Genomic DNA, 121,643 nt, shown 5'->3' with positions numbered 1-121,643 from the left:
ACTACAATAGTCAATTGCTAGGAGTCGCACCAATTCCGTAGTCAATAATTACATACTAAGTCTAATTACAAATAAAGTAATCTTATATTAAAACTCAAATAATATTACATGCTAAGACTGAAAGAGTCATGTATGCTAAGTGTAACTGTCGTATATGCTAAGTCTAATTAAGACTAAAATTGTCAATTGCTAGGAGTCGCACCAATTCTGTAGTCAATAATTATATAGTAAGTCTAATTACAAATAAAATAATTTTATATTAAAACTCAAATAATATTACATGCTAAGACTAAAATAGTCATGTATGCTAAGTGTTTCGTGCGTATATGCTAAGTCTAATTAAGACTACAATAGTCAATTGCTAGGAGTTGCACCAATTTCATAGTCAATAATTACATACTAAGTCTAATTTGCAATAAAATAATCTTATATTAAAACTCAAATAATATTAGAACACTACACAACCTTATATGCTAAGTCTAATTACAAGTCTAATATTCTTAATTGCATTACAAATATAACAATCATTTATATTATTACGTCACTTGCCTGCACGAATTCCTTCTAGGGCTAGCTCTTCCACTCCGGCTTGAGGGACGACTCCGACAACACGTCTTTTCTGCAAGATACAAAAAATATGTATTAGGATAAATGCGAAGTAACATATATATACTGCATTTCACGTTCACGTTCGTTCGCTCTTTCACGTTCCTTAGCTCGTTCACATTTGTTCGCTCGTTCTCATTCACGTTCGTTCTCGTTCACGTTCGTTGTCGTTCTCGTTCACGTTAATTCGTTCGATCGTTCTCGTTCTCGCTCTCGTTCGTTCGATCGTTGTCGTTCTTGTTCACGTTCTCGCGGCAACGTACGTTGACGTGTTCGTTCTCGCTCTTGTTCGTTCGATCGTTCTCGTTCACGTTCTCGCGGCAACGTACGTTGACGTGTTCGTTCTCGTTCACGTGTTCGTTAACGGCGGTGTGGCGGCATCGGGCCAGCGCTTGGCGCGGCGGTGTGGCGGCGGCGGCGTGGCGCGGCGGCGAAGGCGGCGGCGTGGCGTGGCGTAGGCGGCGTTGCGCGCGTGGCGGCGAAGGCGGCGGCGTGGCGCGGTGTCGGCGTGGCGCGGCGTCTCGTGGCGGGCGGCGCGACGGAGAGAGAGATCGAGATCAGAGATCGATGAAGGGAGAGGCGGCGGTGGCTCTCACCCCAGAGATGCGGCGGCGGAGGAGGAGGCGGAGGCGGCGGCGAGGACGACTGTCGAAACATGAATTCGGCAATAATAAAACGGGGTAGCGCACGAGACCTAAAAGTGGATGGATGTGGAGACAAAGGATTTAGACAGGTTCAGGCCCTCTCAATGAGAGGTAATACCCTACTCCTGTTTGGGGATTTGAATCCGCCGAGTATGTATTGATCTGACGATCAGGTTGTCTCATATATATGCCCCCTAGAGGGCCTCCTGCCCACCTTATATAGGATGGGGGGCAGGATTACAAGATAGAAACCTTAACCAATACGGTATCTGTTTCCTAAATCAGGACTTTAGGCCGTTCCGTAATATACAAGGAAACGTAACACCCAAGTCATGATCTGTTACATATTACATAGATATAAGTTATCCCCTATAACTAGTCGGATAACCATGCCGTGTGGGTATGGGGTACCCATAATCTCCACAGTAGCCCCTGAGACCTTCACAGTCGAAAAGATAATCTTCTCTCGAACTAGATTACTCCAAAGCTGAGTGCTTCAATCATCTTCGCCATGGTCTCCGAAGTACTTTTACCAAATATGAAGACTGTGGAGGGCTGAAAAATAAAGTCAGGTGCACCGGCTAGATGCACCTAATAGGTGTAGCCCCCGACAATGTGGTTAATTGAACAAACCAAGCATATAGTCAAGGAATAAATAATCCAACCAACCGAGTGGTTTTGATAATCGTAATCAACCAAGTGACTTGATATCAATATATAGCATATGCGGTGTGAATCCTCCAAATAACATGATCCGAGTGATATACCAACTGCTTTGTAAAATATGATGAGTGATATAGCAAAATAGTTATAAAGAAGCTTGTATATTGTGAATAAAGAAATTTCCAAAGTATTGGGCATACGCCATGCGCACACTGCTTTAACAAATGTGCTTAAGTCCCTAGAAGACACATGGTTTCACCACACCTGGAAATATATGGCATATGTGGTGTAAAATCCGAGTAAATAAACTCATAAATGATTTACCAACCGCCTAGAAAATGACCACAATATATAATCAGCCTAAGCCATAATATTGGTCAATAAAAATGCACACTTACGTGGCGAAAAGCAATAATATTGTATCCAATCAATTGCTTAAAAACCCAAACAGCACCTTGACTTATATATAAAAAAGTCAGCGGGACAGCTATATAAAGCTTTACTGTTTGACACCTTTTAAGATGCATTGTACCAACTCCTAAAAAGTTAAGTAACTGCGGTATAAAAGGATTTTAAGGTATTGGGCACTTGATCACGCGCACTTTGGCCTAAGCAAAAAGTGCCTAAGTCCCTAAAAGAACGTGACAGGCCACACCTGAAAATATGGGCTGCAGACATATTAGGCCTAGGCCAAAACATATGCCTTCGACACCCTTTAAAAGATGACGCATGTAACATGCTCCCGAGTAATAGATCTTCTGGGTGATATAGACCAAGTGTAGCTCATATGAATAGCTTCTGATCTCAGTGATTATCCCTTATGAGATACTCCAAAATAGATATAAAAATTAAATCCCGACTGGCGCAAGTATTCGGTTGATAACCCTTACGAGGAATAATAAATAGTCCAGTCTTTGAGCATAGAAAATAGACCCATGATCATGAATTCATGTTGCATGTATCCGGAACAAGTCCAAATTGAAGGTATGATACTTGTGTTTGAACTAGTAAGCCCCTGAGCATATAGCTTGTCCTTCTGTCGTAGTCACAATTGTCCATTGATAGTAGCTGACGCAGTTGGCATAGAGACAAGACGACCAATATAGAGATAATATTGCCCACTAGAGGTGACAAAAATATTAGTGGTAGTGAAGATAGTGATACTAATCAAAAGTGATGAAGTTGCACAGCCGTGGAGGCGATGAAACCAGTCGGCAGCAGTCAGGTCAGCCATCAATGAAAATGAAGGCCCCCAACAACAACGACAGAGCAGTCGGTGGTGACAAAAGCAAACCGATGATGAAGACGTAGACGCGCATCAACGGTGATGGCGAAATCCACCAATTATGAAGATGAAGAAAATAGTCGGCAATGGCAAACGCATCCGACGGTAATGATGATTAGCGGCAACAGAGATAGCCGGCTATGATGACGAAGTTGCCCATCAACGGCAGCAGAGTAGGCTATCGAAGCTTGAGAAGTTTCCTTGATGTGAGCGTGTGCATAAAGAAAACTGATGCAATGCTTCTTGATTTACGAAGATGACTGTAGAACTTAGTGTTACAGCTGTTGTAGATGCTTCACTTGGAGGAAAGTAGATGTTGTTGTCCAACTCGTCTAAACCGAGCTGATTGGTTGATAACTCCAAACTCCCGAACATGTAGATTAAATCTTGAACTTGATACTTGAGAATTTTGGAGTAGATTATGGCAGCGCTGAGAAGCCAAAATTGTCGGTGAAATAATTGAAGTTGCTGAAGTAGAACATCTGCTCCGAAGCAAAGATGAAGATAATGACTCCTGGAGTTGACTCATTGGCTGATTAATTGATTTTGAGCCTTATATTTGTGTAGCCCCCGACTCTTTGGTTAGTTGAGAAACAACTGAACATAGAGTCGAGAACTATAGCTTCTTGTCGTCGAGTAGTCATTGCTTGATTGAAGATATGTGTTGAAGGCGTCCAAGTAGAAATCCTGAATATTGGAGAATCACTTGTTGTAGTAAAATATCATGGCATTGCATGCCGAGATGTCGAGGTTCACAAAGACGTCGTGGTTGGTGAAGTAGTAAAACTTGCGAAGTAGCAGCAATAGAGTTTGCCGGTGCCGAAGATAATAAAGATGAAGTCGCTCCACCATGATGACAAAGTGGTATTGCCGTAATGAAGTGAACACAAGTCGGCGGCAACAGAAGCAAACCGGTAGTGAAGACGCGTAGTTGTGAAGATAAAAGCACCAATCGACGGCAGCATAATCAGTCGGCGACGGAAGATGATGCTGTCCATCAGTAGTGGTAGCTGTCTAAACCAGACGTAGAGGTGAGGGCACTAGTCAGCAGCAGACGAGACGACCGGCGATGAAGATGTAGATGCCCAACAACAGCGGCATAATAGGCCAATCAACACTGGCAGAATCATGCAGCCATGGAAGTGAAGAAACCAGTCGGCAGCCATGGCAAACGTAGGCAGCTTGTGTTGAAGATACTGATGCCTATTAGTAGTGACAGCGATGTAGCCAGCCGTGAAGAAGATAGCATCAGTTGGCGTTATAACAGGCCAGCCGTGCTAGCGGTGACATCAGTCAGTGGCGGATGCGGCGGCCGGCCGGTGAAGACGTAGACGCCCAACAACGGCAGCATAATAGGCCAGCCGTGCAGGCGGAAACACCAGTCGGCGGCGGTCGAGGTGGCCGGTCGGTGACGACGTAGACGCCCAACAACGGCGGCATAATAGGCCAGCCGTACAGGCGGAAGCACCAGTCGGCGGCGGACGAGGCGGCCGGTCGGTGACGACGTAGACGCCCAACAACGGCGGCATAATAGGCCAGCCGTGCAGGCGGAAGCACCAGTCGGCGGCGGACGAGGCGGCCGGTCGGTGAAGACGTAGACGCCCAACAACGGCGGCATAAAGGCCAGCCGTGCAGGCGGAAACACCAGTCGGCGGCGGCGAAGGCAAGCCGGTCGGTGAAGACGTAGACGCCCAACAACGGCGGCATAAAGGCCAGCCGTGCAGGCGGAAACACCAGTCGGCGGCGGCGAAGGCAAGCCGGTCGGTGAAGACATAGACGCCCAACAATGGCGGCATAAAGGCCAGCCGTGCAGGCGGAAACACCAGTCGGCAGCGGCGAAGGCAAGCCAGTCGGTGAAGACGTAGACGCCCAACAACGGCGGCATAAAGGCCAGCCGTGCAGGCGGAAACACCAGTCGGCGGCGGACGAGGCGGCCGGTCGGTGAAGACGTAGACGCCCAACAACGGCGGCATAATAGGCCAGCCGTGCAGGCGGAAGCACCAGTCGGCGGCGGCGAAGGCAAGCCGGTCGGTGAAGACGTAGACGCCCAACAACGGCGGCATAAAGGCCAGCCGTGCAGGCGGAAACACCAGTCGGCGGTGGCGAAGGCAAGCCGGTCGGTGAAGACGTAGACGCCCAACAACGGCGGCATAAAGGCCAGCCGTGTAGGCGGAAACACCAGTCGGCGGCGGTGAAGGCAAGCCGGTCGGTGAAGACGTAGACGCCCAACAACGGCGGCATAAAGGCCAGCCGTGCAGGCGAAAACACCAGTCGGCGGCGGACGAGGCGGCCGGTCGGTGAAGACGTAGACGCCCAACAACGGCGGCATAAAGGCCAGCCATGCAGGCGGAAACACCAGTCGGCAGCGGCGAAGGCAAGCCGGTCGGTGACGACGTAGACGCCCAACAACGGCGGCATAATAGGCCAGCCGTACAGGCGGAAGCACCAGTCGGCGGCGGACGAGGCGGCCGGTCGGTGACGACGTAGACGCCCAACAACGGCGGCATAATAGGCCAGCCGTGCAGGCGGAAGCACCAGTCGGCGGCGGACGAGGCGGCCGGTCGGTGAAGACGTAGACGCCCAACAACGGCGGCATAAAGGCCAGCCGTGCAGGCGAAAACACCAGTCGGCGGCGGACGAGGCGGCCGGTCGGTGAAGACGTAGACGCCCAACAACGGCGGCATAAAGGCCAGCCATGCAGGCGGAAACACCAGTCGGCAGCGGCGAAGGCAAGCCGGTCGGTGAAGACGTAGACGCCCAATGTCACGTCCTGATAAATTCATCCCGAAATAAAATTCATTTTCTAAAAGGAATAATAGAATTAATTAAAATTCGGAAAGAAATTGGCAAACACTAAAATACGTGCAAGAAAAATTCAAATGTGGCCCGGAGAATTTTTGTTAAATTCTCCTTGGTCTAAAAGGAGCCCTCAAATTTTACTTGAATTTTCAGAGCGCCGGAAATAATTATTAAACAACAACAACAATTAACAAAGTTTATTAAAAAGAAAAAAATCTAAAAAATGTCCTCTTCCTCCTTTGGGCCAAGTCTGGCCCAAAGTCCTCTCTCTCTCCCTCGGCCCGTGGCCGAAGTTCTTCCCTCCTCCCTCTCTTTTTCCTTCCCTCTCTTTCTCTTGGGCCCCTCTTCCCCTCCCGGCCCACTCCCTCCTCCTCCCTCTCTTCCCCAGGCCGCCTCCCCTCCTCTCCTCTTGGGCCGGCCAATCGGCCCAAGCCGCGCCAAGCCCGAGCCGCCTCCCTGCCGCGCATGTGCGCCGCGCGTGTGCTGGGCGCGCGCCTGGCCGCGCGGGGCCCACGCGTCAGGCCGCCGTCGCCTTCTTCCTCCTCCCAGCCGGCCTCCTCTCTCTCTCCCCGAAAACCTAGCTTCGTTCCTCCCTCAAATCCGCGCGAATCAAGCATGGGATTCCCAAATTAAATAGGGGAAATTAATCCCCATTGACTCCTCTTCATTTCCCCCTAATTTCCCCTTTGAATGCCGCCCCCAATCGCCGGGAACGGCCGCGCCAAGTCCGGCCGCCTTCCATTGCCGCCGGCCGGCTTTTCCGCCGCCGTTCCGACCTCTCCCGTGGCCGGCTCCCTCTTCTCTCATATAAAATAGAACCCCCTCTTTACGTTCTACCGTTTTAGCCTCTTCCCGAGCTCTCCCGTGGTCTCTAGCCACCTCCCCACCGTCGCCCTCTCTCTCCCACGTTGCCGGCCGGCCTCCAGCCGCCTCTCCCGCCTCGCCGGAGCGTCGTCCGGCCGCGCCGTCGCCTCCTCCAGCGTCGCCGCCACCTCCTCCACCCCGGCTTGCCCTCCGTTTCGCGAGGTGACCCCCGGAGCTGCCTTCCCGCCGTCGCCCTCCTCTTTTCTCCGAGCCGGCCACCTCCAGCCGCACCTCCCGCCTCACCCGTGCACCCTCCGGCTGCGCCGCCACCTCTCCCGGCGTCGCAGCTGCCCCCTCTCCCTCGGTCAGCCCTCCGTTTCGCGGGGAAAGCACCGGAGACGCGTCCTCGCCGGCGTCCAGTGGCGTCGCCACCACTTCTCCGCCTCCGGCCGCCTCTGCCACGTCCCCGGAGCGCCGGCCGACGCCGCCACCACCTTCCTCGGCTCCACGACGCCGCTCTCATCCCCGGCATCACCTCCTCCTCGCCCGAACTTCGCCGGAACACCGTCGCCCGCGCCGGCTTCTCCTTCCTCCTCGGCGGCATCTCCCCCGGCTGCCCTTTTCGCCATGCCCATGCGTCAGCCGGCGCTGCCATCTCTCCCTTGCGTGATGGCGTAGCCCTCCACCTCGTCCACTCCTCGGTTTCGCCGGAACGCCATCGCCGCGAACCTCTACATCCGCCTCGCCGGAGTTGTTCGGCCGCCCGTCCCTCCTCGCCCGTGCACCGGTCGGCCACACCTCCACCACCTCCGGCATCGCAGCGGCAAGGTCGTCCTCGGTATCATTTCCCCTCCATCCAAACCCCTCCGCGGTCCATCATCGTCGTCTCCGATCGTTCTCGTCGTCGACGTCCCGTCGGTCGCCCGGCTCGTCGTCTCGCGGCGCCGCCTCCGTCATCGTCATCGTAGCGGCGTGTTCCACGTCATCCTCGCCGCCGTGCAGCCGCTGCCGGCTGCCCTCGTAGCCTCCTCGCCGGCCCCGGTCGTCGTCGTCCTCGTCCTCTCGTCGTTCTCGGTCGTCGTGGCGTTCGTCCCTCCGTCAAGCCGTTCTCGTTCGTCGTCCTCGCTTCGTCAAGGTCGCTGCAGCCCCCGTCATCGTCTTCGTCCTCGCCTCCGCGTCGTCAAGCCTCGCGCCGGCCGCGTCTCGCCTTCGTCCAAGGATCGCCGCCGAAGCCGTCCCCTCGCCGTTCGTCTCCGTTGCGCCCGTCTGTCTCCGCCGCGCCCGTTCGTCGTTGTCGTTCCCACGCCTCGTCGCGTGGTGGTAAGGTTCCCTCTCCCTCGCTGCCCTGTCCTCGTCCTTTCGGTGTCGCCCGTGCCCGTTGTGCGGTTGTCGGCCCCGGTACCCGTGTATCGGCGTCGGCAGTCGTTCGCTTGTGCGCGTGGTGACCGTGTTAGTGTGTCCGCTCGGTAGCCGCGTGGTTTCCACGTGTGCAGTCCGTGTGGTGTCTAGTGGAGTCCGTTTGTCGGCCACTCGCCTCGGTTGACACACGGGATCCGCTTCCGTCGACCCGTGGACCGACTCTGTGTACTCGGTCTAACGCGGTCCTTTAGGTTGACATGTGGGGTCCGCATGTCAACGGCGCAGCCTTCCTGTCTTTTCCAGGCTAGCGCTTACACCTGTTTTATAGTTGCAAAACCTAATTATAATAATCCGCAAATCTCCATATAACAGCACTAAACTTCGGATGATCATATCTTGGTCATACGAACTCTGAATCGACCCGTTCAAGTCTCCTAATGTTTGCTATAACCTAAAGAACCCTGTGCTTTCTTTTTATGTATTGTTATTGCTTCTTTATAGGCTTGTAGCTTTGCTTGTGTGCTTCGCGTAGCTTTCGTCGTTCCGGAGGTTCCCGAAGCGTGGTTCGTGGTCGTCGCCGAAGGTTCGGAAGGCCGTTCTCTCTGAGCAAGGCAAGTCACATCATCCTTGAGCATATTGAATCCCAGTTTATAAAATTATTTTGATTTAAATTAATGCATTATCGCTTTATTTAAATTCCCGCGTTATCACTGTTTTATTTAGCCATGCCTATTTACCTTTGTTATGACCTTATTATTATTGTTATTGTTATTATTACTTTGTTCACCCTAGGTTAAACAAAACCCCAACTAGTGAGTACTCTATTTATGGTTCCACTAGTATGAACTTAGGTAGATGCTTCGCTGGTTAATTAGGCAACATTAGGTGGTTTTATAACTTTAGACTTTGGGAAGTCTCATATCATTTTGGACACTATGGAATTGTTGGATTATGGTGGAATTGGACATACTCCTCTCTTTCTCTTTCAAAACCCCTAAAACCTGTTTTCGGTGGGGTTTGGGTGCATGCCAGTTATGGGAAGTAGCACCCCGGCCACTATAAGGATTAAGCTCGGGCCTCTGTTGCAAAGCACTACCGTACTAACCACATGTCTAATGGGTAAGGCTTAACTCGGTGCTCAGTCTAGTCCTGAACAAAAGGACACGGATTGGAGATGGATGAAGTCGGGTGTCGATGGACATTCTCCAGGGCAAATGAAGGCTACACGAGCTGCGGCCCGGTAGTCGAGATGTCGTATGGCAGAGGGTTGGTGCCCTGCTGCTAGGGGCTCAGTTCTGCCTGCCTGTCCCGGGTATCCCGGCCGTAGGTGGGATTGGGTCGGTACTTTTGTTCACGGCTAGGATGGGTGAAGGGTTATGTCACATCTTTACGACGGGTTCCAAGGCCATGGAATGCGGAGTAAAGATGTGTCTTGTGGGTAAAGATGTACACCTCTGATCAGAGTAAATCTATTCGAATAGCCGAGCCCTCGGATATGGGCAAGCCTAGCAATGTACCCAAGTCAGTGTTTTAATTCTTAAAATTTGCTCAACAACTAAAATATGGAATGGTTGGCCTGGGTTGGCTTGGGACGAGCTGGGACCCAGGGTCGGGTTGCCAGTTCGGTCTGAATCATCGTAGGCCTTGGGTTAAGGCAGGTTCGTGAGGGTTCACGGCCTTGTTTAATAATACTGTGTAGCTCTAGGATCGTCTTTACAAAATGGCTTTGGGCAACTAAGTGACTTTTAAATGCTGTTTACTGCAAAACTTAATCCCTATATTATTATCCCCTTGTACTCCTTTGCATTAATTGTGCATCCCCGGTGTGGCTTGCTGAGTACTGTGGTTGTACTCATTCTTGCTCAATCTTTTCCCCCTTCAGTAAGAGAAGCTTTGGAGAAGAAGTCTTAGGTGGAGTCCTGGCTTATACCCCAGTTGAGCGCCTGTGAAGATGGAGCCGTAGGCCCGCTAGTCCGCTGCTGTTTATTTTTGTTTGTCAGGCCTTAAGTGCCTTTGTAATAATGTAAATATTATCGATATAATAAAGATGTGTCTTTTATATCATGTTTGTATGGTGTACCCCGGCTTTTCCTGGGACGGGGATTAATACACTAGCGTTCGGGAAAAGGCAATTTTCCCGGTCGCGACAAGCTGGTATCAGAGCCATCTCGACTGTAGGATAAGCCAAGTGGATAAAACCTAAGGACATATTTTATAAATAAAACTATTTGCGAAAGTTCCTTTTTCTCCTTCCCCTAATGCTATTTGCAAAAGGTTTACTCCCTTCTTCCTTCTTCGGATTTCAACTAGTACTAGATGGTCAGCTTTGCGAAGAAGAAGATGTCGTCAGTTGTTTGCCGAAGCTCCGGAAGACTGCAGGATCCGCTAGCAAAGTGTAGGAAGCAGTGAAGCCAGCCGTGAAGCTGAAGCTAAGATCTTGGAGAACCCGTCGCAGAACCTAAGCCACCCTCTAGTGTTTCGTTTGTAGTATGTTTCCTTGCTTGTGTGTGTAGCGCATGGTTTGCATCGGTGGGTGGTGATGTAGCCATGCTAGGTTGTTTGCTTAATCAACTTGCAGAATAAGTGAAACAAACAGCACATCAGCAAGAAGAATTAGTTCCTTTAAGGTCTTGTCCCTGGTTCTGGTCTATTCTTTCCTTGTATGCTTCCTCTCTCAACCCCTACCTTGTGACAGATGGATAACACTGGTAACAAAGGCTATGGGAATGATGGATCCGATGACTCAAAAACCCAAGCCAATGGGAATGAGAAAAGCATCAACGAAACCTCACCAGAGCTAATCCAAATTGTGGTTAACCAAACCAACATGTTGGCAACAGCCTTTCAACTATTACAGAATCGGAACAACCCAGCAGGGGCAACCAATGTTCAAGTACCTACAGTCCAGCAACAGTGCAAGTTATCAGAATTTCTCAAAACGGGGCCTCCAACCTTTGCCATGGCCGTCGATCCTATGGAAGCCAGTGATTGGTTGCGCACAGTCGAGAAGAAGCTAGGGTTGATTCAGTGCACCGACCAGGAGCGGGTTGGCTTCGCAACTCATCAGTTGGTTGGACCGGCTTCAGAGTGGTGGGATAGCTACGAAGCATCACGGCCAGAAGGACATACCATCACCTGGAACGAGTTTTCATCTGTATTCAAGAGATCACATGTTCCCGCAGGAATGATCACACTAAGAAAACGAGAGTTTCGCTACCTGAAGCAAGGAGATTTGACCGTCGCAGAGTACCTGCACGAGTTCTATCGTTTGGCTCACTATGCACCAGAAGATGTGGAAACGGACGAAGACAAACAAGAGAAGTTTCTCCAGGGGTTAAAAGATGAGCTCGCAGTGCAACTACTTCTAGAGGATTATGAAGACTTTGAGAAACTTGTGGACAAAGCCATGCAACTCGAAAGTGAGCATAATCGGATGACGAATTGCAAGAGAAGGATGGTTAACAACCCAGTATTTCCAGGTGGTAACCAAAGACAGCGCACTGAGCCACTTCAGATCACCGGATCTTCTGTTGTGTATCCAGAGTTCCTGCCTCAAGAAGATGGACGCAATGCAGACAACAACACTAGCAATACTAATAATGATGATACCACCAACAACCATGGTTCTTGCCCCATTAGTGACCACTCGAATAAAGCGTGCAATGTCGGTAGCATTCGCCAAGATGTCAACGATAGTATCAATGTTGGAACCCAGAATGACAACCTTAGCAATTTTGACACTGAGAAAGACTCCAATGGTGATAGCAACGATGGTACCGCTGATGCCAATGTTAGCAAGGGTTTCCAACCACCAATTCCAACTCCAAGTCACAATGATCATCCCCAGATGGACAGCTCAGCAAAGAAGACGTTGATTTGTTACAACTGCAAAGAACCAGGTCATTTCTCTAGAGATTGTCCACAGCCGAAGCGTAACCTGCGCCATCACTCCGGCCATTATGCAAGAAGAAGACAGGTCACTCGCCTTGTGGTCACTGGAGCAAACGCCGTACCTGTGAGGCCTCCTGTTAATTCTAACCCATAGAGGAAACAATGTACCGATGTTAAGCACATTCCCTTTTTGTTTAAGACAGTGCCTTGTATTCATGTAATCAGGGAGACATGTGTAATAAAAGCAAGTTCTAGGAGGGTCATTTTGGAAGATGCTGATATGGAATTATGTGTATAATTGTTTACTGTCAAAGGAGACCTAGGGTCTCATTTCCGAGGAATTATATTCTAACCTCGAGCTAATAACCAACCTGAGGATGGAAAAGAAGAAAATCAAGTGATTAACCAAAGAGACATTTGTTTGGACTAAGGGTTACAGATGAGTCCTTTTCGGATCAAAGGCAACGACAGTTAGTATAGCTTTTGGCAAAACACTTCAAGGTTTCACTGAAAGGCAGCAAGCCAAAGGACCTCATCGTCACCAGAAGCATCCACAACTCTCGGAGTGAAGAGTACTTGGTTGACAAAGTTTAAGAGGTGATTGATAGAAGATACCAGCAAAGGTGTTTATTATCGAACAAAGAAGTAGGTCGAAAGGTGATTGTTAAGAGAAATCTAAAAAGAATACGTCAGGGCTGAATGTGTAAAGGAATACTTTGAATGCTAAATGATGACAAGCATGGTATCTTAGTAATGACGAGCTGATCTCGACGCATGACATGAAGTGGGTAACTTGTATGAGGTTGACTCCAAAGATATGAACTATGCAAAGTTCTGGAACTGAAGCCCCATCTTCAAGTGCCGCAACCCAGTCGAAGTCAGCTAAAGGTTCAACCAGGGACAAGTCAGGTGAAGAGAAGATTCCATCTGCAACAGGAGATCGAGCCAAGCAGTCCAGAGTGAAGAAGTTTTGTTAGGCAAGTTTGTTATAGAAGACGGAGCGGAAGAAGTCAGACAAGAAGAGAAGACCGCCCAACCTATCTTCTTGCTAGCCTCCTCGAATCTCGGGGACGAGATTCTTGTAAGGGGGGTGGATTTGTCACGTCCTGATAAATTCATCCCGAAATAAAATTCATTTTCTAAAAGGAATAATAGAATTAATTAAAATTCGGAAAGAAATTGGCAAACACTAAAATACGTGCAAGAAAAATTCAAATGTGGCCCGGAGAATTTTTGTTAAATTCTCCTTGGTCTAAAAGGAGCCCTCAAATTTTACTTGAATTTTCAGAGCGCCGGAAATAATTATTAAACAACAACAACAATTAACAAAGTTTATTAAAAAGAAAAAAATCTAAAAAATGTCCTCTTCCTCCTTTGGGCCAAGTCTGGCCCAAAGTCCTCTCTCTCTCCCTCGGCCCGTGGCCGAAGTTCTTCCCTCCTCCCTCTCTTTTTCCTTCCCTCTCTTTCTCTTGGGCCCCTCTTCCCCTCCCGGCCCACTCCCTCCTCCTCCCTCTCTTCCCCAGGCCGCCTCCCCTCCTCTCCTCTTGGGCCGGCCAATCGGCCCAAGCCGCGCCAAGCCCGAGCCGCCTCCCTGCCGCGCATGTGCGCCGCGCGTGCGCTGGGCGCGCGCCTGGCCGCGCGGGGCCCACGCGTCAGGCCGCCGTCGCCTTCTTCCTCCTCCCAGCCGGCCTCCTCTCTCTCTCCCCGAAAACCTAGCTTCGTTCCTCCCTCAAATCCGCGCGAATCAAGCATGGGATTCCCAAATTAAATAGGGGAAATTAATCCCCATTGACTCCTCTTCATTTCCCCCTAATTTCCCCTTTGAATGCCGCCCCCAATCGCCGGGAACGGCCGCGCCAAGTCCGGCCGCCTTCCATTGCCGCCGGCCGGCTTTTCCGCCGCCGTTCCGACCTCTCCCGTGGCCGGCTCCCTCTTCTCTCATATAAAATAGAACCCCCTCTTTACGTTCTACCGTTTTAGCCTCTTCCCGAGCTCTCCCGTGGTCTCTAGCCACCTCCCCACCGTCGCCCTCTCTCTCCCACGTTGCCGGCCGGCCTCCAGCCGCCTCTCCCGCCTCGCCGGAGCGTCGTCCGGCCGCGCCGTCGCCTCCTCCAGCGTCGCCGCCACCTCCTCCACCCCGGCTTGCCCTCCGTTTCGCGAGGTGACCCCCGGAGCTGCCTTCCCGCCGTCGCCCTCCTCTTTTCTCCGAGCCGGCCACCTCCAGCCGCACCTCCCGCCTCACCTGTGCACCCTCCGGCTGCGCCGCCACCTCTCCCGGCGTCGCAGCTGCCCCCTCTCCCTCGGTCAGCCCTCCGTTTCGCGGGGAAAGCACCGGAGACGCGTCCTCGCCGGCGTCCAGTGGCGTCGCCACCACTTCTCCGCCTCCGGCCGCCTCTGCCACGTCCCCGGAGCGCCGGCCGACGCCGCCACCACCTTCCTCGGCTCCACGACGCCGCTCTCATCCCCGGCATCACCTCCTCCTCGCCCGAACTTCGCCGGAACACCGTCGCCCGCGCCGGCTTCTCCTTCCTCCTCGGCGGCATCTCCCCCGGCTGCCCTTTTCGCCATGCCCATGCGTCAGCCGGCGCTGCCATCTCTCCCTTGCGTGATGGCGTAGCCCTCCACCTCGTCCACTCCTCGGTTTCGCCGGAACGCCATCGCCGCGAACCTCTACATCCGCCTCGCCGGAGTTGTTCGGCCGCCCGTCCCTCCTCGCCCGTGCACCGGTCGGCCACACCTCCACCACCTCCGGCATCGCAGCGGCAAGGTCGTCCTCGGCATCATTTCCCCTCCATCCAAACCCCTCCGCGGTCCATCATCGTCGTCTCCGATCGTTCTCGTCGTCGACGTCCCGTCGGTCGCCCGGCTCGTCGTCTCGCGGCGCCGCCTCCGTCATCGTCATCGTAGCGGCGTGTTCCACGTCATCCTCGCCGCCGTGCAGCCGCTGCCGGCTGCCCTCGTAGCCTCCTCGCCGGCCCCGGTCGTCGTCGTCCTCGTCCTCTCGTCGTTCCCGGTCGTCGTGGCGTTCGTCCCTCCGTCAAGCCGTTCTCGTTCGTCGTCCTCGCTTCGTCAAGGTCGCTGCAGCCCCCGTCATCGTCTTCGTCCTCGCCTCCGCGTCGTCAAGCCTCGCGCCGGCCGCGTCTCGCCTTCGTCCAAGGATCGCCGCCGAAGCCGTCCCCTCGCCGTTCGTCTCCGTTGCGCCCGTCTGTCTCCGCCGCGCCCGTTCGTCGTTGTCGTTCCCACGCCTCGTCGCGTGGTGGTAAGGTTCCCTCTCCCTCGCTGCCCTGTCCTCGTCCTTTCGGTGTCGCCCGTGCCCGTTGTGCGGTTGTCGGCCCCGGTACCCGTGTATCGGCGTCGGCAGTCGTTCGCTTGTGCGCGTGGTGACCGTGTTAGTGTGTCCGCTCGGTAGCCGCGTGGTTTCCACGTGTGCAGTCCGTGTGGTGTCTAGTGGAGTCCGTTTGTCGGCCACTCGCCTCGGTTGACACACGGGATCCGCTTCCGTCGACCCGTGGACCGACTCTGTGTACTCGGTCTAACGCGGTCCTTTAGGTTGACATGTGGGGTCCGCATGTCAACGGCGCAGCCTTCCTGTCTTTTCCAGGCTAGCGCTTACACCTGTTTTATAGTTGCAAAACCTAATTATAATAATCCGCAAATCTCCATATAACAGCACTAAACTTCGGATGATCATATCTTGGTCATACGAACTCTGAATCGACCCGTTCAAGTCTCCTAATGTTTGCTATAACCTAAAGAACCCTGTGCTTTCTTTTTATGTATTGTTATTGCTTCTTTATAGGCTTGTAGCTTTGCTTGTGTGCTTCGCGTAGCTTTCGTCGTTCCGGAGGTTCCCGAAGCGTGGTACGTGGTCGTCGCCGAAGGTTCGGAAGGCCGTTCTCTCTGAGCAAGGCAAGTCACATCATCCTTGAGCATATTGAATCCCAGTTTATAAAATTATTTTGATTTAAATTAATGCATTATCGCTTTATTTAAATTCCCGCGTTATCACTGTTTTATTTAGCCATGCCTATTTACCTTTGTTATGACCTTATTATTATTGTTATTGTTATTATTACTTTGTTCACCCTAGGTTAAACAAAACCCCAACTAGTGAGTACTCTATTTATGGTTCCACTAGTATGAACTTAGGTAGATGCTTCGCTGGTTAATTAGGCAACATTAGGTGGTTTTATAACTTTAGACTTTGGGAAGTCTCATATCATTTTGGACACTATGGAATTGTTGGATTATGGTGGAATTGGACATACCCCTCTCTTTCTCTTTCAAAACCCCTAAAACCTGTTTTCGGTGGGGTTTGGGTGCATGCCAGTTATGGGAAGTAGCACCCCGGCCACTATAAGGATTAAGCTCGGGCCTCTGTTGCAAAGCACTACCGTACTAACCACATGTCTAATGGGTAAGGCATAACTCGGTGCTCAGTCTAGTCCTGAACAAAAGGACACGGATTGGAGATGGATGAAGTCGGGTGTCGATGGACATTCTCCAGGGCAAATGAAGGCTACACGAGCTGCGGCCCGGTAGTCGAGATGTCGTATGGCAGAGGGTTGGTGCCCTGCTGCTAGGGGCTCAGTTCTGCCTGCCTGTCCCGGGTATCCCGGCCGTAGGTGGGATTGGGTCGGTACTTTTGTTCACGGCTAGGATGGGTGAAGGGTTATGTCACATCTTTACGACGGGTTCCAAGGCCATGGAATGCGGAGTAAAGATGTGTCTTGTGGGTAAAGATGTACACCTCTGATCAGAGTAAATCTATTCGAATAGCCGAGCCCTCGGATATGGGCAAGCCTAGCAATGTACCCAAGTCAGTGTTTTAATTCTTAAAATTTGCTCAACAACTAAAATATGGAATGGTTGGCCTGGGTTGGCTTGGGACGAGCTGGGACCCAGGGTCGGGTTGCCAGTTCGGTCTGAATCATCGTAGGCCTTGGGTTAAGGCAGGTTCGTGAGGGTTCACGGCCTTGTTTAATAATACTGTGTAGCTCTAGGATCGTCTTTACAAAATGGCTTTGGGCAACTAAGTGACTTTTAAATGCTGTTTACTGCAAAACTTAATCCCTATATTATTATCCCCTTGTACTCCTTTGCATTAATTGTGCATCCCCGGTGTGGCTTGCTGAGTACTGTGGTTGTACTCATTCTTGCTCAATCTTTTCCCCCTTCAGTAAGAGAAGCTTTGGAGAAGAAGTCTTAGGTGGAGTCCTGGCTTATACCCCAGTTGAGCGCCTGTGAAGATGGAGCCGTAGGCCCGCTAGTCCGCTGCTGTTTATTTTTGTTTGTCAGGCCTTAAGTGCCTTTGTAATAATGTAAATATTATCGATATAATAAAGATGTGTCTTTTATATCATGTTTGTATGGTGTACCCCGGCTTTTCCTGGGACGGGGATTAATACACTAGCGTTCGGGAAAAGGCAATTTTCCCGGTCGCGACACCCAACAACGGCGGCATAAAGGCCAGCCGTGCAGGCGGAAACACCAGTCGGCGGCGGCGAAGGCAAGCCGGTCGGTGAAGACGTAGACGCCCAACAACGGCGGTATAAAGGCCAGCCGTGCAGGCGGAAACACCAGTCTCCGGCGGCAAAGGCAAGCCGATCGGTGAAGACGTAGACGCCCAACAACAGCGGCATAAAGGCCAGCCGTGCAGGCGAAAACACCAGTCGGCGGCGGACGAGGCGGCCGGTCGGTGACGACGTAGACGCCCAACAACGGCGGCATAATAGGCCAGCCGTGCAGGCGGAAGCACCAGTCGGCGGCGGACGAGGCGGCCGGTCGGTGAAGACGTAGACGCCCAACAACGGCGGCATAAAGGCCAGCCGTGCAGGCGGAAACACCAGTCGGCGGCGGCGAAGGCAAGCCGGTCGGTGAAGACGTAGACGCCCAACAACGGCGGCATAAAGGCCAGCCGTGCAGGCGGAAACACCAGTCGGCGGCGGCGAAGGCAAGCCGGTCGGTGAAGACGTAGACGCCCAACAACGGCGGCATAAAGGCCAGCCGTGCAGGCGGAAACACCAGTCGGCGGCGGCGAAGGCAAGCCGGTCGGTGAAGACGTAGACGCCCAACAACGGCGGCATAAAGGCCAGCCGTGCAGGCGAAAACACCAGTCGGCGGCGGACGAGGCGGCCGGTCGGTGAAGACGTAGACGCCCAACAACGGCGGCATAAAGGCCAGCCATGCAGGCGGAAACACCAGTCGGCAGCGGCGAAGGCAAGCCGGTCGGTGAAGACGTAGACGCCCAACAACGGCGGCATAAAGGCCAGCCGTGCAGGCGGAAACACCAGTCGGCGGCGGCGAAGGCAAGCCGGTCGGTGAAGACGTAGACGCCCAACAACGGCGGTATAAAGGCCAGCCGTGCAGGCGGAAACACCAGTCTCCGGCGGCGAAGGCAAGCCGATCGGTGAAGACGTAGACGCCCAACAACAGCGGCATAAAGGCCAGCCGTGCAGGCGAAAACACCAGTCGGCGGCGGACGAGGCGGCCGGTCGGTGAAGACGTAGACGCCCAACAACGGCGGCATAATAGGCCAGCCGTGCTGGCGGAAACACCAGTCGGCGGCGACGAAGGCAAGCCGGTCGGTGAAGACGTAGACGCCCAGCAACGGCGGCATAATAGGCCAACCGTGCAGGCGAAAACACCAGTCGGCGGCGGACGAGGCGGCCGGTGGTGATGTTCTGACTGATCCATTCCTAGAGCGTAAGAGATAAGCTTAAAGCCATGAATCCCTTTTATGCATATCTGGATCTGGATCCTGCAGAACAAACATATAGGATGAGTAGTATCTGATATAAATATAATACTCGAGAAAAAATCAAGTATTTTAAAATATTTATAAATATGTATTTCTCCTCTTGTCAATTTTGATTTCCCCGAGCAGATGACTCATTACGTTTAAACGCTCTGCCCAACTAGTCATAGCCACCAAGCACTGGGAGTCGGCCTAAGCACTTCCCAAACATGCATATGAGTGACATGAGTTCGTCATTAATGGAACAAAGTTTCACGGATCGGAGTTTACTACTCGGGTACTTTTGCAATTATTAAGAGCAGAAAATAAATTTATCTCATCTCTATGCTTTTGATTTATCCCGAATAATACTTAGCACCTTGCGTTACTCGGTCCATCCAACGAGCCCCCGGGTGCTAGGAATCGGCCCAAAGGCAACCATCCATTGGCAAACCAAACGGAAAGCATAGGAAGATAGAACTCCATAACTCGATAGGTACTTTTGTACTCAGATTATGTCGCAAGCAATCAAGATAAATATTATAAAAAATATGATATAACATCTGTAGCCCCCGACTCACTACTCAATGGAAGACCAATTGGTGTAGTGAGGCAGAGGAAAAGGAAAAATATCATATAAAGAATAAAATAAATGATGACTTAGCTTTGTAATATTCCCCTTGGTGATGGCAGAAGTGGCCAATGTGGGAACAAAGTCGTCCATCAATAACAATGAAGACACCAGTCGGCGGCGACGAAGGCGGTCGACGGTGAAAGCGAAGATGCCCACTAATGGCGGCATAATAGGTCAGCCGTGTAGGCGGAAACACCAGTCGACGGCAACGAAGGTGAGCCAATGGTGAGGATGTAGACATCCAACAACGGCGGCATAATAGGCCAGCCGTGTAGGCGGAGGCACAACTCGGCGGCGACGGAGGCAGGCCGGCGGTGAAGTCGTAGACGCCCAACAGCGGCGGCATAATAGGCCAGCCGTGTAGGCGGAGGCACCACTCGGCGGCGACGGAGGCAGGCCGGCGGTGAAGTCGTAGACGCCCAACAGCGGCGGCATAATAGGCCAGCCGTGTAGGCGGAGGCACCACTCGGCGGCGACGGAGGCAGGCCGGCGGTGAAGTCGTAGACGCCCAACAGCGGCGGCATAATAGGCCAGCCGTGTAGGCGGAGGATCCACTCGGCGGCGACGGAGGCAGGCCGGCGGTGAAGTCGTAGACGCCCAACAGCGGCGGCATAATAGGCCAGCCGTGTAGGCGGAGGATCCACTCGGCGGCGACGGAGGCAGGCCGGCGGTGAAGTCGTAGACGCCCAACAGCGGCGGCATAATAGGCCAGCCGTGTAGGCGGAGGCACCACTCGGCGGCGACGGAGGCAAGCCGGCGGTGAAGTCGTAGACGCCCAACAGCGGCGGCATAATAGGCCAGCCGTGTAGGCGGAGGCACCAGTCGGCGGCGACGGAGGCAGGCCGGCGGTGAAGTCGTAGATGCCCAACAGCGGCGGCATAATAGGCCAGCCGTGTAGGCGGAGGCACCACTCGGCGGCGACGGAGGCAAGCCGGCGGTGAAGTCGTAGACGCCCAACAGCGGCGGCATAATAGGCCAGCCGTGTAGGCGGAGGCACCAGTCGGCGGCGACGGAGGCAGGCCGGCGGTGAAGTCGTAGATGCCCAACAGCGGCGGCATAATAGGCCAGCCGTGTAGGCGGAGGCACCACTCGGCGGCGACGGAGGCAGGCCGGCGGTGAAGTCGTAGACGCCCAACAGCGGCGGCATAATAGGCCAGCCGTGTAGGCGGAGGCACCACTCGGCGGCGACGGAGGCAGGCCGGCGGTGAAGTCGTAGACGCCCAACAGCGGCGGCATAATAGGCCAGCCGTGTAGGCGGAGGCACCAGTCGGCGGCGACGGAGGCAGGCCGGCGGTGAAGTCGTTGTTGTTATCAGCAATGGCGGTGGCGAAGACAAGCCGGCAGAGTGGACTCGCGGCCGATCGACCGGAAAGCTGAGACGCCTCGAGTCCATGACCAGCGTCAATCGCCTCAATAGTGCCGCGTAATTATATGCGAACAACAACAAAAAATAGCAAGAGATTAATCTGAGATTAAAAATCAATATGATAAATAATGATAAAAATCAGATTGAGTTTCCCCCTGACTGATTTGGATCAAGTCAGAGAAGAGGAGCTTGAAGAAGTGGTCGACGGAAAGGAAGTGAAGACTCCCAAAGCGAAAACGAAGTCGGCGACTCATGAAATTGATTCCATCGCGCTCGTTGATAGGAAACTCGACGCAACCCCTACCTGGCGCGCCAACTGTCGAAACATGAATTCGGCAATAATAAAACGGGGTAGCGCACGAGACCTAAAAGTGGATGGATGTGGAGACAAAGGATTTAGACAGGTTCAGGCCCTCTCAATGAGAGGTAATACCCTACTCCTGTTTGGGGATTTGAATCCGCCGAGTATGTATTGATCTGACGATCAGGTTGTCTCATATATATGCCCCCTAGAGGGCCTCCTGCCCACCTTATATAGGATGGGGGGCAGGATTACAAGATAGAAACCTTAACCAATACGGTATCTGTTTCCTAAATCAGGACTTTAGGCCGTTCCGTAATATACAAGGAAACGTAACACCCAAGTCATGATCTGTTACATATTACATAGATATAAGTTATCCCCTATAACTAGTCGGATAACCATGCCGTGTGGGTATGGGGTACCCATAATCTCCACAACGACGAGCTCGAGACGACGGCAAGATACGGTGGCGTCGGCGCGGGGATTTGCCCTAGGTAGTGGCGGTGAAGGAGAGAGGCCGAGAGAGATCGATCGGCCGAAAACGTGAAGTGTTGGTGGAGAAGACGAGGGCGCACCGGAAAAATATATACCCCCGGATCTTTACTCCCGGTTGATGAGAACAACCGGGACTAAAGATATCTTTAGTCCAGGTTGTTAAGAACAACCGGGAGTAAAGAAAAGATCTTTACTCCCGGTAGTTCTCAACAACCGGGACCATAGATATCTTTAGTCCCGGTTGTTCTCATCAACCGGGAGTAAAGACCTTTTCCCGCTATTTCCAAATTCTTTTTAAACCCAGTTAGGGTTAAGAACCGGGACTAAAGATTATAGCACTGCATATTATTTTCGCTTACATATGTGTTTCTAAAATAGAAGTTAATGCATTAACATTATTTAAAGTACAAAGATTAATGAAAATTACTTTGAAAAATTATTTTTGTCTGTAATAAATTAAGTGGATAAATCATAATAAGCAAATATATGACTTAAAATTAATAAAAATTCCAATAATCATATATACTTAGCATATGAATGATATTATTAAATTGGTAAAAACTCTAATTAAGATATGTATGTACATACTGCATGATTTAGAATTAATAAAAATTGTAATCATCATATATACTTAGCGTAGGAATTATATTAAATTAAATGTTAAAAACTCTAATTAACATATGTAAATGCCACATGCATGATTTAAACCTTTTAAAAATTCAAATAGTCATATATAAGTAGCATATGAAAGATAGTAAATTAAATTGTGAAAAACTCTAATTAACATCTGTAAATGCCACATGAATGATTTAATACTTTTAAAAATTCTCTAGTCATTTATAATTAGCATATGAATGATAGTAAATTATGCCATACATCAATAGATTTATATGGATAATCAATACATCCAAAATAGTTTACATTGTGTACACAATAATTACGGCATTACATCGGCGGTGACGGTTGACCGCATGTACTTTCTCCTCACTATTGTTCCCTCCTTGTGATCGCTGCGTGAGTAAGGGGTGTCTTCATTTGATAGGAGGATGCTAGGGTCAATCGTCACCGTGAAAGGGGGTTGCCCATCCAACTGATCGTAATCCTCGTCAGTCTTGTCCTCAACTCCGACGATTTTTCTTTTGCCTGGGAGAACCACTTGACGCTTAGGCTCGTCAGGCCCTCTGCCCTTCTTTTCTTTGCTAGACATGTCCTTCACGAAAAAGACTTGCGTTACATCATTGGCAAGGACAAAAGGTTTGTCCGAGTATCCAACCTTGTTAAGGTCAACTGTTGTCATCCCACTGTCATCAATCGTTACGCCTCCACCAGTCAACCTAACCCATTGGTACCGGAACAGAGGGACCTTGAGAGGTCCATAGTCAAGTTCCCATATCTCCTCGATGGCACCGTAATATGTGCCAGTTGTACCATCGTGTTCCATGGCATCGATACGAACAGCACTGTTCTGGTTCGTGCTCTTCATGTCTTGGGCTCTTGTGTAGAATGTGTTCTGGTTCCCATATCCCTGGAATGTCACGATCGAGCCAAATGGACCCCTTGCCAGGAAGGCTAGTTGCTGGTTAATCGTCTCGTTACCCATGAGATGTTGTCGCAGCCATGCGGGGAAAGTAACAATGTGATGCCGTGTAATCCATGCATCGGACTTATCGATGTTTCTGGCGTGAACTAGAGCCAAGTGCTCCTCGATGTAAGGAGCCACCAATGAAGATTGTTGTAAAACCGTGAAATGGGATTTACGGAATAAATTGTTGTCTACCGTCATTATTGCTTTCCTTCCGAGAGTCCCCTTTCCCCGTAGTCTCCCTTCATGGCGTGATTCAGGTACCCCGATTGGGCGAAGGTCTTCAATAAATTCTACGCAGAATTCAATGACCTCCTATGTTCCATACCCCTTGGCGATGCTTGCCTCTGGACGAGTACGGTTACGAACATACTTCTTCAGAACGCCCATGTACCTCTCGAAAGGAAACATGTTGCGTAGGAACACAGGCCCGAGAATACCGATATCTTTCACTAGGTGACAAAGCAGATGCGTCATTATATTGAAAAATGAAGGTGGAAATATCAACTCAAAGCTGACAAGACATTGCACCACTTCATTCTGAAGGGCTTCTAATCTATCCGGATCGATGACCTTCTGCGAAATTGCGTTCATGAATGCACGTAGCTTTGTTATTGTTGCCCGGACATTGTCTGGAAGGATAGCCCTTATTACAACTGGTAGCAGTTGTGTCATCAACACGTGACAATCATGAGACTTTAGGTTTGTGAACTTCTTCTCCTTCGTGCTTATTATTCGCTTGATATTCGTGGAGTATCCAGACGGTACCTTTATGCTCTCCAAGCATTCAAACATACTTTCCTTCTCTGCCTTGCTAAGAGTGTAGCTTGCTGGACTCAAGTAATGGCTTCCTTTCTCCTTTGGTTCCGGGTGAAGGTCGCCGCGTTGTTCCATATGCTTCAGATCATTACGTGCTTCCAGTGTATCTTTCGACTTTCCGTATACACCTAGGAAGCCAAGAAGGTTTATGCAAAGGTTCTTAGTGAGGTGCATCACGTCGATTGCGTGGCGTACGTCCAAGAATTCCCAATATGGTAACTCCCAAAATATAGGGTTCTTTTTCCACATCGCCGCGTGACCATCTTCGCTCTCTATAGGCTGGCTTCCAGGCCCCTTTCTGAACACTACTTTAAGATCTTTAACCATAGTAAACACTGTTTTCTCGCTGCGATGTTTAGGCTTCGTACAGTGGTCGGCCTTATGTTCGAAGTGCTTGCCTTTCTTCCGTACGGGGTGGTTTGCTGCAAGGAATCGACGATGACCCATGTATACAACCTTCCTACAGTGCTTAAGATACGTACTTTCTGTTTCATCCATACAGTGAGTGCAAGCCTTGTACCCCTTGTTGGACTGTCCGGATAGGTTGCTAAGTGCAGGCCAATCGTTGATGGTTACGAACAGCAGCGCTCGTAGGTTAAACTCCTCCTGTTTGTCCTCGTCCCACACGGGGACACCTTCCTTCTTCCACAACTGTTTAAGATCTTCGACCAGTGGTCTTAGGTACACATCGATGTCGTTACCAGGTTGCTTGGGGCCTTGAATAATAATTGGCATCATTATGTACTTCCTCTTCATGCATAGCCAGGGGGGAGGTTGTAGATACACATCGTAACGGGCCAAGTGCTATGGCCGCTGCTCATCTCTCCAAAAGGATTCATGTCATCCGTACTCAAACCAAACCGTATGTTTCGTGCGTCCTTTCCAAATTCTTTAAATTTTCTGTCGATGTTTCGCCACTGCGAACCATCAGCAGGGTGTCTCAGCATCCCGTCCTGTTGACGCTCTTCAGCGTGCCATCGCAACATTCTAGCATTCCCCTTGTTCCTAAACAAACGCCTTAGCCGTGGTATTATAGGGAAATACCACATCACCTTAGCAGGAATTCTCTTCTTTGTTAGCTGCCCGTCAACTTCTCCTGGATCGTCTCGTCTAATCTTGTATCGTAGTGCTTTGCAAACAGGGCATGCTTCTAGGTTCTCATACTCCTCACCGCGATATAGGATACAATCGTTCGGACATGCGTGAATCTTATGAACTTCCAGTCCTAACGGGCAGACTATCTTCTTAGCCTCGTACGTTGTCTCGTGCAATTTTTTTCCCCCCGGAAGAATGTTCTTGACGAGTGTCAATAAATCGCCAAATGCCTTGTCACTAACCCCATTTTTTGCCTTCCATTGCAAGAACTCCAGAGTGGTATCCAACTTTTTGTACCCGTGCTCGCAACCTGGGTACAACGAAGTTCTGTGGTCCTCTAACATCTTGTCCAATTTATGGGCCTCCTTTTCACTTTCGCAGTCCTCCCTGGCGTCCTGCAACATCTGACCGAGATCATCCGCAACGACGTTACCATCAGCAGCTATTTCCTCCTCGCCCGTTTGATTTTCTTCAAATCCAACATACTGAGCAAAGTCCGGAATATATTCGTCTTCCACTTCATCTTCTTCCATTTCAACACCTTGCTCTCCGTGGGATGTCCAACAATTATAGCTTGGCATGAACCCCGACTCAAACAAGTGGAAATGAATAGTCCTGGATGCCGAATACTCCTTCTGATTCTTACAATTATTGCATGGACAACAAATAAAACCCCTTTGCCTGTTAGCTTCGGCCACTCTCAAAAAATAGTGCACGCCGTCAATAAACTCTTTGGACCGCCGGTCAGCGTACATCCATTGCCGATCCATCTACATGAGTCAAAAAAAACCGTACACAAATAATTATTCTTACAATAATGACAGTCATACAATAATTATAAGATATCTTTATTCATACAAAAATCATAAAATATTACACCAAATAATTCTTAAAAACTATTTGTAAAGTTTTAAACTAATTTTACTGTATTTTACTTCTTTTAATTTTCATTTTAGTTTGTTTTCTATTATTTAAGATTAACTTTCACTAGAGTTTTCCTTCTCAACTATTTTATAAAACCTTGTTTAGCAAATGAACTAAATTTCTATATATTTTTTCTTCCCCACACACATTTTCTCTCTGATCAACTTACAACTAAATTTTGGAGACAAAAAAAGTGTGCAAAACATAGGTGCAAATGTAGTATGACAAAAAAAAACATTGGAGGATGAAGTTGCAAACCCTTTAGGCACCTCCGATTTGTATGTAATCACCAAAATAAATTCAATAGAAATTTTGGCATGACCTCCCCTCTTTTTTGAAGAAATTTTGAAGCTTGCTCGGGCAGTTGGAGGAGGAAGAAGACATATATATAGGGGTGGGACTTTAGTCCCGGTTGGTAGCACCAACCGGGGCTAAAGATCACCAGGATCTTTAGCCCCAGTTGGTAATACCAACCGGGACTAAAGTTACGATCTTTAGTCCAGGTTGGGACGAAAAAATCCTAAAAATTTTGATAAAAAGGAAAAAAAATCCAACCATTCATATTCTTTTAAATAGGTCGACCCCACTAATTTTAACTGTTAGATATCTCAAAATAAATTCCAGTACACCCAACCCCACCATATGTGGGCACACACGTACTTACGTATCCCTCAACCCTCCAACTATCCTCGGGGATCCCACTCTCCTCTCCCATTTTCGAGCCAACTTTTCCTATTTTCGAGCTAACACATAATATATAAATAATAATAATAATAATAATAATAATCATAGAGTTAAATGACCATGACTCTCAAGTTACATGCACTTTTCTCAATTTATTTGCAAATTTTCATTTCCTGTGTTTTTCTGCACTACATTGAAACATCCGTTCTTTTCAATACTCATTTTACACATGTATTCCTATCATATTTGTACCTTTTCTATTCTTTTTTTTCAATCTTGTGTTACAAAGGAACTTTTATTATTATTAAATCATAATTCAAGATCCATATTACCTTTATTTACTATATAAAATTTAGATAATGTAGCCGTTCTGACTACAAATATTTAAGCAAAATTTGCACTGTGAAAGGATTAATGAATTCAAATGGGTGAGTATAAAGTCCATATTTAATCACCACCAAGGAGGCAAGGATCTTGGAACCATGATGCATACTCGGCCTAAACCCAACGGAGGCGGAGCTGCAAGATATTATTAGGTTGTGTTCATTAGATGGGTGTAGGATCTAATCTCCCACGCACGTAAAATGAAGCGACTCATTACATTAGAATTTTTTATAAAATGGATTAATATGCTGCTTTAAAGCAACTTTTAGAAAAAGCACCGTTTAGTAGTTTGGAAAGCATGCATTACATTAGAATATTAAGTATTAGTTATTTTTTTTATAAAATGGATTAATATGCTGCTTTAAAGCAACATTTAGAAAAAGCACCGTTTAGTAGTTTGGAAAGCATGCGCATAGAAAACTAAGGAGCTAAGTTAGGAAAGGAGGGGGAACAACACAACCTTAGCGAGGTGGACACTGATGGAAGCGCCAACATCGACTTTCCATGACTTCTAGAGCCTAATAGCACGTTAGGTAATGAGGTGAAGGACAAAGGACTGAGAGGAGGGGCAGAGGGAGACGTTCCGTGTCTTCAACAAGGACTAGAAAACAGCTTCATCTCTATCGCCGAGCCCTGCCATGTCACGTGCAATGCATCAGGAGAGGCCCACTAATGAGGAGGTCGATAAGATACTCCGCGAGGCCGATGGTGACATTCAGATCAATTATGAGGTATTCGTATCTAAATTCAGAAAAAAAATAAAACAAGCAATTTGATTAAAATACATATTCAAAAACAAAAAAAACTAAAACTATAAAAAATATATAAATAGATTCCATGTAGAATATAAAATATCAACTGTCCATATAAAAGTATAAGTTATAAATACCAGAAATTGGAATAATAAAATAAGTATTAAAAGATGAGTCCAAGTACAACACGATACGAGATCATGTACATTTTTAAATCCTTAAAAGGACAATTTAGAATAAAACAATAATTTGTTTTGAATACAAAATCGAAATTAGAATCACTCAATCACTAAATTCAAAATATAACAAATATTTTTTAAAGAACTTATGTTTATAGATACACAAGCATAACGAATTACATATATACGAATCAATTAAAAAGAGGGTTGACGGGGTGGTAAAAAAATTATTGCCAATAAAAGTTTATCGAGATTTATTGAAAAAAAGAGATACAATGAACACCCAATTAAAAATAGAAAACACCTTACTCTAATTTCAGTTTATTTTGTTAGAACTATTTTCAAAACAAACTAATACGCATGCCTGCGCGAATGAGCGGGCTATCCTCCTAGTTGTTAGAAAAAAAGATTGTACAGGTAATATCTATCGATCTATCTATCTATCTGTATTTATCTATCTATCTATCATACGGAAAGGCTAAGGGGCGATTGATCGCCCCTAGCGATCGCCCCAGCGCGGTCCCCCCTCTCTTCACATAGTTTCCTTTTTTGGCACCGCATTACTTTCCTATTTTAGTAAATTTATACATCTAAAGTTTATACACCTCAAGTTTACACATCTAAAGTTTAGAGACCCAAAGTTTATAAGTCAAAAGTTTATATATCCAATTCAAATTTAAATTTGAATTCAAATATTTTATATATATAGTATTTCTATACATCTAAAAATTATACACCTAAAGTTTATAGAGCCAAAGTTTATAAGTCATTGAATTATATCCGATTCAAATTTGAATTTGAATTATATCCGATTCAAATTTGAATTTGAATTTAAATATTTTTTATATATAGTATTTCTATGCATCTAAAGTTTATACACGTAAAGTTTATAGACCTAAAGTTTGTTAGTCAAAAGTTTACATACCCGATTCAAATTTGAATTTAAATTCAAATATTAGTTTATAGACCCAAAGTTTATAAGTCAAAAGTTTACATACAGTTTCAAATTTGAATTTGAATTCAAATATTTTTTATATATGGTATTTCTATACATAATTTTTTACAACTTTGTTTTTTTATTTTTTTAAAAATATATGATGTAGTAGGAAGAGAAGAGGGGAGGAGGAAGTGAGAGAGCACCTTATAGGGGATGGGGGGTGATCGCCTAGAGCGATCACCCGCCCATTAGCTGCCCCCTCTATCATATCGATGACAACTATTAGAAAAAAGATTGTATAGGTAATATCAATATATCTATCTATACCTATACTTGTGGAGATTATGGATATCCCATATCTACATGACAGTTATAGTTTAGTTGGATATATGGTACCAAATATAGATAGAATATCTTTATGAGGACTCGGGGTAGTTTTCTAACTTGTATGTCAAGGAAATACCCGAGTTCTTAGTTGGTTACGATTGTATTCTATCTGTAATCATATATTCCGTTAGGGATATGGACTGTATTTTGTAATACGGACCCCTTCCCCTATATAAGGAGGGGTCCGGGTTCCTTTCGGGACGATTTTTTTTTCCCAGATCATACAATCAATAATACACTCGGGGAATCATCCCTGGACAGGAGTAGGGTGTTACTTCTTGAATAAGAAGGCCTGAACCTGTATAAAATTCTTTGTCTCCAAACCCATCCACTTTCCTAGCTTGATAGCCATCCCCTTTTAGTATTGCCGAAATCTTGTTTCGACAGTTGGCGCGTCAGGTAGGGGGAGCATCAAGTTTTTGCCGACTAAGTGCGATGGGTTCTGTCTCCGGCATCGACGACTTCGCCTTCCCTCCCGGGCAGGCGTTCCGGTTTGGCAGCCTCAACTTCATCACCAACGACTTCGGTAAGATCTCTCTCCTTGACTCGGATTCGAACCAGTCGGGGAGAGACTAGGTCCCCGCGCCGTTCGGTATTCCGAACTCGGCCGAGGCCTACTCCAAGATCATCTCTCCCGAGTTGGTTTCAAACCACTCGGACGAGATCCGATCTACTCTTCAGCGACTAGATCAAGATGACGGGTCCTATCCCTCAATCCTGATGAGACTTCCTGATGATTTGGCCGCTGTCTTCACAGCCAAGGCATCTCCCACTCGAAGATCTAGACGAGCCCCGGCTTCGGCCCCGATCCAATCTAGATCCAGGGAGGTTGGCGTTATACTCCAACCTCTTGGGACATTCTCGACGGAAGAGTTGGACGGCTACCTCAGCTCCCCTGGCGTTAGTTCTCAACCAACCGAGGTCCTCGACTACGACGACTTCGGCTACTGCTACGAGTACCGTGACTTCGACAACTTCGACGACAGCTATGAGGATAATTACACGCCTCTCTTTTTCGGCGTATTCATGGCTGACAACGAAACGGAGGAACAATGCAGAGCCCGAGAAGCGGATGAAGAGCGTACACGACAAGAGACTGAACGTCGCCGACTGGAGGAAGAACGACAGCGACAAGAGCGAGAACGACTACAGCGTGAGCAACAAGATCGCGAGCGAGTTGCAAAGGAGGCTGAAGATCGACGGCAGCGCGCCTTGGAATCCGGGTGACGAGAGAGAGAACTCATCGGGCAACAAGACGTCGATGGAACAGCGGTTTTTCGCACCCTCCAGCAGAACGCAGTTGCAGCAATCACTCTCCTCGACACCCTCCTCAAGGAAGACGCACTCAATCAGGCTGATCATGTTGTCAACATCTTGAACCAGACGAAGACCATGATCGCTGCCTTGGTTCCAGCCAACTCCGCAAGCACCCGCACCCCGACCGGTAGCTGAGTCCCTCACCTTCGATCTCAGGACTATCACCAGCCAAGCCTCAGCATTGCCGGCGCCGGATCTAGTCGCAAGAGCAGGGGACATGATGAATGATCTGTTCTTTCGCCTCCCGAACGATATAGGGAGCATCGAGTTGAACGACCACACTCCCCACATCGAAGGCGCCCCGTCGATCTTCGTGACACCATCAACCAGCACCGCGTAGCAAGAGGCCATCATTCACCGGATCGCTATGACGACGATATGGACGGAGTTGCTGCCTTCACAAGCGACCTGCGTCGAGTTGATTGGCCAGCCGGCTTTAAGCCGACTGGAATCGAGAAATATGACGGCACCACCAACCCCGAGTTTTGGCTCACCGTCTATGGCCTCGCAATCCGCGCAGCAGGAGGAGACAGCAAAGCCATGGCGAATTATCTACCTGTGGCCCTAGCGGATTCTGTCCGGTTGTCACGACCGGAAATAACCCAACGGGCGTTCCTTACGTGCGTGCATTATTCCTTGTCCCAGGAGGCAAGGTACACCAAAAGTTGATACAATTCAGAGTTTAACAAGCGGAAGCGTAATTAATTAATTTATTACATGGGCGGCGAAGGCCCAGCACACACAAAGACAAACAGGAAACAGCGGAAGACTAGGGCGACGACCACAGGCGCTTGACGGCAGGCACGAGCTAGACACCAAAGCCTTCATCATCTAGGGGCTCCTCTTCTAGGTTTGGGAAAAATTGAACAAGACTGAGTACAACCACCGTACTCAACAAGACACACCCACGAGTGCAGAATAAATGCAAGGGAGTACAAGGGAGCCATATTATAGGGTGTTAGGGTTTGCAGTAAACAGCATTAAAAGACACTTAGTTGCTCAAAGCTATTTTGTAAATACGATCCTAGAGCTATGCAAGATTATTAATCAAGGCCGTGAACCCACACGAACCTGCCTTAACCCAAGGCCTACGATGATTCAGACCGAACTGGCAACCCGACCCTGGGTCCCAGCTCGTCCCAAGCCAACCCAGGCCAACCATTCCACATTTTAGTTGTTGAGCAAGTTTTAAGAATTAAAACACTAACTTGGGTACATTGCTCGGCTTGCCCATAACCGAGGGCGCGGCTATTCGAATAGATTATACTCTGATCAGAGGTGTACAACTTTACCCACAAGACACATCTTCCTCACGTGTAACCACATGCCACATACCACGGCGACGACGAAAAAAGCGGCCGGAGCGGAGGAAGGCAGCGGCGCGGCTCGGGTCGACGGGGTCGACGGCGTTCCAGCGGTCGGCGGACTCGGCGAGGGGGTGGACGGGGTCGCTGGCGGTGCGGCGAAGCTGGAGGAGGTGACGCTGGGGCGGGAGATGGTCCGGGGCGGCGACAGCGGCGGACCGAAGCTCGGCAGCGATGGCGGAGAGAGAGGGCGACGTCGCGAGCTCGAATCAGGCGAGGAGAAAGGGTGGCAAGAGGCGGAAACGGACGGAGGAGGCACGGGGAGGGTTTATATAGGGTTGGAAGGGGGAGAGGGCGGCCGGAGGGGAAGGAATAGGCGCGGGAGGTCCGGCCGCCATCAATGGCGCCGGTGAGATTTGCGGGGGCAAATCCGCCCGTTTGAATGCGAGAGAGAGAGGGAAAAATGGGGGGAAAGGGAGAGGGGATCACGGGCACGCGGGGACGACGGGAGGCGGCGGGATTCGCGGCGGCGGCAGCGCTAGGGCACGGGCGAGGCGGCGGGAGCAGCGGGAGGTCGGGGATGATGGGTGGGCCCCACCCGTTAGCGAGGGTGGCGGGCGGGCCCGCCCGTCAGCGGCGCGCGCGCGGGGAGGGAGGCCGAATGGGCCGCGGGGAGAGGAGAGAGAGGGGGAGGGAGATGGGCCGAATTCGGCCCATTAGAGAGAAGGAGGGATTTTAGGGTTTTTCTTTTTATAAAATCATTTTAACTTTGTTTATTTCTTCTTAATTATTATTTGTGCTCTGAAAATTTCACTAAAATTTATTTACACATTTTAGGCTTTTAGGAAATATACAAAAATCCTCCAAGCCTTATTTGACTTTTAACTTTGCACATTTTAATTTTTGGAAGCTTTCACACGGATTTTAATTATTCTAGGCATCATTTAGAGGATGTATTTTAGAGTCGTTTTGGGACGTGACACCGGTCATGGCTTCACGGGCTACCCCGCGGCACGATCGGATCATGGGCAGAGCTACGCGACCACTTCATCGTCAACTTCCAAGGCACTTTTGAACGGCCTGGTACACACTTCGATCTCTATAACATCATTCAGAAGTCTAGAGAATCCCTTCAAGATTACATTCGACACTTCTCTAAGCAACGCAACAAAATCTCCGACATCACCGACGACGTCATCATTGCCGCCTTTACTAAAGGCATTCGCGACGAGGACCTAGTCGGCAAGTTCGGACACAAACCTCCCAAGACGGTCAAGCAGATGTTTGAAAAAGCCAATGAGTATGCCAAAGCCGAAGATGCTATTACGGCGTCCAAGCAGTCGGGCACCACTTGGAAGCCAAAAAAGGATACGCGGACCGCAGGAGGGAGTGGAAGTAACAACCATAAGGATCGCAAGCGTAAGCCCGAAGAACTTGTGGCAACAACCTCTCCATCTTCCCGACAACGTTCCCGCATCAACACCTTCGACAAGATAATGAACTCCCAATGTCCGCATCATCCCAACTCCAACCACGCAGCCAAAGATTGCTTCGTCTACAAACAGTTTGCGGAGCAATACGTCAAGAACGCACGTAAGCCCTCAAACGGAGATCAAGGCACATCAAAGAAGAAAGATGATGAAGACGATGCCCCGACTGGTTTTCAAGATCATCGCAAAGAACTCAATCACATCTTCGGCGGACCCCTGGCTTATGAATCTAAGAGAAAGCAGAAGCTAACAGAACGAGAGATCAATGCGGTTCAGCCTAACACGCCCCAATACCTTCGGTGGTTAGAGATAGCAATTAAGTTCGACCGCTCGGATCATCCCGACCGAGTGGTCCACCCGGGGCGGTACCCCCTGGTACTAGACCCAGTGGTTCGCAATGTCAAGCTCCGAAGAACTCTCATCGATGGTGGCAGTGCACTCAACATCCTTTTCGCTAAGACCCTGGTCGATATGCAGATTCCTCGCACGGAATTAAAGCCGAGTAATTCACCCTTCCACGGTGTTATTCCAGGATTATCAGCTACACCACTCGGCCAGATCACTCTTCCGGTTACTTTCGGCACTCGGGAGAATTTTCGCACAGAAAACATTTGTTTCAAAGTTGCTGATTTCGAGACAGCGTACCATACTATACTCGGACGACCGGCTCTAGCCAAATTCATGGCCGTCCCACACTACACCTACATGATGATGAAGATGCCTGGTCCTCGAGGAGTCATATCACTACGGAGCGACATCAAGCAAGCCATCACATGTGACAAAGAAAGTTGCGAGATGGCCCAAACCCGCGAGATCACTCTCGCTCGCGAAGAGATCCGACTGGCTGCGACCACGGCAAGCGAAGGAGAAGTGCCTGTGACCAAGCTGTCAAAGACCAAAGAAGGCAACGACAAAACTAAGAAGATTCCATTAGATCCCTCCGATCCTACCAAAACTGCTGTAATAGGCGCTGAGTTAGATTGTAAATAGGAAAGCGCACTCATCACCTTTCTTCAGAATAATAAAGATATTTTTGCGTGGAAACCATCCGATATGCCTGGTATTCCCAGAGAGGTGATTGAGCACTCTTTACATGTCAAGGAAGATGCCAAACCCATCAAAGAACGACTCCGCCGTTTTGCACAAGATAGGAAGGATGCGATCAAAGAGGAATTAACAAAGCTGTTAGCAGCAGACTTCATCAAAGAAGTCCTCCATCCCGACTGGCTGGCTAACCCAGTCCTAGTTCGGAAGAAGACCGGGCAATGGCGCATGTGTGTCGATTACACCGACCTCAACAAGTCTTGCCCTAAAGATCCTTTCGGGTTACCTCGCATTGACCAGGTGGTTGACTCAACAGCCGGCTGCGAGCTACTCAGTTTCTTGGACTGCTATTCGGGATATCATTAGATCAGACTAAAAGAATCCGACTGCTTGAAGACCTCGTTTATTACGCCCTTTGGGGCCTACTGCTACATCACCATGCCCTTTGGATTGAAGAACGCAGGAGCAACCTATCAACGCATGATTCAAAGATGTTTTTCGACTCAGATCGGCCGCAATGTTGAAGCTTATGTTGATGATGTAGTCGTCAAGACCAAGCAGAAGGATGACCTGATTGCGGATTTAGAAGAAACTTTTGCAAGCATTCGTGCTTTCAGGATGAAGCTAAACCCTGAAAAGTGCATCTTCGGAGTACCGTCAGGGAAGCTGCTCAGATTTATGGTATCTCAAAGAGGCATACAGGCCAACCCGGAGAAAATCAACGCCATCCTCAACATGAAACCGCTGAGCTCCCAGAAAGATGTCCAAAAGCTAACTGGTTGCATGGCGGCGCTCAGCTGGTTCGTTTCGCGACTCGGCGAACGAGGGATGCCTTTTTTCAAGTTGTTGAAGAAAACTGACAATTTCCAGTGGGGACCCGAAGCACAAAAAGCCTTTGAAGACTTCAAGAAACTTCTCACTACTCCACCAGTTTTGGCCTCACCACATTCGCAAGAGCCGCTACTATTATATGTGTCGGGGACCTCCCAGGTTGTGAGCACGGTCCTGGTTGTCGAGCGTGAAGAGGAAGGCCATATTCGAAAAGTTCAACGACCAATTTATTTCGTTAGCGAGGTTTTGGCTGACTCCAAGACAAGATATCCTCAGGTTCAAAAGTTATTATATGGTGTCTTAATTACCGTCAGGAAATTATCTCACTATTTTCAAAGTCACTCGGTCACGGTGGTCACATCGTTTCCACTCGGGGATATACTTCATAACCGCGACGCAAATGGACGGATTGCGAAGTGGGCCTGAGAATTGATGTCTTTGGACATATCTTTCAAGCCATGAACTTCGATCAAGTCACAAGCTTTAGCTGATTTCCTCGCCGAGTGGACCGAGTGCCAAGAATACACGCCAAAGGAAAAGATGGAATATTGGACTATTCATTTTGATGGGTCAAAGAGGCTTACGGGCGCTGAAGCTAGGGTTGTCTTAATTTCCCCGACTGGAGAAAGATTGAGCTACGTATTGCAGATACATTTTTCTGCATCCCATAACGTGGCGGAATACGAGGCGCTGCTCCATGGATTAAGGATTGCCATCTCTTTAGGCATTCGCCAACTAATCGTTCGTGGAGATTCTCAGTTGGTTGTTAATCAAGTCATGAAAGAATGGTCCTGTCTAGATGATAATATGACCGCTTATCGACAAGAGGTACGCAAGTTGGAAGATAAATTCGATGGACTTGAGCTCACCCATGTCCTTCGACACAATAATGAGGCAGCAGACAGATTGGCCAATTTTGGTTCAAAACGGGAAGCAGCTCCCTCTGATGTGTTCGTTGAGTATCTTTATAAACCAACCGTGCCCAGAAAAGAAACAATTGAAGCCATGGATACTCAAGGCGTAGGCATGATCGAAGCCGACTGGAGAGAACCTTTCATAAGATTTTTGACCAAACAAGAACTCCCTCGAGAAAAAAATGAAGCCGAGCAGATTTCCAGGCGCAGCAGACTCTATGTCATCCACGAGACCGAATTGTACAAAAAAAGTCCATTAGGAATCCTGCAACGCTGTGTATCTTTGGAAGAGGGAAGACAATTGTTAAAAGATATTCATTCAGGCATTTGTGGTAACCACGCTGCTGCATGAACCATTGTTGGCAAGGCTTATCGGCAGGGTTTCTTCTGGCCCACAGCTGTTTCCGACGCCGACAAAATTGTGCGAACATGCGAGGGTTGTCAATTCTTTGCCCAACAAACTCACTTACCAGCTCAGGAGTTGCAAACCATCCCGTTGTCTTGGCCATTCGCGGTTTGGGGGCTTGATATGGTCGGTCCATTCAAAAAGGCAGTCGGGGGTTATACTCATCTCTTTGTAGCTGTGGATAAGTTTTCCAAGTGGATTGAAGCCAAACCGATCGTCACAATCACTCCAGGCAAAGCTAGAGATTTCTTCATCAATATTGTACATCGGTTTGGGGTACCGAATCGTATCATTACTGATAACGGCACTCAATTTACCGGCGGAGTATTTAAAGATTTTTGTGAAGACTTTGGCATTAAAATTTGTTATGCCTCTGTGGCACACCCCATGAGTAACGGACAAGTTGAGCGCGCCAATGGCATGGTACTTCAAGGGATCAAAGCACGAGTTTTCGACCGACTGCGCCCCTATGCTGGCAAGTGGGTAGAACAGCTGCCGTCTGTACTTTGGTCTCTACGCACCACTCCCAGTCGGGCTACTGGCCAGTCGCCGTTCTTCTTGGTTTATGGCGCGGAAGCAATGCTGCCAAGTGAGGTAGAGTTTGAATCCCTCCGATTTCGTAACTTCCGGGAGGAGCGCTATGAAGAAGATCGAGTGGATGATATCAACCGACTGGAAGAAGCCCGTGAAGCAGCCCTAATCCAGTCGGCTCGGTATTTACAAGGGTTGCGCCGTTATCATAATCGGAATGTTCGATCGCGAGCCTTTTTAGTCGGCGACCTGGTTCTGAGGAGAATTCAAACTACACAGGATCGGCATAAGTTATCTCCCTTGTGGGAAGGACCGTTCATAATCGCTAAAGTCACTCGGCCAGGTTCTTACCGACTCAAGCATGAAGATGGTACTCTTGTCAACAATTCTTGGAATATTAAACACCTTCATCGATTTTATGCTTAGGCATTTCGTTTGAATCTTTCCTCTTTGACTGCTAACTTCTAGTTTTTCCTTGAAGTTTTCAGTCGGGGGGCTACTATAATAATAATGGAACATGATTTTTATCAATTCAATTTGCTTACTTGATTTATCATTGCCCTGCTTGATTTTTTGGCTTAGATAATGAGGACTGAAAGTTTTTTAATAACTTTTGCGAGTTTTAGGCTCAATAAGGTTTGACAAAAGCTTTTAAGAAATCAGAAGCTAAGTTTGAAATATCTAGCACATCATAAATTCATCAGTATTGTACAAATTGATCTTCCATTATCATCAGAATCACTGCTACTAATCAGAGTCAGTTTCTTCATCATCGGAATTATCAGACCCAGTCGGCCGAAGGTCAACATCTTGGAATCTCTCAACTACGTCAGCAGCGATCTTGTCAGCGGCTTTTCGCGCATCATTGATGAGGTTGAAGGCTATTTCTTCGCTTGTCCCGTCTGCAAACCCATCAACGGCGTCAATATCGATTTTGGGGTATAAAGATTTGGTCATAGCTAATGCCATGCTTGCTCCCATACTTCCAGCCTCCTTGATATTCTTGAAGTAAGTATCCGGAGCGACTCTCAGCTTGTCGAAGATCTCGGAAGCGTCAAGTGTACTCGGACCGGCGTTATTGAAGAACATGGCTTGGATGAGTGGGGTAGCGGCATTAGCGACTTTATCCCTGGCCCCTTTAAGCCTATTGAAACTGTGCCTGGGACTTGATTTTGCGATCTGCACGAATAAATTCGTATAAACAAGTGGCTATAAGAACATGGGGAATCAGTTATCATTACCTTCAATATCTTTTAAGGCCAAGTCCCTCTGCTTTGCTAGTTCGGCCTTGTCCTTCTCCAGAGCCTCGACCTGCTTCTCTAGGTCGGAAATCCTGGCGGCTTGCACTGAAATGCTTTTCGGTTAATCGATATGGCAAGGAAGGCTTCACGAATACGTCAGACAGATATGGCATTTACCTTTGGATGAATCACTTAATTCATAGTTAGATTCTTGAAGCTCGGAGATTCTATTCCTCAGATCATGCTCAGTTTTCCTCGCGAACTCTCTAACCTCATGTAGCTGGCTTCTAGTAGCTTCAAGAGTTCCAAGATGAGGGACTAATTTCTCAAGAGTTGCGGTCTTCGCCTCATTCCTGAGATGGATTCTCTGTAATATGAATTTACTGGCGTTTCAGCAAAACATGAAAGGGGACAATTAAGGCTATGCATGAATGGACTTACATTTACAACGCGAGTAGCCTCGTTGAGTGCCTTTTTCAGCAAGCATACTTCCTCATCTTCTTTTTGTTTGTTTATTACGATTTCTTGAGGTTGCCTATCATCGTCCCACCACTTGACTAGGATGGGAGGGCGCGAGTCTTCAGCTGCTTGTATATGGGGAATTTCTTCTTCATCACCAGTCATTGGTCCTAACGTATCCATTGACAAAGGTTAGACAATTGATCAGAGTCATTTGGATCAACACGGTTTTAGGCAAGGTGTTTACCTGTGATGATTTCCGGACGGGGACGAGTCGACTCTTGCGCCTTAACGGGGGACCCTGGCATCGGGTCGTTGCTGGCGTCTTGTCTACAAGGGCTGTCTGCCCGAGCTCCAACTTCTGGAATCTCTTGGCTTGGCCTAGTGTCCGACTGGTTTTCAATCAGGGGCTCCTGATTAATTCCGGCTCCAGCTTCGGCCGACTCGTTTCCAGTCGGGGGTTGATCACCAGATCCTACATTATCGGTTACTGGCTGGTTGTCACTCGGCTGATCCTCAGCAGTTGGCTCGGTTTCTTTTAAGTTTGTTCCTATGTTGGTCGGGTCAGAGTCTTTTCCAGAAGGATCTATATCGGATGGTTTCCTGCAAGTTTGGTTATCAGTATTATTTCCGCACTGGGTGCGCATCAATGCAAGGGAGACTGTTATATGATTTGTACCTGGAAGACTTCCTAATCTTCAGCATAGGACGACTGGATGTTTTTTTCCTTGGAGTAGCCTGCTTCGGCAGTTTCTTGGTTGCCTCTCGGTCTCCAGGCTTTCTAGCAGTATCGCTTTCGTCGTCACTTGACACCAACTTCCTTTTGCGTGAATCTGGCTGGCCGGCTGGATTGGAGGTATTTGGCCGGTCTTCAGAACGGATCTTGGGACCCCCGCTCCCTCAACCGGTTTGGTGGTGGGGTGATCGGCGTTGAACGACTGGGGGATCCGACTTCATCAAAGCAAATTCCTGGGTGTAATATCCTTCATTGTTAATTGATTCAACAAAAAGACAAAACTATATTTTGTGAAAGGTTGAAATGTTTGATTACATACCGGTGGAGGAGGATTGAAAGCATTGAATGGCACGACTGGTAGCAAGTGCGAATAGCTGACAACGATGGCATTTGAAAAGATTTTATACATGCTTTCTTTCATGACCTTAAAGTCGAGAGAATCTGGATCTTCACGGTTTGGGTCATGCTTGCCGTCAAACTCGAAGGCTGTGCGAGATCTTTCTTTGATTGGAGCTAACCGACTCTTAATAAAGTGTCGGGTGATCTGTTCTCCTTGAAGACCTTGCTCTTTTAGTTTTATCATCCGCTCCATCAGTTCCACTGCCTGAGCAGCTTCATCTCCCATTGGCAGTGAGTTCCAAGTGTCCTGATAAACTGGAGGAAGACAGGAGTACTCGGGAAGAGTAGGCTCAGGATTTTGAACATAAAACCAATTTGCGTGCCAGCCTTTGTTTGAGGTTTTGAAGGGCATAGAGAAATATTTTTGGCTCAAGGTTCCCCTGAGTTGGAAATTAGCCCCCCCAACAACACATAGTTTGTTCTTGTTTGGCTGAGGCTTGAGGAAAAAGATGCGGCGGAACAAGGCGAAATGTGGCCTAATGCCTAGAAAAGCTTCGCAGGCATGAATAAAGTTGGCAATGTGGACTATGGAGTTTGGGTTTAGATGATGCAGGCTGATTCCATAGATATTTAGAATTCCCCGGAAAAATCTTGAGGTTGGAAGGGAAAACCCGCCATAGAAGAAATGAGCAAATACCACGACTTCGTGCGTATCGGGGGTCGGGAATGCTTCGCCAAACGCCGGACGCCACCCGATGATCTCCTTCGCTGGAAGAAGGCCGTGCGCCACCATCTCCTTCAGATTCTCTTCCGTCACATCGGAGGGCGCCCATTGACTCTCGTAGCTTTCTCTCTCTTCCGCCATGAATGTGAACTGGATGGTCTGATTTGGTCCGAGATATGGCTGGAAAGGGATGAGGAATCGGAGAAGTGGGCGCGTAGAGAGATTTCGTGGAGTTTTTGAGGATGGGTTGGAGCGGATTGATGAACCCTAGCTTTGCCGGCGCAGTTTTGTACAGTAGCAGGAAATGGGGAAAATGGCGAGAGTCTCGGCGGGGAAGACGAAGAGACGTTTTATTTCTCTTCGGTGTTATTAGGGTATCGGGAGTACTAATGGGCTTGGGCCTAAACATAGTACTTCAGCCCACTTTTATTTTCAGCGTGGCCCGTTGTGATCCCTAGGGACTTAGACGCTTTTGCTTTGGCAATTTGTGCTCGCAATGATGTGGCCCAATGCTGTTAAAATCCTTTTTAATGCGGTTTGATAATTCTTTGGAATTAACACGATGCAAACAAAAAGGTGCCCGACAGGAAGGTGTTATACTATTTTTGTAAGCCTTATTAGGCTGCAAAAGCTGTTTGGGTTGATTCGGGATGACTAATTTATTAAGAGTCATTCTCTTGGCATGATACATGCTTAATTTGGTTATGGTGAGAGTCATGGCTTAGACTATTAGACTCGTTGATTACCATGATTTTTATCATGTTTGGTGGATCATTTTAAGAGTTTTTTACTCGGATTCCTATCAAATATGTCTATTTTTGGACCATTTGAGTGTTTATCACTCGGCCCTTTTCGTATTTTTTATTCTTGATATGTTCAAGTTGAGAAGCAGTCGGCTGGGTATTTTACTGAGTACCATGCATGCTTCGCTATGAAACCACTCGGTTCTTGACTACATGTTTAGTTTTTCAACTAATCACATAGTCGGGGGGCTACACTTAATTAGGTGCATCTACTCGATGCACCATGTTTTATTTTCGCCCTTCGCAGTCTTTGATTTTAGCACTCGGCAAGCTGGATCAGCTTGAATTGAAGCACTCGGATTATAAATTTTTGTTTTGAGAAGGCTATTTCGTCATCTGCGAAGGTCTCGGGGGCTACTGTGGAGATTATGGATATCCCATATCTACACGACAGTTATAATTTAGTTGGGTATATGGTACCAAATATAGATAGAATATCTTTATGAGGACTCGGGGTAGTTTTCTAACTTGTATGTCAAGGAAATACCCGAGGTCTTAGTCGGTTACAATTGTATTCTATCTGTAATCACATATTCCGTTAGGGATATGGACTGTATTTTGTAATACGGACCCCTTCCCCTATATAAGGAGGTGTCCGGGTTCCTTTCGGGACGATTTTTTTTCCCAGATCATACAATCAATAATACACTCGGCGGAATCATCCCCGGACAGGAGTAGGGTGTTACTTCTTGAATAAGAAGGCCTGAACCTATATAAAATTCTTTGTCTCCAAACCCATCCACTTTCTTAGCTTGATAGCCACCCCTTTTAGTATTGTCGAAATCTTGTTTCGACAATACTAATAGAGATCTGACCATTGATTGAGCTAGTGTGTCATATCGTAATCACCATAGATGTTATGTATTGAGAACCTGTGTTAAAATAGATTGGGCCGCTTCTCAGCCGATCCAATGTACCGTATGAGCCCATCCAATGTATACGTACATGTATCGATCTTCTCTCAGGTTACAATCGGATTCGTACGTATCAATCTCTCCGTAAACTCCGTTCGTTGTAGAAATCCAGCAGATGGGAACGCAAACATGTTTGAGGTCATCGCTCGAAAGATTCTGTCGGCCCCACCAGCCCCCATGACACACCGATTCTCTGTACCTCGCATCTCTTGATCTTGGCATCCTTAATTCTGAACTAATGTATAACCTTAACGTGAAGAGTGTGGAACAAGCCTCAGGTCACTAAGGGCCAGTTTGGTTTGGTGCCCTACTAAAATCTTGATAGTACCAAAGTTTAGGTAACTTTTGGCACTACCAAATTTGGATAGACAAATTTTGTACTACCTAAGAACTGGTGTTGGTAAAATTTGGCACCAATCCAGACATATAGAAGTACTATTCAAAATTACCAATGAATTGGTAGGGCACAATTTGGCACCAAACCAAACAAGCCCTAAGATCGATTTATTGTTGTCACTACTACATTACTTCTTATTTGTAACGGCCTTTCCCGTGCCTAGGGCTTGCGTACCGTCACAATATCCTTATCTCTAACGGGCTAAAATAAACACCGACAAAGATGTACGCGTAGAAAGATATACCGGTGCATGTATTTTGAGCCCGTCGCCGATGAGATCCTATCGGTGATGGGCTTTAGTTTAGGCCCGACAAAGATTATCTTTGTAATCTCAATCGGACCCATATACTTTGCCCGTCACTGATAACATCCATCGGTGACGAGCTCTAATTAAGGTCCGATAAAGATAACAATCAGGCCCATCACGGATGGTTGTCATCAGTGATGGCCTCAATATTATGCCCGATTGAAATAACTAAAAGCTTGTCAGCGATCTCCATTCTTTGGCCGTTACTGATATCTATTGCACACTATAAATACTCTCGTCTCCTAAGGAATGTTTATCCCACCGTTCACTATTTTGGTAGGAGGTCTTGGGGGGGGCGATTTTTTTGTCTATTTTTCCAAGAAAAATAGAAAATTCAAAAAGGTAATTCAAAAATAGTAAACAATTCCAATAAATTTAGTAATACTTATCTTATAAACTTATTATCTAATATTTGTTCACTTTTGCAGGGATGGATCGAGGTTGGATGTATGGAACAATTGTGCGACATCATAGCAAAGAGTATAGAAATGGCGTATTAAATTTTATAAACACCATGTAAGAGGATAGGAAAAGAAGAAACAACGATTACATGTGTTGTCCATGTGCAGATTGTAAAAATGAGATTATGTTTGATAGCAGAGTGGACGTACACGCTGATATGATAAAACGAGGATTCATGAAGGGCAACACATGTTGAGTGAAGCTAGAGAGCAAGAGTCAGTCGGTGATGTTGCAGCTGTAGACAGAAGTGGTGGCACACAAAATCAGGAAGATGAAGATGGGTATGATATATTTGTACCATCTCCATTGGGCAGTGAAATGGTTGATGTGGATCACGATCTGCTGCCCAGACATGTTGCGTGATGCTGAGGACCTAGCTTACAATGAGAGAGATTCCATGAAGTTTAGTAGGATGGTCTGTGACTAAAAGATGCCTCTATACGCTGGTTGCAAGGCAAAACACACCAAATTGTCAGCTACCTTGGACCTAGTGAAGCTGAAAGCAAGTAGTGGATGCACAGACAACTTCGAAGTCATTAGAGAGGATACAACATGTTTCATACTAGATGAAATCTTAGGAATCAATGGAAGCTTTAGAGTGAATTCATAGCTTGCTCGTCTTTAAATGGTTGAACATTTTACAATGCTTATCAAAGACCTGTGATTACCTATATATATATATATATATATATATAGGATACCCATATGGGACTCCATGGTGCCTGGGCTCCAAGGTATAAAACACACAAATTCTCTCAAATTTTTAAAAATTTTCAAATTATGAGTATATACCTAGGTATATGAATTTGATTCATACAAATACCTAACAACAAAACAACTCAAACTCAACTTTATTTCACAATTTATTATTACATACCTAATGAATTATATGTTTGGAAGTTATATACCTAGAACCAAAATCTAACAAAAAAAAAGTTCAAACTCAGTTCAAACTTGTTTGAACTTGTTAGTAAAGAAGTTAATGTTCATATCTAAACATTTAAAAAAATTTCATAGTCATTCAAATTGGGTATATTCTCAATTTAAATCTTGGAGCCCATACACCATGTAGCACCAGTTAATTTACCTATATATATATATGTATATGTATATGTATATATATATGTATATGTATATACATATATATATGTATATGTATATACATATATATATATGTATATGTATATACATATATATATATGTATATGTATATATATATATATATATGTATATGTATGTACATGTATATATATATATATGTACATATATATACATGTATAAATATATACATATATATATACATGTATATATATATATATGTATATATATGTATGTATATATATACATATATATATATATACATATATATATATATATATCATATATATACATATATACATTTATATATATGTATATGTATATATGTATATACATATACGTAATCCAATCCGGTCTGATGTTTCTATATGTACTTGCGATACTAATTACATATAAATTTGTTTAATTTATAACTCGGTTTTGCGTGTTCTGATGCTTGACTCTTGAAGATGCATGTCGCTGAATGGATGTGTGATCAGTAAATATAAGGCCGTGTTTAGTTGTTTTGGCAAAAAAATTTTGACGTATATGGACACATATTTGAAGTATTAAATGTAGACTAATAATAAAACAAATTAGAGATTCCTCCTATAAACTGCCGGACGAATCTATTAAGCCTAATTAATCCATCATTAGCAAATGTTTATTGTAGCACCACATTGTTAAATCATGGCGTAATTAGGCTCAAAAGATTCGTCTCGCAATTTACATGCAAACTGTGCAATAGATTTTTTTCGTCCATATTTAATGCTCCATGCATGTGTCCAAACATTTGATATGATGGAAAAGTTGGAAGTTTGAAGGGACAGCCTATGATTGATTTGTGAATTGCCGTGAATGGCATATATTTGAATGGATATGTGAATGTGGATGTAATCACTGTGTTTGATTTGTGAATGGATGTGTGAATGGGTTGCTTGGAAAGAGAATATATAAATATGCTTATTTCACTTTGCAGCCAGCATGGCTAGCAAAGGCCTGAGGCTAGCAAAAAAAATTAAATTTTATTTTTTTGGTAAAATATTCATTCGTGACAGGCTTAAATAAAAGACCGATTGAGATGATTTCATCCGTGTCGGACCCAAATTTAAGCCCGATAGATATGAGTCATCCGTGACAGGCTTAAAAACAAGCCTTATTGAGTGAGTCATCCGTGATGGGCGCCATACCAATCCCGTGATTAAAGTATGAGCCCATCACGGATAATCTCATCGGTGGCGGGCCCTAGTTTGGCCCTGATTTGACTCATCTGCTGGGTCAAAACTATCGGTGACAGGCTTTATTTTTTTGTCCGATTGACATAGCTATCATCCGTGACGGCCAAATGCCCAACATAGATGAATTCTCACATCTGTGACCTTTGGTTCGTGACAGGAGCCCTTCCCGACACAGATGAGGGTTTCTGCCCAATTGAGATGACCTATCCCATGCTAGTGTGTAATCGACGTTCCTCCGGTGTTAAATCCATGGTTTGATTTATTTTCTCCTCCACGGCACTTGCATTGTTTTTTCTTTTCATTCGTATATCAACTTTGTTTGGTTATGCGGCATCGACGCTCGAATTCGATCGATCCCATCATCACGCAGCATCATCAGCATCATGATGTGAAAACTGCAAGTGCAGGAAACACTATACCCTTCTTTTTTCCGTTTATATATATCCTATAGGTACGTCTTGACTCTTGACGACACAAGAAGCTGCTCTAGAACTTACATCATGTGCGCCTGGTTTTTCTTCTCTCAGGCAAGACAATGGCATCTGCATCAACTCAGTGGAAACTTCACTCTTCCTCATAATGCTCCGGGAGATATGGATCATCTTATGATTTCACATGACATACAATGTTTCGTTTCTCTAGGTAATTGCTACATATTGGAATACAGGACATGTCAATATCCTTGCTTTATTTCGTACAGACTGATTTTTTTATCAAAGAACATGATATGTTGCGGCAATATACAATCATAAAAATTAAAAACTAAAAATTGAAAAAATGTTTAATACTTCACAACATATTTTTTTTCAAAGAATGCACAATATAATTTGCTTATTCTTCTTATTTCCTCTTCAACGCTAAATTATTGATATCCTCCCCATAATCACATTGTAGGTTTTTGTATGGCATGATATATAGAAGCAACGTCAACCTCCATGTCATGCACCAGAGTGGGAACACTGGTTACTACTCCGCAGAGATGCGCTTAATCACCATGTTCCCTAGCATCCCGAGGTCATCAACATATTAATTTATATATATTGTTCCAATGATTCTTCTGAGTTTAATGCATGGTGCCGTTTCTCTTCAATGCCCCCTGATCCAGCACCAGATGCAATCTGTAACTTTTTTCTATGGTCCACAGTGATTTTTAATAGATGGTGCTTGGATCGAGCGGCCACACACAGCATCAATAATTACTCAAATTCGATGCCATGCATTTTCAGGTTGCCAAAATAACCGCTGGAATCAAATTTCAAACTGATCTAAATTTAGGTCATTAGCTATGTGGGTAACATACTCATGTCATTTTTTTTCTGTACGTATTATATAATAGTTAGTAGTCAAAGGAAAACAATGGCATCTGTGTCAGCTAATCGAGCCATATGTTTCACGTAAATTCCACGCCTGCTAACAATGTTCAACGATATAACTTATGATTTTATCTGGCAATATATTCCATGTTTCTTTATATTTTTTCCTATAGGATATATGGTTATTGCCATAATACATTTACGGAAGATCATCCATAATGCATTATATATATTATGAGGTCTATCTTTAGTCGAAATCGATGTATCTATATTTCGTTAATAAATAAGCAGTTGTATCCATCTTGAACTCTTAAGTTAGTATTTTATTTTATTTATTTAATAACGAAATTCAAAGTTATCAATTAGTAACATATGATTACATTTTCTAAAATTTATAATATAATGAAAATGCAGAATTTAGTATTTATAATATAAGTGATATATAGCCTCTGCAAGACACGGGTTGGCGGCTAGTATATATAATTGAGAACGCTGTGATCTACAAATTGAGTTTTACAGGTACAGACCACAAGAGAAGACAGACGTCTCAACTTATATATGAACCCCTCGATTCAGTAGGAAGCAACAAACAGTTAATTTCATCTCTTTTGACGGTCAACGCGGAATAAGCCAGCGTGTTCAACCAGGATCCAAACGATGGTGGTGAGCTCACCACCACGGCTGAGCTGCTTGGCGTGAGAATCTCTTGTACACTTGACGGACGCGTTAATCAGCAGACGCACCCACTCCAAGAAGATGTGTTCCAACAGTTGCGACCATTTATCGGGGTGGTCGGACATCGGCCGCTCGTTCAGGATTTCCCTCAATTTCGGAAACATCTGTGCAAATTTTGCCTCGTAAGAGTATTCACATTCGGGAAATTTGACCCAGCAATTACCATGTAGCCATTGCAGCAAATGATCAGCTAGTTTAATCCCATCTGACAGAACAATACTAACGTTGTAAAGATCGGTTGTATAGTCTGGTTCCCAGTTCCGGGTCCTGTAGCCTAGCCTCCAGTTGTCGGATTTATCCGGCCTTGTCCCTCTCTTTTTGTTCTCCATGCATCGCAAGATGTTAGCAAGACACTTTTGTCTTGTTCTGGAGCTACAGCGGGAAGATTCTTTCTTAGACCATATTTTGGCAAGAGCTTCCTTAGTAGCTTCGTACAGGCTGCGCAGCTTAAGACCAGGTAGCATGGTGGGTCGCACCGCGACGAGGAACATCATGTAATCCGACAAGGCCTTGATCATCTTCACATTGTCTTTGGACTTGGACGATGCTGCATTTTGTTCAAATTTAGTATACATGAAGACAATATCCGTAGCGATGTGCATGATAAGAATGGACTCCTGAAATTCAGGAAGAAAATCCAGAGCTTCTTCCAATTTCCGAATGTTCTCAACATTGTGATGCTCAGGAAGCATCATCAGCAGTTTTGGCTTCTTCTCCGCCTCTTTCTTCTTCTTCTCCTCCTCCTCCACCTCCTCCATGTCTTCAACTGGGTATGCTAAATACATATAGTCCCAAATACAATCCAACAATTTCTTCTTGAAATCCTGTGAAATATGAATACCCCTCAAGTTGTGGTACTCGTACTCCATCCACATGCCCTCCGATGCTACTTTCTTCACCACAGAGCTCAAGTATTCCCTGGTCCTTTGGTCCTTGTCACGAGTGCACTCGTGCAACAAGTTATACTGCCCAATTTTTCCAGACCACTTCCTGTAGCTACTTGGTTCCTTGGCGAGGATCAATGACGGATCCAGGGAGACAATGGAACGATGGAGCTGGCGCCACTTCCCAGAGCACAATAACGCGTGATGAACCCACAGGTGTGGCCTATCATTGAGGAACGAATAGGTCCATGTTGATGCCACTGCTCTGAGAAGCCATATGATGTCTAGGAGGACTGTACCTCCCAGCAAGACATAGGTTATCAAAACGTCGGTCATCCGCTGACCTTGCTTGCTGTCAAACCAAAACAACATGAAGGCCATGGATGTGGCGAACGGAGAGGCGGCACGCATGGCGTAGCCATGCCAGGTGTGCACCATGGCCGCCTTGGTGTAGAGAATGTCGTACATGAGGGAGAGCTCCATGTCGACCACCTTGTACATCATCCCCCAGCCACTCTTAGGAAATATCTCTCGTCTCCTGCCAGCATAGACAGGGATTTGATGCTCGTTGATTGAAGAATCGACGAAGGCGCCTTTGGTGATGTCGAGCAGGCCATGAGCAACCAGCAGTGCCTCCTCGTCATTATCATGCTTTGAACTGCTTGGACGCCTAATATTTCTCAAGCTTCGTCGTCTCCTTGTCTCCTTCTTCTTCTTGATTGAGCTTCGCAAGTTTTCTAGGTTGGCGAGCTGCATAGCTTTCGCCCTCTCCCAATACTTAAAAATGCCCATGATGAACATGAAAGAAGAGATCCAGACCATCGTACCGGACCCGCTTCTGATGACTATATTCTTGTACATGGCAAATGCTGCTCCTGATACCTGCAAGATCATTTCTACCTTCTGGCGCGTCGACAGAACATTGTCCTCCAAGGAGTAGGCGGTGATGTTGTCCGGACCAGCGGCATGGAGCAGCAGGAAAGCCCCCCAGAGCGTCACCAGCTCCAGCTCCTGCGGCGTGCTGCCGAGGGCGAGCTTGCTGAGTGCGTACGTCGCGGCCCACCGGCCCAGCTGGTTCGCCGCCCACAGGATGGTTATCGGCAAGCCAATAGCCCTACGACGGCGGACTCCGGCCAAGAAGACGATGGTGACGTGCGCTGCGAAGCTGAATACTACCAACGCCCGGATTACCCACGAATTGAGCAAGAACACCGTGCGAACCATCCATCCAGGCATCGTCTGATGCTAACACGTGTGTTAGTTGAGCAAGAATTAATATTGATGAAAAAAACCATATAAATCCAGGACACAAAACCAGATAAATTACGAGAAATAGACAGGGCGTACCGAATGCTCTTGGAATCTGATGGCGAGTATGCACTTTGCAGTTGATCACTGACGGACTAAGCCTGAGATATTGGAAGATACAACTGAAAGAAGAACACGGGACAAGATCTGAACTTAGTGGCCGGTTGTGTTTCTGCATACGCTTTACATTTAATTAGCGTCTATGCATGTGCTTTACATTTCATTAGCCCAACAGGCTTATAGCTCACACTCAATGCTAACCTGATCTATCTTTTTAATCAGTTGACTCTATAAACAATGACATATTATGTGTCCCTATTTATATACCGTTAGCGTGTTAGCCTGAAGATAATCTTGTGCATTTGCAATAATTTGTTTGATTTCAGTTAGTAAGTTTGAATTCTTAGGCATAGGATGCTGCATGCATTGTAACGGCTGTCCCAGGAAGATTCAGTCTTGGGCAGCTGAGTTTTTCCCGTTTTTTCTGTTAGTATCGATAGAACTAGATCTGGAGCGTCGGATGGCGCGTTCACTCGTTTGGATCCGGTGAAATCGGTGTTTGTTATGCATGTAACAACCTCACAAGATGAGGGAATAAATTGAAGAGAAATCAGAAAAGCTGCAGGTGGTTACGCAGCACCAAAAAAACTCTGTTCTTCGTTTCAGTTCTTCAGTTACTGTTCACGTCTGAAAAATATTCAGAGATTGTAGGTTAGCCACTGATCGAGAGCTGAGCGAGGGATAGTGACCATGGTATAAACCTGATGGTTATATTTTAATTAATGTACATGTGGGATACCAGGCAAGTAATGGTATGAACATGGTACATGTTCCCAATGGCAATTAGGGGTGGCAGCGGGGCGGGGCTGGACCGGGTTGGGCAGGAACGCCCCCGCATTTTCCCCTCGCTCCCGGCCTCGCATTGGCCACCGGGTGAATAACCTGAGCCGCCCTCGCCCCTGCAGGAGACCTGACGGGTGAGCGGGCCTCACGAGATACTGACCCAACGAGTCAATTTTATGTGACACGGGAACACTCGAATGAACAACCGAAACCGGCGAACGGAACCGGCGACTCTGAACGGCTCTTGTCGGGTCCCAAAACTAATAACTTGGATCCGACTTTGATTAATGTATCAATCCCTGGATCAATAAATATTGATACATGTAATACAGCTGGTTCTTCATTGCATACGTTAAAGTTTACAATACTAGGGGTTTTACAAGGGTAGGTACTTACCTAATTAAACATATGTGCTAATATTACACAGCGGAAGTTCTAGTACATTCTGACTAGGAAGGTATAACCTCTAGGGATTTTCTAAGTTATCAGTCATCATAATAATAATCACAGGGGTCCTCCTCTTGACCCAAATATGAAAAAGGGTTAATAAGAGCAAGGGTGAGTATTCGGAATACTCAGCAAGTTACCATGGAAATATGTTATGCGTTGGCATGGAGTGGAGTTCTTTGCAGAAAGCAATAATAGACAATCTAGAAATATTAAAGCAAGAGTTTGTAAAACATATACTTTAGGTTTCTAACCAGGGTACCATATGAGTCCCGATACTCAATTCCGTGTGCACGGCTATTTGAATAGTTTTAATGATATTCTACTGCAGCAGATGTACGCTTTACCCGCAGTCCACGACTTGCTGATAATCATCAGCTTTAGTCATGGCCCAGTATTAGGTTATTAACAATTGTGGCACCTGTTCCATGAACTTATATCCTCATATGCTCTGAACGTAATGTTAATTGCAGCAAAAGGAGTTCTGGATGACACCACGTCATCTCGATCAGGGTTTAGAATATACCATATAATTTATACTCGAGTATCACGAACCATTTACTTGTACATGGTAATGGTTAAAAGTTGCCCTTCACGGCTATAGTTGCCTCATACGCGAGGACTTAAAAATAAGAACCACTATACAGAGGTGCCATATTGCTAATTAACATAATAACTAGGTCTGTCCCCATTCTAGAAACTGCAGTCGTACCCGTTCGTTTGACATAACTACCTGGTAATAACTATATCGATCGAGACAGTACTAGCCACCCGGAAATCATCCAATTCTTACGTACTGTCCCAATCTAAGTATAAAATATTTTAACCAAATTGTAAGCAAGATAAGCAATACTAAATTATCTGGGTTCTATGGTTGAATTATGCCTATAAAATAGAGTGTTGAATAGAAGGCTATAAATAAATAATTTGTAAAATATAGGCTTAAATGATCAAAAGGTAGATAGTAACTTGCCTTGCTCGATGTCCTGAGATTGATTGAGATTATCTAATAGGTTAGGAGACTCCTCAAGACCTAGGGTTAAGCTTGTAAAATTCAAATTCAAAAGAAATTCGAATAAAATCCAAAAATAGGAAAAAATGAAATAAAATGATAAAATAGCAAAAATAGCCTCAAAAAATAGAGAAAGATTTTAGAAGAATTTTGGTCCAAGTTTCACTGGAATTGGGTTTATATTTTAAAAGATATGGGCTTCTAAATTTTGGAATTCACATTAAATAGGAAAATTACGAAAATTTACTGTTGAAGGGCCCACCTGTCAATCTTCCTTTCTTTTTCTTTTCTTTTTCTCTCTCCTCTCATCTTCTTCTTCCTCTCTTCTTTTCTTCTCTTTCCAGCCGAGCAACAGAGGAGAAGGAGAGGAGGGGCGCTGGCTCTCCGGCGGGCGGAAGGCGACGACGCCGTCGGTGGGTGGTGTTCCCGAGCGCCACGCACCTAGGGAGGGCGGTGGCTGGCGGAGAGGGAGAGGGAGGAGACCGGAACGCCGGCGGCAAGTGCTTGGTTCGGCCGATTTGGGAGCTGGCGGTGGTGGCTTAACTCAAGGTGGAAGGGTTGGGGGAAAGGGGTGAAATGGGTTCTCCTCGTCGAGGCAAATATATTGGCGCGAGGGCTTGGCCGGCAATGCTCCGATAAGAGAGATCGAGTGGTGGCAGCCATGGCCGGACATGGCAAGTAGAGAGAGAGAAGAGAGCTTCAAGCTCTGATGTAGTGATGTGGGGGAGGGAAGGATGATCTCGTCGGCTATTTATAGGCGGAGGAGGTCGGTTTGCAGAGGAGAGGGAGAAGGGAAACACGGCGCCGGTGGAGTGGAGCGGAAGAAAGCGGCGCCGGCTTCGTTCGGTGATTGGCTGGGCATGTCGGTTCGGTTCGGCGGCTGACGTCAGTGGCATGAGGTGGCGCTGACGTTGGGCGGCGATTTCTTAGCGTCTAAGGCAAGACGACGGCGGCGGCAGAGAGTTGTGGGCGGCGGTAGATGGACACGGCACGGCGTTGGCTGTGGGCGTTGGCGCTCAATCCAGCGGCGCCCAGGAGAGGAGGAGGAAGACGACGCGGTTTGACTGTGGGCTGATTTGGGCCAAGACAGAGAGAAGGGCTGGAAGGGAGAGAAAAGGATTTCGGCCCAAAAGAACTATTTAGGAATTTTGAATATTTTGAATTTATCTAGAGATCTTTGGAAGAGTTTTGCAAATATTATGCACTATAACAATGTCTCACTAATAGAAGGGTAATCTAGAGAAAGTTTCTAAGTTTTGGAATTTGAAGGAAATTTGCTAAATTCACTAAGGTTTAAGATAGGGCAACAATTTATGGTTTATTGGTAAACTAGGTTAAGGGAATTCTAGGGGTAATACTTGAACCAAAATCAAGAATAAAAAGAGAACTTTTAAAGAAAATTTTGATTTTGCTAGTCTAAGATTAAAACCAGCATGATGCAGTCAAATATTAGTTTAAAATTTAAGGATGTTACAAACCTACCCTCCTTAAAGAAATCTCGTCCCGAGATTTGCTTAGGAGTCTTCGAATAGATACGGGAATTCCAATTGTAAATAATATTCCCGTTCCCAAGTTGCTTCATCCTCTGTATGATGATTCCATTGAACTTTAAACATTCTTATTGCCTTAGTACGAGTTGTTCTATGTACTTCATCTAAAATTCTGATAGGATATTCTGGATAAGTTAAATCTTTATTCAGTTGATAGGATATTCTGGATAAGTTAAATCTTTATTCAGTTCAACAGTACTTACTGATATTTCTTCTTCTGGAATGCGTCAACATTTCTTTGATTGCGAGACATGAAATGTAGGGTATACGTCTGATAAGTAGCCAGATAAAGCCAATTGATAGGCTACTTCTCCATGTTTAGCAATTATTTGATAGGGTTCAATATATCGAGGGGCTAGTTTATCTTTTTACCTTAAATCTCTTTATCCCTAGTAAAGATGAAACCTTTGGGTATACATAATCTCCAATGTCAAAAGTTAACTCTCTCTGTCTAGAGTCTGCATAACTCTTTTGTCGAGATTGAGCTACTTTAAGTCTGTCTTTAATAAGTCGAACTTTTTCTTCAGCTTCTTTTAAAAGGTCCGTTCCGAATATACTTCTTTCTCCGGTTTCTGTCCATATCAATGGTATTCGACATTTTCTTCCATATAAGGCTTCATGTGGTGACATTAAACTGGCTTGATAACTATTGTTATATGAGAATTCTGCGTAAGGTAAACATTTGTCCCAACTAGCAGCAAAATCTAGAGCACAGGCTCTTAACATATCTTCTAATGTCTGGTTTAGTCTTTCCGTTTGTCCTCTGGTTTGTGGATGAAATGCTGTACTAAAATCCAAATAACTTCCCAATTCATAATGCAATTTCTACCAAAAGTGTGAAGTAAATTGGGTACCACGATCGGGGATAATTCTTTTTGGTACTCCATGTAAACATACTATCCTTGTCATATAAAGTTCTGCAAGTTGTGCTCCAGTGTAAGTTGTTTTCACAGGAATGAATCATGCAGTCTTTGTAAGTCTATCAATGATTACCCATATAGAGTCATATCGAGAAGAAGTTTTGGGTAGTCCAGTGATAAAATCCATTTCTGTTTCATCCCATTTCCATTCAGGTATTTGTAAAGGCTGTAATAATCCTGTAGGCTTTTGGTATTCTGCTTTAACTTGTTGGCAGACATGGCATAATGCAACATATTCTGCAATATGTTGTTTCATGTTTGGCCACCAGTATAGATCTTTTAAATCATGATACATCTTTGTATTGCTTGGGTGTAAAGAGTAGGCTGAGTCATGTGCTTCTTTTAGTATTACCTCTCTTAGATTTCCTGATTGTGGTACGACAATTCTATTTCCGTACCATAATATTCCTTCTAGGTCTTCGGTAATATCTGCAGCCTTTCCTCGCACCTTCCGTTCCTTAAAAATCTGTATTTCTGGGTCATCTTTTTGATGCTCTCTTATCTGATCCATATGTGTAGGTTTCAACTCCAAAGTATTTAATTCTCCATAATTAATAGCGTCAAGATTTAACTTAAGCAACTCTGCTTGTAATTGTTTGGAAATTTCTTTATTCACAGCATTCAAGCTTCTTTATAGTTGTTTTGCTATGTGAACTTTCAAAGATGTTGTCAACTTTAGGTTGTACGCATCATATTTTGCCAAGCAGTCGGTATATCACTTGGATCATATTATTCGGGGATTCACACCGCATGTCGAAACATGATTTCGGCAATAATAAAACGGGGTAGCGCACGAGACCTAAAAGTGGATGGATGTGGAGACAAAGGATTTAGACAGGTTCAGGCCCTCTCAATGAGAGGTAATACCCTACTCCTGTTTGGGGATTTGAATCCGCCGAGTGTGTATTGATCTGACGATCAGGTTGTCTCATATATGCCCCCTAGAGGGCCTCCCCCCACCTTATATAGGATGGGGGGCAGGATTACAAGATAGAAACCTTAACCAATACGGTATCGGTTTCCTAAATCAGGACTTTAGGCCGTTCCGTAATATACAAGGAAACGTAACACCCAAGTCATGATCTGTTACATATTACATAGATATAAGTTATCCCCTATAACTAGTCGGATAACCATGCCGTGTGGGTATGGGGTACCCATAATCTCCACAGTAGCCCCTGAGACCTTCACAGTCGGAAAGATAACCTTCTCTCGAACTAGATTACTCCAAAGCCGAGTGCTTCAATCATCTTCGTCATGGTCTCCCGAGTACTTTTACCAAATCTGAAGACTGTGGAGGGCTGAAAAATATAGTCAGGTGCATCGACTAGATGCACCTAATAGGTGTAACCCCCGACTATGTGGTTAATCGAACAAACCAAACATATAGTCAAGGAATAAATAATCCAACCAACCGAGTGGTTTTGATAATTATAGTCAACCAAGCGACTTAATATTAATATGTAGCATATGCGGTGTGAATCCCTGAATAATATGATCCAAGTGATATACCGACTGCTTTGTAAAATATGATGAGTGTAACCTAAAGTTGGCTACATTATTGAAAATTCACATAGCAAAATAGCTATAAAGAAGCTTGTATGTTGTGAATAAAGAAATTTCCAAAGTATTGGGCATACGCCATGCGCACACTGCTTTAACAGATGTGCTTAAGTCCCTAGAAGACACATGGTTCCACCACACCTGGAAATATATGGCATATGTGGTATAAAATCCGAGTAAATAAACTCATAAAGGATTTACCAACCGCCTGAAAAATGACCACAATATATAATCAGCCTAAGCCATAATATTGGTCAATAAAAATGCACACTTACGTGGCAAAAAGCAATGATATTGTATCCAATCAATTGCTTAAAAACCCAAACAGCACCTTGACTTATATATAAAAAAGTCAGCGGGACAGCTATATAAAGCTTTACTGTTTGACACCTTTTAAGATGCATTGTACCAACTCCTAAAAAGTTAAGTAACTGCGGTATAAAAGGATTTTAAGGTATTGGGCACTTGATCACGCGCACTTTGGCCTAAGCAAAAAGTGCCTAAGTCCCTAAAAGAACGTGACAGGCCACACCTGAAAATATGGGTTGCAGACATATTAGGCCTAGGCCAAAAAATATGCCTTCGACACCCTTTAAAGGATGACGCATGTAACATGCTCCCGAGTAATAAATCTTCCAGGTATTATAGACCAAATGTAGCTCATATGAATAGCTTCTGATCTGAGTGGTTACGTAACAATTGAATCCCGACTGGCGCAAGTATTCAGTTGATAACCCTTACGGGGAATAATAAATAGTCCAGTCTTTGAGCATAGAAAATAGACCCATGATCACGAATTCATATTGCATATATCCAGAGCAAGTCTAAATTGGAGATATAATCCTCACGCTTGAGTTGATGAGCAAACCGACGATGAAGACGTAGACGCGCATCAACGGTGATGGCGAAATCCACCGATCATGAAGATGAAGAAAATAATCGGCGACGACAAACGCAACCGACATGATGAAGATGACGATGTCGGTGATCCAGCCAATAGCAGTGTAGCAACCAATGATAATGACAAAGGCGCTCATCAGCATTTGCATAGTAGGTCAACCGTGAAGGTGAAATATTTGGAGGAGAGTTGATGCTGTTGTTCAACTCGTCCAAACCGAAATATTTGAAGTTGTTGAAGTAGAATGTCTGCTCCGAAGCAAAGATGAAGATAATGACTCCTGGAGCTGACTCATTGGCTGATTAATTGATTTCTTCAGCTTTTGAGCCTTGTATTTGTGTAGCCCCCGACTCTTTGGTTAGTTGGGAAACAACTGAACATAGAGTCGAGAATTATAGCTTCTTGTCGTCGAGTAGTCATTGCTTGATTGAAGATATGTGTTGAAGATGTCCAAGTAGAAATCCATGATGACAAAGTTGCATCGCCGTGATGAAGTGAACACGAGTCGGCGGCAACAGAAGCAAACTGGTAGTGAAGACGCGCAGTTGTGAAGATGAAAGCACCAGTCGGCGGCGGCATAACCAGTCGGCGACGGAAGACGATGATGTCCATCAGTAGTGGTAGCGGTATAAACCAGACGTAGAGGCGAGGGCACTAGTCAACAGCAGACGAGATGACCGGCGGTGAAGAAGATAAGGCCAACCAACACTGGTAGAATCATGCAGCCATGGAAGTGAAGAAACCAGTCGGCAGCAGACGTAGGCAACTTGTGTTGACGATGCTGACGCCTATTAGCGGTGACGGCGATGTAGCAGCCGTGAAGAAGATAGCATCAGTTGGCGTCATAACAGGCCAGCCGTGCAGGCGGTGACACCAGTCGGCGGCGGATGAGGCGGCCGGTCGGTGAAGACGTAGACGCCCAACAACAGTGGCATAATAGGCCAGCCGTGCAGGCGGAAACACCAGTCGGCGGCGGACGAGGCGGCCGGTCGGTGAAGACGTAGACGCCCAACAATAGTGGCATAATAGGCCAGCCGTGCAGGCGGAAACACCAGTCGGCGGCGGACGAGGCGGCCGGTCGGTGAAGACGTAGACGCCCAACAACGGTGGCATAATAGGCCAGCCGTGCAGGCGGTGACACCAGTCGGCGGCGGACGAGACGGCCGGTCGGTGAAGACGTAGACGCCCAACAACGGTGGCATAATAGGCCAGCCGTGCAGGCGGAGACACCAGTCGGCGGCGGCGAAAGCAAGCCGGTTGGTGAAGACGTAGACGCCTAACAACGGCGGCATAAAGGCCAGCCGTGCAGGCGGTGACACCAGTCGGCGGCGGCGAAAGCAAGCCGGTTGGTGAAGACGTAGACGCCTAACAACGGCGGCATAAAGGCCAGCCGTGCAGGCGATGACACCAGTCGGCGGCGGACGAGACGGCCGGTCGGTGAAGACGTAGACGCCCAACAACGGTGGCATAATAGGCCAGTCGTGCAGGCGGAGACACCAGTCGGCGGCGGCGAAGGCAAGCCGGTTGGTGAAGACGTAGACGCCTAACAACGGCGGCATAAAGGCCAGCCGTGCAGGCGGTGACACCAGTCGGCGGCGGACGAGACGGCCGGTCGGTGAAGACGTAGACGCCCAACAACGGTGGCATAATAGGCCAGCCGTGCAGGCGGAGACACCAGTCGGCAGCGGCGAAGGCAAGCCGGTTGGTGAAGACGTAGACGCCTAACAACGGCGGCATAAAGGCCAGCCGTGCAGGCGGAAACACCAGTCGGCGGCGGCGAAGGCAAGCCGGTCGGTGAAGACGTAGACGCCCAACAACGGCGGCATAAAGGCCAGCCGTGCAGGCGGAAGCACCAGTCGGCGACGGACGAAGGCAAGCCGGTCGGTGAAGACGTAGACGCCCAACAACGGCGGCATAATAGGCCAGCCGTGCAGGCGAAAACACCAGTCGGCGGCTGCGAAGGCAAGCCGGTGGTGATGTTCTGACTGATCCATTCCTGGAGCGTAAGAGATAAGCTTAAAGCCATGAATCCCTTTTGTGCATATCTGGATCTGGATCCTGCAGAACAAACATATAGGATGAGTAGTATCTGATATAAATACAATACTCGAGAAAAAATCAAGTATTTTAAAATATTTATAAATATATATTTCTCCTCTTGTCAATTTTGATTTCCCCGAGCAGATGACTCATTACGTTTAAACGCTCTGTCCGACTAGTCATAGCCCCAAGCACTGGGAGTCGGCCGAGGCACTTCCCAAACATGCATATGAGTGACATGAGTTCGTCATTAATGGAACAAAGTTTCACGGATCGGAGTTTACTACTCGGGTACTTTTGCGATTATTAAGAGCAGAAAATAAATTTATCTCATCTCTATGCTTTTGATTTATTCCGAATAATACTTAGCACCTTGCGTTACTCGGTCCATCCAACGAGCCCCCGGGTGCTAGGAATCGGCCCAAAGGCAACCATCCATTGGCAAACCAAACGGAAAGCATAGGAAGATAGAACTCCATAACTCGATAGGTACTTTTGTACTCAGATTATGTCGCAAGCAATCAAGATAAATATTATAAAAAATATGATATAACATCTGTAGCCCCCGACTCACTACTCAATGGAAGACCAATTAGTGTAGTGAGGCAGAGGAAAAGGAAAAATATCATATAAAGAATAAAATAAATGATGACTTAGCTTTGTAATATTCCCCTTGGTGATGGCAGAAGTGGCCAATGTGGGAACAAAGTCGTCCATCTATAACAATGAAGACACCAGTCGGCGGCGACGAAGGCGGTCGACGGTGAAAGCAAAGATGCCCACTAATGGCGGCATAATAGGTCAGCCGTGTAAGCGGAAACACCAGTCGACGGCAACGAAGGTGAGCCAACGGTGAGGATGTAGACATCCAACAACGGCGGCATAATAGCCCAGCCGTGTAAGCGGAGGCACCACTCGGCGGCGACGGAGGCAGGCCGGCGGTGAAGTCGTAGACGCCCAACAGCGGCGGCATAATAGGCCGGCCGTGTAGGCGGAGGCACCACTCGGCGGCGACGGAGGCAGGCCGGCGGTGAAGTCGTAGACGCCCAACAGCGGCGGCATAATAGGCCAGCCGTGTAGGCGGAGGCACCACTCGGCGGCGACGGAGGCAGGCCGGCGGTGAAGTCGTAGACGCCCAACAGCGGCGGCATAATAGGCCAGCCGTTTAGGCGGAGGCACCAATCGGCGGCGACGGAGGTAGGCCGGCGGTGAAGTCATAGACGCCCAACAGCGGCGGCATAATAGGCCAGCCGTGCAGGCGGAAACATCAGTCGGCGGCGGCGTAGGCCAGCCGGTCGGTGAAGACGTGAATGCCCATGAACGGTGGTGTGACCAACCAACCGCATAGGCGAGGACACCAGTCGGCGGCGACGGAGGCGGGCCGGCGGTGACGTCGTAGACACCCAACAGCGGCGGCATAATAGGCCAGCCGTGTAGGCGGAGGCACCACTCGGCGGCGACGGAGGCGGGCCGGTGGTGAAGTCGTAGACGCCCAACAGCGGCGGCATAATAGGCCAGCCGTGTAGGCGGAGGCACCACTCGGCGGCGACGGAGGCAGGCCGGCGGTGAAGTCATAGACGCCCAACAGCGGCGGCATAATAGGCCAGCCGTGTAGGCGGAGGCACCACTCGGCGGCGACGGAGGCAGGCCGGCGGTGAAGTCGTAGACGCCCAACAGCGGCGGCATAATAGGCCAGCCGTGTAGGCGGAGGCACCACTCGGCGGCGACGGAGGCGGGCCGGCGGTGAAGGCACCACTCGGCGGCGACGGAGGCAGGCCGGCGGTGAAGTCGTAGACGCCCAACAGCGGCGGCATAATAGGCCAGCCGTGTACAGGCGGAAACATCAGTCGGCGGCGGCGTAGGCCAGCCGGTCGGTGAAGACGTGGATGCCCATGAACGGTGGTGTGACCAACCAACCGCATAGGCGAGGACACCAGTCGGCGGCGACGGAGGCGGGCCGGCGGTGAAGTCGTTGTTGTTATCAGCAATGTCAGTGGCGAAGACAAGCCGGCAGAGTGGACTCGCGGCCGATCGACCGGAAAGCTGAGACGCCTCGAGTCCATGACCGGCATCAATCGCCTCAATAGTGCCGCGTAATTATATGCGAACAACAACAAAAAATAGCAAGAGATTAATCTGAGATTAAAAATCAATATGATAAATAATGATAAAAATCAGATTGAGTTTCCCCCTGACTGATTTGGATCAAGTCAGAGAAGAGGAGCTTGAAGAAGTGGTCGACGGAAAGGAAGTGAAAACTCCCAAAGCGAAAACGAAGTCGGCGACTCATGAAATTGATTCCATCGCGCTCGTTGATAGGAAACTCGACGCAACCCCTACCTGGCGCGCCAACTGTCGAAACATGATTTCGGCAATAATAAAACGGGGTAGAGCACGAGACCTAAAAGTGGATGGATGTGGAGACAAAGGATTTAGACAGGTTCAGGCCCTCTCAATGAGAGGTAATACCCTACTCCTGTTTGGGGATTTGAATCCGCCGAGTGTGTATTGATCTGACGATCAGGTTGTCTCATATATGCCCCCTAGAGGGCCTCCCCCCACCTTATATAGGATGGGGGGCAGGATTACAAGATAGAAACCTTAACCAATACGGTATCGGTTTCCTAAATCAGGACTTTAGGCCGTTCCGTAATATACAAGGAAACGTAACACCCAAGTCATGATCTGTTACATATTACATAGATATAAGTTATCCCCTATAACTAGTCGGATAACCATGCCGTGTGGGTATGGGGTACCCATAATCTCCACACCGCATATGCTATATATTGGTATCAAGTCACTTGGTTGACTACAATTATCGAAACCACTCGGTTGGTTAGATTATTTATTCCTTGATTATATGTTTGGTTTGTTCAATTAACCACATAGTCGGGGGTTACACCTATTAGGTGCATCTAGTCGATGCATCTGACTTTATTTTTTCAGCCCTCCACAGTCTTCTGACTTGGAAAAAGTACTCGGGAGATCATGGCGAAGATGATTGAAGCACTCGGCTTTGGAGTAATCTAGTTCGAGAGAAGATTATCTTTCCGACTGTGAAGGTCTCAGGGGCTACTGTGGAGATTATGGGTACCCCATACCCACACGGCATGGTTATCCGACTAGTAATAGGGGATAACATATATGTATGGAATATGTAACAGATCATGACTTGGGTATTACGTTTCCCTGTATATTATGGAACGGCCTAAAATCCTGGTTTGATAAGATTGTAAAGTAGATTTAGGAAATCGGTACCTTATTGGTTAAGGTTTCTATCTTGTAATCCTGCTCCCACCCTATATAAGGTGGGCAGGAGGCCCTCTAGGGGGCATGAGACAACCTGATCGTCAGATCAATACACACCCGGCGGATTCTAATCCCCAAACAGGAGTAGGGTATTACCTCTCATTGAGAGGGCCTGAACCTGTCTAAATCCTTTGTCTCCACATCCATCCACTTCTAGGTCTCGTGCGCTACCCCGTTTTATTATTGCCGAAATCATGTTTCGACAGTTAGCGCGCCAGGTAGGGGCAGCGCCGAGTACCTCGTCGACGAGCGCGATGGAATCAATTTCAAAGAGAAGCACTGAGATCAATTTCAATGACTCAAATCTCTGACCTGGTTTGTCGTTCCAATCTAACTTTCATTAGATTGATTTTTTAATTGTGGATTAATCTACTGTTAATCTCTTGTTTTTATACACCGGCTGAGATCGAGACGACCAGCAACCAGAACATCGGATCAATTGTTGTTGATTGCACTCGGGACTGCCGGCGACCGGGATTTAATTCACATAGACATGTCACCGGGAGGTCGAGTCGGCGAAACCGAGCCAACTAGCTGGGCAGATGTCGTGCGAACCTCACCCACCGGGTGTCTGATGTTGAAGGCCGCGTAAGCCACCGGATGGATATACTGACCGGATTAGTCCGAGTCTGTTTTTCCCTTCCCTGGTTAATTTAATCCTTCTGGTCTATATTGATTATCAATATTTTATTCTTGATGACTAATCACGGGTTAATGCCTGACTTTCCTTTGTCTTCTGTTTAATGTCGATTGTTGGCGAGTCCGATCATGGATCGTCAAGCTTTCAGCCTTGCTGTGACTCGGGCAAAGAAAAAGCACCAGCATTTGATCGACAAGCAATTGACACGGCCTTATCAGCTCCCGTGGCTAGCAAAATCATGCCATCAAAACACGTGCATGGATCAACGTGCACAATTCATCTAATCATGCCATGCATATGAGATATTAAGCATTTATATTTTTGATCGCTAATCAACTCTTCCTGGTGTTTCTGTGTTTGCATATATTGGTTGGATTGAGGTTGAGCCGTGCGGATGATATACACGGCCACGGCAATGACCTGCACCTACCATAGTTCGACGCAGAGGACCCGTTTTATTTGTCGTCGGGTACGTCACCTCCACCGTTGATGGGCATCTTCATCATCACTGCTGGCTTGCCTTCACCATCGCCGATTGGTGCCTCCGCCTACACGGCTGGCCTATTATGCCGCCGCTGTTGGGCGTCTACGACTTCACCGCCGGCCTGCCTCCGTCGCCGCCGACTGGTGTCTTCGCCTATATGGTTGGTTGGTCACACCACCAGTGTTGGGCGTCTACGTCTTCACCGCCGGCCTGCCTCCGTCGCCGCCGATTGGTGCCTCCGCCTACACGGCTGGCCTATTATGCCGCCGCTGTTGGGCGTCTACGACTTCACCGCCGGCTTGCCTCCGTCGCCGCCGAGTGGTGCCTCCGCCTACACGGCTGGCCTATTATGCCGCCGCTGTTGGGCGTCTACGACTTCACCGCCGGCCTGCCTCCGTCGCCGCAGAGTGGTGCCTCCGCCTACACGGCTGGCCTATTATGCCGCCGCTGTTGGGCGTCTACGACTTCACCGCCGGCCTGCCTCCGTCGCCGCCGACTGGTGTCTTCGCCTATATGGTTGGTTGGTCACACCACCGTTGTTGGGCGTCTACGTCTTCACCGCCGGCCTGCCTCCGTCGCCGCCGATTGGTGCCTCCGCCTACACGGCTGGCCTATTATGCCGCCGCTGTTGGGCGTCTACGACTTCACCGCCGGCTTGCCTTCGTCGCCGCCGAGTGGTGCCTCCGCCTACACGGCTGGCCTATTATGCCGCCGCTGTTGGGCGTCTACGACTTCACCGCCGGCCTGCCTCCGTCGCCGCCGAGTGGTGCCTCCGCCTACACGGCTGGCCTATTATGCCGCCGCTGTTGGGCGTCTACGACTTCACCGCCGGCATGCCTCCGTCGCCGCCGACTGGTGCCTCCGCCTACACGGCTGGCCTATTATGCCGCCGCTGTTGGGCGTCTACGACTTCACCGCCGGCGTGCCTTCGTCGCCGCCGAGTGGTGCCTCCGCCTACACGGCTGGCCTATTATGCCGCCGCTGTTGGGCGTCTACGACTTCACCGCCGGCCTGCCTCCGTCGCCGCCGAGTGGTGCCTCCGCCTACACGGCTGGCCTATTATGCCGCCGCTGTTGGGCGTCTACGACTTCACCGCCGGCATGCCTCCGTCGCCGCCGACTGGTGCCTCCGCCTACACGGCTGGCCTATTATGCCGCCGCTGTTGGGCGTCTACGACTTCACCGCCGGCCTGCCTCCGTCGCCGCCGACTGGTGTCTTCGCCTATATGGTTGGTTGGTCACACCGCCGCTGTTGGGCGTCTACGACTTCACCGCCGGCCTGCCTCCGTCGCCGCCGATTGGTGCCTCCGCCTACACGGCTGGCCTATTATGCCGCCGCTGTTGGGCGTCTACGACTTCACCGCCGGCTTGCCTCCGTCGCCGCCGAGTGGTGCCTCCGCCTACACGGCTGGCCTATTATGCCGCCGCTGTTAGGCGTCTACGACTTCACCGCCGGCCTGCCTCCGTCGCCGCCGATTGGTGCCTCCGCCTACACGGCTGGCCTATTATGCCGCCACTGTTGGGCGTCTACGACTTCACCGCCGGCCTGCCCCCGTCGCTGCCAACTGATGTCTTCGCCTGCACGGCTGGCCTATTATGCCGCCGTTTGTTAGGCATCTACGTCTTCACCGACCGGCTTGCCTTCGCCGCCGCCGACTAGTGCCTCTGCCTGCACGACTGGCCTATTATGCCGCCGTTGTTGGGCGTCTACATCTTCACCGACCGGCTTGCCTTCGTCGCCGCCGACTGGTGTCTCCGCCTGCACGGCTGGTGTCCTCGCCTATACGGTTGGTTGGTCACACCACCGTTCATGAGTGTCTACATCTTCACCGACCGGCTTGCCTTCGTCGCCGCCGACTGGTGTCTCCGCCTGCACGGCTGGTGTCCTCGCCTATACGGTTGGTTGGTCACACCACCGTTCATGGGTGTCCACGTCTTCACCGACCGGCTTGCTTTTGCCGCCGCCGATTGGTATCTCCGCCTACAGGGCTGGCCTATTATGCCGCCATTAGTGGGCATCTTCGCTTTCACCGTCGACCGCCTTCGTCACCGCCGACTGGTGTCTTCATTGTTATTGATGGACGACTTTGTTCCCACATTGGCCACCTCTGCCATCACCGAGGGGAATATTACAAAGCTAAGTCATCATTTATTTTATTCTTTATATGATATTTTTCCTTTTCCTATGCCTCACTACACCAATTGGTCTTCCATTGAGTAGTGAGTCGGGGGCTATAGATGTTATATCATATTTTTCATAATATTTATCTTGATTGCTTGCGACATAATCTGAGTACAAAAGTGCCTATCGAGTTATGGAGTTCCATCTTCCTATGCTTTCCGTTTGGTTTGCCAATGGATAGTTGCCTTTGGGCCGATTCCTAGCACCCGGGGGCTCGTTGGATGGACCGAATAACGCAAGGTGCTAAGTATTATTCGGAATAAATCAACAGCATAGAGATGAGATAAATTTATTTTCTGCTCTTAATAATTGCAAAAGTACCTGAGTAGTAAATTCTGATCCGTGAAACTTTGTTCCATTAATGACGAATTCATGTCACTCATATGCATGTTTGGGAAATGCCTAGGCCGACTCCCGATGCTTGGGGGCTATGACTAGTCAGACAGAGTGTTTAAACGTACAGAGTCATCTGCTCGGGGAAATCAAAATTGACAAGAGGAGAAATACATATTTATAAATATTTTAAAATACTTGATTTTTTCTCGAGTATTATATTTATATCAGATACTACTCATCCTATATGTTTGTTCTGCAGGATCCAGATCCAGATATGCATAAAAGGGATTCATGGCTTTAAGCTTATCTCTTACGCTCCAGGAATGGATCAGTCAGAACATCACCACCGGCTCGCCTCGACCGCCGCCGACTGGTGTTTCCGCCTGCACGGCTGGCCTATTATGCCGCCGTTGTTGGGCGTCTACGTCTTCACCGACCGGCTTGCCTTCGCCGCCGCCGACTGGTGTTTCCGCCTGCACGGCTGGCCTATTATGCCGCCGTTGTTGGGCGTCTACGTCTTCACCGACCGGCTTGCCTTCGCCGCCACCGACTGGTGTTTCCGCCTGCACGGCTGGCCTATTATGCCGCCGTTGTTGGGCGTCTACGTCTTCACCGACCGGCTTGCCTTCGCCGCCGCCGACTGGTGTTTCCGCCTGCACGGCTGGCCTTTATGCCGCCGTTGTTGGGCGTCTACGTCTTCACCGACCGGCCGCCTCGTCCGCCGCCGACTGGTGCTTCCGCCTGCACGGCTGGCCTATTATGCTGCCGTTGTTGGGCGTCTACGTCTTCACCGACCGGCCGCCGCATCCGCCGCTGACTGGTGTCACCGCCTGCACGGCTGGCCTGTTATAACGCCAACTGATGCTATCTTCTTCACGGCTGGCTACATCGCAGTCACTACTAATAGGCATCAGTATCTTCAACACAAGCTGCCTACGTTTGCCATGGCTGCCGACTGGTTTCTGCACTTCCATGGCTGCATGATTCTGCCAGTGTTGATTGGCCTTACCATCTTCATTGCTGGTCGTCTCGTCTGCTGCTGACTAGTGCCCTCGCCTCTACATCTGGTTTATACAGCTACCACTACTGATGGACATCATCGTCTTCCGCCGCCGACTCGTGTTATGCCGCCGCCGACTGGTGCTTTTATCTTCACAACTGCGCGTCTTCACTACCGGATTTCTACTTGGACATCTTCAACACATATCTTCAATCAAGCAATGACTATTCGACGACAAGAAGCTACAGTTCTCGACTCTATATTCAGTTGTTTCCCAACTAATCAAAGAGTCGGGGGCTACACAAATACAAGGCTCAAAATTTGACAAATTTTATGTCAAGCTGAAGAAATCAATTCATCAACCAACAAGTCAACTCCAGGAGTCATTATCTTCATCTTTGCTTCGGAGCAGACATTCTACTTCAACAACATCAAATATTTCGGTTTAGACGAGTTGGACTACAGCATCAACTCTCCTCCAAGTGAAGCATCTACAACAGCTATAACATTAATTTGATGAATTATTATCACTGACATCATCAACAGCACCTCTGCTTCATCGGCCCTGACATCTCCGCTGTTGCTAATGGATGATTATGTCTTCACCGACTTATAATTTCACCTTCACGGTTGACCTACTATGCAAATGCTGATGAGCGTCTTCGTCATTATCATTAGTTGTGACACTGCTATTAACTGGATCGCCGACATCGTCATCTTCATCACGTCAATTATTTCGCTGCCATGGCTACCAACTTTATCGCTGGGTGCTTTCATCTTCATTGATAGCTGACCTGACTGTTGCCGACTGGTTTCTTCGCCTCCATGGTTATGCAACTTCATTACCTTTGATTGGTGTCACTGTTTTTACTACCACTGACATCTTCCGTTACTTCTGATGAGCAATTTCGTCTTCATGTTGGTCATTTCATCTCCATGCCGACTGCGTCAGCTATTGCCAATAGACAATTTTGACTATGACAGAAGGACAAGCTATATGCTCAGGGGCTCATCAACTCAAGCGTGAGGATTATATCTCCAATTTGGACTTGTTCCGGATACATTCCACATGGATTCATAGTCATGAGTCTATTTTCTATGCTCAAAGACTGGACCAATTATTATTCCCCGTAAGGGCTATCAACCGAATACTTGCGCCAGTCGGGATTCAATTATTATATTTATTTTGGAGTATCCCATAAGGGATAATCATTCAGATCAGAAGCTATTCATATGAGCTACACTTGGTCTATATTACCCGGAAGATTTATTACTCGGGAGTATGTTACATGCGTCATCCTTTAAAGGGTGTCGAAGGCATATTTTTTGGCCTAGGCCTAATATGTCTACAGCCCATATTTTCAGGTGTGGCCTGTCACGTTCTTTTAGGGACTTAGGCACTTTTCGCTTAGGCCAAAGTGCGCGTGATCAAGTGCCCAATACCTTAAAATCCTTTTATACCGCAGTTACTCGACTTTTTAGGAGTTGGTACAATGCATCTTAAAAGGTGTCAAACAGTAAAGCTTTATATAGCTGCCCCGCTGACTTTTTTATATAGTCAAGGTGCTGTTTGGGTTTATCAAGCAATTGATTGGATACAATATCATTGCTTTTTGCCACGTAAGTGTGCATTTTTATTGACCAATATTATGGCTTAGGTTGATTATATATTATGGTCATTTTTCAGGCGGTTGGTAAATCCTTTATGAGTTTACTTACTCGGATGTTATACCATATATGCCATATATTTCCAGGTGTGGTGAAACCATGTGTCTTTTAGGGACTTAAGCACATCTGTTAAAGCAGTGTGCGCATGGCGTATGCCCAATACTTTCGAAATTTCTTTATTCACAGCATTCAAGCTTCTTTATAGTTGTTTTGCTATGTGAACTTTCAAAGATGTTGTCAACTTTAGGTTGTACGCATCATATTTTGCCAAGCAGTCGGTATATCACTTGGATCATATTATTCAGGGATTCACACCGCATATGCTATATATTGGTATCAAGTCACTTGGTTGACTATAATTATCAAAAACCACTCGGTTAATTGGATAATTTATTCCTTGACTATATGTTTAGTTTGTTCAGCTAATCACATAGTTGGGGGCTACACCTATTAGGTGCATCTATTCGATGCACCTGACTTTATTTTTCAGCCCTCCACAGTCTTCAGATTTGGTAAAAGTACTCGAGAGACCATGGCGAAGATGATTGAAGCACTCGGCTTTAGAGTAATCTAGTTCGAGAGAACATTATATTTTCGACTGTGAAGGTCTCAGGGGCTACTGTGGAGATTATGGGTACCCCATACCCACACGGCATGGTTATCCGACTAGTAATAGGGGATAACATATATGTATGGAATATGTAACAGATCATGACTTGGGTATTACGTTTCCCTGTATATTATGGAACGACCTAAAATCCTGGTTTGATAAGATTGTAAAGTAGATTTAGGAAATCGGTACCTTATTGGTTAAGGTTTCTATCTTGTAATCCTGCTCCCACCCTATATAAGGTGGGCAGGAGGCCCTCTAGGGGGCATGAGACAACCTGATCGTCAGATCAATACACACCCGGCGGATTCTAATCCCCAAACAGGAGTAGGGTATTACCTCTCATTGAGAGGGCCTGAACCTGTCTAAATCCTTTGTCTCCACATACATCCACTTCTAGGTCTCGTGCGCTACCCCGTTTTATTATTGCCGAAATCATGTTTCGACAGTATTTAATTCTCCATAATTAATAGCGTCAAGATTTAACTTAAGCAACTCTGCTTGTAATTGTTTTGACAGTATTTCCTGTCGTAAATTGCAATAAGCTTTTTAGCTTAAGGCATCAGCCATCACATTGGCCTTTCTTGGATGGTATAGAATTTCCAAATTATAGTCTTTAATTAATTCTAACCATCTTCTTTGCCGAAGATTAAGATCTGTCTGGGTAAAAATATATTTCAAACTCTTGTGATCAGTGTAGATCTTACAATGATTTCCAATCAAGTGGTGTCACCAGATCTTAACCGCATGTACTACTGCAGCTAACTCTAGGTCATGAGTTGGATAATTTTCTTCAAGAAGTCTTAATTGTCTTGATGCATAAGCCACTATTTTACTTTCTTGCATAAGGACACATCCTAATCCTTGTCGAGAAGCATCACAATAGATCTCAAAATCTTTTTGGATGTCTAGCAAGAGTAATACTGGTGTAGTAGTAAGCTTATGTTTTAATCTTTGAAAACTACTCTGACATTCTAGTGTACATTCAAACTTCTTGTCCTTCCTAAGTAATTTGGTAATAGGTTTTGCAATAGTGGAGAAGTCCTTAATAAATCTCCGATAATATCCAGCAAGTCCTAGAAAACTTCTTATTTCAGGTACCGATGTTGATACCTTCCACTCCATCACAGCTTTAATCTTCTCTGGATCTACGACAACTCCATTCTTGGTAATTATGTCCCAAGAATGCAACTTGATCTAGCCAAAATTCATACTTACAGAATTTGGCATAAAGTTGGCGTTGCTTTAACTTCTCCAGTACCAATCGGAGATATTATTTATGTTCTTCTTCATTTTTGGTGTATATAAGAATGTCGTCAATAAACACGACAACAAACTGGTCCAAATACTCCATAAATATATTGTTCATGAGATTCTGTTAACAATCAAATTTGGTAACATCAGCGTTGGAGAGAAGATTAGTTTTCTGTCAATAGATTCATAAAATAAGCCGGAGCATTTGTTAGTCCAAATGCTATAATTGTAAACTCATATAATCCATACCTTGTCACAAAGGCAGTCTTTGATATATCTTCTTGTCTGATTTTCAATTGATGATACCCCGATCGAAGATCTATTTTAGAGAATACACTAGCTCCTTTTAATTGATCAAATAGATCGTTGATCCTTGGCAAGTGATATTTGTTCTTAATAGTTACTTCATTTAAAGCTCGGTAGTCAACACACATTCTTAAGCTTGCATCTTTCTTTTTGACAAATAGCACAGGAGCTCCCCAAGGTGAAGAACTTGGTCGAATAAAACCTTTTCTTTCTAACTTGGCTATTTGTTTCTTTAATTCTTCTAATTCATTAATTGGCATCCTATAAGGTCTTTTTGATATAGGTGTCGTTCCAGGAAGTAACTCCATGATGAATTCTATTTCCTGATCTGGGGGTAATTCACTTAGTTCTTCAGGAAATACATCCAGATACTCTCGTACCACTGGCACTTCTTCCTTTGGTATAAGCATATATATATATATATATATATATATATATATATATATAGGATAGAGAAGATTTACTAGTGAGAAACAGTGTCTAGGGTAAGCTTAAGTTTCATCCTAACACAATACTCCAGGTACTAGCAACTCGCTGTTCCCATATATCGCTCTACTACATACGCGGATAGGGAGGACTTAAGTAATCTCAAGGGCTGTCACCACCTCTACACCTACCTAAAACATATTGTGGGATATGCAGCAATTACTGGATAACAATTACCTAAACACCACGTCTAATGTCTCACAACAATGAACCATGGTATACAAAAAAATAAAGCCATTGCCCATGCTGGCTTGTGGTTGGCACGGTTAATGTCTCACAACAATAGCTCACGAACCGGTCCTTAGTTGTCATGAGCACGATCTTCAAAACTATATGCTCACAACCCACCATTGTCAAGTTTAAGTTGGCAAATAATTAATTAACCAATCACGATTGACAATCGTGAGCTATCATTCAATATAACCATAAATAATAGTGAAACATTAATCATCCCAATAGTGTGCTAGTGTTTCTAAGCATGGCTAAGCAATTATACCAATATCTAGTTGAACCAATATGTAAAGTTCAACTAGTCAAATTATAACCCAAGGTATCAAGGAATAGGGTAATCAATGCGAATTGGCCATAACGAAGGAATAGTTTCACACCACCTTGTGACATTCTAAAATAAATGCACAGTTGAAATAAATAGATAATTTAAATATAGGATCAACATGCTCAAAGGAATTGTGTTTAGGATCTGTGTGACTTGCCTTGCAACAATAGGTCTTCCATTAATCTTCTTGAATACTTCCGACGCACTCACAAACCATTGTAACGACGGAAAAGACAAGATATCACGCAAAACGAGGAAAAAGTCTAAGAAAAACCAAATAAATAGTACATAAAAAGTAAACAAACATGTAGATCATGATTTTAGATGAATTTAGAGACTTGAACGGCCTCATTCCGACTTCATTTGAATTAGTTATGAATTTTACAGGATTTAATTCAATCAAACCTCAGTTGAAGAAAAAGGGTCCAGAAGGAGAAGTCGTTTGGCTTATGCCCCTGAATTACTTCAGATGAAAGCTCTGTCTCCCTTAGCCATTCGTCACTCATTATAGATTTCAACTCCCGGACAGTTTCTCTTAGGAACCCAAGTTCCATAGGATCGGGAGGTGGCAAGGGGACGAGTGGTTTCTTTTTACCGAAGTAGTTCAGGGTGTTACCATAGTCTTCATCAAAACCATCCCTGAACATGATTGCGGCACGATCCGGAGTCTGAATTTCTTCAGTCTCAACGGATGGCTCGGGAACTTTTTCATCAATCGAGTCGGTAGAGGTGGAAGGTTCAGGTTGTGACTCGATTGTTGAAGGTTCCTCTATCTTGGACACGGATGCCTCTAGCTGGGGTTCATCGCATTGCGTCATGAAGGAAGTATTTTCTAGAATGCTGTCTAGAATTACTTTTCCTTCTGATGGCATCTTGTGCATGAATGATCCTCCGACGGTTATGTCTAGATAGAATGCAGATTCCTTATTTAGACCCGTATGAAAATGTTGCAAAAGCACATAGTCGGGTAAGGATAAGGTTGGTCCAGACTACACTAAATTAGTGAATCTGGACCAGGCTACACCGATGGATTCGTTTTCAATCTGCCGGAAATTGAGAATTTCTACTCAAAGGGTTGTAATACGAGTAACTGGGAAGAAAGCAAGACAAAATCTGTCTCGCAACTTTTCCCAACTACCGTTTACACATCCAACGGTAGATGTGTACCATTGCTTCACTCTCTCATGAAGGGAGAACGTAAACAATTTTGTCACACCCTGAAAATTCAAAATATATAAATTGTTGTTTAATTGGAATTTTTAGAAATAATTTTAAAAGTCTTGAAGAGAAGATCTAATTTTAATTAATAAATTCCAACATAAAATGGGGCCAGATAAAATTTCATTAAATACTTTGCTTAATTCTATAATTCCTAGATTTTTCTGAGATTTATTTGAGCTAAGGAACTATTTTTAATAAATGGAATTGCATTTCATGAATAATTTAAATTGAAAAAGGTTTGAAAAAGTCTCTTTTGGCTTTGGGCCGAAAGTCGGCACAAAACCGTTCTCTCTCTCAAGGCCCAGCCGGCCCAGTCCGCAGCCGCCCGCGCGCGCGCGCCCTCGCTCGCTGACAGGTGGGGCCCGCCTGTCAAGTCGTCGTCTTCCTCGCGTCGGCCGCCTCCCAAAACCCTAGCGCCGCGCTGCCGCCGTTCCCTTCCAAATCCGGCCGCTCCTTTCCTTCTCCGGCCGAATTGATAGAGGGGAAATGATCCTCGGGATCTCCTCTACCTTTTCCCTTTTGGAAACATCGGCTAAAACGGCTTGGAAAGTGTTTGATTCGAGGTCGAATCGGATTCGTCTCTCTCCTCCGAACCCTAAACCTTCCTTCTCATCGCCAGCCGCCGTGGGCCTTCGCCGTCGCCTCCGAGCCCCTTTAAAAGGTTCCCCGGTGTCTCCTCTACCCGTCGCCACCTTCGCCTTCGCCTCTCGTCGCCGGAAGAGCTCTAGCGCCGTGCAACCTAGCGCCGCCGTCGTAGCCGTCGCTCCAGCCGTGCGCCGCCGCCGTTCCAGACGTCGCTGTCGCTCGGGTAGACCGCCGTCGTGGTCGCCGTCACGTCGCCGTCCTCGTCCGCTCCTTCGCCGCCGCCGAAGACCGCCGGAGCACCGTCGCCGCCGACGACCCGAAGTTTGCCGCCGCTTCCTCCTCGTCGCCGTCGCTGTCCGTTGATCTTCCGCCGCTCTTTTGGTCACCGGTGAGTTCACCGCGTCGCGCTCTACCCGTTGGTGCCTTCCGTTCGCGCCGCCGTGCCGTCATTCGCCGGCGAGCATGCAAGCCCGAGCCGCCGCCGCCGGTGGTGACGTCATCGCCGACGTCATCGGGGCCGTTTGCTGTGAGCCGGTCGTGGACCGTTCGATCTCGGCCGTCCGTTTTGGATCAAGTCGATCTCGGCCGTCCGTTCGCGTGAGCCGTCGCCCGTGCGCCCGGTCCACCGAAACCCTAGCCCGCTGACGCAATAATCCTCCTTTTCCTTTTCAAAAATAATTCATTATTGCGTCATAATTCAATTAAAATCAATTTAAGTGTTTTAATCCGATTTAATCTTCAAAAATTCATAACTAATTTATCTTAGCTCCGATTTACTTGGTTCAAGTCTCTAAATTTTTCTAAAATTGAGATGTACATGTTAAAAATATCCACATGTACTGTTCAAGCTTGTTTATGTGCTGTTTTGGTGATTTTGCTTCTTTCTGCTTAGATTCCGTCGTTTCCGGAGAGTCCATTTTCGCCGGAGAAGAGTTTGAAGAGTTCCAAGGCCAGCAAGGCAAGTCACACAGATCCCAAACAACCCTTTGAGCATGTTGATCCCATTTAAAGCTATTGTTTCTATTCAAATATTGCATTTATTTTCGAATGTCATTGGGTGGAATTAACCTATTGTTTGTTATAGCCCTTTTGTTCTTGATTACCTTATTCCTTGATACCTTGGGTTATTATAACTTGACTAGTTGAGCTCTATATGTTGGTTCAACTAGATATTAGATTTAATTGCTTAGCCCTGCTTAGAAACATTAGCTCACTTTTGGGATAACTTATGACTCACTATTGCTTTATGATGGCTTAATGATAGTTCACGATGGTCAATCGTGATTGGTTAATTAATTAATGTGCCAACTAAAACCTGGTAATGGTGGGTTGTGAGCACATGGTTTTGATGGTCGTGCTCATGACAATTAAGGACCGGTTCACGAGTTTCGGTTGTGAAACATTAACCGTGCCAACCACAAGCCAGCATGGGCAACGGCTTTATCTTTTGTATAGCATGGTTCATTGCGGGGCACCAGACTGAGAAGTGGCGGAGATAAGCCCACGGGGGTCGCTGGGGAGTCCATGCCATGTTTTTAAGGCGGTGATTATGATCCAGGAAGGTGCGCTGCAGTGGATTGTGTTATGCAAGGGGTATTGTCACAACTCCTTTCCGAGGTACCGTGGTGGTATTGAGGCACATGGTAACATGATGTGGGGTTGTGTCTTGTGGGTACAGTGGTACACCTCTGATCAGAGTAAAACTATTCGAATAGCCGTGCCCGCGGTAATGGGCGGGTCTAACAATGTCTTTCGTGATTAGTCTCACACCTCTCACCATAGTAAATGATGCTATAACTGGTAATAATTTTATTAGCTCCTGGTTTGGAATGGTATATTCCTGGTTTGGAGATAGAACTATGCAGCCGGGATGGTTGATCTGAATGGCTGGGCCTATGCAACAGGGTATGTTGTGTAGCGTTGGATTAATATTGTTTAATACTTAACTGTTTTATTAAATTCTGAAATGTTTGCTAAATGCTGCTTTTGCAAATGAAACCCTATTATGCCATCCTTTGTTATCCTGTGCACTTGCATATTTGCTGCGTGGCTTGCTGAGTATGTCATATACTCACCTTGCAATCATTCATCAGAGGAAGAGTTCTTCAATGATGCTGATGGTGTGGAGGATTAGGTGTAGCCTTGGTCAAGCTGCCTGTGGAGTGGAGCCGTCTGCGCCGTTTATCTTATTTTCCGCTGCTTAGATCTTTATTGATTGAGAGGAACTATCTACCTCTGTAATGACATTTTATTTGCTTATTAATTAGAGTAATAATTGTACTCTATTATCAATTTGTTATTGTGTGCCTCGGCTGATTCCTGGACGAGGGTTCACACACATGTAAGCGTTTGGAATTTTGGATAGAAATTCCGGGCGTGACAAATTTCCACCATACAGTTTCTTCCTTCATGCTACGAATCTGAAGGCATGAGCAGACTTGCTCAAAGTCCTATATGTGATGGTAGGGATTTTCTAGATCAAGGCCAGAAAGAGTTTTCCCTAACCATACTGATTAGTTCGGGGCGAATTTCATAGCCAGATGTATAAATTGGCTCCAATGAAGGAAGTGGCTCATAGAATTCGCCCCTAGGAACAGACAGCTCGAAGAGAGGTTGCTCCATAGTCGAGAAGAGTTTGACAGGAATACTTCTCTGGGTAGCAGGGGTAAAGGTAGAATAGAAAATGAAAAGAGATACGAGGATGAACTGGGTTCGGAAATGATCAGCAACCGTTACCTGGCAACAGCGCCAGAAATGCTTGTTGGTAATTCTTACGGTCACAGATAGAAATCCGCAAGCGCATGGATATGCCGATGTAGCACTTCCCCTATGGACTATTCTATGGGTATCGAATCCAAGGGAACGTATGTGATCAGACCTTTTCTCCGGTTCATCCAAGGACACCAAGCAAAGATAGGCTAGTATAGAGAGGATTTACTAGTGAGAATCAGTGTGTCTAGGGTAAGCTTAAGTTTAATCCTAACACAATACTTCAGGCACTGGCAACCCACTGTTCCCAGATGTTGCTCTACTACGTACCCGGACAGGGAGAACTTAAGTGATCTCGAGGGCTGTCACCACCTCTACATCTACCTCAAACGTACTGCGGGATACACATCAATTATTGGATAACAATTACCTAAACACCACGTCTAAGCAATTAAGATCTACTTTAGTGCTTATAACTCACTAAAGCAATCACTATATTTTAGTTGATTATAGTGAACAATAATCCCCTATGCTATTTAGGAACTAACCAAGAGATAAATCTCACAAGATAAATCTAAATTACTCAGGAAGATAACTCTATTGAAATCAGAGTAATAAACAGAATAAAATAAATGAGAGAAGATTACCGACAACTCCGGAATTCTTCCGACTTCTTCTACTCTACTCTCTTCCTATTCTAGTATACAATATAGTACAATAGAGCCTCTTACAATTCAGCTCAAGCTTGGTAGTGTGTGTGAGTGAAGGAGTGAAGCTCCTTATATAGAGGTACGTATGACGGTTATCCTTATGTGAATTGTCTGAATTGCCCCGCAATCGCCATCAGGGAGTAATCTGGGACGTCCATGCCAAACCCCAGCTTGAACGGCTGAGACCCCTGGCTCGGGTTCGGCCGAACCTGGGCTGGGCCCACCTGGCCTGGCCTTCGACCCATCTCTTCCCCTGGTCCTCCTCTATCCATTTCTGGGAGTGTTGGACTGATTCTTTGGTATTTTGATGAAGTTCACAAACCATCCTTGTATGGATACATATTTCTCCCACACTTTAGTCTGATTTTCCTCCTAACACTTGTGAAATATGTGAGATTTAACACCTATCACTATGTTGGATGTTTTATTATCTGGACTTTATGCAGATGTTGGCGGTATAAAATTGGCATTTAATAACCGCCAACAGCGGGACGGCTCAGCTCTAGGGATAGGGCAACGACACATGACACAAACGCTAGGAACAGAAAAATCTTAACCCTAAAAGGACGGAGAACCTCACCGGAGAACAACGATGAGCGGAGAAAGGACGGTGACGGCGGCGGCGGTTCTGGCGGCGAGCTCGGGATCGACGACGACGACGCTGGAAAAGATTGAACGGAAGGAATTAGATAGATGAATTGATGAGTGCAGGACCAAATACATCTAAAGGGGAGGGGGAACGGAGTACCGGCGACGCAACGGTGGCGACGGCGGCGGCGGCACCGGCCGGCGGCGGCGGCACAGCAAGCGGCGGTGGCGGCTTGCGACTAGGACTCGGGAAAAACAAAAAAAAACAAGGGGAGGACACACATATAGGAGAGGGTTGGATTAGGAATGGTGGAGTCGTAGAGGAAGTAGGACTAGGAGGAGGGGAGGGAGCCGGATAAGAGGGGAGGAGGGGCGCGCATGCGAGTAGGGGAGGGGGCATGGCTGGTTGGGGAGAGGGGGAGGGAAATGGAAACTAGGGGAGACTAGGTCTTTCCCGAAAAGGAAAAACAATGCGATGCTGTTTTAGGAAAGGAAAAGAAACGATCCCACGAACTGACACGAATACGGTTCGTCATGCAAAAGGAAAGTGCGGACTGAGAGGGGAGTGAATTGGGCACAATTCACGACCAAAGGTAAAGGAAGGAGATTAGCTTGACACTTTTTAACTTAGCAACATTGCCTCCGGTGATCTGATATTTACTCTTTAAGTCCTGTTAGCGGTTTACAGAGCAAAGAGAATTCGAAAAAAATTCTCCCTGACAATTCCGATTATTAAATGTATCGTTAACTAGGGTTTTATCCTGGTTAACCAAAGCAAATTCTTGAAGTCAATTATTAGTGATTTGAAATCTAAGGGAAGGGAAAACTCTGGGTGTGACATGCATGAACACAAAGCTTAATTGAGTGTGGGAGAGATGCAAGGGGTGTATGCAAGTGAAGCAAGTGCCAAGAGAGACCCCTTGTTGCTGGTGGGTGAGTATTTATACTCCCACCAACCAAAACTAGCCGTCGGGGGCGAAATCTCCCAACTCAGTGTGCTACCGGTCTGACCGGCTGCGGCTCTGGATCCCCTCCCCAAAGCACCACCGCCAACCTCCAGGGGGGCGGTCAGACCGTGGTTAACCCGACGGTTAGTCCGGCCGCTACCCATCGGTCAGACCGGCATCTATGCCTCGGTCAGACCGGCCCTAGTCAGACAATCTCAAATGTATATAAATTGAGCACAAGTCTAAATGCAAATGACCTAATGTGGCATTTCGATCATCTCTTTGTCTAGGTCATTACACCCCATAATAGTATAGCGAAGCTAAAAATAAACTAGCAAATTTTGATCGCACAACTCCTCGATCAATTTACAATTAAAACACTAGTTTACCGTCTTCTTTTCCTTTTGGTTTGCGCCATCAATTTTAGTCCGCGATAATCATCCATATGCACACATTATGTGATCCTAACGTAAAATATGTAACTCAATAGAACGGTTAGTCCACAATTAGTGCTTGTCATTAATTACCAAATTAACAACGGGGGCATACATGCTTCATCAGGCTGCTTTGCCAGTGCACTAGTTTTCACCGGTGTCTTCTTTGGACAGGGCCTGTTCATTGACACTTCCTTCTCTAGGAAGTTCTTCATGAATGCATGAGGTTATCCATCTTGGGCGGCTTCACTTAGACCTCTTTAATATTCTATGGATTCGGCCCGTACTTGATCCTCACCGTGGAGCATTGTTTCATCCTTAGCCGAAACTCAAAATTCTCTTTCTCGTTGATGTGGAAACGTTTGCTGCCTACTCCCATGTCTATGTTGGCTTCGGCGGTGCTCAGAGGCGGATGCCCAAGAATGAGCGGTGTTTCCTTATCCGAGTCCATATCTAGCACCACGAAATTGACCGGGATGAAGAAGTCTCAAATCTTGACCGGCACGTCCTCCGCAATCCCTGCTAGGTAGCGGTCCGACGAGTCGGCCAGTTGGAGACACATTGGTGTTGGTGCCAACACCGTGAAGTTGAACTTGTCAAAGACCTCTTTGGGCATTACACTGACGCTTGCTCCAAGGTCGCAGAGGGCCTGGTCGAATAGTTGTGTCCCGATTGAGCATGTAATCGTGGGACACCCCTGGATCTTTCTTCTTCTCCGGAAGCCGGTAGAGTATAGCATTGCTACACTCCTTTGTCAGCATGACCACTTCCGTTGTTGGCAGCGATCTCTTTTGTTCAGAATCGTGCATAAGTGGGTACTTGCATTGTGTCTAGCAGCGGCACGTGTATGTGGATCTTCTGAATTACTTCAACAAAACGAGCGAACTGCTCGTCCACTAACGGTTTCTTGTATCTTTGGGGAAACGGAAGCAGCCGATGTGTCGCAGTACTCTTGCGGCACTATTTTACTTGGTTGAGCTGCTTTGTCGGTATCAGCCGGACTAGCAGGTGATGCCTCCTTGTTACTGCTCTGTGTTCCTGCAGGGTTAGGATATGGCGGATCCCGAGTAGACTTTCCCCGGCTCATGGTGATCGCCTTAACATACTCTAAGGAAGGTTCGGGTTGTCCTAGAATCCTCCTAGACTCATTTGTAGCGACTAGAGCAGCTAACTGTGCCAGCTGTATCTCTATCATCTTGTTGAAGCTTAGCTGGTTTTGGAATGCGGAAGCCTTCTAGCTTAACATATATGTTCTCTAAGATCTTGTCATAGGTGGCCAGCTTTTTGCTAAGAGCATCAGTGGTTTTGGCTTGCGCGAAAACAAGATCCTTTAAGGTTGATTATTGAAATTACCGTTATTATTGTTGCCTCCTTGGAAGTATGGGCGGGGCTGGCTCCACCCATGGCCTCCTTGTGGACGAAACCTGTTGTTGTTCCCCATGAACATTTCCTCCTCACGGGTCTCAATGTAGTCATTCCCCGAGTGACCCGTTCTGCCACAGACCTCACATGTCATATACGAGTCCATAGCCTTGACGTGACCTAAGGTTTCTTCTCTTGATCGTCGAACCGTTTCATAAGGAGATCCAATTTTGCAGCGAGCATTTCCGTCTCCTTGACGGTGTGCATGCCTCGCTGGCGGGTCTGGAGTCGTTCTGCACCCCAGCCCATGTTGGAGACCATCTTCTTAATTAGCTTGACGGTTCCCCTGACCGTCTTGGAGAAGAAGGCCCCTCCATCAGCAGCGTCCAAATGGTCGCAGGATGCAGGTTTGAGCCCATTGTAGAAGCTCTGCAGGATCAGCCATCGTCCATCCCATGATGAGGACAGGCGACCACTTACTCCTGCAGTCTCTCCCATGCTGCAGGAATTGACTCGTCCCTCGTCGGCTAGAAGCTTGAAATTTTTCCGCGAAGGGTGTTGGTCCTGCCCATCGAGAAGAATTTAGATAGAAATGCCGTTGAGCATGTATCCCAGGTGTTGATTGTAGCACGGTTGGCATAGAACCACTGCTTCGCTTTCCTAAGAAGGGAAAATGGGAATAGCCTGAGCCTGACGACATCTGGGCTGACTCCTTTCATAGTGTACGTGCTGCAGATATCCAGGAACCTTTGCAGATGATCACTGGCATCCTCGTTAAGCTTGCCACAGAATGGGCTAGCCTGCGCCATCATGATGAGGCTGGTCTTCAAATCAAAGTATGCATCTCACAAGTTGACTTGCGGCCCAACGGGCACGTTGTCAGCTGAGGGGGCAGTGAACTCGCGGAGTGTCTTCTCGGCCATACTCTACAAGCTCGGTGACGCGGGGATGGTTGGTTTCTTGGTCAGGTGATTTTTCTAACTCGCGGCTTAACATTCTAGAAGAAAGACTCTGGATTGTCTTTGAAATTTTCCGGCAAGTTGAAACCAGATGTGCACTACCCTATTTTCACACGAAAAGTGAAAACAACCAAGGTTAGCCTACAAAGGACAGTGATATATACAGAGGTGGTGTGTATAAATTATTAGCTTATAGTAATCTCTTTATTAATCTTCCCCGGCAACGGCGCCAAAAATGCTTATTGGTATTTCTTAATGATACTACTAGAAATATAAATTCCTAGCCATGATGCTAGAAATGGACCTAGTATATATATGGTTTACAGAAAGAACCTGCAAGTGCACGGATATACCATTGTAGCATTTCACCCAGGAGTATTCGAAAGTATCTTATTTATTTAATCCCAAGGGAAGATTGTAAGAGAGAACTATGCTAATAATATATATACATGCCACTTGCATAATCAAAGTCTAAGTAGGGGTTAAGATATTTATATGGGTAGAGTGACACGAAGCAAAGCACTCATGTATCTCATTTAATCATTCCTAAACTAAGTGGAAGAAGAAATAGAAAAACAATCGATTCCTATAATTATAATATACACCCAACTTTAGTCTACATCTGCTAGTATACAACTATATAGCCAATACCCCCTAATAGTGCCCTCCTAGTGCTTCGAGAGACCACCGCGGCTTGTCGAGTTCCTTACGACAACCTGTCATGGCCGTCCAACCGGGGCTAAATACGAAGGAGTACCCTCCCTAGGAAAGTTTCTTAGGAATATATACTATCGTGGAGGAATACCCGTACTGAGCTGTCACCATCAGCGGCCCACCTCGACTAACCCGTACCATATATGCCTAGATAATGATACTTAATAATCTAGACACCACGTCTACATTATTAAATAATACTCTACATCCCTCGAGATAACATAGAGCAACCGAATAATCGAACATTAAACCCACACCATTGTACCTTGCTGGTAGGCTAACTATACAGTTGTATCGATACAGATATAAAGTAAAAACAATACTTAGATGAACTGAAGTATCGAGAGCATATGAATAAGAATATTTCATCAATTGTTAAAGTCTTACAAAAGAAAGAAGGAAAGCTATTACAACCATACCAAAATTCCTCCGAAGACTCCGATGACTCCGGGAGCTATTCTATTCTACTCCACTTAACACTAGAATACTAAACTAAAGTGTAGAAGAGATAATTGAGCTTGCTTGAGTGTGTGAAGGAGTGGTAGAGGTGAAGCCCTTTTATAGCTGAAGAATAACGGTTGTGGCAGTTGGAAAGGTTAGTAATACCCTCCAACTGCCATTGGGAGTAAATCCCCACCGTCAGATCAAAACCCTTCATCCAGCGGTGCTAAGGGGGCCTATGGTTCGGCTGAACATGGGCTGGCCCAACAGGCCCCCTGTTCAGCAGGCCATCTCCTCTTTGGCTCCTCAATCCAAATCAGTGAGTTATGGGCCTATTTGATCATGTCAATTCTGAGTTTCTGGCCCATTTCCCCACAAGTCTAATTCTTGACAGCGTCTGATTGATTGTTCGAGTGTTTTGCTGCCGGCTCTCCTCCATTTTGTATCTCTTTATCTATAGATAGATAGAATCCAAGTACAAATAGAAATATATTATTTTAAAACAAATATGCATTGCAAGCATAGCTAATTCTCCTTTATTTTAGTTATATTGACCGTCGAATTTGGTTTGTAACGACCATCAATAACGATGCCAGCCAATGCGCGGTCCAACTTTGATCTCAACTCAATTCTTCATCAAATCCACTTCGATCTTGTTCCTTCTTCTCCGAATCTGATACAAAATTTCGTTGTTAACAGTGAGTGAGGCAGCGCATGGCTAACCACGCCGCATCGGTGGTCTGGGTCCGCGTTGACCTAGGACTGTATCGACGACCGATGGCGGCTGGCGGTTTTACAGCGAACGGCGTCGTGGGAGGGGAAACAGAGCACGATAATGGAATGAGGGAGGGTCGACGATGAAGATGGACAGTTTGGATTGGATAAGAGGGTACGGGGGATGGCAGGCAGCAAGAGGGGGAGGTGGTTCGGTGGTGGCGGGGTTTGGTCGCCAGCGGCGATTATTTGGGGGTGGGGATTAGGCTCGGGACAGTGATGGTTGGTTGTGGTATTTTCGGGAAGGAGAGGAAGGAGGAAGGAATGGGAACGGGAGCTCATCGGAGAAGGGAGAATGGCAAGACAGATGGCTGCTAATGCGCCGGCACCACTGATGTGAATGTGTTGCCCTAAGGTCTGGGGGCCGAATGTGGCTGCATTGCTACCCCTAGGATGGAGCCTTGCATGCGTGGGAGGAGACGTGGTCGTGCATGGCTCGGTGGCCGACACACACTCGCATCGTCGAACGGGCGGTGGGCAGGTAGGGGACGGCCGCGCGTCCGCTATCGGGCGCAGGGTGGGCCTGGTCTATTGGCCAACACACTAAAGAAGTGCATGGTGGCTGTGAGTGAGCAAGCAGCACGCGGGAGGAGGCGAGGACATGGGCCGTGGAGAGACAGAGTGATGGGCCGTGCGGAGGAGGAGGATAAAAAGGTTGCAGGCCAGGATCAGAAGGAAAGAGGGAGGATGATGTGGTCCATATGGACAGTAGCACATGGGAATTTTCAAGGGAGAGTTTGGAACAGAATTTGATGATCATGACTTTCAATTTGAATTCAAATTAAATTTGACATTTGAACTCATAAACTCAAGAGGAGCCCAAGGAAGGGCATTCAAAGAAAAATTGATGTTTTTGTTGGAGACATTTGATGGCTTCAGGATTTGGGAGATTTGGAAAGAACAAAGGGAAATTCAAATTTCAAAATTTGAATCCCAAGATTTGAGTTTGGAAAGAAATTTTGGGTCTCAAAGAGAGATTTTGAGATCTTTGGCACTTAGATCCTTGATCAGACACAAAGATCCAAACTTTCACAATAAGGTTTTATTTAAATAGTTTTTAATAGCATGAGAAAAATGGGGTGTTATAAACCTACCCACTCAAAAGAAATCTTGACCCGATCGAAGATTCAAAATAAGGGAAGCTATGGGAGAACTACGGCGGGCAACCTAGCTAAGAACTAGGGGTGGTGTCGATCCTTGAAAGCTACGTAGTAGCTTTGTACCACTGACTTTATTTTTTAGGTCTTTGTACGTCGATCTTGGTACTTCTATGTCTTTGGTGCAGGTTCTGCTCCTCAAGTGGAACTTGGTCCTCAACTATTTCGGCAAAATTTGCTATAGGACACTCAAAAAATGTGTAATTAGCTATGAGATATCTAAAGAATGCTTATTTTCTTGTGGGTACTGTAGAAATATAGTAATTAGCTGGTGTACACTCGTGACATATTTTACTATTTCCGATGAAAATAGAGAGAGAAAGAGCGTTGAGAGTCCTGAATTGCCCATGACACTCTTCTTCTTGCTTCTCCTTTCTTTCTCCTCTCTTTTATTCTCTTCTCTTCTTCAGAGCCGGCGACATGGCGACCCCAGATTCACGAGGCAAGCGCGGGAGTCGTACGACACGCGGGACCCATAGGCAGGCGTGGGCGGACGCGGTCTCCACGCTAGGACGCGTGGCATGCTCGCATTCGGTGCGAGGGAAATGGCACGGGCGAGGAGCAACGACGTGTCGCGCATAGGAGAAGGCGGGGCCCACACGGTTTCAAATGCGCACGCAGGAACAGTGGGTTGGCTCGCTGTCAAGGTGCGTGCGAGGAACGCGCGCGGTGCGGCTAACGACGTGGCGTCGTGCTATTGGTCCGCCGCTACGCCCGCTGTCCCATACCTGCTTGATCCGGTGCTACTCCGCTCGTCGCCGCCCCACCGTCCCATCTGGAAAGAGGGCCTTACATGTGGGGCCCATGGTGGATTGATTTGAGCAAAGGGCGAACTTGTCCTTAATAATTGTTTCTCTCTCCTATTCATTCAAAAATAATAAAATAATGTCACGGGTGTCCAGCAGCTAATTATCAGTTTTTGCGATGTCCTACAACAGCTACACGTTCTTACGGTGTTCCATAGCAAATTACATGTTTTTTGAATGTTCTATAGCAAGTTTTACCTATTTGTTATTATGCCTCATTGAGTAGTTCTTCCAGAATTTCTTCTGTCCCAATGACACGGGCCTATTTGGTACAACTCCAACTCCTAAATATAACTCCAGGAGTTGAGTCTGGAGTGGAGTTGTGGAGCTGCCTAAACCCAGCTCCACAACTCTAGTACATTTTTTGAGAGAGCTCCACCCAACTCCACTCCTAGTTTTGGTGGAGCTGAAATTGTTTGTCTGAGCTCCAGCTCAAGGAGGGGTGGAGTTGGAGCTGGAGCTGTGCCAAACAGGCCCGTGGTTTATTAGTCGGGATCTCCTGAAAGCTGGCGTAGGTTGTGACACTGATCGATCCGCTGCTTGTGTCCAACGGTGGGTGCTCCATTACTTATGACACCTATACAGTGTACAGTGTGGTTTATTATTGGGTTTGTTGGAACCATGCCACCCTATATTTACAAAATTTGAGATATACCACCCGTATCTCAATGACATGTAAGACCCACATGAGTCAATGACATGTGGGTCAGGGTGGCATATCACAAATTTTGTAAAATTTGTGTGGCATGGTTTAAATTGTCCCTTTATTAATTAGTCATGCTCTTGTGTTCAATGGTAGGTGCTCCATTACTTGTGACACCTACCCAGTGTACGGTTTATTAATTAGTCATGATCTTGTGTCCAACGGTACGTAGGTGCTCCATTAGTACTTGCTACCTTGGATTGTATCCTGGTACTACCTTGTGTCCTTGTCCTTGAGGACACTGTTGAGAATGATGTCTCATTTGATGGCAGTTGTTGCATTCCACTTTGTCCAAGTACGAAGGATTCATGTGACAGCTATAATCCAAGCCACAGAATTTCTACCTATTTTATTATTTTATTATCTTATTATTATTTTTTAAAAATTTCTTGCCACAATACAATTTTATTTTTCTAAATTGTAACTATCTTTGCTGGGTTGGCTAAAAATCACATTAGTCCTGTTTAAATAAGAATCAGGACTAAACAAGATCTTTAGCCCCGATTCAAAAGCGGCACAACACTTTATGATCTTTAGTCCCGATTTTTGTTTATTTTTAGTCCCGGTTCAAAACGTGGTTAGGCCGTGTCAGCCCCCCCGGCCCCACACACTTTTAGTCCCAGTTGTTTATACCAACTGGGACAAAAATTGAAAAAAAAAAGGTGCAGTGACATATGCCTCGCACACATCCCATCCTTATCTACTCATGCCCCTCCTCCTCCACTCCTCGTCCCCTCGATCCACAACTATCCTCGATCCACTCCTCCTCTTCTCGTTCCCGGCCCTCTCCGAGGCAACCTTCCCCGGCCCTCCCCTCTCCTCGATCCCCTCCTTCCCTTCCTGGCCCTCTCCATGGTGTGCGGAGGGCGACGGCAGGTGGTGGTTTGCGGCGGCGAGCGGTGGTGCGCGGCGGCGCACCATGAGCGGCGGGAGGGGAGGGCAGCGGCTGGCGGAGGGGAGGGTTGTGGCGGGCGGATGGGAGGGCAGGGGCTGGTGTAGGGGAGGGTGGCGGCGGGCGGATCGAAGGGAGGTGGCAGGTGGGCGGATGGGAGGGAGGTGGCAGGTGGGCGGAGGGTGGCGGGAGGCAGTAGCGCTAGATTTTTTTATGTTATTCTTTCTTTTTTTTTTAGAATTTGTCTTTCATTGGATCTGTAATGTATTTCTTTTAGAATTCGTGATTTTTTTTTGAGAATTTGTGATGTAAATATATGATTTGAGATGTTGTTACTTTGATTTAGGGATACGTAGGGAGCAACTCGATTTGGGAAAATCAAAATGCAAGCAGCAAATAAACAATAAAAAAAGAAAAAAAACATTGGCGCTAGCATCGTTAGTCCCGGATTGCAACCCGGGACGAAAGGGGTTGCAAACCGGGACTAATGAAGGGTTTTCCTGCAGTGTGTATTTCCAGGTTGACTCTTGTTTTTATTTTTTACTCCGAATTTCAGATGCTTTGAATTGTGTACCTACTCAAACCCTTTTTTTTTCCTTTCTTCGATTAATCTGAGAAAATTTTAGACTGTGAGTGTGAATTTTTTAGTTAGTTCATTAGATTAATAGATGGATTTTATAACTCTGGGCCTTTTGGCTTGTGTCCATTGAGCTAGTGAGCTATATATGAGCTCAATTGCTACAAATAAATTCTGTCGGGTGCACAAAACAAGGGAAACACTTGTTTGTTCTATTTACTATTTTTAGTTTAATTAATTTAAAATCTCTTCCTAGAGCACAGAGACCATACGGTGCATAGATGATAATAATGTAACATCGAAGATATTGGACCAGATACCCATATTATCGTCTCTAATATTATCTTGTATCATACTTGATACTTAGTCAGACCTATTATCTTATAGTATTATTGTATCAAGGTTGGTAAGTATTATACTTGATACCTATATATACCATGTCTGATACTGATAGATATCATATATAGTATATATAGGTATCAAACATGATACCCACGTGTTTCAAATATAATACCCATATGAATTATGTTTGGTATCGTAGGTACCATTACAGTATATATCAGTTTCAGACTTGGTAGCTGAGTATCGGATATACCCATATGTGTCACGCCTGGTACATATAGATATGCTAGTATCCATCGGTATCGGTATTGTTAGGTATTAATTAGAATTTGTGTTGTTAGATATTAATTAGACCTAGTACCTACATGTACCATGGGCAACCTACGATTATATGCATTAGAGAAAGTATAATAAACCTGTTTAGCCAGCAATAAAACTGCCACATCGGATTTGTCAATGAGCTAGACAGGAGAGAGAGCGTGAGTCTGCGACTAAATTATCACCGGCTACTCACACGTCCCAACGCAAGTGTAGCAACACCAGGCTAGCTTTGATTGGGACATGCGATTGTGGGTCCACGCGAGCTGACACGATTCAGTAATGGTTGGACGAAACAACGGCAATAAAATTAAAAAATTAGATGGGGAAGCTAGCTAAAGATTAAAAAAATAAATAATAGTCAATGTAAATCTACTTATTATATATATTAGCTTTTAGTAATATCTATAAGAGACTGATGTAGTCATTTTTACAGCCATTAGCGGGTGACACTATTGACATTGCTCTTAGGAGCTAAGAGTGAGTCATGTAGCTGACACTCAAATATATGTGATGGCACATATGCAAGAAATCAAATGAATAAGAAAAGGAGAAAAAAATTAGATCGGGAGCTGGATATAAAAACAAACAACATAAGCTAGCAGCTACTACTATATATATAGTCAACTACTATGGTCTACCGGCCTGTGTAGAACCATACTAGATGCATGCATCCGTGGAGAATTGAGCCTTGTATTATTAACGTGGAGACAGGGAAATCACTCACACCCGAGGATGTATAAGCCGGCGAGGCAGTTAACGTGTGCGGGGCATACCGGCACTTAGAGGTGAAAACGGTATGATTTCCACAGAACTAGTATAATAATAATATTTTTACCGATGGTTACCGTTTTTAAAATTTATTTTTTTTAATTTATGTCAGTGTGACATTGAAGTTGACATTAAATAGATAAATTCATAAATATCAAAATTTTCTGACCGTTTTCGTTTGTTTTCAAAAAAATAATAAAATAATATACCGTTTCTGACAATTTCCGACCGTTTCATCCCTACCGGCAGGTGTATTATTAACTACCTCGCCACTCTTGCAATATGTGGAGTCGAAGCTGTTGATAATTAATTAAGGAGGTCGATGCTTTACCGAATTAGATGAACACCAATTATTTATCAACAGGCAATATGTGTTCGGCAGCCTGGATTGGCAACCCATATTCTTAACACGGAAAATAAAGTAGTTTATTAGCGTGTGATTAGTTAAGTATTAGCTTTTTTTTTCAAAACTGGATCAATATGATTTTTTTAAAGTAAGTTTCGTATATAAACTTTTAAAAAAAAACTCATCATTTAGAAGTTTCAAAAGCGTGCGCGCGAAAAACGAGGCAGATGAGTTAGAAAAAGAGGGGAAGAACAGCCTAAAATTAGTTCGTTAGGACGTCGATCAGATTTTAAATGCTGGATTGAAATATTAGTTATCTGTCGGCCCACCTGGCAGAATATATTTTTTGCAGCAATTTTTTTTTCAGTTCAGAAAAAAATGTTTATGTTCTTAGAATACTCTCGCCGTCCAAAAAAAAGTCTATTCCTAGCACATCCCAAGGAGAAAATAGTGAAGAGTAAAAATAAGCAAAATATCTCTTATTATTGAAAAAAGTAGCAATGGTAATAGGTAGGTAAAGGGAATTTAAGAGATAAAACTTCTCGTTTTATATGCTGAGGGTAGGTAGGATGTTAGAATTTGGTTTTTTAAAATAAAATTTAAACTTTAGAAGTTGAGTTTTTTTGGATGGATCGGAGGGAGTATGTCCGAAACTTAAGTAGTTCTATTTCCGTCATTATGGCATTATGCACGCAGAAAATGTTTTTAATTTCTGCAGTAATATTAAAACCCGGTGTAAATTAAGATGCTGTAATTTGAAATGTTGTTTGATAAAATGAAATGAAGAACAAACATTCCTTCTCTATGATTCTGAGAAGAGAACATCATTCCAGGAAATTATTCCCTCTGTCCTAAAATATAATCATTTTTAGCATAGTGCCCAATCAAATATTTGTAACTTTGACTATTAATAACAAAAATATAAAAAAAGATCAATTAAGTAAAATTGATGTTACTGGATTTATCATTAAACAAACTATCATAATTAATATGCAGTTCTTTCTATTTAAAACATATTACTTTTAAGTCAAAGTAGTATCTCGAAAACCGTGTCAAAATCCAAAAGTGATTATATATGGGATGGAGAGAGTAGTTAACTACTAACTATATTCACTTGGAGGTTGTGGAAAAGAGGAGTTTTAGCAAATTAATACAAATGTGGCAGAAGCAACTGGGATCCCATATATTCTCTAATATGGTGGTGATGCTCATGTTACTAGACAACGTTTAATACTTTAAATGTGTGTCCGTATATCCGATGTGACACCCAAAACAAAAATTTTTGGGAACTAAACCGGGCGCTAGTACACCCTTGCTTAGAATAGCGCAGATGTATGAAAAATGGTTTGATCATAATGCTAGCATGCACTGTAGCATATTAAGTAGCACTTTTGGCTAATGAAATGTAAGCGTGCAATAACAGATCGAGATACTAATGAAATGCCCAGATCCCTATAAGTATACCTGGATTGCTACAAGCATTGTTAAACACGTACACCCAAGGCACCAGTGCACATCTTGTTTGCTGTTGTTCTAGCCCTTGTAGATTCGAACCAGCTTGATATATAGTGATATATACTATCCAGTCAGGCGTAGTCCATCAGTGGCAAATTAACTGTAACGCCATCAGATTCAACGAGCGCATGGCCGGTACGTACGTCTCTTGGTTGATTGTTTGACGTACGTCTAGTTTGTTTATAAATTACGTCCTAACCACATGCATTAGCAGGGGCGATGCCTGGATGGATGGGTACCATGATGTTCATCAGAGACTTTCTTTTTTCGATCCGGGGAGTGGTAGCCCTCAGCTTCATTGCTCATGTCGTCCTCGTCTTGTTCGCCGGAGTTCGCCGCCGCCAAGCGACCGGTGGGGCGACATTCCTCCTGTGGGTGGCAAACGAGGGTGCCCGTTGGGCCCCGACCGCCGCGCTGGGCATAATAACCATCGGCAGCACGGTCCAGGAGAGACAGCAGGCGACGCTCTGGGCGGCGTTCATGCTGCTGCATGCTGCCAGGCCGGACAACATCGCCGCCTACGCCTTGGAAGACAGCGTCCTCTCGCTGCGACAGAAGGTAGATGTGATTGCTCAGGTGTTTGTGTTGGAGTTGTTCTAAATTCACTTCAAGATATTGGCCGGGCTTCTGACGAAGCGGAGCGGAGGCCTAAGCCGGAGGCTTGGGCCGGAGCTAGGGTTTCGTGGAGACTTGATTCTCTTGTAAGCCGCCATAGGCGTGTAACCCAAAACTCTTGAGATAGTGAGATTGTTGCTGGCTGGTGCTCGTGGTTTTTTCCCCTTTCGCATTAAAGGGGTTTTCCACGTTAAATCGTGTGTCTCCGCTGTGATTGTTTTTCGTTTACTTCATATTTCTATACGTCGTTCATAACAGTTTGGACCCGTGTCGCCTGCCTATATCCTGTACCTGAATATGTTCGCCATGCCTGGCGACTCCATGCTCTGGATTTCCTCCTTTGTCTGCCTCATGGCTATCGCCAAGTATTTCGAGGGGGCATACTACGCGCTGCAGCGCGGAAACCTGGAGAACATGAGAAGCTCAAGAAAGGAGGAGGAGAAGAAGAAGGAGAACATGAGAAGACGAAGCAGCAGCAGCAGCCTCCAAAATACTAGCCGGGGAGGCAGGAAGCCGGATGATGAGCAGATCCTGCTCATTGCTCATGATATGCTATATATTACCAAGAATGCCTTCATGGATTTTTTGGACAAAAGGAGTGATGACGAGCAAGAGGCACTCTCTGGTACCTGGGATGAGACACTGTACAAGGTTGTCAGCATGGAGCTCTCCCTCATGTACGACATCCTCTACACCAAGAAAGTCATGGTACAAACTTGGGGTGGCTACGCCATCCGTTTCGCCTCTCCATTCCTCGGAGCAACTGCATTCCTGCTGTTTTGGTTCCACAGCAAGCAAGGCCAGGCGACGGCAGACGTTGTAATCACCTACGTCTTGCTAGGTGGCGCCGTCATCTTGGATATCAAATGGCTCCTCCGAGCAGTGGTGTCCACATGGACCTATTCTTACCTGAATGATAGGCCACGATCGTGGCTTCATCATGCACTTCTGTGCTCAGGGAAATGGCGCATGCTCCGTCGATTCATCCTCTCTTTGAATCTATTTCGGTTCCTTGCCAATAATAAGAAACCAACTAGGTACAGGATGTGGTTAGGAACCATTGGGCAGTATAACTTGTTGAGGGAGTGCACTCGGGAGGAGGACGAGAAGACCAGCAACTTCTGGAGCTCTTGGTGGAAGAAGAATGCACCGGAAGAAGCATGGATGGAGTACGAATACCACAACTCGAGAGGCATTCATATTTCAAGAGATTTCAGGAACAAGCTGTTTGACCGTGTTTGGAAAAACATGGAGTTAGCGTTTCCTGAACGGATACCGCCTGTGCAGTTATCGGATCCAAAATGGATACATGTGGAGGATCCGTTTCCTTCTGCGACGGTTGCTGCGGAGGCTGCTGCGAAAGCTACTATTGGTATTGATCAGGAACTAAACGATGCCCTGGATTTCACTCCTGATTTACAAGAGACCATTCTTGTCCTGCACGTCGCCACGGACATCTTCCTCTTTCACACGGAATCCGGTCAAAATCAAGATCAATCGGAGTGGGGGAAGGCGATCAAGGCGTTGTCGGATTACATGATGTTCCTCGTCGCGGTGCGACCGACCATGCTCCCGGGCCTCGCACTCAGTAGCCGGTACGATGCTCTCCTTGATGCTTTGGGTGAACAATGGAAGGAGATAAAAAATTCTTCCTCCTTCAACAACTCCATGGCGAGAGAGAAGTGTCTTGCCAAAAGTCTGCTTGATAAGGAGATGAAGAAGAATGGAAAGACACCCATGAGAACATTCAAGTGGCATCAAGGGAACAAAACTGAGATACTGTCACCAGGTGCCTATCTAAGTGTTCTTTACGACTCGAGTTATATTCTATCTGACGGAGCTAGACTAGCCAATCTTCTGCTAAATTGGAAACCTGGTTCTAAGATCGAAATTGGAGACAACAAAGTACTCGAAGACAAACTTAAGCGGCAGTTTCCGGATTTGATGAAATCCGGTGAGGCGACTGAGACTGAATTAGAGTATCAAATGCCCAAGGAAGTGAGGGACATCATCTTCAGAGAGTGGGTGCGTCTCTTGATTAACGTGTCCATCAGATGTACGAGGAATTCCCATGCCAAGCAGCTTGCTCGTGGTGGTGAGCTCACTACCGTTGTGTGGATCCTCGCTGAACACGCTCGCATTCTTCGTGTGAAAAAGACGACGAAGAGGAAACCAGCAGATAGCTACGATAGACTAGGCATTCATGTGTCTCGCTACTGACAGATATCCATAGCGTCTCTGATTGATGTGTTCATTTGATCTCCTTTAGTTAGAACTTTTTTTTTTCATTTCTCCTGTGTGTACTTGTGTAACTCGATCGACTTGTAGCTACTACTCCCTTCGTTTCAGGTTATATGATGTTTTAACTTTAGTTAAAGTCAAATTGCTTCAAATTTTACCAAGTTCATAGAAAAAATAGTAATATTTTTAAACCAAGATAAATTTATTATAAAAATATATTTAGTTATTAATTTAATAAAACTAATTTGGTTATATAAATATTACTATATTTGTCTATAACCTTAGTTAAATTTGAAGTAGTTCGATTTTAACCAAAGTCAAAATATCTTATAATATGAAAACGGAGGGAGTAATTAACTAATTTGCAGGGTTCTCAATTATTCTCTACACTCAGTTTACGTGTGGACCGGCAATTTAACCTATTCCTTTATCTCCACTATTATAAAAGTTTTAGGTGTTTTTATCTCAAATTTTTGTACAACACCGTCATCGTATCGGTTTCGTATATTCTACATACTCGCTGGGGCAGACACGCACTGCACGAGAGAACCTCGGAGCCCTCCCTGCCTTGCTGGTCTAGATGGGCCTTCGGCCCATTGCCCCCACGGTCTCACTTGGCTAGCCGGCAATTCCCCACCTGGAGCGGATAAGCTGACCCAGCTGCTTGTATCATCAGTCGCATGCGTGATGCGATGGATAGTTCGACATGAACAGTAGAATGAGGATTACAAATCTTCTTGTGAACTGAAGAATGGATTTTCTTCTCCTTTTCTATATCCACTTTTTAAATATTTTCTTGTCATTTCGGTACTAATACATATCAACTTATGAAAATATCATATCAGTGCCCATTTGCCATGTGTTTGACTCTTTTCTTAGCATGATCCTTAGTCAACATAAGCACAAACACACCACGACACTAAAGAAAAACCAAGGTCAATTTTCTTTATTTAGTAGTATGAAACATGGGGACTAAAATAACTGAGTTTCTAGGCCTTCTAGTTGGCAATCCTTAGGCTAATTAAATAATCTTTATGTTAGGACAAATTATATAATACATTTTTCATTGAAAAAAATATGGAATAACTTTCGGCGTTTAATTAGTTCGACTCTAAAGAAACGCAACAGGGACAATGTGTGGATATCATTAGCATATCTGTGGCACACTTGTTGCCAAATCATCATTATCCTTAATTTGTCATCGTTAAAGGAGTCAGCTCATTGGACAGATTTGTGGGATGTCGGAATCTTTGTAAAGTTGACAGGCATCTGTGCACTGTGAGCAGTCTAGATCTTGGGGATCACAAGCAGACGCATGGAGTAGGTTGCAAGGTAGGTATAGTATTTCTGACAGCCGCCAAAGACTTGGCTTATGTAGAATGTGTAATTTTGGAAGAAATTTGTCAGCCAATATAGGCATCATTCTATATCGAAATGAAAAAAAAAGTATAAGTAGAGATTAATTTTTGGATCGTTGAGAAGTTACATTACTTAAAAAAATATTTTCATGGAGTCACCATTTTTATTTCGCCTAAGAAAATAAGAAAGTTTGTGAAGATGCAATTGGAGGTCCCTAGGTAATAACCGCTTGCAAAACTATATTTTTACGAATGGTTTTTTTAAGACGACCGCTTGTAAAAATAACTTTTTTTCCTGTGGCCAGATAAGAGCACCGCTTATAAGCTTATAAGCCAATTTTTATTTTTATAATTATAAAAATAGATTTTTCCAAGCGGTTCTCTTAACTGGCCGCCATAAAAAATAAACTAAAGGCCCTATAAAAAAACAGCCACCTACCTCTCCCTTAGCTACATTTCCTTTCTCTCTAGATCTCTCCTCCCTCCTCTTCTCCCTCACACCCTCTCGATCTCTGTCGCTCTCAAGCTTGGGGCGACGACACACCCAGGGGCGGCGCTCGGGCGTGCGGATCTGAGGTGTGAGGCTCGGCAGCACACGGGCTTGGCGGCGTGGGTCTGAGGCAGGGCTCGACGGCAGATCTAGGCAAGGCTCGGTGGGGCTTAGCGGCGAATCCAGGCGGTGACACATGGGTAGATCGAGGTGAGGCAAGGCAGGGCTCGGCAAGGCTCAGCGATGACGACGAGCTGGAAGGCGATGGTGGGGGCTCGTTCTGACACCGGATCAAGGCGACGGCGGCACAGATCCAGACGAAGCGTGGCAGTCCACGTGAGACCTCGACCGCACGCGACCACGACAACTGTGGTCAAGGCATAGTCACCAAAAATATGGGTCGACTGGGTCGAGGAACAGGGTCGACGGACGAGGAGCGACACTTGGAAAAGTGTGGTACGACGGGAGTATACCTCCTCGGGACGCCAATCGACCGTTATGGACCACGATCCTGATAAAGCTGGGACGATGATCCCAGTTCGAAAGTATCGGTCGAGGGACATGACTCCATGTCATGCAGGTCGATGACCCTGGGTCGATGATTTGGACTGAGAATCACGAACCCAGCTAGCCGAATTCATCGTGGGTTGTGATTTTAAGAATTAGGAACAATAATGTAAACATAATACATAAATAATTATGATTCTTACATTTATCAAAGTACTAATTTTTTCGGCACCCGGGATAGAATTGCCAAATACGTGGAGTGTACACTGTACGTACAGGCCCATGATCAGTGGCTAGCACACATATCCTCAACATTGCTATCACATCCATAAAAACACACTTGACATATAAATAGATAAAGTGGTTCTCATAACATTGTTACCAAGTCCACCATGTTTCTTTGGTAGTCAGACTATATTTTTTCATGACAAGTGACAGCCAACATGTCAATTGGTAACAAGTGGTCCATGCGGTAGCATTTTTCACAGAAATTATCATAAGTTATTCCATATTTTTGCAATTTCAAATATTTTATATATATATGTATATATATATATATATATGTATATATATGTATATATATGTATATATATATGTATATATATATGTATATATATATATATATGTATATATATATATATATATATACACACACGTGTATCCTAACATATGGATTGATTCTTAATCATATATAGACTATAGTACGAAACCGCAGTTATATCCTGAAGTTTCAATTGTTTCAGTATTCCAGTTTCACACTACCACTGGTGGAGAAACCTTTTTTACTCCCGGTTGGGAACCCCCTTTAGTCCCGGGTTTCCAACCGGGAGTAGCAATCCGGGACTAAAGATGCCCATCTTTAGTCCCGGTTGAGATCCATCTTTAGTCCCGGTTGGTAAATTTTGACCCCTAAGTCTCACTACTACATAAACACATAAAGTATATACATCACTATAAATACCGGAATATCTAAAACTGGCACCTATAGACTTTTTCTATTCCTGCAGGGTGAAAAAAAAAGGACCGACATAAATACTATAGTGCCATTTTTTTTAAAACAACCGACACCTATAATATATTATACTGGATTTTAATAATCCAACACCAAAAATCCGAGACGAGCCAATCGGTCCCAGTCCTTATCCTTATATCCACCCATATACCCGCGCCTCTTTTTATCTCTGTCACTGTCCCCCACCCGCCATCCCCTCCTCTCTCTCTCTGGTCCCCGCCTCCTTTCCCTCTCACATCCCTCACCGGCGGTACATCTGATGGAAGCGATGGCGTCGACGGCTCCCACTGTCCGGATCTGGCTGTCCTCTACCCCCTCCCAGTCCCCCTCCGCCCCCAAGCTCCTCCCGCAGCCGATCCGGTGGTGGCGGTGGCGTCGGCGGCTCACATGGGCGGATCCGGTGGAGGACGCAACAATGGCATTTTCGACGGGTGGATCCGGCGGTCCTCTACTCCCTCTCCCATCCCTTTGCCACCAAGCTTATCCAGCGACAGCGGCGGCGGCATCGGTGCTCCCGTGGCCGGATCCGGCGGAGGTGAAGGCAGTGGCGTTTCCGCTGGGCAGATCCAGTGATCCTCTACCCCCTCTCCTCCCCCTCCGTCCCAAGCTTCTCCCGCGGCGGATCTGGCGGTGGCTCCCGCGAACAGATCCAGCCGAGGCAGCGGCAGGGGCTTTGCTTTTTAGATGATGTTGTTGTGTCTTCGTTTTTAGATGATGTTGTGTGTTGTGTTGTTGATGATTGATTTTTTATTTTTTATTTTTTTTGGGGGGGGTGCGATTTTGGGGGCGAAGCAGGGTGGATGCACTTGGTGCATCGGCTCGATTTGAGCCAGTGCATTGAGCCGTTTATTTTTTCATTCCGGGAACCTTAAATGTGTTGGTTTCTAAACCATCACCTTTGAGGAGACTCGAAGGTGCCGTTTGTTGGGTGCTGGTTGGGAAATCCAGCACATATGGCTGGTTGCCAACCGGCACCCAAACACGTTTTTTTAGTAGTGTCTGCATAAATTGCTGAAGCTTCTAGTGTACAATTATAGTTTGTGTTTAAAATTTTCCTGACATCTTTGTTGGTAAACTTATAGCCTTCCGTTTGAATTTTGGGATTTTTTAAATCAGAAACAAGTAAAGGCTATATTTTTGAATATTTTGGACCCATGGTAGATTTATCATATCGATGAGAAAAAGATTGTACAGGTAATATATAATTGAGAACCCTGTGATCTACAAATTGAGTTTTGAGTTTTACAGGTACAGAGGACAAGAGAAGACAGACATCTCAACTTATATATGAACCCCTCGATTCAGTAGGAATTGTAGCATCAAACAGTTTCATCTCTTTTGACGGTCGACGCGAAATACGCCCGCGTGTTCAACTAGGATCCAAACGACGGTCGTGAGCTCACCACCACGGCTCAGCTGCTTGGCGTGAGAATCTCTTGTACACTTGACGGACGCGTTAATCAGCAGACGCACCCACTCTAAGAAGATGTGTTCCAGCAGTCGCGACCATTTATCGGGGTAGTCGTACATCGAGCGCCCGTTCAGGATTTTTCTCAATTTCGGAAACATCTGTGCAAATTTTGCCTCGTACGAGTATTCAGATTTGGGAAATTTAACCCAGTAATTACGATGCAGCCATTGCAGCAAATGATCAGCTAGTTTAATCCCATCGGACAGAACAATACTAATGCTGTAAAGGTCGGTTGTATAGTCTGGTTGCCAGTTCCGGGTCCTGTAGCCTAGCCTCCAGTTGTCGGATTTATCCGGCCTTTTCTCTCTCCTTTTGTTCTCCATGCATCGCAGGATGTCAGCAAGACACTTTTGTCTTGATCTGGAGCTGCAGCGGGAAGATTCTTTCTTAGACCATATTTTGGCAAGAGCATCCTCGGTAGCTTCATACAGGCTGCGCAGCTTGAGACCAGGTAGTATGGTGGGTCGCACCGCGATAAGGAATATCATGTAATCCGACAATGCCTTGATTCACCTCCACATTGTCTTTGGACTTGGACGATTCTGCATTTTGTTCAGATTCAGTGTACATGAAGACGACATTCGTAGTGATGTGCATGATAAGAATGGACTCCTGAAATTCAGGAAGAAAATCCAGAGCTTCTTCCAATTTCCGAATGTTCTCAATATTGTGGTGCTCAGCCGGCTTCATCGGCGGATCTGGCTTCTTCTCCGCCGTTCCCTTCTTCTTCTTCTTCTTCTTCTCCTCCTTCTCCTTCTTCTTCTCCTCCACGTCTTCAACTGGGTATGCTAAATACATATAGTCCCAAATACAATCCAACAAGTTCTTCTTGAAATCCACAGAAATATGAATACCCCTCAAGTTGTGGTATTCGTACTCCATCGAGATGTCTTCCGATGCTACTTTCTCTACCACATAGCTCAAGTAATCTCTGGTCCTTTCGTCCTTGTCATGAGTGTACTTGTGTAACAAGTTATACTGTCCAATTTTTCCAGACCACTTCCTGTAGCTACTTGGTTCCTTGGCGAGGATCAACGACGGATCCAGGGAGACAATGAGACGACGGAGCAGGCGCCACTTCCCAGAGCACAAAAATGCGTGATGAACCCACAAGTGTGGCCTATCATTGAGGAACGAATAGGTCCTTGTTGATGCCACTGCTCTGAGAAGCCATATGATGTCTAGGAGGACCGTACCTCCCAGCAAGAAATAGGTGATCAAAACATCGGTCATCCGCTGACCTTGCTTGCTGTCAAACCAAAACAGCATGAAGGCCACGGAAGTGGCGAACGGAGAGGCGGCACGCATAGCGTAGCCATGCCATGTGTGCACCATGGCCGCCTTGGTGTAGAGGATGTCATACATGAGGGAGAGCTCCATGTCGACCACCTTGTACATCATCCCCCAGCCACTCTTAGGAAATATCTCTCGTCTCCTGGCAGCATAGACAGGGATTTGATGCTCGTCGACTGAAGAAACGACGAAGGCGCCTTTGGTGATGTCGAGCAGGCCATGAGCAACCAGCAGTGCCTCCTCGTCATTATCATGCTTCGAACTGCTTGGACGCCAAATATTTCTCAAGCTTCGTCGTCTCCTTGTCTCCTCCTCCTCCTTCTTCTTGATTGAGCTTCGCAAGTTCTCTAGGTTGGCGAGCAGCATAGCCTTCGCCCTCTCCCAATACTTAAAAATGCCCATGATGAACATGAAAGAGGAGACCCAGATCATCGTACCTAACCCACTTCTGAGGACTATATTCTTGTACATGGCAAATACTGCTCCTGATACCTGCAAGATCATTTCTACGTTCTGGCGCGTCGACAGAACATTGTCCTCCAAGGAGTAGGCGGTGATGTTGTCCGGACCAGCGGCATGGAGCAGCAGGAACGCCCCCCAGAGCGTCACCAGCTCCAGCTCCAGCTCCTGCGTCGTGCTGCCGAGGGCGAGCTTGCTGAGCGCGTACGTCGCGGCCCACCGGCCCAGCTGGTTCGCCGCCCACAGGATGGTTATCGGCAAGCCGATAGCCCTACGACGGCGGACTCCGGCCAAGAAGATGATGGTGACATGCGCTGCGAAGCTGAATACTACCAACGCCCGGATTACCCACGAATTGAGCAAGAACACCGTGCGAACCATCCATCCAGGCATCGTCTGATGCTAACACATGTGTGTTAGTTGAGCAAGAATTAATATCAATGAAAAAAACTACACAAAACCAGATAGTACGTGAAATAGACAGGGCGTACCGAACGCTCTTGGAATCTGCTGGCTAGTATGCAGCGCCTTGCAGTTGATCACTGACGGACACTAAGCCTGAGATATGCACAGCTTGGAAGCTACAACTGAAAGAACAACACGGGACAAGATCTGAACTTAGTGGTAGTGTAGTTTATGCATGTGCTTTACATTCAATTCGCGTCTATGCATGTGCTTTACATTTCATTAGCCCAACAGGCTTATAGCCCACGTTCGAAGCTAACCTGATCTATCTTTTTAATCAGTTGATTCTATAAACAATGACAAATTAGGTGAACCTATTTACATACCGTTAGCGACCATGGTATAAACCTGATGGTTATATTTTAATTAATGTACATGTGCGATACCAGGCAAGTAATGGTATAAACATGGAGTACAATATTCCAATGGCAATTAGGAGTGGCAGCGGGGTGGGGCGGGGCCAGGTTGGGCAGGAACGCCCCCACATTCCCCCCCCCCCCCCCGCTCCCGGCCTCACATTGGCCACCGGGTGAATAACCTGAGCCACCCCCGATCCTGTAGAGGACCCGACAGTTGAGTGGGCCCCGCAGCTCCGATGAGGGGAAGGGACGAAGGGTGGTTGCGGCGTCACGCTTTGATAGGCAGGGCAAGCCGACGACTCGAAGGAGAAGGAGAGACGGAGGGTGGTTGCAGCATCACGCGCTAATAGCCCAGGGCCCCGCTGGGTTACCCGAGGGTGAATATAACCTCCCCCACCGCCGCTCACCCATGGGTGTGAAACCTGACTTGGCCTCTGCCCCCATTAGGGTGGGGTCCTAGCCCCAGCAGGGAAATTGGCACCCTATGGGCAATTAGTTAATTTTTCTTATCTTTTGAATTAGTTTGTGGAATGCTTTCAATTATCACACAATGTTCTAAAATCACCATTTTATGTTAAATGGAATTATAGGAAATTTTCAACCAATAATATACTTACTCTGAATTTAACTAATAAAATTTATGCTCAAGTCATGTTTATAGTCATGTCTGTGTGCGCGGATGCACGCTGCGTTCCCTTCTAGTTACGGTAAGATCAGATCAGTCTTCGATACAATATATAGACAAGTAAGCACAGGGTTCCGAACTATAATTATTAGCTATTGGACTAGTCTCAAATAGAGTAAACAATACAGTAATGGGTTGGGGGAGAATGGAAGCAAAGTACGGTCACATGGCGCTAACCATGTGACACATGGGAATGGGAGACCCGTACTTTTAGTTCGGGTAAACTTTTACTTGTCATTTCTGTTATGAAAAAAGATGTACAATGGAGACACGAATTTTTACGTGAAAAACCCTTGCGGGAAAAAATCACGGGCGCCGACCGGCAATGATCACTATAGAGGAGTTGATTACAAACGTAGGATAGACATGGAGTCCTACTAGAAAATTAATCTGAATATATTATGGGTCCAAAATTTGGATCACATATTTAACAATTTCTTTATCTTTTTATGGCTTGCAGCTTGTTGTTTGGTCGATAGACTTTACTCTCCGTCCCAAAATATAGTAACCTTGTACTGTATGTAACACATCCTAATATAACGAATCTAGACAGGATCTTCAGAACCAAACCCGGTACTAACAATGTTTCCCCACTAGTTCAAAAATGATTTTCCTAGGCAAGCAATCTAATAGGTTGCAGATGGGCCATAAGTGTCCGCGTATGCAAAAATCGGCCCTCATTTTCGAATACGACTCCATAATAGACCCGCACGAAAAAAATCAATGTTTCCAAATGGCCCACTTAAAACATCCGCATGCAAAAATAAGGGTATTTTCGCAAGTGGGTCTCTTAACTCACCCACACGCGAAAATATTCGTCCACCCCATTTTTTATTCTACCCTCTCCCTATCTCTGTCTCTCCCACCTCACACTTCATCTCCTGGCTTCACTCCTCTCCTCTCTCTCCCGGCCACATTCCTCTCCTCTTCTCCCACTTGGCGGCGACAACGGCGGCGGCGGTTGGCGTAGGCAGCGGTGACGGAAGGGGTGGGCGACGCCTAGCGCCGGCCTACTGCATGCTCTCCCGTGCATGGCGAGCCCCTCCAGCGGTGGAGGCGCGGGATCCGGCGGGCGGCGGCCGTCGCCGCACGGATCCGGCGGCCGGCTGCTTCCCCCCACGGCCTCACCCTCGACGGTAGTGTGCGTGGCCACTCCCCTCCCTCTCCATCTATCTCCCCTCCCCTCCCCTTCCTTCCCTCCCTGCGTGGTCGGAGGGGGAGCGCCGGCAGAGCGCGGATGAGGCGGCACGACCTCTCCCCTCCCTTTCCTCTTGCTTCCCTCCTAGATCCGATGGAGGGGATGGGCATCGACAGTGGTGTGGCCAGAGGGGAGGCTGGCGTCGGCGGCGATGGGGAGGCATGGGGGCGGTGGGTCCGGCGACGCCCTCCGCGCGTGCCTCCGCCGACGCCCTCTACCCGCGCCGCCGTCGACACCCTCCGCCGGAAGGAAGGAAGGAAGGAAGCGGAGGGGAGGGAGCCAGAGGGAAACACGAGAGACAGAGTTGAGGGAATGAGTGGTGGGGAGAGGATAAGATGGAAGAGGAGAAGATAAGATAGGAATTAGTTTTTTTTATGTAGGCATGATTTTTTGTATGCGGACCACATAAGGTTCCGCCTGCAAAAATCATATTTTTTTTAGGCGGACCACTTAAGAGATCCGCCTGCGAAATAACGGTATTTTCACAGGCAGATCTCTTAAGTGGTCCGCCTAGAAAAATTGATTTTCGTAGGAGGATGATGAAAATCCACCTTGGTTTACATTTTCATAAGCGGATATTGTTAGATTTAATTGGGTAATTGATCCATTTAAATCAATTAAATCAAATAAATTCCAAGGCTCATTAAGCTAGGAATTTATATGTATTCATTCTCTTATGGGATATCAATGGGATGAAGAGTTTTGAAAATTAATCCATTTAATCAGTGAATTGGTAACTTATATCAATCACTCCTAATTGATGAATGGTTGATGGTTGTGTGGTGAAGGATGGTTCATGGCTAGTTGCTAGTTGATGACAATTAGCTGCTCTATTCCTCTTCCTATTCCGTTGGTAACCTACATCAATTACTCATAATTGATGGTTGGTTGATGATTGTGTAGTGGAGGATGGTTGATGGGTAATTGATGAGAATTAGTTACTCTATTCCTCTTCCTATTCCATAACTCTTACTCTTCATCTTCCATTCCTCCTATAAAATGAGAACGGATTTGATCTCTCTAAGGAGAAGTGAGACACACTTTCATCCATTTCCAAGGCTATTGCTGCTACGGTAATCCCATCCCGACGAGTGTGTGCACATGCTTTGGGAGAATAGGCCTTCGAAACCATGCACTGCTACGACGTTTGCATGGACGGGTGGGCGATTAGGTTTTCGGGGAGCACAAGGCGCAACTACTCACTGTTCGTCAACGTCTACTTCGTCTTCACCAACATGTCGAACACTGGAGACAACGGCAACACTAGAGACAAGGAGAAGGAGGCTTCTGTCAACACCAACGGTGACAATACTATCTCAAACTCCAGCGGAGAACCATTCTTGGGGTATAACCTTCTTACATTATTTCAATTAGAAGTTTTACGGTTAATATTCATCGCAATGTAAACATTGCGTTATTATGTGATTGTTGATGCTTATTCTACATTAAGCATGCTCATGTTGATTACATGCTACTATCACTGGATCAAATCCCATTGTAAATAACATGTTTATTATCTTGTTATTTTGGAGTAAAATATGCCGAATTATGATCAAATTTCCAACAGATATTTGGCTCCAAGGGTCATACCCGCCTGCGGAAAAAGAGACCCAACGTCGGCAAAAATGCCTTTTTAAGTAGTGCTTGCTTCGTAATTTCTATAAAAATCCTGCAAAATAGTGTCTATGTTTTAAAAGGAGTAAATTGCACCCACGGTTCAACAACTTGGCAGGTGGGTGCAATTTGATATAATAACTTGAAAAATGAGGATTCTAGTGCAACAACTTAGTAAGAAGGTGTAATTTAGTATAGGAATTTATAAGTGATCGTATAAATACAACAACTTGCAAGGTAGGTACGATTTTGATACAATAAAATAAATTAAGAAGTGTGACAACTTAATTATTTGGAGTATTTTTTATATAAATTCAAATTTTTAAGTACTTATTTTGACAATATACTAGCGTGGATTTGTATAAGCATATTTATATTTTTATCCTAATAACTAATAACTCTAATAACTAATAACTAAAAGTCAATTAAATTGGATGTAGAAATTATTATATTTCGGTTGATATTTGAGAAGGTAAAGAAACAAAAAATTCTTAAAGGTAACTGAATGTAAATTGTATGTGCAATATAATTCTTAAAGATTAAATTCAATATTATAAGGTAACATCCGTAGGATTACTATGTATTGGCATATTGACATCGTGAAAAACCTCACCTAGCATATGTTTAGCCAAATTGATTCACCAAAATACTAAATTGTCAAGTACTTGTACTAGAACGCACCCACTTGTCAAGTTGTTGCAGTCAGACGTTTAATTCTCAAGTTCTTTCACTATATCGCACCCACATACCGAGTTGTTGTACCGTGGGTGCAATTTATAGATTCTCTAACCACAATCCCTCCGATCTAATAATTCATCCACTATTTAGAGAGTCATCATTCTCTTCGGATTCACCCGTATTGAAAAAGAACATCAGGCCGGTTAGGTGCATGATGCAGCGCATTATCTTCTTAATACGACGATATACATATTCATTGACGGGAGTAATAAGGACGTTACTTTACAGGTCAAGTCAAGTAAAGCATGAACGTTATCGAATCCTGATTTGCTTCTGACTCATGTGTTGTCACCGAGCCGACGTCAGCAAACCGCGTATTCAGATGGAATGCACGCGTCTTCCAGAATCTGTTCTTCAGGAATCTCCGTATTTAAGTTCAGAACACATGGCGATGTTGTGCTTGAAGCAGAACTAGCTAGCTCGATCTTGCACTTGTCTCCGACTTCCTTCTCGTTTTTGTTTCATTCCATAGCTGAAGCAAAATGGTATGTGTTGTTCTTGAATATTTGTTGCTGCACTCGGTTGTCTTTCTGGTTCAAATCAACATTTTTTTTGGTGATGTATATATACTTGGTAGGGTGACAAGAAACAAGTGAAGCTAAAGGTTCGGGGTGCAAGCGAGACTGAGGTCAAGAATGTACTTCGTCAAGAATTCAAAGGTTTAATTACCATCTTGTATTTTCTGTTGTCGAAAAGGAACGAGCAAAACTCAGAGGTGTAGAGAGGATCAGCTAAAATTTCAGTGACATACAAGGAATTTCCTTTACTAATACCTGTGTTGTTCATCCTTCTTTCTATGTTTTTTAGAATCTATCGAGTATAGAAACTACAGCAAAAATCCAGAGAGCAGCAGTTTGAAGGTGGAGGTGCGAGGGACTGTGGATGTGGGGAAGCTGTACGAACGCCTCAAGAAGATGGCATCCAGTGTCAAGATTGAATCGGTTATTCCGGTATGCATGTACTATTTGCATCTTAATTGATCTTGTGCAAGATTGACGGGTACATCAATTCGTTAATATATCTTTTGGGTTATTGTTTGAATCTTTCATGCATCCAGGATGATGTAAAGGAAGAAATAGAGAGATACAAGAAAGACCTTGAAAGAATGAAGAGACAGAAGGAAGATCTAGACATAAAACTAAGGGAAAAAAGGGAAGAAAAAAAGGTTCTCCAGGCCGACAAAACAGCTGCCGAGGAAGAGCAGAAAAGATTGAAGAGAGACAAAGAAAATCTCAATTTAAAGGTAGACACAAAGAGGAAAGAGAACAGGCGTCTCGAGGAGGAGAACAAGAAATTGCAGCGAAAAATTAAGGATCTCGAGCAAAAGCACAAGGTATTAAGCTAAATCCATGCTATGATGCTATACTGCAGGGTACAGAAATTTCGGAATATCCCCCCATCTCCCCCCGGGCAAGCAAATGTCTCATCCGAAATTTTCATTTAATTTCTTTCAAAAGCAATCAAAATTTGGTAAAATTCCAAATAATTTATTGCAGAAAAACAACGAAGTTCCTGGAATTTTGGTTTTTACGAAATTGCAAACCCTCATGCTACAGACAGATGTTGTACATTTTGCCTCAGTCCATCCAAGCCTGCATTCGTGCTGCTGATTTTCCTCTTCTTTTTTGGTCTGCAGGGAGGGACATCAATTGAGTATCACGGCGTGGAGGTGCATCAGAAGATGAATCATATGCATCAGGAGGTACACATGCATGAAGTCGTTCGCAAGCTTAAGATATCGGACAACGATCATGGAAACGCTAATGGGAGGGGGCATGGACAACTCCTGCAGCAGCTTGGCCACGGAAGAAATTGATCCGCTTATAAATATTACCAAAGCTAGATATATGTGTGTGCTTTGTGGGTGCCAACCTATTTTGGTGTATGGTTTATTTGCTTGTGTTTCTCGGTTGTGAGTTTTTTCTCTTCCATAACATGTCTAATAATAAAACAATAACAAGAAAGCTGCATTATTAGGAACCGTTTTGTTCTACTGAATGTCTGAGCTGAGCCTGAAATTGTAATGATGTGAAAAGGGCAATGTAATGTAATGGATTGATACGTCAAACGTTTTCTCATGTTCGGCTCTCTCGGGTAGGATTATTAGACGGCATCCTTAAGGTAGTGTTTGGTTCTGAGACTAGGTGGGATGGGATGAAACCATCCATGATTTTGAGGTTGGGATGATTCCACTTGCGTGTTTGGTTTATAGAATAGGACGATCCCAGTTTTTTGTTTGGTTGAAGGGACGAGGGAGGGATGGGATGGACGCCGTTTGCCACCACTGACGACGCCGTTTGCAACAACCATGGCCGCCGCTGCCTCTGCCCTCACCTCTATCTCCGCCACCGAGCTGCGGTCGCGAAGGGACGCGATGCGGCGGGTGATGGCGTCGACCTTCGCGCGGAGCAGCCATGGCTCGGCGACGATGATGGCGGCGAGGTCCGCACGGGAGAGGGAGAGGGACAGGCTAGCGACGGACGACGACGACGACGACGCCGAGAGCTTCGGGGACGACGACGGACGGCCGGGCCGCCGCCGGATCCGTCGGCGCAGCCCTCCCCATCGTCGGATCCGCCGCCGCCGCCTTCCCCGCCACAGGATCCAGTGCCGCCGAGCCCCTCGACGCCGCCACTTCCGAGCTTGTCGCCACCGTCGCCCGAGCCGTCTTCCGTCAGCGCAGCCCTCCCCATCGTCGGATCCGCCGCCCTGGAGCCTTCCACCGTCGCTCGAGCCATCTTCCGCCACCCGAGCCCTCCCCATTGTCAGATCCGGCGCCGCCGCCTTCCCCACCACAAGATCCGGCGCCGCCGAGCCCCCGGACGCCGCCGCTGCCGAGCCTGTCGCCTACCGCCGCCGTGGAGTCTGCCGTTGTCGCCCGAGCCTGTCGCCACCGCCGCTGCCGAGCCTGTCGCCGCCGCCGTCGATGAGCTCGCCGCCGTCTCCTGAGGGCGAGCAGGGTGAGCGCGCGAGCAGCGTCGTCACGCCGTTCGCTCGTCCCAGGTGGGACGAGTTTGTCCGCCAGTTTTGGCCGGATGAGTTGGTCCCGGATCTGAGAGGAATATTCCTCTCTAGGGACCAACCCATCCCACTCACCCCTAAACCAAACACCCCTGAAAGTGGGTTCATCCCATCCCATCCCACCTCATCCCACCAACCAAACACTACCTAAGAGTCTCCAAGACAAGTCAAACTAGCTTCAATTATCAACCCAACCTTGCATTTCTGGGCCAAGCAGATCTATTTGGCCTTTATTTTATCAGAAAGTGTCTTAATTAATTACATCATCCTTACAAATATGATGGTATTCTCATTGCTGGCAGCCCGTTGGAGCCATTGGAATACTGGATGTTCCATCTCTCGCTCTAACTACACTATTCAGCACGTGGACTGAACGAACCAAGCATGTGACGCTACTCAAAAGAAAGCATTTTTGCATACAACTAAAACCTATTTTTTCATGCGGTAAGACTGTCCGTCTGCCCGAAGATGTTTGTAAAAATCAATACTTTTCCTACGGTTGGTGCACCCGCACGCAAAAATTAATTTCACAAAAAAGTGAAAATCCAAAAAATCACATCCGCCGTCTCCATTGCCGAAGCTGAGCACAGCTCATCATCGTTGTCGTCAAAGCCCGACAGCTCCTCATTGTCATCTGTGTTTCTGAGTCCCCTTCCCGGGGAACTCCCCGCCGCCGAATCCACCTCTGTCGCACCTCCCAACCGCCACCGCCCTCCCCATTACCAGATCAGCTGCCACTGAGGTCCCCACCGCCGACGTCCCTCCCAATTGCCGCCGCCCTCCCCGTTGACAGATCTACTGCCTCTGTGCTCCCTACCGCCATATCCACCGCTGCCGAGCTACTTGCGGCTCCTACTCCCGCCCGCCGCTCCATCCCCCACCCGGCTGCTCCCGCCCGGTAGTGGTGAAGGAGGAGCTGAGGAACCTCCTGCCGCCGCCCTTCACTGCGCCTCCACCACCTTCTCCCCGCCGTCTGATCCACCCTGGCTACCGCTGCTGTGGCCACCGCCAAATCAATCGTATCCCTTGCAAATATACCGTAGGTTTGACGGTCGTTACGAACCAATTTGAACCGTCAATATAACTAAAATAAAGGAGAACTTGCTATGCTTGCAATGCATATTTGTTCTAGAATAATATAATTCCACTTGTACTTGGAGTATATTTTGTTTGCAGAGATTAATACATAAATGGAGAAGAAACGAGGAAAACTCACTCCTAAGCAAGCTTAAGGATAAGATGTGCCCACAAGTCAGGTGTAACCGTCCTGGAAACCGCCATAAGGACCCACCTGTCAGTGACCCTGCCAAATCTGGAGGCCTACTGGGCCGGCCCTGGTTCGGCCGAACCAGAACCCTGGTCACGCCGACTCCGGCTAGCCTGACATTAACAAATATTTAGCTATCACATTGAGTGTCTAGTAGATGTTACATAGGCCACCGTCCATGTTTAGCAATATGAGTAAACTGCAGATGGTAAGATTAGATAAGATTATCCACCATACTTTTCATTTCACTAATATATAACAAAACTGTACATATGTTTACGATAAGCCTTATATTTGGATACTATTAATCATTGGATTACTTTTGCTTATTTATTTCAGTTGTGTTGTCTATATAACCATCGTAAAACAAAGAAGAAACACAAGCCAAAGCTTCATACAAAGCAATCACACAAATGGGCAAGCAGATGCCGAACTGTAGCCGTGGACTTCTGCTTCTGTTGTTGGCCCTTCTAGGCTGTTTTAGCATTCTTGGCCACGTGTATGGTAATCTACTATCTAATATTGAATCTCAATGGTGAATCCAAGGTTTATTTTGATTTCACAATTATTCAATTCTTCTGTGGTAATCACGATGTATTAAAGAAACATATCTTTCATAGTAAAATTTGTGTTTCCAATTTTCTTCTGGACATCCATCTTCACATATCCATGTATTGCATACGGTTTTTCTTTATCTTTCATGCTTTCCTAGTAAAATATTTTTTATTTTTCAGGTAATAATCTGGATTACACCAGGAGTGCCACCATGAATGAAGGACGCAACAATGTCAATATAAATGGTTTGGTACCCGTACCATGCAACATTTTCTGCCCATCGAAGGTCTGTTGTAGAAATGTATGCTACCCTAGCTTGCAAGCCTGTGAGGCAAATTGCAAGCCAATTGTTTGATCAGCTTATCAAGCCTGTAATTGTAAAGAATTGATAATAATATTGTCCGTTGTTCACCAATCAAGAGAATGATCAATCTCCTCATAGATGAACATGGTTTGTCCTTTTGTTTAGGGGAAAAGTATAACTGTCTTATTGATACATAACTGGAGATGGCCACAGGAGAATCACGAGAATAAGCGCAAGAAATAGTATCGTATAGTCCATATGGCATGTATGCATGTTTGATCGTAGTACTCGTTTACAGAATAAAGTAGGCACTGTTTTTGCAAGTGCGGTCCGCTAGATTAAATTTAGTTTTGAGGATAAATCGAAAATACCTTTTCATGGCACCCAAACGAAGCCAGGAATCAATGGGCAACCTTTTCAACTTGGGTCTGCGTGGCAGGCCAAATTGGAACCTTTTGTATTGTATCATCATTTTTTACTGTGCGCATGTCCTTCGTTTTTTTTTACCATAGTATGCACATCCTTCGTTCTTAAGCACAATAATATTATCACAAGCAATCCTTCCCCCCTGAATTATCACAGGAGTTTATTTATAGTTGTACCCCTTTAAAGAAATCATGATATTGTAACCTTAAGAACGAAACAGCCTGATAATGAAGTGAACAGGCATGAGCTCGTGTGATTGTTCCTTGTATCACCAGTTTAGTATTCACTAGGGAGACACCATTGTCACCATTTTTTACGTACCCCTTTTCAACTACAAACCTATTCGAACAAAATGGGTAATACAGAGATTCGATGCATCAATTTCATTGGACTAACATGTTTCCACAAATTTTGTAAACACGGTAATCACAAGGATGTGTTTGGTTTTCAATACAATTTCACTCAGCGTGATAGATTGTAAAAAATGGGAGTCCTGGTTAGGTATTGTTGACTTTACATCTTTGCCAGCATGAGATCTTCCCTCTACCTTTTTTTCATGGTATACCTTGTGGTTCACATCGTATACCTCGGACAATTGCATCTGATCATGCAACCATAATTCAAGTTTGGTTGTACAAGTGATTCTTGTCCATTGTCAAGAGTTATGCAAGGAATCATGCTCACCTAATTGTAGTCGCACCCCCTCCCCCTGATCAAACATGGAACCTCTTGGGTCATACCACCTGCTCCTGTTGGTACAATTCTATATGAAGTAGGTAAAATTCCATAGGATGTCTAGTTCAGCCTCCAACTACCTTATAGTTCAACATACAATGTTTGGCGCTTTAACCGTTAAGAATACTTTACAAAAATAGACCAACAAATACATCTGAAACGATTATCCACCAATCCTATATTCATTATCTATTCCCTATAATATATCAACATCCATAACTATTTTTTACGAAAAATCCATACCAGGTAACATATGGAAATTAAGGGATTATATAATACAAAGAAATTTGCTTTGACCATAAAACATGTTTATCACCAAACAACACGTAAATATTTTTAAACTTTTCATTGGGAGGTAGAGATTATAGGAGCTGGTAAAATATGTTTAACTACTTTTACAATCATCTTTTTATAATATTGTAATTCTAGTGATATTTCACAGAGTATATTGGAAAGAATATTAGTGGTAAAATTTAATATGTCAGACCGTGTCATCGTGCAAAAGATCATATATTACTTACACGAGGGAATAACTTCGCATAGATTGTGCAGAATAAACACATTAACAAATATTTAGCTATCACATTGAGTGTCTAGTAGACATTACATAGGCCACCGTCCATGTTTAGCAATATGAGTAAACTGCAGATGGTAAGATTAGATAAGATTATCCACCATACTTTTCATTTCACTAATATATAACAAAACTGTACATATGTTTAGGATAAGCCTTATATTTGGATACTTTTAATCATTGGATTACTTTTGCCTTTTTATTTCAGTTGTGTTGTCTATAAAACTATCGTAAAACAAAGAAGAAACACAAGCCAAAGCTTCATACAAAGCAATCACACAAATGGGCAAGCAGATGCCGAACTGTAGCCGTGGACTTCTGCTTCTGTTGTTGGCCCTTCTAGGCTGTTTTAGCATTCCTGGCCACGTGTATGGTAATCTACTATCTAATATTGAATCTCAATGGTGAATCCAAGGTTTATTTTGATTTCACAATTATTCAATTCTTCTGTGGTAATCACGATGTATTAAAGAAACATATCTTTCATAGTAAAATTTGTGTTTCCAATTTTCTTCTGGACATCCATCTTCACATATCCATGTATTGCATACGGTTTTTCTTTATCTTTCATGCTTTCCTAGTAAAATATTTTTTATTTTTCAGGTAATAATCTGGATTACACCAGGAGTGCCACCATGAATGAAGGACGCAACAATGTCAATATAAATGGTTTGGTACCTGTACCATGCAACATTTTCTCCCCATCGAAGGTCTGTTGTAGAAATGTGTCGAAACATGATTTCGGCAATAATAAAAGGGGGTAGCATACGAGACCTAAAAGTGGATGGATGCAGAGACAAAGGATTTAGACAGGTTCAGGCCCTCTCAATGAGAGGTAATACCCTACTCCTGTTTGGGGATTTGAATCCGCCGGGTGTGTATTGATCTGACGATCAGGTTGTCTCTCATGCCCCCTAGAGGGCCTCCTGCCCACCTTATATAGGGTGGGGGGCAGGATTACAAGATAGAAACCTTAACCAATACGGTATCGGTTTCCTAAATCTACTTTACAATATTATCAAACCAGGACTTTAGGCTGTTCCGTAATATATAAGGAAACGTAATACCCAAGTCATGATCTGTTACATATTCCATACATATAAGTTATCCCCTATAACTAGTCGGATAACCATGCCGTGTGGGTATGGGGTACCCATAATCTCCACAGTAGCCCCTGAGACCTTTACAGTCGAAAAGATAATCTTCTCTCGAACCAGATTACTCCAAAGCCGAGTACTTCAATCATCTTTGCCATGGTCTCCCGAGTACTTTTACCAAATCTGAAGACTGTGGAGGGCTGAAAAATAAAGTCAGGTGCATCGACTAGATGCACCTAATAGGTGTAGCCCTCGACTATGCGGTTAAGTGAACAAACCAAGCATATAGTCAAGGAATAAATAATCCAACCAACCGAGTGGCTTCGATAATTATAGTTAACCAAGCGACTTGATATTAATATGTAGCATATGCGGTGTAAATCCCTGAATAACATGATCCGAGTGATATACCGACTGCTTTGTAAAATATGATGAGTGTAACCTAAAGTTGGCTACATTATTGAAAATTCACATAGCAAAACAGCTATAAAAAAGCTTGTATGTTGTGAATAAAGAAATTTCCAAAGTATTGGGCATACGCCATGCGCACACTGCTTTAACAGATGTGCTTAAGTCCCTAGAAGACACATGGTTCCACCACACCTGGAAATATATGGCATATGTGGTATAAAATCCGAGTAAATAAACTCATAAAGGATTTACCAACCGCCTGAAAATGACCACAATATATAATCAGCCTAAGCCATAATATTGGTCAATAAAAATGCACACTTACGTGGCGAAAAGCAATGATATTGTATCCAATCAATTGCTTAAAAACCCAAACAGCACCTTGACTTATATATAAAAAAGTCAGCGGGACAGCTATATAAAGCTTTACTGTTTGACACCTTTTAAGATGCATTGTACCAACTCCTAAAAAGTTAAGTAACTGCGGTATAAAAGGATTTTAAGGTATTGGGCACTTGATCACGCGCACTTTGGCCTAAGCAAAAAGTGCCTAAGTCCCTAAAAGAACGTGACAGGCCACACCTAAAAATATGGGCTGCAGACATATTAGGCCTAGGCCAAAACATATGCCTTCGACACCCTTTAAAGGATGACGCATATAACATGCTCCCGAGTAATAAATCTTCCGGGTAATATAGACCAAGCGTAGCTCATATGAATAGCTTCTGATCTGAGTGGTTATCCCTTATGGGATACTCCAAAATAGATGTAACAATTGAATCCCGACTGGCGCAAGTATTCAGTTGATAACCCTTACGGGGAATAATAAATAGTCCAGTCTTTGAGCATATAAAATAGACCCATGATCATGAATTCATGTTGCATGTATCCGGAGCAAGTCCAAATTGAAGATATAATACTTGTATTTGAGCTAGTAAGCCCCTGAGCACGTAGTCACAATTGTTCATTGATGGTAGCTGACGCAGTTGGCATAGAGACAAGACAACCAATATAAATAGAATATTGCCCACCAGAGGTGGCAAAAATATTGGTGGTAGTGAAGATAGTGATACCAATCAAAAGTACTGAAGTCGCATAGCCATGGAGGCGAAGAAACAGTCGGTGATGACAAAAGCAAACCGACGATGAAGACGTAGACGCGCATCAACAGTGATGGCGAAATCCACCAATCATGAAGATGAAGAAAATAGTTGACGACGACAAACGCAACCGACATGATGAAGATGACGATGTCGGTGATCCAGCCAATAGCAGTGTAGCAACCAATGATAATGACAAAGACGCTCATCAGCATTTGCATAGTAGGTCAACCGTCAAGGTGAAATAATAAGTCGGCGAAAACATAATCATCCATTAGCAACAGCAGAGATGTCAGGGTCGATGAAGCAGAGGTGCTGGTGATGATGTCAGTGACAATAATCCATCAAATTAATGTTATAGCTGTTGTAGATGCTTCACTTGGAGGAGAGTTGATGTTGTTGCCCAACTCGTCTAAACCGAAATATTTGAAGTTGTTGAAGTAGAATGTCTGCTCCGAAGCAAAGATGAAGATAATGACTCCTGGAGTTGACTCGTGGGTTGATGAATTGATTTCTTCAGCTTGACATAAAATTTGTCAAATTTTGAGCCTTGTATTTGTGTAGCCCCCGACTCTTTGATTAGTTGGGAAACAACTGAACATAGAGTCGAGAACTGTAGCCTCTTGTCGTCGAATAGTTATTGCTTGATTGAAGATATGTGTTGAAGATGTCCAAGTAGAAATCATGAATGTTGGAGAGCCTCTTGTTGTAGTAAAATAACATGGCATCGCATGCCGAGATGTCGAGGCTCACAAAGACGTCGTGGTTGGTGAAGTAGCAAAACTTGCGAAGTAGCAGCAATAGAGTTTGCCAGTGCCGAAGATAATAAAGATGAAGTCGCTCTACCATGATGACAAAGTTGCATTGCCGTGATGAAGTGAACACGAGTCGTCGGCAACAGAAGCAAACTGGTAGTGAAGATGCGCAGTTGTGAAAATAAAAGCACTAGTCGGCGACAGCATAACCAGTCGGCGACGGAAGACGATGATGTTCATCAGTAGTGATAGCTGTATAAACCAGATGTAGAGGCGAGGGCACTAGTCAGCAGCAGACGAGACGACCGGCGATGAAGATGGTAAGGCCAATCAACACTGGCAGAATCATGCAGCCATGGAAGTGAAGAAACCAGTCGGCAACCATGGCAAACGTAGGCAGCTTGTATTGAAGATACTGATGCCTATTAGTAGTGACAGCGATGTAGCCAGCCGTAAAGAAGATAGCATCAGTTGGCGTTATAACAGGCCAGCCGTGCAGGCGGTGACACCAGTCAGCGGCGGATGCGGCGGCCGGTCGGTGAATGTCGCGACCGGGAAAATTGCCTTTTCCCGAACGCTAGTGTATTAATCCCCGTCCCAGGAAAAGCCGGGGTACACCACACAAACATGATATAAAAGACACATCTTTATTATATCGATAATATTTACATTATTACAAAGGCGCTTCAGGCCTGACAATCAAAAAATAAACAGCAGCGGACTAGCGGGCCTACGGCTCCATCTTCACAGGCGCTCAACTGGGGTATAAGCCAGGACTCCACCTAAGACTTCTTCTCCAAAGCTTCTCTTACTGAAGGGGGGAGAAAGATAGAGCAAGAATGAGTACAACCACAGTACTCAGCAAGCCACACCGGAGATGCACAATTAATGCAAAGGAGTACAAGGGGATAATAACATAGGGGTTAAGTTTTGCAGTAAACAGCATTTAAAAGTCACTTAGTTGCCCAAAGCCATTTTGTAAGGACGATCCTAGAGCTACACAATGTTATTAAACAAGGCCGTGAACCCTCACGAACCTGCCTTAACCCAAGTCCTACGATGATTCAGACCGAACTGGCAACCCGACCCTGGGTCCCAGCTCGTCCCAAGCCAACCCAGGCCAACCATTCCACATTTTAGTTGTTGAGCAAATTTTAAGAATTATAACACTGACTTGGGTACATTGCTCGGCTTGCACATAACCGAGGGCGCGGCTATTTGAATAGATTATACTCTGATCAGAGGTGTACATCTTTACCCACAAGACACATCTTCCTCACGTGCAACCACGTGCCACATACCACCACGGTATACGGACGGAAGACGTGACATAGTTCCCAACCCATCCTAGCCATAAACAAGAGTACCGACCCAATCCCCCTACGGCCGGGACACCCGGGACAGGCAGGCAGGACTGAGCCCCCTAGCAGCAGGGCACCAACCCTCTGCCATGACATCTCGACTACCGGGCCGCAGCTCGTGTAGCCTTCATTTGCCCTGGAGAATGTCCATCGACCCCCGACTTCATCCATCTCCAATCCGTGTACTTTTGTTTATAACCAGACTGAGCCACAAACTAAGCCTTACCCACTAGACATGTGGAAGTACGGTAGTGCTTTGCAACAGAGGCCCGAGCTTAATCCTTATAGTACTCGAGGTACGACTAACAAAACCCAACCACGCACCTCGAGCCCAGCCTAAAACCATTTTGGGGGTTTTGAATAGAGGGGGAGGTGTGTGTCCAATTCCAACATAAGCCAACCATTCCATAGTGTCCAAAAGATATGAGAATTCCCAAAGTCTAAAGTTATAAAACCACCTAATGTTGCCTAATTAAACAGCGAAGCATCTACCTAAATTCATACTAGTGGAACCATGAATAGAGTGTCCACTAGTTGGGGTTTTGTTTATTCTAGGGTGAACAAGGTAATAATAACAATAGCAATAATAATAAGGTCATAACAAAGGTAAATAGGCATGGCTAAATAAAACAGTGATAACGCGGGAATTTAAATAAAGCGATAATGCATTAATTTAAATCAAAATAATTTTATAAACTGGGATTCAATATGCTCAAGGATGATGTGACTTGCCTTGCTCGCTTTCCCAAACGCCGGCTTCAACTTCCACGAAGAGCGGATCTTCCGAAGCTGCAGCGTCTACACGACCGACGGAAAAGAAAAGGCTTTTACTCTAATAAACTCCACATAACAGCAGAAACAAAGCACAAAAATGGGTTCTTGACTTCTTAAGGAAAAATTAGAGACTTGAACGGTCCAATTCCGAGTTCAAATGGCCAAGATATGGCCATTTGAAGTTTATATGCTCTTTAAATGGATATTTACGAATTTCTTCATTTAAATTTTAATTAAAAATCTCATTTATTGCGTCAGCCGGGAGAGAGGGCGCGCGGACCGGGTCCACGGGAGTGGGGCCCACGCGTCAGCCTCTCGGTCCACGGTGGACCGGGAGCACGCGGCTGGCGGCGGTCGGCGCCGTGGGTCCCGCGCGTCAGCCGCGCCCGCGGGCGCGGGCGGCTGACGGCCGGGCCCACTTGGCAGCCGCGAGGGCGCGCCCGAAGGCGGCCTCGCCGGCACGGCCGACGGGAGGCGGCACGACCGCGCCCCGATGGTCACCGCCGGCGACCACCGGCGCGGCGGAGCGGCGCCCGAGAGAGCGGAGAGGAGAGGGAAGCGAAAGGGCGGTCTTCGGCTCACCCCGGGACTACAACGACGACGGAAACGGCGGCCGAAGCGGAGGACGGCGGCGGCGCGGTTCGGGACGGCGATGACGACGGCGTTCCGGCGGTCGGCGAGCGAAGCGGAGGGGCGGACGGGGTCGACGGGAACGCGGCGAAGCCGATGGAGGTGGCGCCGAGACGGGAGGAAGTCCGGAGCGACGACGGCGGCGAACCGGAGCTTGGCGGTGACGGCGGAGAGAGAGGAAGACGGCGCGAGCACGAATCCGACGGCGAGAGCGAGCGGCGAGCGGCGGAAACGGAAGAGCGAAGCACGGGGGACGATTTTATAGCGCCGAGAGGGGGAAAGCGCGGCCGGAGAAGGAGGAATCGGCCGCGGAGATCTCGGCTCCATTGAAGACGCCGGCGAAACTCGCGGGATTCAAATCGGACGAATCTGAGGGAGAGAGAGAGGGAAAAGAGGGGGAAACGGGAGAGGGAATCACGGGGAGTATTTTCCCCCTCTTTAATGCGCGCTGGGACGGCGGGATGCGGCGAAATCCGCGGCGGCGGCGGCGCTAGGGCACGGGCGAGCGGCGGCGCGGCGCGAGGAGGAAGACGACAGACGGGACCCACCCGTCAGCGAGAGCGGGGAGCGGGCCCGCCTGTCAGCGGCGCGCGCGCGGGGGAGGCCGATGGGCCGCGGGGGAAGAGAGAGAGAGGGAGGGACTGGGCCGAGCCGGCCCAAGAAGGGAGGGGGGGGGGGAAAAGGACTTCTTTTAGGGTTTTTCTTTTTATAAATCCTTTTTAACTTTGTTTATTTCTTAACAATTATTATTTGTGCTCTGAAAATTCCACTAAAATTTGAGGGCTCCTTTTAGACCAAGGAGAATTTGACAAAAATTCTCCGGGCCACTTTTGAATTTTTCTTGTACGTATTTTAGTGTTTGCCAATTTCTTTTCGAATTTTAATTAATTCTATTATTCCTTTTAGAGAATGAATTTTAATTCGGGATGAATTTATCAGGACGTGACAAATCCACCCCCCTTACAAGAATCTCGTCCCCGAGATTCGAGGAGGCCAGCAAGAAGATAGGTTGGGCGGTCTTCTCTTCTTGTCTGACTTCTTCCGCTCTGTCTTCTATAACAAACTTGTCTAACTAAACTTCTCCACTCTGGACTGCTTGGCTCGATCTCCTGTTGCAGATGAAATCTTCTCTTCACCCGACTTGTCCCTGGTTGCACCTTTAACTGACTCAGACTAGGCTGCGGTGGTTGAGGATGGGGCTTCAGTTCTAGAACTTCTTATCATTCATATCTTTGGCGTCAACCTCATACAAGTTACCACCTTCGTGACATGCGTCGACATCAGCTTTGTCATTACTAGGATATCATGTTTGGCCACTTGCCCCTAACTGCCTCATATTAGCTTCCCTGGTCTCCGGGTGCTAGCTACTTCTGCTATTCGATTCGAGGGTCGATAACTTTGCCTTTGAATTATGCTTCCCAAGAGAACCAACTTATCCCACTTGATATACTTTGACGTCTTCCCAAATAGTTTTACTGTTGGACTTCTTATTGTCTGAGCGTTATCCGGCCAAATTTTGAAGCTTCGTGGTTAGATGTGATTTTACTCTGACCTCTGTAGACTATCTGCGAACATATCACTTGGTTCATAACTGGGAATAGCTCCCACGAACAAGCAACTCAGATTCACTTTCTTTATGTTCAGTTTACTTTCCGCTATTCTCTTCATGTTGTCATCATTTAGCATTCAACGTATTCCTGTGCACCTTCAGCCTTGATGTGTTCTTTCCCATTGGACTACAATCAGGGGTCTTCCTTGAGCGGTGCAGAGTATGTTTCTGTTTATCAATCACCTTTCGGCCTACTTCTTTCATGCTGGAGAACATCTTTGCCAATCTCTTTTATCGATCATCTTTTGGCTTATCTCGAACAGGTGGTATTCTTTAATGTGGATTGCGGACGCTTCTGGGGACGATGAGGTCCTTTGGCTTACTGCCTTTCAGTGAAACCTTGATGTGGTTCGTCAAAAAGCTGCACTGACTACCTTCAGGGAAATACATTGCCTGCTATCTGTATCTATACCACTAGGGTTTAATTGCCGATGGTCATCTTGAGTGCTTCCTCGAGATGGGGAGCATCCATATTGTTCTTCTGCCCTATCACCTTTGACCCTTTTCTGATACCTGATAGACTAATTACCAACCATCGACTATTATGTTCTCAAATATTGATGTCTCCTGGATCTTCTTACTGTTTGCAGGTATATCCGAACTTATCAATGTAGAGGCATGGCGGGTACCCTTATGGGTTTCATCCAACAATCCTTATCTTGATCTGTAAAAGGCGTATCCAAACTCCTATCCCCAACTACTGTCTCATTGGCCTTTTAACCCAACACAGTTTAATTGGTTTTCTTTTCCATCAACAGGTTGGTTATTAACTCAAGGTTAGAACATAGTTCCTCTGAAATGAGACCCTAGGTCTCCTTTATCAGTAAGCAATTATACACATAATCACATACCCGCATCTTCCAAAAGAATCCTCATGGAACTTGTCTGTATTACACATTTCTCCCTCATTACATGAATACGAGGCACTGCCTTAAACAAAAAAGGGACGGTGCTTAACATCGGTACATTGTATCCTCAACATGAATCATCCATAAGCATAGCAAACCCACTGTTTATAGACATGAATATATTTATGTATTACATGATTGCTGCAAACTTTCGATTACACCATGATAAGTAGCGAACTGAAAACCACAAACATGGCTGCTCATTTTGATTCTGGAGAGATATAGCTGGCATTGTTCTAGTGACTGCATCATCCTTGATTGGTTCTGTGATGATGTGATAGGACTGCATATTGCTATCATTCACAGGAGAAGCTTCCTTCTGATTGCTGTTTGAAGCGGATGATGGTCTTCTGCTTGGTATCGCCCTCCTGAGATTGATTGCCCTTTGCTCGGCCTGGAGTAGGTCGGGGAGAGACACAACTGCTTTCATCGATAACAATTCTTTGCTGAGGCTGTCGGTGCAGAGAATGGTTGGTGCTGAAGGTATTATCGCTATGATTCACTGCAGAATCAGGTGCAGCAAGAGGAGCA

At 46.1% G+C, this 121,643-nt stretch overlaps 3 protein-coding genes, 1 long non-coding RNA gene, 1 other non-coding gene and 1 pseudogene across 10 annotated transcripts; 4 read left to right on the top strand and 2 right to left on the bottom strand.

The window, feature by feature from the left end:
* Positions 1-11,675: 11,675 nt before the first annotated feature.
* LOC136356059 (uncharacterized) lies at positions 11,676-25,036 on the bottom strand (annotated as a pseudogene).
* Positions 25,037-47,619: 22,583 nt separating this feature from the next.
* Positions 47,620-53,126, bottom strand: LOC4335022 (uncharacterized). 6 transcript variants are annotated; one of them, XM_066310070.1, is made up of 4 exons: positions 52,668-53,126; positions 52,367-52,426; positions 50,143-50,225; positions 47,620-50,034 (listed from the first exon to the last, which is right to left on the bottom strand). In XM_066310070.1, the coding sequence occupies exon 4, from the start codon at positions 50,029-50,031 to the stop codon at positions 47,776-47,778; it is 2,256 nt and encodes a 751-aa protein (XP_066166167.1). In that variant the 5' UTR covers positions 50,032-50,034; positions 50,143-50,225; positions 52,367-52,426; positions 52,668-53,126; the 3' UTR covers positions 47,620-47,775. The 6 variants fall into 6 exon arrangements, 4 of the variants coding, with proteins under 4 accessions (XP_066166167.1, XP_066166166.1, XP_015637156.1 ...); XM_066310069.1 differs by having other exon boundaries at positions 47,620-50,040; positions 52,367-53,126; XM_015781670.3 differs by lacking the exon at positions 52,367-52,426 and having other exon boundaries at positions 47,620-50,040.
* Positions 53,127-81,215: 28,089 nt separating this feature from the next.
* Positions 81,216-81,322, top strand: LOC112938863 (small nucleolar RNA R71). The gene has a single exon (XR_003242183.1). It is a non-coding gene; the product is annotated as a small nucleolar RNA R71 (small nucleolar RNA).
* A 9,760-nt stretch (positions 81,323-91,082) lies between these two features.
* LOC112938816 (uncharacterized) lies at positions 91,083-93,915 on the top strand. Its single transcript, XM_066309478.1, has 3 exons — positions 91,083-91,215; positions 91,295-91,662; positions 91,954-93,915. Exons 1-3 carry the CDS (start codon positions 91,209-91,211, stop codon positions 93,913-93,915), a joined length of 2,337 nt encoding a protein of 778 aa, XP_066165575.1. The 5' UTR covers positions 91,083-91,208.
* A 12,072-nt stretch (positions 93,916-105,987) lies between these two features.
* On the top strand, positions 105,988-107,565 carry LOC4335021 (uncharacterized). Its single transcript, XM_026024517.2, has 5 exons — positions 105,988-106,070; positions 106,163-106,244; positions 106,393-106,535; positions 106,643-106,918; positions 107,222-107,565. Exons 1-5 carry the CDS (start codon positions 106,068-106,070, stop codon positions 107,399-107,401), a joined length of 684 nt encoding a protein of 227 aa, XP_025880302.1. The 5' UTR covers positions 105,988-106,067; the 3' UTR covers positions 107,402-107,565.
* Positions 107,566-110,249: 2,684 nt separating this feature from the next.
* LOC136355969 (uncharacterized) lies at positions 110,250-110,843 on the top strand. Its single transcript, XR_010740575.1, has 2 exons — positions 110,250-110,377; positions 110,608-110,843. It is a non-coding gene; the product is annotated as an uncharacterized lncRNA (long non-coding RNA).
* Positions 110,844-121,643: the final 10,800 nt, after the last annotated feature.

Source organism: Oryza sativa, chromosome 4 (assembly GCF_034140825.1).
Source record: "Oryza sativa Japonica Group chromosome 4, ASM3414082v1".
NCBI lineage: Eukaryota > Viridiplantae > Streptophyta > Magnoliopsida > Poales > Poaceae > Oryza > Oryza sativa.
The sequence above is the reverse complement of the archived record's forward strand: the minus strand, read 5'-3'. Positions and strand labels throughout refer to the sequence as shown.

Excerpts from the sequence above, each read along its gene's own strand:
- LOC4335022 (XM_066310069.1), bottom strand. The coding sequence starts at position 50,031 with ATGCCTGGATGGATGGTTCGCACGGTGTTCTTGCTCAATTCGTGGGTA.
- LOC4335021 (XM_026024517.2), top strand. Across the intron at positions 106,245-106,392 it reads ACTTCGTCAAGAATTCAAAG|AATCTATCGAGTATAGAAAC; the intron begins GTTTAATTACCA and ends TATGTTTTTTAG. Across the intron at positions 106,919-107,221 it reads ATCTCGAGCAAAAGCACAAG|GGAGGGACATCAATTGAGTA; the intron begins GTATTAAGCTAA and ends TTTGGTCTGCAG.
- LOC112938816 (XM_066309478.1), top strand. Across the intron at positions 91,663-91,953 it reads ATGTGATTGCTCAGGTGTTT|TTTGGACCCGTGTCGCCTGC; the intron begins GTGTTGGAGTTG and ends CGTTCATAACAG.